Here is a 118,238-nt window from a genome sequence, read left to right on the forward strand (position 1 = left end):
AAATGTCTTGTGCCCTTCTTCCCCCCTCCCCCACCCTGAAAAATAAAAAACAACCCTGCATGTCACTGCCCGGCGCTGAGTTTTGAGGCTGGTTTGCAGAATGACAGCCGTCCGGTGCAACTGATTCTGTGTTTTGGGCGCTGTCATGTGACTGGGGAACCCCATGTGACCTCCATAGTTTGGCTTAATGTTTTACTATTGGGCATCGTTCAAAGGGGGTTCCCAATATAGACGTTAGGGCTTTGTCTATCGGCCAGTTCATTGGAAGGACTTGTGAGCGCCCCAGTGCCGGGAGGTTGGGCGTCCTTCACCAGAGTAGCGGGGGTTCCCGGCCCTGGGGGACCCTACCGGTCCTAACCAGTGCTCGGTCCGAAGGTTACCTGCGGCCTCTGCTAATGACTGCGACCGTCTGGCAGAGCCCTCTAGCGCGAGAGCTCTTTTACCGGGTGCACGTTGTCCCACCTGGACGACCACCCCTCCTCCCCGGCCATCAGCTGATCACATGGGTTTGGATGCTTTGTTCCCTGGTAATCTGCTGTGTGTGGCAACGCGTTTTTGATTCTGTGCACTGAAATTTTGCAAAGGTTGCACCAAGACCAGAAGATCCAAAGCTCCTAGTTGGGTGGGGTGTAGGGGTGCCCCCAGTTCAGAAGCTCGTCTGCTCAGATCCCGGGGGTGGGGAGATGCAACCTCTCTGCGTTTTTAGCTTCAGTTATTTTTTCCATTGCCTAATGCCGCGGTCATCTTTGGATTGTGCAGGGTTTTTAATCCATGGGCCCTAATGTTGTTGTGTAGCGCCTTCCCGGCAACAGAAGTTGGTTTGCGGGTTTTGCGCGGACGCCCAGCTTGTAAGGTTCAGGCTGCAGAAAAGACGCCTTGCCGCGTTCCTATTAAGCTAAGCAGCAACGTTACTACAATACCACAGGCGCCTCTGAGCACCCGGAGGGGCAGCAGTAGTGCTGCAGGTTAGCGCTACAGGCAGGCGACGTCTGCACGAAGCGCAGGTCTTGCACGTGACGTTCAGGCTTTCTCAGAGTCTGTATGATGTTAGGAGCCCCTGTCACGGTTGCTGGGTGTGGAAGCCATTGTTCACCTCTCGGCAGCGTCTGGGGCACAGGCCGACACTTCTGACCGCGCCCAAATATAATTTTTTCTTTTAAGGTAATAATTAAGCCGCCTGCATTACACCCTCAGCCGATGAGTCCTACTACATGTGGGACCTGCTCCCAAGTTATAATTGGCTTGGCATGGCAGCCTCCTTCTGCAGCACTTTACAGGCTTCAGCAGCTGTTGTCGGAGCCAGTTCAGCAGGAGCCGCATCGGGCGGCTATTCTCAGGCCCAGAACGTGCTGTCAATCATGGGCGGCTGCTTAACCAGAAGGCCTTGCAGCGCGCTGGTGACCTTATTCTGTCCAGATACCTCTGTAACTGTAGTAAGGTTGTGTTTAGCTGAAAGCAGCTTGTAATTCTACACCTAAACATGTGCACACCCTGTGAGGTCGGGTAGGGGGAGGGGGTGGAACGCCATATAAAGTTATCATTAATATTTGCACCCCGGCCAGTGCAGGAACATGGCTTTATTGCAAAGGTTAAGACTGCATATGGCATAGTTTCATGTCTCCATGCCAAGAAATACCCTGAAATATTCTTATAATGGTCCCTTTAGGTGCAGAGGGAATCTGTCAGCAGACTTGTACCTATGAAACAGGACAAACTGTTACATGTGCGCTCTGCAACTGTGTTGCTCCCTGCCCGCGTTGCTAAGGCTACTTTCACACTCGCGTTTGGTGCGGATCAGTCATGGATCTGCACAGACGGATCCGTTCAGGTAATACAATCGACTGCATCCGTTCAGAACGGATCCGTTTGTATTATCTGTAACATAGCCATGACGGATCCATCTTGAACACCATTGAAATTCAATAGAGGACTGATCCGTTTTCTATTGTCAGAAAACTGATCCGTCCCCATTGACTTGCATTGTGTGCCAGGACGGATCCGTTTGGCTCAGTTCCGTCAGACGGACACCAAAACGCTGCAAGCAGCCTCCAGAGCGGAACGGAGGAAAACTGATGCATTGTGAGAGGATCCTTATCCATTCAGAATGCTTTAAAGGGTTATTCCCATCTTAGACGGCTAGAATATGCCCCCATTGTCTGGGACCCGCACCTATATCGAGAGTTCCCGGGGTCCGTCCACCACCAAGCGCTAATCCCCGCCTCTCCCATAGAAGTGAATGGGAGCGTGCCGCGGTGCAGTGCGCTTTCCTTCACTTTCGGGGCTCCTTTCTCGATATAGGTGTGGGACCCGCACCTATAAGACAATGGGGGCATATCCTAGCGATATGCCCCCATTGTCTGAGATGAGAAAAACCCTTTAAGGGCAAAACTGATCCGTTTTGGACCGCTTGTGAGAGCCCTGAACGGATCTCCCAAACAGAAACCCAAAACGCCAGGGTGAAAGTAGCCTAAGATATATATATTTTTATGCAAATGAGGCTCTAGGAGCAACGGGGGCGTTACCATTACACCTAGAGGCTCTGCTTTCTCTGCACTTTGACAGGGTCAGGCAGGTGTGATCATGATTTCACTGCCTGGTCCTGTCAAAGAGGGCGCGGCAGTTGCAGAGATGGCAGAGCCTCTTGGTGTAATGGTAACGCCCCCGTTGCTCCTAGAGGCTCATTTGCATGTATTAAAACATAATTTTTCTCAGCAATGCTGGCACATATGGACATGGGACCAACACAGATGCCTTCAGCTACCAAGCACACATGTAACAGGTCAGCCAGTGTCATGGGTACAGAACTGCTGACAGATGCCCTTTAAAGGGTTCGTCCCTGCTGTATAGGTGATGAGTATCTGATCAGTGGTCGGGAGCGGGGACCCTCGTTCTCCTAGGCTGAGTGAATGGATGGACGACTGGTGGGAGCTGTACGCAGATGCTCTTCAGCCACCCCATAGCGCTGTGGAGTGGCAGTTGCTCTATTCGTTTGGGGAAGTTTGAGGGCCTCCCGTTCTTGTGATTATTTGGGCTTTCCGGTGTATACTGGCCCCATGGAGTTCCAAAGGACATTCTTTTGCGCTATTGTGTGAATGGAGCCCTATGGATGTGTCTGGTGTACACACTTGGGAGCCTTATCTGTTGTATGAACTAAACGCAGGGCTTGATGTGAACAGAACTTAGTCGGGAATTGGCGCACTAGTGTGTGGCTTCCTTTGCCCCCATGACTCACTTTTCATTGCCCTTAGTCTTTTTTTGTGTGGCCTGGCTGTCAGCCCCTGTGCCAGTGACAACTTGTTCACGTTTAGTCTTTGTATGTGACAGGGATCAGAAGAGTTGGCAGGAGGCCCGACCAGCAACAGCAGCAGCCGCCACCACCACCACCGCAGCAACAGCAGCAGCCGCCTTCACAGGCCCCACAGGGTGAAGGGAAACCTACCGACAGAAGACCCGTCGAGAGGCGGCCACCTCGTGAACGCCGCTTTGACAAACCAGCTGAAGAAAAGGGTGAAGCAGGGGAATTCTCTGTGGACAGGTAAATGCATTTTGCACGGTAAACTACATTTTCTTGTTACAGGAGCTTTACTATGGAGGTAAATGTGCTCTGCTCATTGTCCATCCATCGGGATGCGTATTTGTATTTTTACACTTGATAGACTCTGCCGATGCTAGCTCTACATCTTATCTGGTGGGTATAGACTACTTGGTTATGTACAACTTGGGGCCTATTGATTTCGAGCATAAAAACTTGTGTAAACAGCCTGTTCTCCATTGTGAACTGCAGGCCCCTTGGCGAAAGGCCACCTCGTGGTCGCGGCGGCCCAGGCAGAGGTGGACGAGCACGTGGACGTGGTATTGGCAGGGGCGATGGCTTTGACTCCCGTGGCAAACGTGAATTTGACAGGCACAGTGGCAGCGACCGAGCGTAAGTTGCCTTTTGCTTTTCCTTTTGTTGATTATTGTGTTTCCCCACTTAACTTTCGTCACCACTGACGATATAACTCATTTTGGTTAGTCCTTCACATTTCAGTGGCCCGAAGCATGAGGACAAGAGGGGCGGCAGCGGATCCCACAACTGGGGAACTGTAAAGGATGAACTGAGGTTGGTTGGTTCATGAAAACGTGTTTGCTAAGAATGAGGTGAAGGGATGGTGGTCTAAGTGTTAATGTGGTTTATATATGTAGTAGTCAGTGCTGAAGGTATGTTAAAGGGGTTCTCCAGGATTTTAATATTGATTGCCTATTCTCAGGATAGGTCATCAATATGAGGTCGGCGGGGGTCAGTCACAGCGCCCACCAGAGCTCTAGTGAGCACCGCAGTCTCCTCGCAGCTTACTCAGCACAGCGTCATCCATTGTATAGCGGCTGTGCTATTAAAGAGGACTGAGATGCGCCTAAGCTATGTGACTGATCAACATGACTTCACATGACCGAGGAAGAGGCGTAAGCACTCATAGAGCTGATCGGTGGGGGTGCTGGGAGTCAGACCCCCTCCAATCTCATATTAATGACCTATGCTGAGGATAGGCCATCAGTTTCAAAATCCCAGAAACCCTTTTAGGGCTCTTTCACACTTGCGTTGTCCGGATCCGTCGTGCACTCCATTTGCCGGAATTACACGCCGGATCCGTAAAAACGCAAGTGAACTGAAAGCATTTGAAGACGGAACAGTCTTCAAAATGCGTTCAGTGTTACTATGGCAGCCAGGACGCTATTAAAGTCCTGGTTGCCATAGTAGGAGCGGGGAGCAGTATACTTACAGTCCGTGCGGCTCCCAGGGCGCTCCAGAATGATGTCAGGGCGCCCCATGCGCATGGATGACGTGATCCATGCGATCACGTCACCCATGCGCGCAGGGTGCCCTGACGTCACTCTGGAGCGCCCGGGGAGCCGCACGGACGGTAAGTACACTGCTCCCCACTACACTTTACCATGGCTGCCATGGTAACCATTCAGAAAAAGCTAAACGTCGGATCCGGCAATGCGCCGAAACGACGTTTAGCTTAAGGCCAGATCCGGATTAATGCCTTTCAATGGGCATTAATTCCGGATCCGGCCTTGCGGCAAGTGTTCAGGATTTTTGGCCGCAGCAAAAAGCGCAGCATGCTGCAGTATTTTCTCTGGCCAAAAAACGTTCCGGTCCGGAACTGAAGACATCCTGATGCATCCTGAACAGATTTCTCTCCATTCAGAATGCATTAGGATAAAACTGATCAGGGTTCTTCCGGCATAGAGCCCCGACGACGGAACTCTATGCCGGAAGACAAGAACGCAAGTGTGAAAGAGCCCTTAAGCACCTTCTGTTTGTGCCGCTGACACATTTATTATGTGTGGATGTAGCAGCATTAAATGCGACATTCAACACATTGAGTGTCCAGTTACATTTTGTTATCTGCAGGTCTGTACGGTCTTCATCCTGAGCTCTGTGCAGTGTAACATTGATAAGGGCTCAGTGAGCACTGTACCTTCCTTGATAAGCCCCCCCCTCTCCCCTCCCCCATTGAAGCTTGTGGTTTGCTAGCTGTAGACAACATGTTAAGACTGCAGTAGGTTGCATGTCGCTTGGTTTGTCTCCTGCGTCCATTGGGTCAGGCAGTTTATGCTGCAGGTTTCACCCTTTGCGGTGGGTTAAATCCACAGCAAATTCTGTACAGGTTGCATATAGATTTTGCAGTGAATCTGTGTCTGCAATCCTTGGATGAATGCTTGTTGTATACAAGACACATTTTTGGTTTGCACTAAGAACATACCAGCTTAAAGGAGTTGTCCTCCTTTGTGGCTGTGCCCCTCCCCCACAGACGTTTGACAGACCTCCAGAGGAAGCGTACTTATCTGCTCCTTGCCACTAGGTTCTGACTCTTTTGGTCCACATGTTACTGGGTCATGTACTGGGGGGGGGGGGGGGGGCTGCCAAAGCTGGACAACTCCTTTTGAGGGGCATTTCCAGTCTAAGCAAATGATGGAACATCCTAGCAATATGCTGTTTCTTGCACATTAATGGAGTATGATAGCAAAGACTCCCGTGACTGCTACAAAGAAGAGTTTCTTTTTTTTAAGGAGTATTCCAGTTACATTGTTATCCGCCATCTCCCTGACCCACCACCGCCAATCAATACCCCCTGCAGCCCCCTGAAATGACTGGAGCGGCTGGTCGGGCACCCGTGTGGCTGCTCCATTCATTTCTGTAGGATAGCTCAGCTATCTCCCTAACTCCAGTAGAAATTAATGGAGTGGCCACGCGTATGTGTGACTGGCCACTCCGTTCATGTAAGGGGCCCTGCTTGTGGTACGGGGCCCCCTCGTTCCTGTGATCAGTGGGGTGGTAGGACCCCCCCCCCCCCCCATTAATCTAATAGTTACCTCTTATCCTGTGGATAGGGGATAACTTAAAGGGGTTCTGCACTTTCATGATTTGGATAGATCATCAGCTTCTGATCGGCGGGGATCAGACACCCGGGACCCCCGCTGATCAGCTGTTTGAGAAGGCAGCGCCGCGGCCTTCTCACTGTTTACCGCCGGCCCACTGACGTCACGACTAGTATCAACTAGCGTGGGCGGGGCTAAGCTCTGTTCACTTGAATGGAGCTTAGCCCCACCCACACTAGTTGATACTAGTCGTGACGTCAGTGGGCCGGCGGTAAACAGTGTGAAGGCCTCGGCGCTGCTGGAGCGCCGCTGCCTTCTCAAACAGCTGATCGGCGGGGGTCCTGGGTGTCTGATCCCTGCCGATCAGAAGCTGATCTATCCAGAGGATAGATCATCAGTTAAATGAAAGTGCAGAACCCCTTTAATCTAACCGGAATACCCCTTTAACTGCACAGCACCAGGAGGACAGTGACACTTCGCACTGTTAAAGAGCCCCCAGCCCCTCTTCTGTTAACGTGATTCACCTGGGTCCCTTTATTTTTTGAATACTTAGTTATTAGGGATTGGTGACCCAGGTTAGGGTGGTCAGTCTGTACGACTGATTCGTCAGCTAGGATTTCCCTATAAACAACCCGGCAGTGGATTCTTAGTACATTGTGGCATTTCATACCTATGATTAGGAAAACAAGAGTTAAAAGGGCTGTGCTTAAATCTGTCCTGTTTAAAGTGTAAGTTACCTGGACGTCTATATTAGAGACTTGCGTAAACAGCGCCCTAATATATAGGTGTATCTGACCTTAAATGCTTATGATGAAACCAGTCTTAGGGCTCATGCACACTAACGTATTTTCTTTCCGTGTCCATTCCGTTTTTTTTTGTTTTTTTTTTTGCGGACCGTATGTGGAAACATTCACTTCAATGGGTCAGCAAAAAAAACAGAAGTTATTCCGTATGCATTTCGTTTCTGTATGTCCATTCCACAAAAAAATAGAACCTGTCCTATTATTGTCCGCATTACGGACAAGGATAGGACTGTTCTATCGGGGGCCAGCTGTTCCGTTCCACAAAATACGGAATGGACACGGACGTCATCTGTATTTTTTTTGCGGATACGTTTGTTGCAGACGGCAAAATATATACGGTCCCATGGAAGAGGCCTTACTGTTGTAGGCATGGTGGCATATAATTTACAGTTTCACCTCAAAGGGGAATGGGTCCAGTAACAGGATAATTCTCTGCCGTCTTGGGAACACTCAGAATTTATGTAATGACTGAACCGCAGATCAGAAAAAGCAGTGTTTTCCTCGTATCGTTTTCAGCGAACTGGACCAGTCAACCGCAACCGAAGAGACTCACGAAACCGAAGAACAACCCGCCGCCGACTCTGAAAACAAGTGAGTGTTAATGCAAATTTCTTGGTATGTGAAGCATAAATTCTTACCTTACTAGTCTGACCAAGGTGTATTTTCACCTTGGGCTAGTTTCACACTTCTGGCAGGCTATCCCGGTAGAGAACAACCTGCCGGAGTTCTCTGGAGCTGGCATTGCCGCCTCTCCATCGCAACGCATTGACTATAATTGGGTCCGGCAGACATCGGGATGCTACCTGCCATTCTCTGCCAGACCCAGTGGCTCGAACAACTGGCGCAAGTGTGAAAAAAGCCTTGTCAAGTGATGAGATCACTGGGGTATGCCTTCACTTTATAATAAATGGTGATCTGACCTTTGGGACCCTGGATCCAGAGAATGAAAGGGCTGTAGTGCTGATATCATTCTTCTTATTTCCTTGCACAGTTGCACTCACTTGAATGGGTCCTTTCTGCATTTCCCTGCACACTAGGGGTACCGGGAGGTGTAAGAATATTTTCATAAAGAGATGTATTTTTTTCATAATTGATGATGTTTTTTTTTTTTTATAGGCTGGGATGATTTAGCATAATCTTTTAGGAAAACTATATGTAAGGTTCATCTATTTCCTTTTTGTCTATATTTTTACTTTTTTTTTTTTTTTTGTGTGTGTGTTTTTCATATATTAAGAAGTTATCATTCATATTTAGGTGACCTAATTCAGCTTTTTATGAAGTTCTATAGCTGCACATGACACAATTCTTTAGCTGTATAGTATAGGCACATGGGGGTTGCCCGGTTTCAGTTGTCAGAGGACACTTAATGTGTATCTATAGTCAGAAAAGATCCAGTGTTATGAACCTTTCAGGGAGAATGAGGCTGAAGAGGTGAAGGAAGAGGGGCCCAAGGAAATGACCCTGGATGAATGGAAGGCCATGCAAGACAAAGAGCGTGCAAAAGTGGAGTTCAACATTCGGAAACCAAACGAAGGCGCTGACGGCCAATGGAAGAAAGGCTTCGTCCTCCACAAGTCTAAGAGCGAAGAGGTAATTGCACTGTTGCCACATGATGTTTGTTAATGCAATAAGGGGGTCTCTTATATGCTTTGGAGGTACAGTGTGGAAGACCACTGGTTGTTTAGAGGATAGGGAGCCTATTGCCACTGTGCTATATAGATGTGTGCATGTTCCCAAAACTCAGGTTTTAACAAACATTAGATGTTTTCTTTGGAGTCTGTAAGCTGGATTGTAGAGCCCAATGAAATTCCCTTGAAGTCGGGGCTTCCAGCAGATCTGCCCAAAAAGAGACGGCACATGCATGCTAGGGAGCCCATTGCTCGTGCATTTGCTCACAGACCCCACCGACCAATGCACAGCTGGTACAACCAGAGTAACTAAGTGAGGATGACTTTTGATACTAGTTGAGTTTGCTAATGAACTAAAGTTGAAGCCGATGCTGTTTCCAATGGTCTATATTTCTCTGGCTCTTGTTGGGAATCTGGTGTTTTATTCAGCAGTGGTCATTTTATCATTATAGCTAATGAGTCTCTGGATATTTGACCTTGAAAGTCATGAGCAGCATAAATAGTAATTCTGATAACGTACTATATCTGTTAGCCAGACACCATTCCTGTCCATGGGCCGGTTGATATTGCAGCTCATCCTGATTTCTTAGAAAGGGCTGGTGGCACTGCCTCTGGAGAGATCTAAATCCTGACTACACCTTTAAAGGGAACCTGTCACTAGAACGAGCATATTGAGCTCTTCACATTGTCACGCTGTCAGAAACTTGATTTCTTGAATTACCTAAAAAGTGTTTGTGTTAAAAATCAACTTTGAAAAAGTACCTTACGTCATGAACATGGTGCTAGTGGAGTCACTGGGGCGTGCAGCTGCCTGAGCCGAGTAGCATAAGTCATGCCAGCAATCCCGCCCGCCTCTGTTACGGTCCGCTCCTTCTATTCTGCACATCAACACCTGGCTGTGCTAAATCTCACGCAGAGGCGCTCCTTTGCGCGGCCAGATGCTAGTGTGCAGGATAGAAGGGGCAGGCTGTCACAGCAAGGTGGGTGCGATTGCAGCGACATGCCCCACTGACTCCACTAGAACCTTGTAGATTTTTAAAAACACTTTTTAGGTAATGAAATGAAATAAAGTTTCTGAATCTTGGAAAAGGACATGACATGGAAAAGGATCTAGGAATTTTAATAAACGGCAAACTAAGCTGCAAAAACCAGTGTCAGGCAGCTGTTGCCAAGGCCAATAAGATAATGGGTTGCATCAAAAGGGGCATAGATGCCCGTGATGAGAACATATTCCTACTACTTTACAAATCATTAGTCAGACCACACATGGAGGACTGTGTACAGTTCTGGGCTCCAGTGAACAAGGCAGACATAGCAGAGCTGGAGAGGGTCCAGAGGAGGGCAACTAAAGTAATAACTGGAATGGGGCAACTACAGTACCCTGAAAGATTATCAAAATTAGGGTTATTGACGTTAGAAAAAAGACGACTGAGGGGAGATCTAATTACTATGTATAAATATTTCAGGGGTCAGTACAGAGATCACTCCCATCATCTATTTATCCCCAGGACTGTGACTATGACGAGGGGACATCCTCTGCCTCTGGAGGAAAGAAGGTTTGTACACAAACATAGAAAATGATTCTTTACGGTAAGAGCAGTGAGACTATGGAGCTCTCTGCCTGAGGAGGTGGTGATTGTGAGTACAATAAAGGGATTTAAGAGGGGCCTGGATGTATTTCTAGAGTGTAATAATATTACAGGCTATGGCTACTAGAGAGGGGTCGTTGATCCAGGGAGTTATTCTGATTGGAGTCGGGAAGGAATTTTTTATTCCCCTAAAGTGAGGAAAATTGGCTTCTACCTCACAGGGTTTTTTTGCCTTCCTCTGGATCAACTTGCAGGATAACAGGCCGAACTGGATGGACAAATGTCTTTTTTCGGCCTTATGTACTATGTTACTACTATGTTACTAATCTTGTTCTGATGTGGCGATGTAAATGGCTCAATATTCCCGTTCTGGTGACTGGTTCACTTTAAAAGCAGTTTGCCCATCTCAGACGTGGATTGCATATCTCAAGGATATGCCGTCAGTGTTGTATAGCTGTGGATCCTCCTTCTGGGACCCTCTATCTCCAGAACAGGACTCCCAAAGTGAAGGCGAGCACAGCACACATGCACGGTGCGAAAATAGTTGAGCGAGCACACTAGCCTCTCTTTGGAAGTCCAATTGCAGTGAGTCGAGCGCATCGCGCATGCATAGCCACCCGTCCATTCGCCAATAATAGGACTGCCGGAAATAGCAGAGCCAGCGCTAGACTATTTTCAGAACTCCCATAGTGGCGAATGGAGGGTGGGTGCGCTCTCCTTCACTCCAGGGGGCCTGTTCTGGAGATAGAATATGCCATCTATGTCTGAGATGGAAACAACCCTTTAAGGTTTATATGTATGCAGCTGTCAGTCTTGTAGGTCGCACATGTTGAGCCGTTAATTCTGTCGCCTTCCGGTCTCAGATGAGCATGTGCAGACGGCCGCCTGAGAGGTTGTGTTCCGCCAGTCTGTCTGTGGGACGTCAGGTGCAACATAGGGCGCACCTGTTGCAAACCGTGTCAGACTATACTTGGTTAGAAGTACTATTATTTTTTTTATTATTATTGTAGGACTTGCAAATGAGTGCTTTTTGTTTTCCCATTTAGACAATTATCTATTTGGTTGTCCTATTTTGTACTTGAACACACGTATAAATACTCAGTTGGGACGGGTTTGGGTAATCCCTCTACAGAAGTAATTTCGGATGGATCTGAAGGCTTGACGGTTTTTCTTTAAGGGAAATAATAACTGAAATCATTGCAGTTTTGCGTCCAACTGCTGACTGCATAGACTGTTTTATGTATTGGTGAGAAACTACTTACAGGAAGCAAACTGGTTGACTAATGTGACCAAAAAAAAAGCTGTCCATCTGTACACGGTCCAGAATTAAAGTGGAATTCCTTTTCTTTTTACCCATCACTTGCCTGGCTCAGTGTGCCATGGAAAATGCTGTATATCGCATATAGGGTGAGCAGCTCGTGTACAATATACGAGGCTGCATTCAGGGAGGTTTGTGTGGTTTGGTGATTGGTCATGGATGTTTTTGAGGAAATGTTCCAGGAAAGAGCAGAAGTAAACACAAGGATTGTAAAAGTGAACCAATAACTGAGGACTGGTTGCCGGTGGCATTGGCTGGCGCGCTCTTGTTTGTGGGAATGGCTGCCTGTTATGCAATGTGTCTCTTGTAGATTATAATTGTTTTGCTTATGTAACATATGCACAGAAACTATCCCGCAGGGCTTACATCTCCAGCCAGTCAGTATACGGATTTTATGCAATGTGTCTGGCAACACTGGGATTGCAGTCCTTAAAGGGATTCATTCTGACCCTTAAAACTGCTGACAGCACTAGGGGATGGGAGTGCAGTTAATGCCTACCTGTTTGATGTTAATACGACTAGCTGCATAAGCCATAACTGAAGTTCTAACATTGCTGCATGCCGTCTGGGTTGTCCATTGTCCACGTCCTCTCGGCACTGAACGCTCCCTATGCTCTCCCGTCTGCTCTAGTAGGAGACCACTAAATGCATCATACCAAGGGTCTTGGCATTATTCATTGCAATCATAGCTTAAACTGATGCTAGATTATCAGAATATGTGGTGCATTTACAGACGCTCTTGTCTAACTTTATATCACCTATTGGTTGCCTTGATTTGCAAAACCCATTTCCCACTAAGCCACGCTTCCAGAAGGTGTCTAGAATACTTAAAGATAACTTTATTTTATTTTTTTGTGTGCAAATTAAGCCAACATTATGGTGCATTTATCTTTAGTAAACCCTTTCCTCCTCTTTCGTTTTTGCAGGTTCATGCAGAATCTGAAGGTTTGGATCATCACTTCCGCAGGCCTGCAAATGACATCACTTCCCAACTTGAGATCAACTTTGGAGACCTTGGACGCCCTGGCCGTGGGCGTGGTGGTGGAAGAGGGACCCGCGGACGCGGTACAAGGCCCAGTCGTGGGATTAGAACTGACAAGGTAATGGTCTATGATTCTATTTACTACAAAAAAAAAATTAAAGGGTTTCTATCACTTCATATGACATAATTAGCTGGCAGACACTAGCGATCTGCTAGTGTCTGCTCTGGCCAACCATCCTACTATAATCACTTGTGGGGCAGCGGTTTTGCTAAAAAACTAACTTTTATAAATATGCTAATGAGCCTCTAGGTGCTATGTGGGCGGCGGCTGTGTATGAAGGTAGACGGAGCCTCTAGGTGCTAATGACGCCCACATAGCACCTAGAGGCTCATTAGCATATTTAAAAAAGTTAGTTTTTTAGCTAAACCGCTGCCCCACAAGTGATTATAGTAGGATGGTTGGCCAGAGCAGACACTAGCAGATCGCTAGTGTCTGCCAGCTAATTATGTCATATGAAGTGATAGAAACCCTTTAAGCTGGAGTGCCTGGTACTCTTGGGAATTGTCAGTAGTTGTTTAAAAGTTGAGGAACTGCCCCAACTGCATAATACTTGCCTGCATTCACTATTGGCTCTAAAGCCCAATAGAACATGTTGGTTAATGTAGATGTTATGTAGGAGGGTCCCCAATTTAGGACCCCTTTCTATGAGCCAGCATTAAGAGCTGAAGCTGAGAACGAGTGTCTCACTGGTAAACTCTATCTGGTATTAAAAGGGACCTGTCATGTAGAACATGGTGTCTGAGCTGCAGGCAGCATGTAAAGGTCCATTCACACGTCCGCAAATTGCGGATCCACAAAACACGGCCACCGGCTATGTGCTTTCCTCATTTTGCAGACCACACTTGGCCGGCACTATAATAGAAATGCAGCCACGGACAAGAATAGGACATGCTCTGTCTTTTTTTGCTGGGCCGCAGAACAGAACTACGAATGTGGTCAGCACACGGTGTGCTTTCCGCATCTTTTGCGGCCCCATTGAAATGAAAGGGTCTGTACCCGTTCTGCAAATTTGCGGTCCCATTCATTCGGACGTGTGAATGGACCCTTACAGAGCAGGAGGAGCTGAGCAGATTGATTATATAGTGGCGGTCCTATCAGTGACTGACAGCTATGTCTGTATGTGCAGTTATAGAGGGAAGGCTGTCAATCACTTACAGGGCCGCCTCCTGGACTTCAAAACCCAAAAGGAGCTGAAATTTAAATGAATGAAATACAAGTTATACTGAATCTTTACCCATAAAACTATATATCAATCTGCTCCGCTCCTCCTGCTGCGCCAGATCCAGCTGATCGCCCTGGATCTGACACCTACAGCAAATGGCTGATTTTGAAATGGGAGGCAGATGCAAAGCTTTCCCACTGCAACCATTCACGTAACACCATGTCCTCTATAATGGGAGACACTTACGTCGAGCAGCTCTGTTTTGGCTTATAGAGAGTGTAATGAGCAGATTTTATCTCGCTGTAATGTGTATGCCTGTGACCCAGTCACATATAACGTCATTTCTCTCTGTTTCAGTCGAGCGTCTCAGCCCCTGATGTAGATGACCCTGAGGCTTTCCCAGCTCTGTCGTAAACTGGATGACTAAAGTCCCATCCTGGTGCCCCTGCGGGCCCCTCCCTTCTACGAGGCTTGCATGCTTAAGGATCCTAAACAACTACAAAATTAAAAAAGACTGTCGATCATACCATTCACACCTATGGACTGAATTTTATCTGTTTTAAAAGAAAAAAAAAAGAAAAAACAAAAAGGACTTCTCTCGCTACTCAGAAGCAACCATACGGTAGTTGAGTTTTGTATTTAGATACGTACTGGTAGCAGGGACGTTTTACATAATTTTTTCCAGAGATTATGCATTCTTCATGGATACTTTTTGTATGGCTGCTTGAAAATATGCGTTTCCAAACTTGAAATATAGGTGTTAAAAGTGTGTACCAGTTAAAGCTTTCACTTCATCTGTGTTTTTATTCTCTGCAAAAAAAAAATATATATTTTCCCTTTTTTGATTTTTTTTTTTTTTTTTAAACGTAGTTTTATGCTAACACTAGGATTTTTTTTTTTAGGCTTTAGATTTAGCATATGAGCCACGTGCCCTGCATAATTTTGAGAAAAGAAAAGTAGACTTTTTATTTTTTTTATCTTTTTTTTTTTTTTTTGGATACCGAATTTCAATTTGGAAAGGTATGCAATAGTGGTAGTATATTTTTAGACTTGAACAAAGAAAAAAATTAGCACCCAATCGTCTGTGTGCTTACAAGCAGTCTGCTGGAATTTTAGCTTCTTTTTTTTTTTTTTTTCTCAGTCCCATAATTTTATTAAGTTTTTTTATTATTATTTTTTTTTGTCCAAGCGCACAATAGCTTTAAATCATAAATGTGAAATGTGCAGCTGAATTTCCTGTGGGAAGAAGGGGTGGGTGGACAGACTATAGCATATAATTTTTATTTTTTCCTTTTTTGTTTTTAAGTAGTACACATGAAGAAACTCTACTTCCGTTTTCCAAGTCTAATGTGTAATCCAGTGATGAATATCCAGTAATGTTTTTGCTGCAACCCTTGTATAAGGAAAAAGCGCTTTATAAATGGAACTGACGAGGTCTCTGTGTCCTCCGAAGCCCATCTTGTGCTAGGAGGGGTGAAGGGAAATGATTCCCCTTCTCATTTTTACCCCAAATCTTTCTATATTTTCAGCTTCTCGGTTTCACTGGTTGACAAATGAATGTTCCTCTCGTCAGGGAATGTTAAACAAATTCCGCTCCCTTTTTATTTTATTTTTTTAAATATTATTTAAATTGCTCATATTGAGGGGGGGAGAAAAAAAGACCACTTCAAAAACAAAAAAAGGACATGAAAGAAAAACACAAAAAAAATACACAAAAAGAATAAAAAAGATAAAAACGTTGTCTACAGTGTTTGTTAGGATAAGATACTCCTCTTATTTAATATTCTTTTTACACTTTTTAGCAGGCTATGAAATTTGTAGATTCTTATCTGCATAGTTAAAAAAATAATAATACAGATATTATCGCCCTATTTTTATAAACACTGTACGGCCGACAAAGTATCCAGAACAGTCTAGCACCTCGAGAATGTGCGATCGTCGATGTTCCTGTGCCCCTTTGCGGTTTTGTACTTTGCCGGATGTCCTTCCAGCACTGGCGGGGTCAGTGTTTTTTTTTTTTTAATTCAACTGGCTTGGCTGTTATGAGATTATTTTCTAGAAGATGTAATTTACTAAGAGGCTTCAAAACCAGAGGTATTATAAATGGCAGTGCATTAACTTACACTGGAGACAAGCCTGCACAGAGCTCACGCCATTCCTTGCCGGGAAATGCCAAGCGGACTGGGACATTTTTACTCGTCTGTGGTTCCCCTTGGGTGGATAGTTGCATGCCCTCTGAGACATGGGTGTTAATCTTGGGGTGCTCATTAGGTCTCCCTAGTGCGTGTGCTGCACCTTATAGAGCAGCGCTTCCACATCGTAGCTGCTTAGAAAAAACATTTAAGGCAAGACAATTTTTTTTTTTGCAATATGGAATAACCCCTCTAAAGGAGTTTTTTCCGGTAAAAATTAATTTTATATTTTTTTTTAGCAAGTGCCCGCAGCATGTCCCTAAAACTGTAGATTCATACTTGCCTGCTCCACGCCGCTCCAGTCCTCCATGCTGCCCCCCGTTCCCGGAGCTGGCTGAGGATTACATGCACCGATCCAGCGGCGACCTGCTGCATGTGGCCACATCACTGCTGAAGCAATTCATTGGTTGGAGTGGTTCATGTGGCCATGCCTACAGCACGGAGACTAGAAGATGGAAAAAGAGGGGGCAGCGTGAAGGACCGGAGAGACATGAAGCAAGTGTGAATAATTTTTACCGGAGGACCCCTTTAAGGAATTGTGTACATTGGCATCAGTCATCTGTAGATGCGAATGAGATACTAGATGTAGGACAGCATAGGAATATGTGCACAAATTTTTCTGTCTATGTCCATCTGCATTTAAACAATGTCTAATCATTGATGCACATTTTGGTGCAGTTCAGTACCGGCATCGCCCAAATAGTCACGTTGCTGCAGATTTAATGTGTGCAACTTACACCACTTGTGTGCACCTTTAACTAATGCCTGAACCCTAGTACAAGTCACATACAGGGCCCCGGCAGTTGTCACGGGGAGAGCCATTGCACCCTGCCCACTGAGATCATGTATTAATAATGCACAGATACCAGCAGCCCTCTACTGCGAGATCCGATGATGTGATTTTTAGGGGGCCCAGCTTCTCGCCTCCATGTGGCCTACCAAAGCATAGGGATTTAGCCTGTCTAAAAGCAGACCTCCTACAACCATGCTTTAGCTGTACATTTCTGAAAAGCACTGCATTTCTGATCCAGAGGTTCGAAGCTGGCCTCAGTGGCAGCAAAGAATAAGTAACGTATAATATGTTGTAAAGTTTGCAGCTCTTTTCTAATGTGAACTTCTTCTGCCTGTCTGCCAAATAGTTTACCCTGTGGAAGCACTGATTACTCTTGTGGTTTCTGTGGCCGCAGCAAATTTGCTTTATTTTTTTTTTATTTTTTGGGGATTTCTTTAAGTTCTTAAGCTGCAATGCAATCAGGTTGCCCCAGGTCAGTGGATAAAATAAGCCCGTGCTCTGCAAAAAAATAAATAAAAAAAATATATATGTAAAAAAAAAATCCCGTAGCGAAAAAAAAGTCCATCTGACTTAGTTGATGATGTTTCATAGTTGTAAATTTGCCTCCAGTCCATTTTATGTGCGAACTGAAACTGTGAACCAACCTGTCTTTGGATGCTTATTGAATTAAAGGTTAATTTTCATGCTCTTGCCGGTCTGACGGGAAGTGCCGCAGCAGCAGCGTGATTATTCCTGCACAATGAGGGCCGCGCAAGGCTTTGTGCCTTCAGCTCTTCCAGATTTTGCTTTCTTCGTCCCCCCCATGACAGAACTTGCGTAGCTCGTCCAGGACTTGCGTGCGCAGGCATGAAAGTTGACTGCGGCTTTTGTAATAAGGCAAAATTTACAAAAATGGAACAGAGAAAACCAGTCCAGGTAAGAGGTCTGTAGAAACGGGCAACATTTATTTTGTATATCTGTCAATGCTAAAATAAAATTGCTGTGTATTTATGGCCATACTCAGTGTTGAGCTCATTATCGCTGAGATTGAGAATTCCCTTTAATAAATGCAAGTCTGAAGCCTAAAGCTGAAATATAAAGTAGCAGTGACTGAATTTGTTCGCTACCGTTCGGACGGGGTGGTTTATCATATCGTGTCCTGTGAGAATCCTTCAGTGTGAATGGTTGGTAACGATTGACATGCCTTTAAAGGGAAAGTGTCACCTATGTTTTTATGCATTTAAACCAGATACTGATACCTATTTCTCTTTTTTTTTTTTTTTTTTTTTTTTTTTATTCTGTAGATTTTTTTTTCTATTGGTCGTTATTAAACATTTTGAGCCGCTTTCTCTGTACAGCCTTGAGATTCTCTAGTAACAGGATCTGTTTTTACAGTTCAACTGACTGCTCCTGATCTGACCTTATAATCACTCATTATAGCTCAGTTCTTATTCCGTGTTTCTCCGAAAATAAGACAGGGTTTCTCCGAAAAAAGGGTTAGGGCTCATTTTGGCTCCGTGAACATATTTTATATAGACGCATGCCAATTACAGAACAGTCCCTGGAAAGTTTTTATATTAAATATGACTATAACCCCCCTCATCCATAGGAATGCACCCATATACTGCAGTACATGGGTGCATTCCTATGGATGAGGGGGGTTATAGTCATATTTGCCACACATTTTTCATTCTGGTACCGTATATTGCCCCTGAGCTGTCCTTACCCAAGGGACCTAGGCAGCAATCTACGGTACCAGGGAGAGCAAATACGGCACGGGAGAGATGTAGGGAGCTCCTCCAGGCAGCAGAGAGAAGGAGATCCTCCTGCTGCCTCCTTTATGTAAGTAAGGGCTCTTTCACACTTGCGTTGTTCTTTTCCGGCATAGAGTTCCGTCGTCTGTGCTCTATGCCGGAAAAATCCTGATCAGGATTATCCCAATGCATTCTGAATGGAGAGAAATCCGTTCAGGATGCATCAGGGTGTCTTCAGTTCAGGACTGGAACGTTTTTTGGCCGGAGACAATACCGCATCATGCTGCGCTTTTTCTCCGGCCAAAAATTCTGAACACTTGCCGCAAGGCCGGATCCGGAATTAATGCCCATTGAAAGGCATTCATCCGGATCCGGCCTTAAGCTAAACGTCGTTTTGGCGCATTACCAGATCCGACGTTTAGCGTCCTGGCAGCTATGGTAACCATTCAGAAAAAGCTAAAGTCCTGTTTGCCATGGTAAAGTGTAGTTGGGAGCGGGGAAGCAGTATACTTACCGTCCGTGACGTCAGGGCGCCCCGCGCGCATGGATCACGTCATCCATGCGCATGGGGCGCTCTGATGTCATTTTGGAGCGCCCCGGGAGCTGCACGGACGGTAAGTATACTGCTCCCCACTTCTACTATGGCAGCCAGGACTTTAATAGCGTCCTGGCTGCCATAGTAACACTGAACGCATTTTGAAGACGGATCCGTCTTCAAATGCTTTCAGTTTACTTGCGGTGTTACGGATCTGGCGGGCACTTCCGGCAAATGGAGTACACGACAGATCCGGACAACGCAAGTGTGAAAGAGCCCTAAGAATGTGCGGGCTGGCGGCAGTACAGGGCATACAGAGAAGCCGCCAGCCCGCCCAAGGTGAAAGTGAAGGGAGACGCGGGCTGCCGGATTAATTTGGCATTTAGTAAAGCCGCCAGCCATGAGATGTATGTGCGGGCTTCACTGAAGGCTTATTCACGGAACCCTGCGCTGCCTACAGTTTCATGACGGCTCACGAGCCATTAGTGAGCGCTCTTGACTGCTGCAGCCCGCACATTTACCCCACCTTCCCTTAATATAAAATACAGCTGTATCTAGGGCTCATTTTTGGAGTAGGGCTTATATTTTAAGCCTACTCCCTAAACCATGCAAAATAGTGCTAGGGCTTATTATTGGGGAAACGGATATTACTGATAATGTGGATTTAAGCATTTTTGAGCTATTAAGTTAGAGATAAGAGTTTATTAGATGAGGGGCACAAAGTGAAAGTAATAGTCTCGCAGCTTGGCAAAAATTAACCCTATATGATGGCTGCTGAATATTTTTAACCCTTTCCCAACCACCCAATGTAAATTTACGTTGGCTGCTTCCTAACCTTCTCTTACTCGTTCACCAGCTCCAGTAGTAAGTTTGTGAATTTAGCACTTGTGCTGCGAGAGAGACTGCAGAGCTATATAGAAAGTTTGTCTCCTGCTGCTGTGCACCCCTCCCCATAGACTGTATGTGATACTGCTGCTGAGCTGATCCAGACAGACTTTTTCAAAGTGGAAAGCAATTAGCAAGGGGCGTAAGGTAAACAACTGATAACACGAGAATTAGATGTTTCTCACTAATAAAACATTCATATTTTTGCTTGCACTATTGATTTAAGAAAAGTTATTGAGCATTCAGAGACAGTGGACCATAGACCGCAACAGACTGGATAAGCCCGTTGACTTCGGTGGGATAGAACTGTGGGCATGCTCTGTGACCTGTGTAGAGGTCATTGTGCAGGGAGGGGGAGCAGTGAACAGCGCCACCCGTGTGATAAGATGCTTGGCACACGTTGTATGAAGGAATATAAAATAATACTATATCGCAATATTCAAGAAATAATTAAGTCCCCTGTTAAAAGCAGAGAACGACTGACCGCAGGCTCCGCTGGTAATGGCTTCCCAGCACTTGTGTCCTATGACAGTTGAGGAAAGCGATCCTGCTTTTATAACTCCCCGTAAGGCCTGCATATGGTAGTTTAATGACCCTACATTTTTTTGATGACTCCTGGGGCTGTTGGATCAAAAAATGATAATACTATAATTATTTTAAAAAAAAACCTTAATGACAGCAATTTTATTTTTATTTTTTTTGCATTTTATTTTTTTTACTACCTGCCTTCTTGGAGCCATAGCTTTTTTATTTTTCTGTTCACATAGGTGTATGCGGGCTTGTTTTTTGCAGACAAGAATAGGACATGGTTTATCTCTTTTATTACAGGAATGTGGAATGGACATATGGATGCAGACTGGTTGCAAAATCTAATGGGTCCGCATAAAATGCTGATCAGATGCAGACCAAAAATGCAGTTTGTGAATGGGGCCTAAGACCGTTATGAGATACAAATGTACCGGCATAGGATGGGAGTCGATCACTGATCTGACATTGGGGATTTAGCCTGGACTGATCAGTACCCGGTTATGACTTCCTATGGGCACATATATTTTTAGTGTTTACCATTTATTACGTCTGCAGTTCACATGACTCCTGTTTGTTTACAAACCACTCGTGGATCTGGGATCTCTGCCAGGACGGCTGTTCTCGGCACATGATACAATATTTGCGGCAATAACATGTCCTGTACCTGGCAATGTCAGATCAGTGGCACAATAACATGTACGTAACAGCCTGTGAGGAGAAAATCACATTGATTCATGAGACAATGAGTTTAAAATAAGCAAATCCCAGTATTGTGTACCCATTGCCTGCAGACAAGAAGCCTTAGGCCGAGTTCACACGAACGTGTGTGACCCGTGCCTGTGCTGCGGCCCGCAAATAGCGGGCCGCAATGCACGATCGCCGGCCGTAGGTCAGCCGCATCGGATCGCGGACCCATTCACTTTAATGGGTCCGCGATCCGGCCGTTCCGCTAAAAGATAGGACTTGTTCTATCTTTTTGCGGAACGGGACGTAACCCCAGGAGGCACTCCGTAGTGCTTCCGAGGGGTCCCGTTCCGCGATTCCGGATTTGCGGATCCATTAAAGTGAATGGGTCCGCATCCGTGATGCAGAATTCACACGGAACTGTGGCCGTGTATTGCGGCCCGCGATTTGCGGTCCGCAATACGGCCACGGATCACACACGTTCGTGTGAACTTAGCCTTAGGCTAGGTCTACACAATTTTTATAATGGTAGTCGATGGTGTCTCGCTGCAACGCGACAGTCGCAAAAAATCCATTCAAGATGGCATGTCGCATGTTGCAGTGCGACACCATGGACTACAATTATAAAAATTGTCGCGCGACATTGGTGCAACAAAATGTCGCGTGACAAATGTTGCAGTGTAGTTGTGCCCAAGCGACAAATGTTGTCGTGTAGACCTAGCCTTAGGCCACCTTCACACGTTGCAGATTATGTGTGGAAAAACCGCAGTGTATTACAGTACCAGCAAAGTGTATCCGATAACACAAATTTCATGTACACTTTGCAGTTTTTTTTTCTGTGTGGACATTGACCTGCTGAGCAGATTTCACCCCTTTTTCCAATGAAGGGTGAGATCTGTGGCAAAAAAACGCTGTTAGAAATTGCAGACATGGTGCAGAAACGCACAAAAATTTGTGCGGATCTTATGTGTGTTCCTCTGAGCAAGAGCTACACCTGAACAGGTGATTGGTGGGGTGTCGGACCTCTGCCGATCACCTAGCGATGGTCTGTCCTGAAGATAGCCTATCACTTCGTAAAGCCTGAACAATCCCTTTTAACCCATTAAAGTGTGCCTAAATCTGTTCTATATGTATGGAAATGATTTTTGTAATGTAAGTGTCTATTGCACTTTTAGGATCCGTACTCCTTGTGTACAGGAGTACAGATTGCCCTCTGAGCGCTGCGCAGGCCGGAGCATCGCTGCACTTCTAAAGCCTGGCATACCTGGGTCCGGAAGTGTTTTTAGACCAAACCGCTAAGGCTTACTGTTCTGATCTGTCAAAAAGCAAAAAAACAAAACGGGATCTTGTAAAAAAAAATTATAATAATGGTTCCTGTTGCATCATTTGGCATCCGTTTTGAGCCATTCTGGTCTGAGGTTCGTTTTTTTTAGACAGGAAAAAAGTTCTGCTTGCAGGACTTTATTTATTTTTTCCATATTATTAAAAAAAAAAAAAATCTCAGATGGAAATGGCTCAAGGCTCAAACGGATGCCAAATGATGCAACAGGATCTTTTTTTTTTTAGTTTTTTTATGTTTTTTTTTCCTGAGTGATCAGAAGAATGGAAAGCTAGACAGTGATGTTGTGAACTCAGCCTACAATGTACGTTAGTCTGTGACCAGAAACCTCTGACTGTGTTTGACCAGTTAGCTCCATGGTAAAATCCATAGCTTTTAAGGCTTTGGCAAAGCAGCAATGTAATATGGGCGCTCATGGACTGCAGGCTAGTAGCGGAGCGAGCGCAGGGCAGAAGTTCCTGCATCACATCGCTGCTCTGCTAAAGCCTCAAATACTATGGCCTCTTTCAGACGGGTGTTGCGGGAAAATGTGCGGGTGCGTTACGGGAACACCCGCGATTTTTCTGCGCGAGTGCAAAATATTGTAATGCGTTTTGCACTCGCGTGACAAATCGCGCATGTTTGGTACCCAAACCCGAACTTCTTCACAGAAGTTCGGGCTTGGGATCGGTGTTCTGTAGATTGTGTTATTTCCCCTTATAACATAGTTATCAGGGAAAATAATAATAGCATTCTGAATAGCGCTGGAGGGGTTAAAAAAAATAAATTTAACTCACCTTAGTCCACTTGATCCGCCCGGCATCTCCTTCTGTCTCCTTTGCTGAACAGGACCTGTGGTGAGCATTCATTACAGGTAAAGGACCTGTGGTGACGTCACTCCGGTCATCACATGATCTTTTACCATGGTGATGGATCATGTGATGACCGGAGTGACGTCACCACAGGTCCTTTACCTGTAATGAATGCTCACCACAGGTCCTGTTCAGCAAAGGAGACAGAAGGAGATGCCGGCATCGCGATCAAGTGGACGAAGGTGAGTTAAATTTTTTATTAAATTTTTTTAACCCCTCCAGCGCTATTTTACTATGCATTCTGTATTCAGAATGATATTATTTTCCCTTATAACCATGTTATAAGGGAAAATAATAATGATCGGGTCTCCATCCCGATCGTCTCCTAGCAACCGTGCGTGAAAATCGCACCGCATCCGCACTTGCTTGCGGATGCTTGTGATTTTCACGCAACCCAATTCACTTCTATGGGGCCTGCGTTGCATGAAAAACGCAGAATATAGAGCATGCTGCGATTTTCACGCAACGCACAAGTGATGCGTGGAAATCACCGCTCGTGTGAACAGCCCCATAGAAATGAATGGGTCCGGATTCAGTGCGGGTGCGATGCGTTCACCTCCCGCATCGCATCCGCGCGGAATACTCGCCCGTGTGAAAGGGGCCTATGAATTTCCATTTCATCCACCATGACTGCTATGGATGAGATTGACCCCTTGACCTCTGTAGGGGCAGGAAATACACAGAGAGAGAGTTTAAGAAGCCCCCACCCACTCTCACCCTCTTTTTTTTTTTTTTTTTCCCCCCTCTCCTGTCCCTATGGGGGGCACTGCACAGAGAGGACTCCTTAGGAAGTTGAATTGAGTTATATATATTTTTTTTTTCTCCTATTCTTTCTCTATGCCACATGTTTTACATGGGTAAAAGATTGGCTTACCACTCTCCTCCTCAGCCCTCCCGCAGCTTATGCCAAAGGAGGGCTGGGGAGGTTAGCGTGAATCTCGTCCCTACATCGGGGGGCCTGATTTTCACCCACTGCTGTATGGTCTTCCTTCCCGGCGGTTGTGGAAGCAGACCAGCCGGAGCGGGATGACGCACGCTGCATGGGGCGTTGGCCAGAATACCGCTGTGATCCCGACTAGATCTGGAAGGGGTCGGAGCTTGGCAAGGGGAGCGCGTCATCTGGGGAAACTGAAGACGTCAGACGCTGCACTTCAAGCTAAACAGCGCGGCAGCTCCCAGACAGTGTCTGACCTGTCTTCAGCAATGATGTCAGCTCCTGAAGCTCCCGGGACCCATATGGACTGCGCAGACCTACCTTCGGCAACTCCATCCGTGAGTCTCCATGTGGGAAACCTGCATTTTTCCTCTAATGTTTATTTACTTGAGTTAGTACATGGCTGATTCTGGGTTGCTCTTCTTTTACCAGGGTGTTAAGGAAATTAAAATTAAACCAAAATATAACGATTGTGTCAATTGTTCGAAAAAATTACCTGAGGGATATAAGAAGAAACTTTGCAAAACTTGCATTAATGACCTTTTTGAAAGAAGAGTAACCGTCTATCATGATGGAAGTTAGATCCATGATTCAGGATGAAATCAGATCCTCATTGGCCTCTCTTATTCCCCCTTCAAAACTCACCTCCTACTAAAAAGCCAAGCTTATCCGTTCCATCCTCCTCAGATGCTATGGAGGAAGGGTCATCCGTTTTCAAACACTATTTTGAAGATGACCAGTTGTCTGAGGGGGAGATAGTAGAGGATGATGGGAAAAAAAGTAATTTTTTCCTCTGAAGAAATGGATAAACTTCTTAAGGCTGTCAGAGAGACCATGGGTATTGAAAAACGCCCAAAAGACGAGATCTGTACAGGATGAAATGTTTGGGGGATTACGCACAAAAAAAGCTATAGTTTTCCCCATTAATAAAAATATAAAAGAAAAGATTATTGATGAATGGGCGGATCCTGAAAGGAGACTAGGGGTCTCTAAAGAATTTAGGAAGAGGCTTCTCTTTGACCCTGCTAAATCTAAAATATTTGATACTCCTAAAATAGATGTTCAAGTGGCAAAAGTTGTAAAAAAGACTTCCCTGCCATTTGAGGACGTATCCCAGTTACGTGACCCAATGGACCAGAAAGCGGATTCCCTTCTAAGGAAGTGTTGGGAGGAGTCTATGTTCGGGGGGAAAACTAATATCGCAGCTACCTCAGTGGCTAGAGCCATGTATTTCTGGCTTAATGAGCTGGATAATCATATAAAAAATAAAACCCCTAGAGAAGAAATCCTTCAGTCCATTCCGCTCTTAAAATTCGCCACAGCATTTTTAGCAGATGCATCTGCGGAATCGGTTAGATTTGCAGCTAAGGACGCCGCTTTCCCAAATTCTGCCAGGCGCGCACTTTGGATGAAATCCTGGGGAGGAGGTGAAAAAATCTCCAAATCAAAACTATGCTCCATAGCATTCTCAGGGGAATATGTCTGGGCCGGTACTCGATAAGGCTGTGGACAAAAAGAAGGGTTTCCCGGAAGAACAAAAAAAGGACCTTTTTTTGCCCCTTCAGTCAGCAATCTAGACCATATAGGGGTAAAGGAAAGACTGGTCGCTGGAGTTACCAGAAGGGGGGCAAAGGAAGAGGGTTCCTCCTCAACCCCCCAAAACAAATAAAGTGAAAAGCAATGACGCCAGAGTACGGGGGAGGTTAAAAGATTTCTTAACCCAGTGGGAAGCCATAACATCAAACATTGGGCTCTAGGAATGATAAAAAATGCATACAAGATAGAGTTTACCTCTACCCCACCAAAAAAGTTCCAGATAACGTCACATGATCCCAATACCCTTTCAAAAATCTGGCAGGCTATACTAGAATTAAAAACATCAGGAGTAATAAAGCAGGTCCCTATGTCAGAGGAAAAACAGGGGGTTCTACTCAAGACTCTAAGTACAAAAACCGGATGGCTCCTCCAGAACCATCATAAACCTAAAAGACCGAAACAAATCTATAAGGTACAAAAAAATTCAAATTGGAATCCATCTCCAGCATCGTTGCGCTAATAAAAAGGACGCATAGTAGCACGTTCCTATTCATCAAAATTAACAAAAATTTCTTCAGTTTGCATTACAAAGCCCAGATCACATAATACATCATTTTCAGTTCTGCTCCCTCCCCTTTGGCATTTCATCCGCACCAATGGTCTTCACGAAACTGGTAGTGGAGATGTTACCCTCCCTCAGGAAAGAAGGACTAGTAATTTTTCCATAACTAAACTATTTCCTTCTACTGGGAAATTCAGAAGCAGAAACGGCCACAAAAACTCAATCCTTCCTACAGAAAATTTCCAACCTGGGTTGGCTGATAAATATAAAAAAATCTTCCCTAATTCCGTCATCCAACAGAGGATTCCTCGGGGTAATGCTAGACTCGGTAGCCCAGAAGTCATCACTACCTCGGGAAAAAATAAGACATCGTAGGGAAAAGAGAAAAATTCCAAACTCAGGACAGCACCTCGATCAGGAACGCCATGAGCATCTTGGGTCTCATGACCTCCTGCATAACAGCGGTTGCCTGGAGCCAAACCCACACCAGGACCATACAATCCTGGATATTAAACAATTGGAACAAAAATCAGTCATCCTTAGATATGATAATAAAAATCCCACTGCAAATAAAACTAGATTTAAATTGATGGAAGAACCAGGAATACAAATTGTAACAGATGCAAGTGCAACAGGATGGGGAGCAACGGTGGCCTCCTCAAGCTGGCAAGGGAAGTGGCCAGAAGAAATAAAGAATGAGTCATCAAATTGCAAAGAAGTAAGGGCGGTCTGGGAAACTCTAAAATTAAATCAGAGTTTATTAAACAAACAGCACCTAAAAATATTCTCTGACAATACAACAGCAGTCCCTTACCTGAAGCATCAAGGAGGCACAAGGTCCCAAAAATGAAGATCCCTAGCGTAAAAAATATTCTCTTGGACAGAAAAAATGTTCTGTCTATTACAGCCATTCATCTGAAGGGATCAGAAAATACAGAGGCAGATTTTCTAAGCAGACAGACTCTAGACTCAAGGGAATGGTCCTTAAATCCAGACATATTTCAGAAATTAATAACCAGGTGGGGCCAACCACAAATAGACCTATTCGCCTCAAAAAGAAATACAAACCGGATTCCAAAAAAGTTGGGACACTAAACAAATTGTGAATAAAAACTGAATGCAATGATGTGGAGATGGCAAATGTCAATATTTTATTTGTAATAGAACGTAGATGACAGATCAAACGTTTAATCCGAGTAAATGTATCATTTTAAAGGAAAAATACGTTGATTCCAATTTTCACGGTGTCAACAAATCCCCAAAAAGTTGGGACAAGTAGCAATAAGAGGCTGGAAAAAGTAAATTTGAGCATAACGAAGAGCTGGAAGACCAATTAACACTAATTAGGTCAATTGGCAACATGATTGGGTATAAAAAGAGCTTCTCAGAGTGGCAGTGTCTCTCAGAAGCCAAGATGGGTAGAGGATCACCAATTCCCACAATGTTGCGCAGAAAGATAGTGGAGCAATATCAGAAAGGTGTTACCCAGCGAAACATTGCAAAGACTTTGCATTTATCATCATCAACTGTGCATAACATCATCCGAAGATTTAGAGAATCTGGAACAATCTCTGTGCGTAAGGGTCAAGGCCGTAAAACCATACTGGATGCCCGTGATCTCCGGGCCCTTAAACGACACTGCACCACAAACAGGAATGCTACTGTAAAGGAAATCACAGAATGGGCTCAGGAATACTTCCAGAAACCATTGTCAGTGAACACAATCCACCGTGCCATCCGCCGTTGCCAGCTGAAACTCTACAGTGCAAAGAAGAAGCCATTTCTAAGGCTACTTTCACACTTGCGTTGTTCTTTTCCGGCATAGAGTTCCGTCACAGGGGCTCTATACCGGAAAAGAACTGATCAGGTATGTCCCCATGCATTCTGAATGGAGAGTAATCCGTTCAGTTTGCATCAGGACGTCTTCAGTTCAGTCGTTTTGACTGATCATGCAAAAGAGAAAACCGTAGCATGCTGCGGTTTTATCTCCGGCTAAAAAAACTGAAGACTTGCCTGAATGCCGGATCAGGCATTTTTTCCCATAGGAATGTATTAGTACCGGATCCGGCATTCAGAATACCGGAATGCCGGATCCGTCCTTCCGGTATGCGCATGCGCAGACTTGAAAAAAAGGTTGAAAAAAAAATGCCGGATCCGTTTTTGCCGGATGACACCGGAAAGACGGATCCGGCATTTCAATGCATTTTTTCGACTGATCAGGCATTTTTAAGACTGATCAGGATCCTGATCAGTCTTACTAATGCCATCAGTTAGCATACATTTCGCCTGATCCGGCAGGCAGTTCCGGCGAAAGTAGCCTAAGGCCTCTTTCACACTTGCGTTGTCCGGATCCGGCGTGTACTCCACTTGCCGGAATTACACTCCGGATCCGGAAAAACGCAAGTGTACTGAAAGCATTTGAAGACGGAACCGTCTTCCAAATGCTTTCAGTGTTACTATGGCACCCAGGACGCTATTAAAGTCCTGGTTGCCATAGTAGGAGCGGGGAGCGGTATACTTACAGTCCGTGCGGCTCCCGGGGCGCTCCAGAATGACGTCAGAGCGCCCCATGCGCATGGATGACGTGATCCATGCGATCACGTGATCCATGCGCTTGGGGCGCCCTGACGTCACTCTGGAGCGCCCGGGGAGCCGCACGGACGGTAAGTACACTGCTCCCCCGCTCCCCACTACACTTACCATGGCTGCCAGGACTTTAGCGTCCCGGCAGCCATGGTAACCACTCTGAAAAAGCTAAATGTCGGCTCCGGCAATGCGCCGAAACGACGTTTAGCTTAAGGCCGGATCCGGATCAATGCCTTCCAATGGGCATTAATTCCGGATCCGGCCTTGCGGCAAGTGTTCCGGATTTTTGGCCGGAGCAAAAAGCGCAGCATGCTGCGGTATTTTCTCCGGCCAACAAACGTTCCGTACCGGAACTGAAGACATCCTGATGCATCCTGAACGGATTACTCTCCATTCAGAATGCATTAGGATAATCCTGATCAGGATTCTTCCGGCATAGAGCCCCGACGACGGAACTCTATGCCGGAAGACAATAACGCAGGTGTGAAAGAGCCCTAAGCAAGATCCACAAGCTCAGGCGTTTTCACTTGGCCAGGGATCATTTAAAATGGAGTGGGCAAAATGGAAGACTGTTCTGTGGTCAGACGAGTCACGATTCGAAGTTCTTTTTGGAAATCTGGGACGCCATGTCATCCGGACCAAAGAGGACAAGGACAACCCAAGTTGTTATCAACGCTCAGTTCAGAAGCCTGCATCTCTGATGGTATGGGGTTGCATGAGTGCGTGTGGCATGGGCAGCTCGCATGTCTGGAAAGGCACCATCAATGCAGAAAAATATATTCAGGTTCTAGAACAACATCTGCTCCCATCCAGACGTCATCTCTTTCAGGGAAGACCCTGCATTATTCAACAAGATAATGCCAGACCACATTCTGCATCAATCACAACATCATGGCTGCGTAGGAGAAGGATCCGGGTACTGAAATGGCCAGTCTGCAGTCTAGATCTTTCACCTATAGAGAACATTTGGCGCATCATAAAGAGGAAGGTGCAACAAAGAAGGCCCAAGACGATTGAACAGTTAGAGGCCTGTATTAGACAAGAATGGGAGAGCATTCCTATCTCTAAACTTGAGAAACTGGTCTCCTCGGTCCCCAGACGTCTGTTGTAAGAAGAAGGGGAGATGCCACACAGTGGTGAAAATGGCCTTGTCCCAACTTTTTGGGGATTTGTTGACACCATGAAATTCTGATTCAACATATTTTTCCCTTAAAATGGTACATTTTCTCAGTTTAAACTTTTGTTCCGTGATTTATGTTCTATTCTGAATAAAATATTAGAAGTTGGCACCTCCACATCATTGCATTCAGTTTTTATTCACGATTTGTATAATGTCCCAACTTTTTTGGAATCCGGTTTGTACAAAGGTCAACCGGTTTTGCTCCCTGAACCCCAGGGAAAATCCATGGGCAGTAGATGCCGTCTCAGTAAAATGGTACTGGAATTTTGCATACGCGTTCCCTCCATGGGCATTAATCCCCAGGGTTCTACAGAAAATCTTCACAGACCCAGTGACAGTAATACTAATTACTCCCTATTGGCCCAAGAGAACTTGGTTCTCCATCCTGAAAAACTTATCTCTGGAAGATCCATGGCAGATACCTTTTTAGAAAGAGATTCTCTCACAGGGGCCAATCCTACATCAGAACCCAGGTCTCTTCAAACTATCGGCCTGGATCCTGAAAGCGAAATCCTAAGAAGAAATAAGGGTCTTTCAGATAAAGTTATCAATAACTTAAATGCCAGCAGGAAAAAAATTACGGCCGCCATTTATCTAAAAATATGGAAAAAGTACTGCTCATGGCTGGGAAAAGTCTCTCCCAATATATCATCTCATTCCATACAAAAGATCTTGGAATTTTTACAAAGAGGCCTAGACTTAGGCCTAGTACTTTGAAGGTGCAAATATCAGCCCTGGGGGCTTTCTACGATACTAACCTAGCGAGCCATAGATGGATTAGAAGATTTATTAAAGCCGCTTCTAGACTTAGACCTTCCCTAAAACATAACATTCCGCTATGGGACTTAAGTCTAGTCCTTAGGGTCCATTCACACGTCCGTATTCGTTCCGCAATTTGCGGACCCATTCACTTTCAATGGGGCTGGAACGGATGCAAATCCGCATTTTCGGTATCCGCATCAGTTTTTTCGGGATCCGCAATTCCGTTCCTGAAAAAAAATAGAACATGTCCTATTCTGGTCCGCAATTGCGGACCAGAAAATACATTTTCTATTATAGTGATGTACGGTCCGCAAATTGCGGATCGCACATTGCAGGTGTCCATGTTTTGCGGATCCGCAATTTGCAGATCCGCAAAACACTTACGGACGTGTGAATGGACCCTTAATGGGTTGACAAATTCTCAAATTTCCTTAAAACATCTCTCTTTTAAGACGGCCTTTTTAATAGCAATTACATCCGCTAGACGCATAGGAGAAATCCAGGCCTTGTCATGTAAAGAACCAAATCTATATCAGTTTTTCCTGATAGAATTGTATTGAGATTAGATCCGGGTTTCCTCCCGAAGGTAGTTTCAAATTTCCATAGGGACCAGGAAATCATTTTACCTTCCTTCTGCAGGGAACCAAAGGATCCCATGGAAGATAAATGGCATCTAGACAATTATTCAGTACCTTTAAAGCTACAGAACCTTTTTAGGAAGGATAATAATCTGTTAATTCAATTCGCGGGGGAAAAAAAATTAAGGAAAAAAGCTTTCCAAGGCATCCATAGGGCTTTGGATAAAAACAACTATTGCTTACTGTTATTCCCTATTGGTTCAGACATATCCTACAGGAATTAGGGCCCATTCCACTAGGGCTATGGCCTCCTCTTGGGCAGAAAAAGCTGGGGTATCTCATATATTCCCTCCCATAAAGTTTAGTATATATTATGAGGATAAAAATAAATATATATATATATATATATATATATATATATTATATATCAGTACAGACCAAAAGTTTGGACACACCTTCTCATGTGTGTCCAAACAAGTGTGAAACAACTGAAAATATGTCATATTCTAGGTTCTTCAAAGTAGCCACCCTTTGCTTTTGATTACTGCTTTGCACACTCTTGGCATTCTCTTGATGAGCTTCAAGAGGTAGTCCCCTGAAATGGTCTTCCAACAGTCTTGAAGGAGTTCCCAGAGATGCTTAGCACTTGTTGGCCCTTTTGCCTTCACTCTGAGGTCCAGCTCACCCCAAACCATCTCGATTAGGTTCAGGTCCGGTGACTGTGGAGGCCAGGTCATCTAGCGCAGCACCCCATCACTCTCCTTCATGGTCAAATAGCCTTTACTTTAAAAGTTTTCCCAATTTTTCGGCTGACTGACTGACCTTCATTTCTTAAAGTAATGATGGCCACTCGTTTTTCTTTACTTAGCTGCTTTTTTCTTGCCATAATACAAATTCTAACAGTCTATTCAGTAGGACTATCAGCTGTGTATCCACCTGACTTCTCCTCAACGCCACTGATGGTCCCAACCCCATTTATAAGGCAAGAAATCCCACTTATTAAACCTGACAGGGCACACCTGTGAAGTGAAAACCATTTCAGGGGACTACCTCTTGAAGCTTATCAAGAGAATGCCAAGAGTGTGCAAAGCAGTAATCAAAGCAAAAGGTGGCTACTTTGAAGAACCTAGAATATGACATATGTTCAGTTGTTTCACACTTGTTTGTTATGTATATAATTCCACATGTGTTAATTCATAGTTTTGATGCCTTTAGTGTGAATCTACAATTTTCATAGTCATGAAAATAAAGAAAACTCTTTGAATGAGAAGGTGTGTCCAAACTTTTGGTCTGTACTGTATAGATATAGATAGATATAGGGGTCAATCTCATCCGTAGCTGTCATGGTGGATTCAAGGAAACAGAATTACCGGTAAGTCTAATTACGTTTTTTTTTTTTTTTTTTTACCAGGAAGCCGGTCACACATATTAGCTGTTGGGTCTAAAGCACTTCCAGACCCATGTATGCAGGCTCAGACTGGCCCACCGGGAGGGCGGGGGATTTGTCGTTAAGACCCCAGTCTCCTGTGCCCGGAGATAAGACAGAGGAGTAATTATTTCTCTTGTTTCTCAGGCGAGATAATTATTGTAGCCACTAGGTGGCAGTATCGCACAGTGATGCAGCCTCCTACTGGTGTAAATTGTACAGGAGACCCTGCAGTATCTTCTAAACTTCCCGGGCTGCTGGCAGTGAAGGAGGAGAGAACATGTTTGGCCATCCTTCTGCCTCCCTGCTGTCAGAAAACTGTGGTTGCTGGAGAGATGGACTCCTCTGCGGTGCTGGGCTGATTTCTCAGGTGTGTGACAGTAGTGAGCTGTAGGAGACTGTAAGGGGGAAATAGGGGATTTGTTTATAGCAGACTCAGATCTGTGTATGTGTGCTGCTCTCTGCAGAGTTCAGAGTGGCATTGGGGGGACTCTGCCCTAGGTCCCCCCCAATGCCTCTGCTTTAGGTGCACCCCCATTAGTGCCACAGCTCCAGATGCCCCCACTCTAAATGCACCGCTAATATTGCCTCTTCTCCAGTTACCCCTGCTCCAGGATCCCCACTATTACCCTGCCTCAGGCGACCCTAATGCCTCTGCCTCAGTTATGACCCTCCGTTTGTGCCCTTTGCTCACATTGCTCCTCTAGCGCCTTTGCTTGGGCTTTGTTAAAGGTTATGACCTGCAAAGGGGGTTGGACTTATGCCCAAAAAATTCTGCACAGTGCGTCACATTCTCCAGTATTGACACGTACGGTTTACATGGCGGAAGTGATGATATTCTGTATTTACAGGCATCACTGCTGCCATGTAAAGAGATACTGGTGGAGTGGTGGAAGATTTAAAGGGGTTGTCTAGGTTTTCAAGTTATCCTCTCCACACCATAGGGCATAACTATATGATTAGTGGGGTCCAATTCTGAGACCTTCCCCCCCCCCCCCACTGATCCCAGGAACGGGCCCTGTTCCCCCTTTTTGATGGTCTGGCAGGCCACACATACGCCCTGCTTCTCCAATTATTCTCTTTGGGACCACTGGAAATAGCCAGCGCTGTACTCCGCCATCTCTGGCGACCCCATAGAGAATGGATAGAGAGGCAGGGCATATGCTCCACCTGCCACTTAATCGAGAAGGGGGATCCAGCGTTCAGACCCCCACGGATCACTTAGTTATCCCCGATCCTGTGGACAGAGAAGAACTAGAAAAGTGGACACTGGCCCTTTAACAGGCAAGCATTTGTATTTTAGTTTGACACATATTTTGGGCCAGATTTTTTATTTTATTTTTATTTTTTTTACAGCCAAAGAAAACCTTTTTTAAGGATAGGGAATGTGAAAAGGTCCAACAGCTATGACAGGTCAGGTGATAAGTGTCTGATTGATGGGGGTCTGACTGCCGGGACCCCCATGATCAAGGGAGCGTGGTCTTAAGACCCTTGTGTACATAGATTGGCGGTAATGGAATGGAATGTCTCAGGACCCCTTTTTCCATGATCAGTGGGTGTTCCAGCAGTCAGACCCCAGCAATCTGATATTTATCACCGATCCTGTAGATAGGAGATAGGTCATTATGGTCGGAGAACCCTTTTATTATAATGTAGATTATGTGCAATCTGAGGAGGTTACGATTTGGTAAATTTCATGCCAGACATTTATGCTTAAAGGGGTTAAAGGGTTTGTCTCACTTCAGTAAATGGCATTTATTATGCAGTTAATACAAGGCACTTACTAATGTATTGTGATTGTCCATATTGCCTCCTTTCCATCACATTATACACAGCACGTATCCGTGGTTATTACCACCGTGTAATCCAGCAGCGGTGGCCGTGTTTACACACTATAGGGAAAGGCTGGAAGTGCTCATAGGCCAACACCTTTACCTATAGTGTGCGAGCACGGCCACCGCTGCTGGATTACATGGTGGTAATAACCACGGATACATGCTGTGTATAATGTGATGGAAAGGAGGCAATATGGACAATCACAATACATTAGTAAGTGCCTTGTATTAACTTTCTCTACATAATAAATGCCGATTGCTGAAGGGAGAGGACCCCTTTAAGTGTGCTACACTTAATAGGGTTAGGCAGAAATGTCTTTGTGTGTTTATTGTGTGTTTCCTATGTGTGATTGGTGTGTGCTATATATGCTCTATGTACCAGTGGTGTATGTGCAGTATGTGACATATGCATCAGTGGCATGTGAGCCACGTATAAGTGTCTTGTGTGCCACATGTGTCCAATGAGTGATTGGTGTGCGCTGCATGTGTCTTCTTTCTGACTGACTTAAGGGGGTATTCCCATCTTAGACAAAGGGGGCATATCGCTAGGATCCACAAAACATGGATACCGGGTGTGTGCATTCCACATTATGCAGAACAGAACAGCCTCTAATCGAACAGTCTTATCCTTGTCTGTAATGTGGACAATAATAGGACATGTTCTATCATTTAGCAGAACGGCCATGCGGACATACAGACAAGGAATGCACACAGTAATTTTTTTTATTTTTTTTTGCGGCTCGATTGAAATGAAATGAATGATACGGACATGGAAAAAAATAAGTTTGTATGCAGGAGCCCTAAGGTGGGCCCCCAGAATCAGTTACACTGGTGGGCCCTAAGTACCCCAGTCCCAGCCAGGCTTTAGAAGAGCAGCAATGTTGCAGCCTGTAGAGCGCTCAGAGGGAAATCCGTACTCCCATACACAGCAGTGTAAGGCCTCTTTCACACGGGCGTTGCGTGAAAAGGTGCGGGTGCGTTGCGGGAACATGCACGATTTTTCCGCATGAGTGCAAAACATTGTAATGCGTTTTGCACTCGCGTGAGAAAAATCGTGCATGTTTGGTACCCAAACCCGAACTTCTTCACAGAAGTTATAAGGGAAAATAATAGCATTCTTAATACAGAATGCATAGTAAAATAGGGCTGGAGGGGTTAAATTTTTTTTAAAAATAATTAAACTCATCTTAGTCCACTTGCTTGCGCAGCCGGCTTCTCTTCTGTCTCATTCTTTGCTGATTGCAGGAAAAGGACCTGTGGTGACGTCACTCCGGTCATCACATGATCTTTTACCATGGTGATGGACATGTGATGGCCGGAGTGACGTCACCACAGGTCCTTTTCCTGCAATCAGCAAAGAAGGATTCAGAAGAGATGCCGGGCTGCGCGAGCAAGTGGATTAAGGTGAGTTTTAATTTATTTATTTTTTTAACCCCTCCAGCGCTATTGTACTATGCATTCTGTATTCAGAATGCTATTATTTTCCCTTATAACCATGTTATAAGGGAAAATAATAATGATCGGGTCCCCATCCCAATCGTCTCCTAGCAACCGTGCGTGAAAATGGCACCGCATCCGCACTTGCTTGCGGATGCTTGCGATTTTCACGCAACCCCATTCACTTCTATGGGGCTTGCATTACGTGGAAAACACACAAAGAGGAGCATGCTGCGATTTTCACGCAACGCACAAGTGATGCGTGAAAATCACCGCTCATGTGAACGGCCCCATAGAAATGAATGGGTTATGATTCAGTGCGGGTGCAATGCGTTCAACTCACGCATCGCATCCGCGCGGAATACTCGCCCGTGTGAAAGGGGCCTAAGAGTACGGATTCCAAAGCACAATAGGCACCTAAAATTAAGGCGTCTGGTTCGCTAGGAAAAGTAAAAAATAAATAAAAATAAAATAAAAATTTGTACATTACAGAAATAATTTCCATCCCATTAGAACTGGTTTTAGTGGTGTGTGTGTGTGTGTGTGTGTGTGTGTGTGTGTGTGTGTGAAGATTTAGGTATACTTTAAACATTTCTTGAGGGGAGGGGTATCTCTGCAGTTAATCGGCCACTTCTTGCTCTTTACATAAATTCAAGGGTAATGTAACCAATTTGTCAGTAGGTGGCAGCACATGAAAAAGTTTCCATGCAGTGTGTGCTACGACGAGACGTGCTCCCATCCCTCAGAATTGTTGTGAAGTAATACACATCTATTGACTGAGATGGTGGAAGATGAGGGCAGGGGCACCGCTTGTGCATGTTGTAATTGCCCGTGCTGCCATCATTGCAGAAAACCTACATAGAACAGGGAAATGGATTCCCACATGACACGAGCCAAGGGGTCTTTAGTTTACTGGCAGAAGCTAAAATCTTGTAGGATTTATTTTGTTTTGCAACTTTTTACATGGTTTCAGTGCATCGAAATAAAAATGAGGTTGTTTTGTATCCTGCAACCATGTAAAAACCTAGATCTGCATCAGAGCTGTATACACAAAACGGTTTGGTTTGGTCTTTGTGGGGTTTTTTAAAGATTATTTGCAGTTGCTTAAAAACATTATTTGTAAAAGTTACCCTTTAAATATTAAAGGAGGCATTGCTAGAAATGAGGGTGGGCACAATGTATCAAATTCAGTTCTCACTGTATGGAAAGTTGGACAGTGTTCAGACTAATTGTGTTGCGGCACCTTTCTCCTGACGGCAGAAATAATTGGTGATGGAACAGGTCCATTTCTTCTTTTTTGGGGTCTTCTGTGATGGTCAACATGTTAGTTGGCAGATAGTCCACTTTAGTTTCATTGTGGGCTAGGAAGGATGAAGGTTCAATATGGCTGACCGTGGAGTTTGATATTTTAACATCCTGGTGGAGCAAGGGGTCTGATGGTTTTATTTCATGATGGGCCAAGTAGTCTGATGAGTTACAGTGGGCGACCAGTAAGTTCAGTAGCTTAATGTCTTGGTGGACCAAGCAGTCTGATGACCTCATTTCATGGTGGGCCAAGTCGTCTGATTGTTTAATATGGTGAGACAAGTAGTCAGATGGTTCGATTTTGTGGTGCATCAAGTAGTCGGACGGTTTGATTTCGTGGTGCACCAGGTAGTCGGACTGTTTGATTTTGTGGTGCACCAGGTAGTCGGACGGTTTGATTTCATGGTGCAACAGGTAGTCGAACGGTTTGATTTCATGGTGCAACAGGTAGTCCGATGGTGTTTGATCAGTTTCTAGGGATGTGTATGTCCCACCTTGTGCAGTACCTTCTGAATTCTCCTTAGGGGTTATGTTCTCATCATGCGTGATCCTAATGGATGCAATGTCTATTTTATAACTAAATACAGATGCTGGACCCTCCTCCGCCTCCTCCTGACTGGTCATCTCTTCTATTTCCACCGTCTCTGTTTCATCATCGTAGTTGGAGACACTTGATGCAACTCTCGTGAAAACTTCCCTTTTTTCCTTCAAACACAACATGAAATTTATGTAACCAGTGTTTATACATAGGATTGAGTTACATGACCGCCCTTCTGTATTATAGGAGCCTAGCTTAGTGGCGTGTCTGGCAGTAGAACTGTGAATGCTGCTCAGAATGACGATACAGTGAAAAGGCAAACCTGTCTTTCAAAGTTGTAGGTAAATAACACACCACAGTCAGTGGGTGATCGGCACGGCTCACACACCTGGTGCCTGCACAGTGGCCTGTCTGTCACAGAGCATGCCCACTATACCCTCCCATAGAAGTTTTATGACTACACATTCTATAAACGTGGTAAGAAGCAGTGTATCGCCATACCTTTTTTGATATGTACTCCTTGGCCCACTCACAATTGGCTGGGTCAGGAACAGGCTTGCTCCACCCCCGAGGAAGGATTTTTGATAAGATTTGCACTCTAGGAGGAAATATATGTACATGGTCATAAAAAACAAACAAAAAAACACACGTCTGCTACTATCAGGCTATAAATGTATCCAACCTTGGTGTTTAGTATTGCACCAGACCACCCAGGTTATGTTCATGCACAAAGGTTTGGACTCACATGAAGAAATGTCTGCAACAAATTTGCCTCATGAATATATTGTGCTTCCTATCATATACACATTTCTGACTAAGATGTTTGGATGTGAGATCTGTGTGTCTAGGCTGATGCTCTCCTTGCTAGCTAATCGCTGTGCTAGTTTTTTCTGGTATAGCCTATGAGCGATCGCTACTCATTTAGGCCTCTTTCACACGACCGTTTTTTTTTTCCGTTTTGCGGGCCGTATACGGAACCATTCATTTCAATGGTTCCGCAAAAAAAACGGAATGTACTCCGTATGCATTCCATTTCCGTTTTTCCGTTCCGGTGAATAATAGAACATGTCCTATATTTGGCCGCAAATCACGTTCCGTGGCTCCATTAAAGTCTATGGGTCCGCAAAAAAACGGAATGCATACGGAAATGCATCCGTATGTCTTCCGTATCCGTTCCGTTTTTTGCGGAACCATCTATTGAAAATGTTATGCCCAGCCCATTTTTTTATATGAAATTACTGTATACTGTATTTGCCATACGGAAAAACGGAACGGAAACACAACGGAAACAAAAAACGGAACAACGGATCCGTTTAAAACGGACCGCAAAACACTGAAAAAGCCATACTGTCGTGTGAAAGAGGCCTTATACTGACAGACACTAATGGTGAGGAATATGTGACTTCTCCCACCCCACAGTCTGCTTGCTGTGAGTTTTCCTTCTCTTTGTAGACTACTGTTTTGATTCACCCTGTCTACCCTTGCACTTTTGGCCTCATGCACACGACCGTTGTGTGTATTGCGGTCCGCAAATTACGGATGGTGTCCGTATGCGTTTCGCAATTTGTTAAACGGCACGGACAGCCATTGATATAACTGCCTATTCTTGACTGCAAAATGGACAAGAATAGGAGAGGTTATATTTTTTTTTTTTTTGCGGACCACGCAACTGATGTGTGCATGAGGCCTTTCTCTCAGTTCACAGCCTGTGTGAACCGGCCTCTCCACACTCTGATCTGCCCTGTACAACCTCCTTCACCTTCCTACTGCTACCTCTAGCACTAAAGAGAGAGCAGAGAGCGCTGACACAGCTGGAAGCAGCGTGCTATTGTGTCTATTCGTGTGAAGGCGTTTCACAGACTCCACATAGAATAGATCATCAATATCCAATCAGTAGTGGCCGTGCCAGGTTACTGCAGATCAGCACCCAATTCTGTTGGCCCCAGAGTTTGCATATGATGCTGCTTAGGGTCCGTACGCACAGCCAACTTTCCAGCCCCTCGTTCTTGTTATCATCTAGCAATCTCGGAGATCAGATCTTCACTGGTTACACTTTATCGAGGTGTCAGTTCTTTAGAAAAAAAATAATAATAATGGAACCTTATTCTCACCTCAGTTTTGCAAATGAAATGCTGAGTAGGAAACCTACGAAGATGAGGATGGCTACAAACACGGAGACTGCCGTAATGTCTTCTGAAACTAGAAAATGAGATGGGCAGAGAACGTCACAGGAAGCCAAACTTCTGGATCTTGCATTTATGAAAGTGAAAGTGTTTTTGAAGTGTAAAGAGAAGACGTCAGTCATCTGCAAGACCGCGAAGTAACGTGCAGGATGTCGCTGAGCCCTGCTTGTCAGAGTTTCCATAGGAGGCCTTATGGACCTTTTGGTTAAGGATCAGTTTAGAAGTGAAACTATCACGGCGCTGTTCTTTAACAAACTGCACAGGTCATTATAAAGTCACATCCATTGTATGATAGCCATGTATAGTCCTCCCATGAAAGAATCCATGTAATTACAGGGAGCAGCAGTCTCCGACAACTAACTGGACCCCGGAATCAAAATCAGTGCAGAAAAGTAAATATAAATTGATATAAGTGAAAACCTCACCATCCGGCTGAACATACGCAGATATGAGAGGACTTGGGGGACCCTCTCCAGCGTCATTCGAGCATGTCATCTCCAAGGAGTACTGGATGTTTTTCTCAATGTTATCAATCTCATACTGGTACCAAGCTGATTGGTTGACGGATACTGAAAGAAGAAACAAGCAATGTCCATAGGCATGAAGGTTAAAGGGCATTTATCATGTACAGTGCAGATATGAGGTGGCCAGGATGGGAGCTGCTGAGCATGCGTGTCTATGTGCACTCCCACGCGGTCCCGGATTTTTTCCCCATAGTGTGCAAACGCGTCCACCACTGCTGGATTGGAGGGTAATCCTAACCTTTTGGAAACCAGTAGCAGTGTATAATATGATGGAAAAATGAATCAAACCAGCACAGGAGGCAATGCTGCATGTTTGGTAGTCGTGCCTGGTGTTGCCACCCACTCCCTTCACTTGAATGGGCCTGAACTGCAGTACCAGACACAACGACTACCAAATGGGCAGCGTTATGTGTGGTACACAATAAAATGGGCACAGTGCTTGCTTGGCTGCAATTGCACCTTTCAGAGCTGACTGGTGGGGTGCCAAACCCCCACTAATATAAATATATGGCCTATGGTGAGGATGGAGCAAAACTATTATTAGTCTCAGAAAATCTCTTTAATAACCTCACCTCCTTTGTTTGTGTTTGTATGTGCATCCTGCAAGATTAATCTTTTTTTTCTTTTTCCTCTTCTTTATTGTAAGGCATCTAGCTGAGGCAGGAGCCCTCCCCTACTCTATTCCCATATACACAGCCCAGCTCTCCGCCAACCTTCAAATTTGGTTTTATGCCCATGTACACAGCCCAGCTCTCCGCTAACCTTTGAATTTGGTTTTATTCCCATGTACACAGCCCAGCTTTCCACCAACCTTCAAATTCAGTTTTATTCCCATATACACAGTCCAGCTCTCCGCTAACCTTTGAATTTGGTTTTATTCCCATGTACACAGCCCAGCTCTCCGCTAACCTTTGAATTTGGTTTTATTCCCATGTACACAGCCCAGCTCTCCGCTAACCTTCGAATTTGGTTTTATTCCCATGTACACAGCCCAGCTCTCCGCCAACCTTTGAATTCGGGTTTGTTCCCATATACACAGCCCAGCTCTCCGCCAACCTTTGAATTTGGTTTTATTCCCATATACACAGCCCAGCTTTCCGCTAACCTTTGAATTTGGATCTACAATCAGCATAAACATCATTCACACTTAGCAGAACACCACCATAAGAAAAAGAAAAATAAATAAATTTGACATTGCTATCCTCTCTTCCTTCCTGCGGAAGTTATATTTTCTGGTATACTCACTCTTAATAACACGAGTCGTCTGTGAGATAGCCTTCAGATATATGCTGTAGTGAGTGATACATCCCATCCAGGCCTCAGCTGGGATTTCTTCCCATGTCACCAGTATAGTGTTCTCCTTGTGAGCTCCATATTTAAATTTAGGAGCCGTCAGGGGAGCTGTGGACTCAAGAGAAGCCAGGAGAACAAAGTTCATTGTGTCGATCACCAACATTGTGGATATTTAAGATTCAGAACTTCCTTTGCCAATGTCTCCTAAGCCAGGAATCGGCAACCTTTGGCACTCCTCCATCTTTTCTGAAACTACAACTCCCATAATGCCCAATTCACTTCTATGGGCGTTAGAAGAACAGCCAAGCATGTTGCACGCTGGGAGTTGTAAACCTGCCATTTGGCTATCCTGCCCAACTTGCCCCTAACATTTCAAGTAATTAAAAGATCAACCTTATTTTCAATAATATTAAAAAACACGTTTCCTATAATAAGTGCAACTAGGATTAGCAGGTGTGCACTGCCTGCACAATCCCTATTCAGCGACATATAATAATTGCTGGCTCACAAATCAGTTCACTTCACTGACGGGGTAAGTATATAGATAGCATCAACGTGGCACCTAAAAACCTAACCACTGCCCCCCAACGTGTTTCACCAGCTACACCGGCTTCATCAGGGGTAACAGGCACCTCATTATCCCGCTAACATTGTATATTATATGGGCTTTTTCGCACCGCAACAGAAGGTGTTACTGCCTACAGCTATTTCAGCATTGCCATGGTCACACATATTAATACCTGTCTGCTTTGTGGAGCCCTGTGTGACCCCCGGCAGTCCTGCTCGCCCTCCCCACAGTAGGTAGACGTAGAACTGATAACATACATTCGGCTTCAGGTGACCTGCATAGAAAAGAAATTGCAATAAGTGATATGTCCAATGCAATCCTGGGAAGAAAATAATAAAATGTATACAAAAGGCATACAATGTATTTAAAAAGTTTAGAACGATTAGATTTAAAAAATCTATATATTATCAATAGAGGGTTTTGTATGAAATATCGACCTGATACAGTCACCGATCTGTTGTTTTTGGGGACCCTGATCCAGTTTGCATAATTCTGATCCATTCCTGTAGGATCCTCCCAAACTACTATCTGATCTCCGGATGAGTCGACTCCAGGGGGCAGTTCCCAGCGGAGGGTGATGTTATCTGGGCCGCCGCTTATGGCGATGACGTTTTTTGGAGCTGCTAAACCTTAGGGATCCAACATAAAAAGTACAATAAAAAAAATGAATGTGCACAACAGAAGAGCGCGTCTGATTACGGGACAGCCCCAGTCCATATGTCGGGATGGGGATCTGCTCAGGGCCACGCTCTATGGGGGGGAATGTTTTTTTTTTTAAAAGGAGTTTTATATGAAATGCGCTGGAGTAAGATGCATCACATTTTTTAAGAGGTGCTGACCTTTTCATTGGTGCATGTTCTGGCAGTCCATGCACTAGTGGCTGCCACAAGGGGGAGCTCACTGTATACAGCTATTAAAGGGGTTGTCCGAAATTTTGATATTAATGGCTTATTCTCAGTAAAGGGCACCAATATCTGATCAGTGTGGGTCTAAGGCAGGTATCCTCAAACTGCGGCCCTCCAGCTGTTGTAAAACTACAACTCCCACAATGCCCTGCTGTAGGCTACTTATAGGCTGTTCGGGCATGCTGGGAGTTGTAGTTTTGCAACAGCTGGAGGGCCGCAGTTTGAGGATGCCTGGTCTAAGGTGAGCGCTGTAAACGCCTCACACTTTACCAAGCACAGCGCCGTACATTGCACAGTGGCTGGGCTTGGTATTGCACCCCAGACCCATTGTCTTCAATGGGACGGAGCTGCACCACTGCCTCTTCAGATGGCAGATCGGCAGGGGTGCTGGTAGTTGGACCCCCACCAATCATTTATTGATGACCTACCCTAACTTACCTGACAGGCTGCGGGTGGTGACTGTGATGTACGCAGGAGGGGAGCTTCCCATTGAGTTGTGAGCCGACACGCTTATCACGCAGCCCTCCGTGTCCACGTTTCTGCTCAGCCACGTGTTTCTGGTGTTTTGTCTGTCTACACCACGACGCTCATTGTCTTGAAATATCACCTGGTAAAACTGTATCTGACCCCTGAACTCCGATAAATTCATATACTGCCAGAAAAAGGAAATGGATTCAATAGGCATAGAAATATTCAATCATATTTATCAATTAGCAATATTATCTCTCCCCCCCCTCCTAATAAAAAATAGGGTTCAATGGAGAGGAAAAAACAGGAACAACCAAGAAGCAAAAGAGAGAATTTCTGGGTTCTACGTTGTACATTTTTACCTTCCAAAAAATGGTGACCGTCTTATTGGTCCTGTGTACGTTGTACCAAACATAGATCATTCCTCGTGGGGCTGTAAAAGGAGAGGGAGAACAAAATCAGATACAGAAAGATGCAATGAGATAGATAATAGATGGATTCATGGTTAGATTAGATTAGATTAGATAGACCAACCATTGCTGCTTTCATTTTCCAAATACAGTCCTGATCAAAAGTTTAAGACCACTTGAAAAATTGCACAAAATCCTATGTAGCATGGCTGGATCTTAACGAGGTTCCAAGTAGAGCTTCAACATGCAACAAGAAGAAACGGGAGTGAGACAAAACATTTTTTGAGAATTCAATTTAATGAAAACAACAAATAAACTGAAACAGGCTGTTTTTCAGCTGATCAAAAGTTTAGGACCACACCTCCAAAAAAAAAACTAAACCCCCCCAAAACAGAAATCCAACTTCCAAACATGAGCTCAGTAATGAGTAGCTCCGCCGTTATTGTTTCGGCATGCTTGATGCAAGCGTTTCCATGAGGTGAGTGGGAACATTTCTCCAAGTGGTGAAGACGGCCGCACGAAGGCCATCTACTGTCTGGAACTGTTGTCCATTTTTGTAAACTTCTCTTGCCATCCATCCCCAAAGGTTCTCAATTGGATTTAGATCAGGGGAACACGCAGGATGGGCCAAAAGAGTGATGTTATTCTCCTGGAAGAAGTCCCTTGTCCTGCGGGCATTATGTACTGTCGCGTTGTCCTGTTACCACACAGACGAGGGCCCTCAGTCATGAGGAATGCTCTCTGCAACATCTGGACATAGCCAGCGGCCGTTTGACGCCCCTGCACTTCCTGAAGCTCCATTGTTCCACTGAAGGAAAAAGCCCCCCAGACCATTATGGCGCCCCCTCCACTGTGGCGCGTAGAAAACATCTCAGGTGGGATCTGCTTGTCATGCCAGTAACGTTGGAAACCATCAGGACCATCAAGGTTACATTTTTTCTCATCAGAGAATAAAACTTTCTTCCACCTTTGAATGTCCCATGTTTGGTGCTCTCTTGCAAAGTCCAAACGAGCAGTTCTGTGGCGTTCAAGGAGACGAGGTCTTTGAAGACGTTTTTTGTTTTTGAAGCCCTTCAGTCTCAGATGCCGTCTGATGGTTATGGGGCTGCAGTCAGCACCAGTAAGGGCCTTAATTTGGGTTAAGGATCGTCCAGTGTCTTGACGGACAGCCAATTGGATCCTCCGGCTCAGTGCTGGTGAAATTTTTTTGGGTCTTCCACTTTTTTGTTCCATAACCCTCAGGATCATTTAAGAAATTCCAAATGACTGTCTTCCTGCGTCCCACCTCAGCAGCGATGGCGCGCTGTGAGAGACCCTGCTTATGCAGCTCAACAACCCGACCACGTTCAAAAAGGGAGAGTTTTTTTGCCTTTGCCATCACAACGTGTGACTACCTGACAGAAGATGACAATGAATCCACATCTTTGCACAGATTTGGCCTTTTAAAGGCATGTGGTCCTAAAATGTGGATCAGCTGAAAAACAGCCTGTTTCAGTTTATTCGTTGTTTTCATTAAATTGAATGCTCAAAAAATGTTTTGTCTCCCTCCCATTTCTTCTTGTTGCATGTTGAAGCTCTACTTGGAACCTCGTTAAGATCCAGCCATGATACATAGGAATTTTTGCCATTTTTCAAGTGGTCTTAAACTTTTGATCAGGACTGTATATAATTGATTGCCATGGGACTACATTTTGCCTGTTGCAGCATTTTTAGGCTGAGGCTGCGTGGAGACATGAGCCGTGTAATACTAAGGGTCCATTCACACGTCCACAATTTTGTTCCGCATTTTGCGGAACGGAATTGCGGACCCATTAATTTCTATGAGGCAGCACGATGTGCTGCCCGGATACGGAATTGCGGACCCGCACTTCCGGGTCCGCAATTCAATTCCCGAAAAAAATAGAACATGTCCTATTCTTGTCCGCAATTGCGGACAAGAATAGGCATATTCTAAATGCCGGCAATGTGCGGTCCGCAAAATGCGGAACGCACATTGACGCTGTCCGTGTTTTGCGGATCCGTGGATCCGCAAAACACGTTACGGACGTCTGAATGGAGCCTAAGTCGCAGAAAAGTTGTGCAACAAAAAAACATATGGGCCATAGACACAATGGTCTGGAGGGGACCTCATTGAATTCTATAGGAGAGTTCTCTAGGCACGAGAATAGTTTTATCTATACACAGAGGTGATACCTTTACAGGCAGGATTAGAATGACAGATAAGCAGATAACTGCAGTAAATCGATCTGTACAGACCAAGAAGTGACACCTATTATTAGGCTTAGAGGCCAGTGCAAAAACATCAGGATTTTTATGTTTTTTGTTTAAATATAGATAGTGATATGGAAAAGTTAAAAATAACATCATCAAAAATTCTTTCAAAATACTCTTATGTTAAACATAAAACCAAGACTTAAACAATAGGTCATCTTCTGATGACACATTTCCTTTAAAATCCCCCCAGGGTTCTCTCTCTGTCCAACAAACAGCACCTTGCATCTCAGCTTCCTGGAATTCAGGAGCTCAAAATGAATTTCCAGTTTTTAGGTGGGGTAGTGCTTTAAGCATATGATTCGGGCATATTAATTCACGCTATCATTTAGAGCAGTGGACTCCAACTTGGGGCTGTTCAGTTGTGAGACTACAACTCCCAGCATGCCGTGAGTTCTGTTTTTACAGGACAGCCTGAGGGTAAAGGTCACTGTGTTAGAGTCTTGATTCAATTCAATAGATATATTCACCATCCTCGGGGGTCTCGTGGGTGACCACCTTGCTCCAGTTGCTCCATTTTCCTTTGTCGATCACGTATTTACAAGCCGCCTGCAACTCGTATTCTGACTGCGGATGTAAACGGTTCAGGATCAGGGACCTGTTACTCAGGATTTCCGCCTGTAAACAGGAAGAGGACAGCATTGGTCATACGTATATGGAGTGTACTGCCATTCTGTATTCATACATTTCTATGGGATGTGAGGCTACTAGATCTTTTACAGTAATGTTGCATCCACCCTTCTTCCTGGAGCTGCCACTAGGGGGACTGGGGAGCATTTTTATTTATATTGCTCCCTGTGACTTCAGTGTTTGTTGTGAGCTCCCTCTAGTGGTGGTTGCAGGTAGCCAGATCTTTATAATTGAGTTATATGGCTGCGGCAGTCTTGGGATGCTCAGGGGGCAGTCCGCTGGCATTGTTTAGTACTTTAGCATGTCCTGTATTCTCAAGTCGGTAGGCAAGGCTTATGAGTCACCACCGACACAACACATGAACCCAAGCTTGGGTTCTGCTTTAAAGAACTATGGCCCCTAAATGTCGTCTCATTGTTATGGAATGGCCCATGATGCATTGCAGCAAGGTACCAATTTCATACTTGTCCTAGATGTAATTGTTCTTCCATGCAGGTTAAGAGACCTCTGTTCTCCGTCCATCTGGGGGAGGACAAGTGACTACAGCACTGAGCCCATTTCATGCTTAGGGCAGCGGTTGTCGTCGGCCATAAACACAGCGATGCAGTTTCAGAGCGGGCGCCGTTCACACTGCATATCCGCTGACGCCTCATATTACAGGATGTGCATGATGAATTTCATTTTCAGGTGGAATGGCTCTAAAACCTGAGTCATTTCTCACAATCTGCTCTGGTTTTTCCCTTCTCTGTTGTCTACAACTGACGTTAGCAGAAAATTATGGTTTGGAACCACACGGCTGGGGTCGGAGTGCCACAGATGGCCTGCCACCGGAGACTTGTGACTAGAGAGGAGCGAATATCCGCTTATGAAATTCGTTCACACTTCGTTTGGTGGCAAAAGGTGAATTGCGTTATAGATGCCGTTACCACGGACCATAACGCAATTCTATGACTGAATGCCTTTAGAGGTATTCCGTTATTCATTCCGTCATAATAGAAGTCTATGGGCTGCAAAACGGATCCGTCCCGTTTCCGTTATGCAGGGGAGGACTCATTCCCAATCATGGGGTCATACGAGATCCCGCATACAGCGCTGTTTGCCCTTTGTTTTTGCCAGAATCTGCAACGGAGGCGTCTGCTGGAACCTCTGCAGTAGATGTGCACGTACCCTAAGGGGTGCGATGGGTCACTCACAAGGGGGCCCAATTCAGATTCTTGCCATGGGGCCCAGTGATTTCTATGTACGCCCCTGACTGTGTACACTATATGACTGTACGCTATATTGCTGTACACTGTAGGACTGCACACTGACTGTACACTATATGACATGTACCGTATCACTGTATAATATATTACATGTACACTATATGACTGTACACTATATTACATGTACACTATATGACATGTACCGTATGACTGTATACTATATTGCTGTACACTGTAGGACTGTACACTATATTACATGTACACTATATTGGGGGGAGGGGGACTCAAACCATCAAATACAGTCAGGTCCATAAATATTGGGCCATCGACACAATGCTAACATTTTTGGCTCTATACACCACCACAATGGATTTGAAATGAAAAGAACAAGATGTGCTTTACCTGCAGACTGTCCGCTTTAATTTGAGGGTATTTACATATAAATCAGGTGAACGGTGCAGGAATTACAGCAGTTTGCATATGTGCCTCCCACTTGTTAAGGGACCAAAAGTAATGGGACAATTGGCTCCTCAGCTGTTCCATGGCCAGGTGTGTGTTATTCCCTCATTATCCCAATTACAATGAGCAGATAAAAGGTCCAGAGGTCATTTCCAGTCTGCTATTTGTATTTGGAATCTTTTGCTGTCAACTCTCAAGATGAGATCCAAAGAGCTGTCACCATCAGTGAAGCAAGCCATCATTAGGCTGAAAAAACACAACAAACCCATCAGAGAGATAGCAAAAACATTAGGCCTGGCCAAAACAACTGTTTGGAACATTCTTAAAAAGAAGGAACGCAGCGGTGAGCTCAGCAACACCAAAAACCCGGAAGACCACGGAAAACAGCTGGGGTGGATGACCGAAGAATTCTTTCCCTGGTGAAGAAAACACCTTTAACAACAGTTGGCCAGATCAAGAACACTCTCCAGGAGGTAGGTGTATGTGTGTCAAAGTCCACAATCAAGAGAAGACTTCACCAGAGTGAATACAGAGGGTTCACCACAAGATGTAAACCATTGGTGAGCCTCAACAACAGGAAGGCCAGATTAGAGTTTGCCAAACGACATCTAAAAAAGCCTTCACAGTTCTGGAACAACATCCTATGGACAGATGAGACCAAGATCAACTTGTTCCAGAGTGATAGGAAGAGAAGAGTATGGAGAAGGAAAGGAACTGCTCATGATCCTAAGCATACCACCTCATCAGTGAAGCATGGTGGTGGTAGTGTCATGGCGTGGGCATGTATGGCTGCCAATGGAGCTGGTTCACTTGTATTTATTGATGATGTGACTGCTGACAAAAGCAGCAGGATGAATTCTGAAGTGTTTCGGGCAAAATTATCTGCTCATATTCAGCCAAATGCTTCAGAACTTATTGGACGGCGCTTCACAGTGCAGATGGACAATGACCCAAAGCATACTGCAAAAGCAACCAAAGAGTTTTATAAGGGAAAGAAGTGGAATGTTATGCAATGGCCAAGTCAATCACCGGACCTGAATCCGATTGAGCATGCATTTCACTTGCTGAAGACAAAACTGAAGGGAAATGCCCCAAGAACAAGCAGGAACTGAAGACAGTTGCAGTAGAGGCCTGGCAGAGCATCACCAGGGATGAAACCCAGCGTCTGGTGATGTCTATGTGTTCCAGACTTCAGGCTGTAATTGACTGCAAAGGATTTGCAACCAAGTATTAAAAAGTGAAAGTTTGATTTATGATTATTATTCTGTCCCATTACTTTTGGTCCCTTAACAAGTGGGAGGCACATATACAAAATGTTGTAATTCCTGCACCGTTCACCTGATTTGGATGTAATACCCTCACATTAAAGCTGACAATCTGCAGGTAAAGCACATCTTGTCCGTTTCATTTCAAATCCATTGTGGTGATGTATAGAGCCAAACATGTTAGAATTGTGTCCATGTCCCAATATTTATGGACCTGACTGTAAATCCATGCAGTGAACGTTACCTGCTCCCAGCTGCTCTCATTGGTGACGCGATACCGTAGCCGACAGTGTTGTACGTCTTGATTGTCGTGGACGGTGACAGTACAGTTGTGAGATGTATCACAGGTCACGGTTATATCCCGTGGTGGATACGGCTTTACTGTGACACAGAAGTTTAAAGGGTTAATGACATAAAGGTAAGAGGGCACCAAACATTAGCAGATTATGGGGTGCAGGGGTAACGGTCGCTCTCCAGGGCCTGGTGTTTGAGAAGACGATAGGCACATGGCAGGTGGGGTCCCTTTTACAGACTCTGTATTGGGGCTCAGGAGATTTAAAGGGGTTATGCCTTGATTGATGTAATAATTGAAAATCATTCATCATATAATACAATCTCTAACAAAGCTAGAACCAGCCCTGTACCGCACATGGATCCAGAGATCTCCCCATTCATTGCTGTGTGCCCTTCCTGCAGTTCTCTTCTTGTCACAGCTCAGGGGCGTGTTCTTTCTGCTGCAACTATTTCCCTATCACAGCTCGGGGGTGCCTTTGCTCAGCAGGTGTGTCGTTTCTGCTGCAGTTATTTCCCTGTCAAAGCTCGGGGTGCAGTTGAAGGATGGAACCGAGCATGTGCGACCACCTCAGTAGGTGGATGCACATTACTATAGAGATTAAACACCAGGGGGCGCCATTACAATGAAGTAAAGTGAACTTCTCACAACTGGAGCAGTTTTGTAACAGAAAGTAAATTACAAAACTAAATTATATTAAAATAACATTTAATGGTGGCTAAACCCCTTTAAATTTCCCCTCTGGTAGATGTGACATTAAGTAGTGATCACAGGGGGTGGGTTTTTTCTGGTCAGACATCCCCCAGGAGAACACTGCCGTCACCTTCTCCCTAGCCTGAAATCTTCCTTGCCGTCCTGTCTTTTGTCTTTAAAAGCTGGGCAGAAACTCATTGTGATGGCTGCCATACTGATTAACACCCAGCTTTCCCATAGACAGATAGAAATAACAAAAAAAGCAGCTTTTTAGCAATTTTTAGCTTAATTTTCAGATCCCACATGGCTTGTCACCCAGCGTTCCATGATTCCTAAATATCAAATGTGTGTTCTGTTGTAGGAAATAGGGGGCGAGGATATATACTGTATGATAAATCCATGTAGTAATTGTGATGGCGGCCGTAGCGGTTGCCACCCAGCTTTTCCAAAAACAAATGCAACTTAGGGCTCAGGCACACTGGCCGAGTCCGTGCTGCGGTCCGCAATGCACGGGCACCTGACCGTAGGGCAGCCGCATGCGGATCGCGGACCCATTCACTTGAATGGGGTCCGCGATCCGCATCCTATGGTCCGCACTGCAAAAAAGTAGTGCATGGACTACTTTTTTGCGGTACGGAGGCACGTACAGTAAACCCACGGAAGCACTCCGTAGTGCTTCCAATCCGTGCCTCCGTTCCGCATCTCCCGGTTTGAGGACCCATTGAAGTGAATCGGTCCACGATCTGTGATGCGTGATGCGCGATGCGCACGGCCGGTGCCCGTGTATTGTGGACCCGCCGTATGCGGGCCGCAATACGGCCACGGCCAGGCAACAGCCGTGTGCATGAGCCCTAAGAAGGAGCTCAACAGACTTGCAACAACATCCAGAATATAATGATGACTTGAGAATGATTTGGAGCTTCTTCTACAAAGGAAATACCCTCTGTAAAGAGGTACCAGGACCCCTTGGATAACATGTGCCCATCTTCCTCAGCCATAGACCTGTGATGGTGGTAAAAGATCAGGCAGCGGTCACTAAGAAAGCAGGAAATATCGCTCAGGTCTTTCACGCCTTGACTTTTCCTGTCTCTGACCACAAAAAACGCAGATGTAGATATCTCGTAATATTACAGAATGTGCACTTCAACAGGTAAAGGGCAAAAATTATTCCTTTTAAAAAGAAGCAGATGAGAGCAGCTGCAAAGAGGGTCTCTCTCCTTGGAGGACCCGGAGCGTCCGTGTATGACACAGAAAGCTCATTGTGCATCATGTAATACTGCGCTTCTCCTGTGGTGGTGCTGCAGGAAACACTTTCTGGCCGAGTACAGCCGATCCCTGTGATCACCTATCAGGTGCCCTTTATAATGCTGGTGTCTTCTTATGGGCCCCCTAAATCTTAAAGACCAAGTGCGACTGCTCAATCTGTAGCAATACTTTGACTTAACATCTTATGTGCTCACTTACATCAATGTAAGGGCCCATGCACACGACCCTATGTATTTTGCGGTCCGCAAAACACGGACCCGCAAAAAAAGGATGATGTCTGTGTTGCATCCATTTTTTTTTGCAGATCCATTGTAACAATGCTTGTCCTTGTCCGCAAAACGTACAAGAATAGGACATGTTCTATTCTTTTGTTTTGCGGAACGGACATGCGGACATGGAATGCACACAGAGTCATTTCTGTTTTTTTTCAAACCCCATTGAAGTGAACGGTTACGCATACGGACCTGTAAAAAACTAAACGGAAACGGAAAAAAAATACATTCATGTGCATGAGCCCTAAATGAGTATATAAGATGTTAAGACTGGATTCAAATGAACTGGGAGAATCTGAGATCTCCCCATTCATTGCTTCAATTGCTCTGCTAGATTCTCTTCAGGGGGTGTGTCTTTCTGGTGCAACACAGGGAGTGTGTCCTTCCTGCTGCAGCTCTCTTCCTATCACAGCTCAGGAGGTGTGTCTTTCTGTATCAGCTCTCTTCCTATCACAGCTCAGGATGTGTGTCTTTCTGCATCAGCTCTCTTCCTATCACAGCTCAGGAGGTGTGTCTTTCTGTATCAGCTCTCTCCCTTTCACAGCTCTGGGGTGCTGGGGGGGGCTTGTCCTATTTTGCCGCAGCTCTTTCCTTATCACAACTCAGTGGATGTGTCCTTCCTGCTGCAGATCTCTCCCTTTCACAGCTGAGGGGTTGTGCTCTTTCTGTTGCTGCTATTTCCCTATCACAGCTCAGGAAGGAATGCTCTTTCTGCTGCAGCTCTCTCCCTATCACAGCTCAGGGGTTGTGTCCTTTCTGCTGCAGTTCTTTCCTTACCACAACTCAGTGGGTGTGTCTTTTCTGCGCCAGCTCTCTCCCTATCACAGCTCAGTGGATGTGTCCTTCCTGCTGCAGATCTCTCCCTTTCACAGCTGAGGGGTTGTGCTCTTTCTGTTGCTGCTGTTTCCCTATCACAGCTCAGGAGGCATGCTCTTTCTGCTGCAGCTCTCTCCCTATCACAGCTCAGGGGTTGTGTCCTTTCTGCTGCAGTTCTTTCCTTACCACAACTCAGTGGGTGTGTCTTTTCTGCGCCAGCTCTCTCCCTGTAGCTGTTGCAGTTTCAAACAGTAGTTCATTTCTCCTCTGATGGTGCTGCAGGGAACACCCCCCAATAGTTATACCCTGACTGAACTTACTGTATGTTACCATAATTGGTGTGTACTCCCTGGAGTTAGGCCACTCACCTACATCAATGTAAGTGAACACGTAAGGCATTGAGACATTTTCTCCAAGCTCATTTGCTGCCCGCACCAGGACTGTGTATTCCCCACCGACAGCGACAGAGACCGGCAGCGAGAGAGACTGATTTGCTTGTGAGCTGCATTTGCTGGAAACCGTCACATTATGTGTTTTCTGCAACAGCCTAGAAAATGCAACTGTCCAAGTTTAGTAAATCTTCTTAAAGAATATACATATAACACATCTAGCACAGCTCTGCCCTGCAAACAGCATCTCAGATCTTAGCTTCCCGGAGCTCTTTGTGTTCATTAAAGTTTTAATATATCTTTATAACCGTCAGAGTTCCCAGTGCCCAGCACAGATAATAAATGATAACATATTGAGATGGAGCTGATGATCTTATCGAACAGGTTTAATATATTGAACTCCATTAAAAGACAGTATGCATAAAGCTTATAAGCTCCCTCTAGTGGTGACTGCAGGCACTGAGAATTGCATCTTATAAACCCTACAGCTATGCAGAGCATTTGGAGCTCTGTATGAGGAAACCCGAACTCTGATTTCTATACGGATATTTGAAGAAACTAATCAGTGCAGAATGCTGGATACATTATATTTTTTTTTTTGTAAGGACAAATACTCAACTGCAAAGTGCAGATTGTTTCAATGAAGGTTTCTCTTCTGGATTCCCATGTGCAGGAAATTTTCCCTAATTCTCCCTCCTGTTCACACGTGACAGATTTTGGCTTATCTGGAGGAACTGAAAGACAAGGAACCTGTTAGACAGGATGAAGACTGGACTAATATCTTCCAGTGAGCGCAGAAAACATGAAAGCCATTGAAACCCACAAGATGATTTGCTTTGGGGCAACTGATTTGATTGCGCATGACCATTGTACGGTTTTATACAAACCCGAGGTCCCATTTAGGGGGGGGGTTCTACTGCACCTCCACATGCCTCTGGTATCATACAGAGATATAAAGAGTTTTGTTCTGTCCTATTCCGTACAAATTGAATAGAAAATAAATTGTTGCATGCTCCACCAGATGCTGCATGGAGCAACATATGGCGGCGCACAGAGCATACCGCTCTGCAGCCTCCTTCTCCATACTGTGGGTGAGATCTAAGACCCTTAGTGTGATATTAAGCGTTAACACCATTGAAGGTCTGGTCCAGAAAACTCATGTCTATATCCCATTTTGGCCATTCTAAGTTAAAGGGGTTGTCCGTAAAAACTTATCAGGACTCCACCGCTGTTCATGAGAATGGGGTCCTGGAGTCCTTGGACTGAATGGAGAGATGGTCGTGCCGCTACATTAATTTTCTCGGGGACTACCAGCGATAGTCAAGGTGATACGTTTTAATGGGGGAGACGAGCCCTTTAAATGAGAGGGGTGTCTGAATTGGGAGCTTCTTCTATCCTCCAGAGCAGGGGGTGGCTTCAATGACTATCTCATCTTCTGGAGGACCCAGAATGTCCACGCATTACACGGACAGTCCACCGATATCACTAAGAACTGTGGTGGCGCTGCAGGATTCCTCTACAGATTATATCTGATCGCTGAAGATCCCAGGAGTGGAACAAACGCTGCTCAGTTTATTTTTGGGGGACCCTCGTAACAAAAAAAGAGATTGTAAAAACCCAATTTTTTCCGAGGATTGGTCGTCTATTATTCCACGTCTTGCAGAATTCAATGACGGATACTTACACCCAGCAAATACTGAGATCACGCAGAGCAGTTTACATTTCCAGCACAGGTAAACTGTCTCGCCAGGAGGAGGGAGATCCCGTACAGCGACAGAATCAGCCTTTAGTGCCCCGGGCAATGACGAATCCGATTTTTGCCTGAAAATGTTCATATCTTCTTTAGATCCCCGGTTGCAGGATTTGAAGTTACCGGTTAAAGTGCATGTGAGGTTAATAGGGTGACCGTGGTGTATCACCGTGCCGGGGTTGACCTTCATTATAGCAGCTGAGCAGGTTTCTGTGGATAAAGGACATTGGACATTTATTTATTTGTTATTTATTTGTGTATACAGCTGCTATGCAGAACCACGTGTTTCCATGGCTCCAGACTACACACAAGCCCCGTGTAGTCTGATCCTGCCGTCATGTGTCTCTTCCATCCACTGTCTGTAAGTTCTCAAAAAGAGGAGCACGTAGCTGCAGGATCAGACTACACGAGGATTGTTTGTAGTCTGGAACCATGGAGCCACATAGTTGTGCATGCATAGGAGCTGAAAATACAAAATGGAAGGCTTTTATTTTTATTTATTTTTTTGCATAGGGTCTTCATATCTTTATAAAGACATTTGAGTAATTGAAAGGCAAAGGTAAGATGGGCATATTCTGAACATCAAATACAAGTCTACCCTCATATTTTAGTTCTCTGCTTTAGTTTTAAAGCTTAAAGGGGTCGTCCTTAGATAAATTAATCATATCTTTCTTTCTAAGTGATATTCTGGAAATCAGCATTCTCTGTAACAATCTCAACATTCGGAAATTAAAATAATCACCTGATTCTACATGGATAAAGGACTGTTATATGGACACAAATAAGAATTTACCTTTAAAATATACCGGGTAATTCATGTGTAATATAAAAATGAGACAATAAGTAATAAAAAAATATACAGTAATTAATAATTATATAAATGATGTAATACAGTTACATACCCATAATTTCACCCAGGCACCCCCCCCCCCCCCCTGACATGAGCTTCGGAGCAGTTCATGCTCCAATGCTCTCCCTTGCCCCGCGCAGGATTGCGCAGGGCAAGGGCTCTTTTATTTACTATAACACACTGTCGGCTAGGGCAGCGCTAAAGCCCGCCGCCCATCAGTGCTGGTGATGTCACCGGACTCCCTGCTAGACGGAAGCCTCTGCCTGGCAGCCCGGAAGGAGAACCCGGTTCATCACTGGAACTCCACAAAATGCCTGAATCGCTCAGGGCAAAGGAGAGCATCGGAGCATGAACTGCTCCGATGCTCTTGTCAGGGGGATGCCTGGGTGAAATTCTGGGTATGTCCGGGTTCAGCTCTGAACCTGGACAATTCCTTTAATAAAATTGGCCATCATGGCCTCTGGAGCACACACAATAGGCTGACACTTCCTGTTTTCTGCATCTCGCTCGTCAGCTTTGCTGTATAGACTGGGGTACGGTAGGCAGAGTCATCTCGTTGTTATTATTATTAGAGGGTGGGCAAGTTAATTACAGCTCCGTTGTACTGTTGGAGGTCCAGATAATGCAGGATAGTAATGCTATACATTATGCCAACATAGAAGGCTCTGTATACAGCTCTCCTGCATTCCCTCTTTTCTATGTTACATTTCTACCGTTACCATACAAGTTACATGGTAAAAAATAGTTGTTGTTTTTTACATATAAACCCACCTGCACTTGATCTCATCAGAGTCAACACAATGGTGATATTAACCGTCAGCCACAGAATCCAAAATCTTCTCTCCATAAGCTGAAAAGAGGGGCTGACAACTGAAGAAGAAATATAATGTGTATTTTTGAAAAAAATAAAATTCATAACGTGCTGCTGAGAATATGACATATATACACTTATAGCCTTATTACAACCTTCGACAGTTAAAGGGGTTGTCTTATTTGGGAAAACCATTATCACATACCCTATTAGAGAATTCCGAATTAAGAGAGGGGTTGTTATCCCATGAAGATCATGAACCGTCAGCCACAAAATAGGTGACAAATACACGATAGCTGAGGGCCCCCCCACAAAAAACACAAGGGGGGGGGGGGGGGTCATCAGCGGGACCCTCAGCAATTACCTATGGATAGGATAGATAGGTTTTTTTGGTTACCTCTGTGTAGAAGAGCCAAGCACATTTGTGAGACCAATGTAATGCTTTGTGTCTCCTGTGGGGGCGCTGCTGGGGAGTTGCACATTTGCTGCCAGGTTAATTGACAGATTTCAGCTGATCATTAGAGGTCCCAGTAGCCGGATGGTCTTTAAAAAGCTGCATCATTGGAACCTACTAATAAAAAAAGGTGGAAAACCAGTTTAAAATTCACCTAAAAAAAAACCTGAATGTAATTTAGAATTACAGTGATTTCCGCTTCCCAGAGAACGGTGCATTGTGGGAAGTCAGATAACAGTCTCTCAGAGCTCAGTTCTTAGCTCACATGTCTGACAACAGGGTCGAGATTACCTGTCGTCTGTTTCCAAGGGCAACCTGCTAAATTCCTGTATAGGAATAAGGAGATAACACAAAATAATTCAAAATCTATACAAAAATAGGAAAACAAAATAATTGCATATTGAAATAGTTGGAATTACAGTTCTGGAATTTACATTGTAAATTGTCCAATCTTCCTTTATAATGCAGCTCCTGGTGGTCACTGAGAGAATTGCATTTTTTTGTTCTTTGCTATTAGAGTATATGCATGAATTTATTTATTTATTTATTTGTTGCAGTTTCAGTAGTAGTTTATTTTCCCATTGGAATCAATAACTCCTTATTAGAGTACTTTCACACTAGCGTTTTTCTTTTCCGGCACTGAGTTCCGTCCTGGGGGCTCTATACCGGAAAATAACTGATCAGGCATATCCCCATGCATTCTGAATGGAGAGCAATCCGTTCAGGCAAAAGAGAAAACCGTAGCATGCTACGGTTTTATCTCCGGCGAAAAAAAACTCAAGACTTGCCGGAATGCTGGATCCAGCATTTTTCCCCATAGGAATGTATTAGTGCCGGATCCCTCCTTCCGGTAAAAATGTGAAAAAAGATACAAGACGGATCCATCTGTCCGCATGACAAGCGGAGAGTCGGATCCGTTCTTGCAATGCATTTGTGGGACGGATCCGCATCCGGACGCGTCTCACAAATGCTTTCAGTCACATCCAGATCGGCGGATCCGGCGGGCAGTTCAGACGACGGAACTGCCCGCCGGATCACACTGCCGCAAGTGTGAAAGTAGCCTTACGACCTCTTGATATACGTTTTCTCTGTGTTTGCAGTGCGTGAGGGGTTGATTAGGACATTTTAGATGTTGGAGTTTCGCTGTAATGTTTATTCAAAGTACTTTTTTATGTTATTTTATGCTTCTTTGAGGTTCTACACATCACGTGCATTAGCTGTAAAATTCCCCATGTGTGGCTATGTGGTTATCACATGAAACGCATGTCTATGTCTTCGCTGCTGATTCACCAGAATAGCTTGCATGTTATGGATGCCACTGAGCTCCTGTCTTCCTGTTAGTCATGTGATTTGACAGAACACTTTTTTTTTTTTTTTTTAAATGTATCATTATTTTTCAACAGTGACATACAGCTTATAAAATATTTACACATAACCAATTAACCAAAACAACAATAGAAAGAAACCCACCCATTTTTTCTAAGAGAGAGAAAAAGAAAAAGAAAAAAAAAACATTTATTGAACAGTATTGAGTTTAAAAAACAGATCCCTTTTTCCCCGATTAATATATGTTATTTTTTCCATCCTCATAATATAATCAACTACATTCTCCCACTCTATCACTGAGGGGGCTCTTTTTTATTAATTTATATATATATATATATATATATATATATATATATATTGAAAAAGTAATTTAGTAAGTATTTGTTTAACCTTTCTTGAAATCCACAAATGTAACATACCTCCTAGTATACACACCAAAGGATCACCCTCTATTTTAATTCCAACACGTTAATTAATAATTACCGCTATTCCAGACCAATATCGAAACAACTTGGGGCATCTCCATAACAAATGGAAAATACCTGTTTGCTCCCCCCGACATCTGAGACACTCATCCTTAGGTTTTTTACCCACTTTGTTTAATACTAAGGGAGATCGATATAACCTATGTATAAGGAAACATTGTGACACCCCATGTGTAGCCTTCATTGAGATCAAGGATCTATTTTTCAAAACCTCCTTCCATTGCTCTTCTGAAATCCCTTAAATATCTTTTTTCCCATTTCTCTTTTGTGACAGAACACTTTGAAAAAAACCAATGAAAGAAATGTTCATAAAGATGAGACAGTGGGTCACAAGGTCATGAGGTTCTCAGTACTGGAGATATGTAACATGAAGTAGTCATCATAGTGGCGGGGAATCATCTCAACACTATAGTCAGCCTGGTGCCAGTCATAAATGGTTGGTAATAGACTGAAATCTGCTGTACTTGCAGTTCGTTGTTTTTTTTGTGTTTTTTATGATATATCTTGATAGGGATTAGAGTTTTGTTTTTCTGATACATAGCTCCAAACTTCATGTTTTCCTTAGTGCAAAATTATAAAATTCTGGCTGCCTGCAGTCACCAACAGGGGGAGCTCTCTACATATGGATTTCTAAAACTCTTATTGCATTGTCTAATAAATCATTATACAGTGAGCTCCCTCTAGTGGTGACCGTAGGCAGCCAGAACTTTAGGATTTAAAAGAAGTCTGTCGGGAAGTGCTACCATTTCCCCCTAGAGAACATATATATTTCTGCAAACATACCTGTTTTCCCACCGATGAAGGTTCAGTTGCTGAAAAACTTAAGTATGACGCAATATGCATATGGATCTGCAAGTGCCAGGTGGGCAGTTGTGAACATGGCCAGTACTCAGGCACTCCTCACCAAACCCTGCACTGCTCCTCTCCCTGGCTCATGATTGAACTCTCCCTCTCTGTCTTACACAATGCAGCCCTGCATGAAATGTTGCTCACGCACGGTGAAAAACATGGACCGCACATGCACAATACATTCTTTTCTGCAGGCGTCCACATCATTGGCTGTGCTGCCCCTGCGCCAACTCTGTGTGCTTCACACCAAGAAGGGGAAAACTGGAGGGAAAGCAAGACATTCTTCTGCACATTAGAGTGTCCACAACAGTAAACTTTCATACTCCCATCTGTTGTCCATCACTTTCCGCTGCTCATCCGCCGCTTCCAGGTGTACTGCACATGGTGTTGGCGCAAATGCAGTGCAGCCTAGGATGGCGATCTCTGCAGAAGGGAACGGGCTGCACATGCGCCGTCCAGGGGTTTCACCCTGCATGTGGAAGGTTTCAATGCAGGGTTGTTTGATGTAGGAATGCAATGGAGCTTTCAGTCATGAGCCAGAGGAAGGAGTAGGGAAGGGTTTGGTAAGGAGTGCTTCAAGTTTTGCCATGCTAGGGGCAGGGTTTACCGAGGAGCGCCTCAGCACTTCCAATGCTCGGTATAGACTTTAGTAAGGAGCGCCTCAGCACTTGTCATACTCTGGGCAGGGTTAATTGAAGAGTGCCCCAGCACTTGCCATGCTCAGGACCACTCACTGGGCACTTGCTGAGCCTTTTGCTTATTGCATCAAAGGGACAGTCTGCCTCCAAAGGGTATAAAGTCTACAGTATACAGGGAATGGGGCTCTTTATAGCAACAATTAAGTTGTGATCATTCAGTATTATGAAATTAATCAGCACAGAAGTTCTCATTTTTTTCTGGAACATTAAATTTGTAAATTGTATACTTTTGGCTCCTCTTAATGGTTCACTCAGTGTGGATCCAGTATATACTCCCAGCACGCTGTCTGTGTTTGATACATTATATCTTCTGTCCGTTCTGTTCAGTCATCCACATGAAACTGAAACTCATTAATTCTACAAATCTCTAAAACAAACCGTCCACAGTAAACAACAAAGGATAAAGACATCAAATCTAAAATCCAGCACATTTGTAATTGATCATCTTTACTATTCCACCAATCTATCTCATATCTACTCTATCTATCTATCTATCTATCTATCTATCTATCTATCTATCTATCTATCTATCTATCTATCTATCTATCTCATATCTACCCTATCTATCTATCTATCTATCTATCTATCTATCTATCTATCTATCTATCTATCTATCTATCTATCTATTATCTATCTATCTCATATCTGTCTATCTATATATTTATCTATCTATCTATTATCTATCTATTATGTATCTCATATATATCTATCTATTATCTATCTATTATCTATCTATCTATCTATCTATCTATCTATCTATTATCTATCTATCTATCTATCTATCTATCTATCTATTATCTATCTATCTATCTATCTATCTATCTATCTATCTATCTATCTAGAGATAGAAAATCAGCCAGCAGCACTCCAATTTTGCAAGGAAATTTTGTTTTATCAATTGGTGTTAAATTACTAGTTGATCAATGCCCCTATATAAAGCACGCTTGTAATACTTGTGCATTAGGCTTGATAAAGACAGCAACAAGCTGTCGAAACGTCGCTTGACTTTGGGTTAATAAACTACACGATTTTCCTTGCAAAATTGGAGTGCTGCTGGCTGATTTTCTATCTCTAGTTCATTGGACCTAGGTGCTGGTCCTCACTGGCCGGACGTGCACCCTTCGCTTCTACAGTGTGCTGCTCCCTCGTTTTCCAAGTTCTATCTATCTATCTATCTATCTATCTATCTATTATCTATTATCTATCTATCTATCTATCTATCCTCTAATATTTTATGTAAAGTCCCTCGAGTCCTTACTGGTATACTGAGATCAGCAGAGCTCGTCACATAACTCTCATATATTTTAGCCTTGGATATTTCTATAGAAACATCTGGATGTAATATCTATTGTATGAAGCAATGGGAACAGGACCCCAGCTGTTACCTGCACAGGTGCAATGTCCCAACCCCCGCTTTTCAGGTCCTCTTGGTCCTCACTGGAGACATTCAGAAGCTGCAGTCCTGGGCAGGAGCGGAGCTGAGCATCAGAGTCACCTCACAACCTACAAACCACAAGAACTGAACACAAGTCTCCACCTTCCTCATAAGAAGAGCTGAGAACCCTGTGACCGCGTGCTTGCCTCCAGGCCTGGGTTACAATGCGGATGGTCCCTGGTCACAGCGACTCTACACCTGCAAAATGACTAAATATTTCAAAAGCAAAGAATCGCTTAAAATACAATTCCCCAACGTCAAGTTATTGGAGTTTATTCTGTTAGCTAAAGGGGGTGATGGGAAAATACAGCGGATGCATCAGACATTTGTATAAGATCACATCAATCACATGCAGATATCTTAAAGATTTCATGGCAGATTGCAGCAGATTTCCCCTTAGGCATTGCAAAACAAAAAAATTGACATGCTGTGGATTTAAAATCTGCACCGTTGTCCATTTCCACGACTGCAGATTTTTCCGCCCGCATTTCTTTCTCCGGACCCCCAGCCGTCACATATTGATGACCTGTCCTCAGGATAGGCCTTCAGTAGTAAAAGAGAGGACAATCCCTTTAAGGCCTCCTGCACACGACCGTTTTTTTTCCCCGTTTACTGGCCGTTTTTTGCGTTCCGTATACGGCACCATTCATTTCAATGGTTCCGCAAAAAAAAAAACGGAATGTACTCCGTATGCATTCCGTTTCTGTATTTCTGTTCCGTTTAAAGATAGAACATGTCCTATTATTGCCCACAAATCACGTTCCGTGGCTCTATTCAAGTCAATGGGTCCACAAAAAAAAACAACGCAACACACACGGAATGTCTTCTGTATCCGTTCCATTTTTGCAGAACCATCTATTGAAAATGTTATGCCCAGCCCAATTTTTTCTATGTAATTACTGTATATGCCATACGGAAAAATGTAGCGGAAACGGAAACACAACGGAAACAAAAACGGAACAACGGATCCGTGAAAAACGGACCGCAAAACACTGAAAAAAAAGCCATACGGTCGTGTGCAGGCCTAAGGGTTTGGCTGTTTTTGGAGGCGTTGCAGCAGAGCACATGGCAGGTTGCTGTGTCGCTTCTTTGCTGTTATTTTGAATCCATGAGCAAAAAGAGGAAATGTTTCAAGGTGAGGAACAAACACAAGTGTTCGAGACATTGGTGAGACGTGTAAAAAGGTACTGAAACATGGGGGGATGGGCAGTGAAGAAAAAAACAGCAAAGGGAAGCCAAAATCAAAAATATGACAGCAACAAATAAAAGAGGATTTAAACTTTTGTAATTTGTTCAATGCATTTTTTTTAAAAAACTTTGGAAAAAAATTGTTCAACCGTTTTGCGTATACAGCTCCCCTGTTGTGTTAAACGTCACATAATTTGATCAGAACATTTCCCCTTCTGATGACTTTCAGGTGTTTCAATTCCTCACATTTTCAGGACCTGGGTTTCCTGTCAGTAGACGGGAACACACAGCTGAAGGTTTGCTACAATTGTATCAAGTCTAATCAAGCTTTTGTGAGCTTAGGGCTCTTTCACACTTGCGTTGTTCTTTTCTTCCGGACGAGAGTTCCGTCGTCGGGGCTCTATGCCGGAAGAATCCTGATCAGTTTTATCCTAATGCATTCTGAATGGAGAGAAATCCGTTCAGGATGCATCAGGATGTCTTCAGTTCCGTACCGGAACGTTTTTTGGCCGGAGAAAATACTGCAGCATGCTGCGCTTTTTGCTCCGGCCAAAAATCCTGAACACTTGCCGCAAGGCCGGATCCGGAATTAATGCCCATTGAAAGGCATTGATCCGGATCCGGCCTTAAGCTAAACGTCGTTTCGGCGCATTGCCGGATCCGACGTTTAGCTTTTTCTGAATGGTTACCATGGCTGCCGGGACGCTAAAGTCCCGGCAGCCATGGTAAAGTGTAGTGGGGAGCGGGGGAGCAGCATACTTACCGTCCGTGCGGCTCCCCGGGCGCTCCAGAGTGACGTCAGGGCGCCCCAAGCGCATGGATCACGTGATCGCATGGCTCACGTCATCCATGCGCATGGGGCGCTCTGACGTCATTCTGGAGCGCCCCGGGAGCCGCACGGACTGTAAGTATACCGCTCCCCCGCTTCCCACTACTACTATGGCAGCCAGGACTTTAATAGCGTCCTGGCTGCCATAGTAACACTGAAAGCATTTTGAAGACGGATCCGTCTTCAAATGCTTTCAGTTCACTTGCGTTTTTCCGGATCCGGCGGGCACCTCCGGCAAATGGAGTACACGACGGATCCGGACAACGCAAGTGTGAAAGAGGCCTAAATAGCCTGTAGTTTAGGCCTCATGCACACGGCCGTTCTGTGCATTGGGGACAGCAATTTGAAGTACAGAGAGGACGGACAGGACAGACTGTGGTAATGGAGACTGCATACAAGAGCTGCTGCTCATCAGCCTCCTCTCTGTACTTCATGTCTCCTTATGGACTCCATTCCTACAGAGATTCAGCTGAAGATTTATTCATAATCCCTGACAAGTAGAGCAGAGGATGAGGCAGATCTTTAGCTAAGTGCTCTGAAGTAACTTGTCCTCCTGTGTAATTAGGACAGGTTTTGTTTGTACTAATAGGACAGTGGCCATTTTATTTCTCCTAATGATCGCTCCCCAGATAAAACGAGCCATTATAACTAATGAAAGGTATTTGGGAATATATTTATAATAAAGTCATATTTAAGTATCTTCATTTTCTTAATTCCTAGAGCTTCCCATTAACAACAGACTAGCCCTTTAAAGTCTATGTACACCTTTGGGGGCATTTTTTTATTATTGTATTTTAGTTATTTTGAGCTAAAAATCATTTCTTCAGTTGGTCTTTATAAACAATATGGAATCCCTTTTTTCTGTACAGAGCTGAGATGCTCTACTTGTTGCCTGTGGATTCTTTGCCTTTTCCGTCATCTGAGGAGCAGACGGACTCCTTATCTCTGCTCTCTGACATTATAAACACTCATTAAAGCTCAGTTGTTATCTTACTAAGGCCTCTTTCACACTTGCGTTGTTGGGATCCGGCATGCACTTCCGTTGCCGGAGGTGCCTGCCGGATCCGGAAAAACGCAAGTGTACTGAAAGCATTTGAAGACGGAACCGTCTTCCAAATGCTTTCAGTGTTACTATGGCACCCAGGACGCTATTAAAGTCCTGGTTGCCATAGTAGGAGCGGGGAGCGGGGAAGCGGTATACTTACAGTCCGTGCGGCTCCCGGTGCGCTCCAGAATGACGTCAGAGCGCCCCATGCGCATGGATGACGTGATCCATGCGCTTGGGGCGCCCTGACGTCACTCTGGAGCGCCCGGGGAGCCGCACGGACGGTAGGTATACTGCTCCCCCGCTCCCCGCTACACTTTACCATGGCTGTCAGGACTTTAGCGTCCCGGCAGCCATGGTAACCACTCTGAAAAAGCTAAATGTCGGCTCCGGCAATGCGCCGAAACGACGTTTAGCTTAAGGCCGGATCCGGATCAATGCCTTCCAATGGACATTAATCCCGGACCTGGCCTTGCGGCAAGTGTTCCGGATTTTTGGCCGGAGCAAAAAGCACAGCATGCTGCGGTATTTTCTCCGGCCAACAAACGTTCCGTACCGGAACTGAAGACATCCTGATGCATCCTGAACGGATTACTCTCCTTTCAGAATGCATTAGGATAATCCTGATCAGGATTCTTCCGGCATAGAGCCCCGACGACGGAACTTTATGCCGGAAGACAATAACGCAAGTGTGAAAGAGCCCTTATAAGAATGTGGCTAAGGGTACTTTCACACTTGCGTTTTTCTTTTCCGGCATAGAGTTCCGTCACAGGGGCTCTATACCGGAAAATAACTGATCAGTTTTATCCCCATGCATTCTGAATGGAGAGTAATCCGTTCAGGATGCATCAGGATGTCTTCAGTTCAGTCGTTTTGACTGATCAGGCAAAAGAGAAAACCGCAGCATGCTACGGTTTTATCTCCGGCGGAAAAACTGAAGACTTGCCTGAATGCCGGCATTTTTTCCCATAGGAATGTATTCGTGCCGGATCCGTCCTTCCGGTCTGCGCATGCGCAGACTGAAAAAAAGGTGAAAAAAATAAATGCCGGATCCGTTTTTTGCCGGATGACACCGGAAAGACGGATCCGGCATTCCAATGCATTTTTTCGACTGATCAGGCATTTTTAAGACTGATCAGGATCCTGATCAGTCTTACTAATGCCATCAGTTGGCATACGTTTTGCCTGATCCGGCAGGCAGTTCCGGCGACGGAACTGCTTGCCGGATCTCTCTGCCGCAAGTGTGAAAGTACCCTTAAATAAGTGTTTATGACCTCTCAGTTGTTTAGAGATAAGGTTTATTAGATAAAGGTACCAGTCACACAGTTAGAAACATAGTTAACCCTTTGTGACTGAACAGCTCAATATTTTTTAATAAAGGACAATTGAAAATATGATTTTTAGCCAAAAATAAGTTAAATGCAATCAAAAAAACTATTTACTCCAAGGGTGTACATAGCCTTTAAGGTTATGTTCCCACAAGGCGAACTCTTGTGGACTTTGTGTGTATTCCTCAAAGATTTAGTAAAATCAAGTTAGGTAATTCTAAGGTGGAGCATCTGCTCATGTAGTCAAAGCCTTAACTATTTTTATTTATTTTTGCTTCAGATAGTCCCTTTTTCGAGTCGATCCCAGCGATCAGTTGCAATCTGGTTGTTACTGTTCAATTCCCATTGAAACCAATTCACCTCAATGGCTTAATGCGGTTTATAAACCCGGCAACCCCTGTAAGTACGAGAACGTATTTCAGTCCATGTCGAGTTCCACTCGTTGGCGCCCTGGGAACATTTCTAGAAATTGCTTGCACAGTTATTATAACTGATGGCGGTTTAGTCAGTTTCTTGCAGTTTAGCTTTGCACGGATCCGGCGCTACACTGAATGCCACTACTACTGCGCTGCCCGAGGCTGGATAGCTTCAGCATTTGCATCTCGTAGTATGGTGAACCACTTCCTTCCTGAGCTGCCCAAGATAAGTCACTAAATAAAGACATTTCTATAAGACCCATTATTGTGCTCCCATCTCAACGACGACCACAAAACATTCGTTTTCACTTGCGTATTTACATGATGCTCACAGCGAGGGCAGTCTTCTGGCTTCCTGCAAACTCATGAGATACTCATTAATAAATTAGAAGGGTAGTATGGATCACCTATAATGCCCGGCGGCGTGTTCTTACTTGGTTGACCAACTGAAACTGTTGTGAAGATGTCATCTGGTGGTAGATTATCACTGCAGGGCCAGACTTATATAGGCCAGTGGGCGATAGGGACTTTTTTCATCTGTCCAGGATGGCAGACGCTATGGATGCTGATATACCAACAAAAACGCAATGCACAGTATTTCATTTAAAGAGTATCTTCAGTAGGATCAACCCATGCATACTGCCTGATAGGGCTGATCCTGCTGATTAAAATGACACCTGTCTTGTGAAAATCGGTTGTGGCGTTCCCAAGAAAAAGAGAATTATATTGTTTAAGGAAATGAGAGGTGGGGCTAGGACCTTGCTGCTCCTCAGCTTTCCAGTGCTAGTCCCGCCCCCTCGGAGCACTGAAGCACTCATTTGTATAAAGAATAAAAGTCTTTTTTTCTTGGGAATGCCAGAACTGATTTTCAGAAGACAGGTGCCATTCTAATCAGCAGGATTAAACCTTTAATAAAGGTACATTCTGCTGACACATAGTCTTTAACCCTTTAACTGCCGGAAATGTGAGTTAGCCCATCAGTTTTATACTAAATGTTCCTTTAAAAGGGACTGCATGGGTGCTTTTTTTTTCTGCAAAAACAGCGCCAACCCTGTAAATAGATTGTTTGTGGTGTTGCTGCTCTGGGCCATTACACTTCAGTGGAGCTGAGCTGCAATACCAGACATAACCCACAGACAGGTGTGGCGCTGTTTTTCAAAGAAAGCAGCCACGTTTTTCTAATTGTAGACAACCTCTTTAAAGGGTCACTAACTTTTAAAAAAAAACCTATTGATTACAAAGGTTTAGATCGTGGGAGGGGGGTCTGAGAGCTGAGAATCCAACTGATGCCCAGAATGAGGGACAGATTCTAGACGGATCCATAGACTTTTATGGAGTCCGTTTTGTGCAGCGAGGAGAGAGCGCGATATGTGAGTACTTCTCTCCCCTCGTTCTCGAGATCGTGGGGGTCTCAGTGCTCAGACCCCCCCCACCGATCTAAACTTTTGATATGTCTCTAAGACATGTCCAATGTTTTTTGAAAAGTTACTGACACTTTAAGCCTGAAGAAGGGCACATTTCATTAGGTCAAATGAATGTCCCTCCATTGAGGATCATGTTCACATCATTTCACCTTGAGAAAACGCTTGAGGACCATAACAATGAAACAGAACATCGGGAACCACATATTACCCGGATTTGCCCTTGTGCTAAATTTTTTAAGAAATATTTCAAATAAAAAATATCCAACATTTCATTCTCCGGAACCTTTAATAATGCAAGGGACAATGTTCTGGTACCTACAAAGTAGGGCCCTGAGGTTTCTTGGTATACAATTCCCAATATATTCAGCAGCCATTTAGGATCTTCAGTCAGATGGACCAAACCAACTAATCCATTCCAAGGTAAGAAGAAGAATTTGCCTTCGACATGACATGGCTATAATCCCCCAGTGAAAACTTGAGGAAAGTAGGACTTTGTGTCATCAAATTCCTCCAGAACACTTGGAGTATCCATCACTGGGTCACCAGGAACATCCGGAATTATTAACCCCTCTATGAACGTCTGATTGTCCCATAGGCTTTGAGATGTTGGGTCGGTGGTTGGCCATAGAGGTTCAGCCGTGACCATCAGATCTTTGAAGTTCAGTAGGAAGGTGATGTTGGTTGGGATCAGTGGGCTTCCTGATCCCAGCGTGCTCCTCTGTACATCCAGCATGTGAGTCGGACCGCAGTAGGAATCTCGATGGTGGGAAGTGATATTTGCAGTCTGTGGCCTGTACCCCTGGGCATGTTCAGAGACCTCCACGTCGGTGTTTGGGATCAGAGGAGACTCTTCCAATTCCATCGTAGAGTTGGTTTCTCGGGGAGGAGCTGCTGACGTGATTGGGCTACTTATCACTTCGCTCGGCATTTCTTCAATCTCCGCAATTTCCGGATCAGTAGGCAACAGATTGAGTCGAGGCTCCGGACTCTCTTTGTTTGCCTAAAAAAAAGTTTAAAGGAGTATTCGCATCTCAGACATTGGTGGCATATCGCTAGATGTCAGATAGGTGCGGGCCCCCCATCTCTGGGACCCGCTCTTGTCTTCAGAACCGGACCCTCAAAATGAAGGAGAGAGCACTGTGCAAGCGTAGCTATCCCTTCACCGCTATGGGAGTTCCCAAAAATAGCTGAGCACTGGTTCAGCAGACCCATCGCGGTGAATGGCGAGGTGGCCGTGCATGTGCGGTGCGGTCTCCGGTCACTGCTATGGGAGTGAAGCCAGTGCTCCCATGGCAGTGAATGGGCAACCCCTTTAAGGACCATTAGGCACACCATGTGACGTCATATGGTGCCTCCACGAGGCATGTAGATGTGCAGGATGGGTCTATAACAAGCTATGGGCGCCATGTTATACATCTGTACAACTATAGGTCCACGTTGTAACTCCACGTGCCTCACAGAAGGGCTGTGGTGCCACGCGGCGTGCCTCATGTCCATCCGTGAGGCACATGGAGGTGCAGTTGGGGCCTATAGCAAGCTCTGGGTGCCATATTATTACCATAGATCCCTAATATAGTCATGTGCATAAGGACTCATGCACATAAACTTATTTTTTGCGGCCCATATGCGGAACCATTCACTTCAATGGGGCTGGAAAAAAAAAACGAAATTACTCTGTGTGCATTCCATGTTCGTATGTCCGCATGGTCGGGCCGCATAAAAATAGAACATGCCCTATTCGGGCTCATGCACCTGAACGTATTTTCTTTCTGTGTCCGTTCCTTTTTTTTTTTTGCAGACCATATGCGGAACCATTCATTTCAATGGGTCCGCAAAAAAAAACGGAAGTTACTCAAATTTAACATGTCCTATTATTGTCCACATTACAGACAAGGATAGGACTGTTCTATTAGGGGCCAGCTGTTCAGTTCCGCAAAAAATGAATGCACTCGGACGTCATCTGTATTGCTTGCGGATCCGTTTTTTTGCGGACCACAAAATACATACGGTCGTGTGCTTGAGCCCTTATAGTCTGTATTACGGACAAGGATAGGACTGTTGCAAAATGCGGAATGCACGCGGCCGGTATCCATGTTTCGCGGATTCGCAATTTGCGGACCGCAAAACGTCCAAAGGTCTTAAGACTGACAGCAGGGTTCTAGTTAAAGGCAGAGTACTCACCTGCAGAGACTTCACAGCTGAACTCCTCCCCACGTGGGGATATTCTTCATGTAGGCATTTGGGTAACAATAGGATCAACCCCTTTTTCACCCTAAAATAGAGATAAATTATTAATTTTTTTGGGAAAGGGACCCTTCGTCTCTCCTGATTTCCCTATTTCAGTAACTACTTGCATTCCCCATGAAATAAGAATTCTGGAGCCTCTTTTCTTATTAGACTGTGTTAGGTATACACCCAGTTGTGAATGCAGTCATATATTTCTAGGAGGAATAACAGAGGAAACACAAAGAATTCTAGGAAAAGATGCTCCAGACTTGTAATATTATGAGGAATACAAGTCAGGAGAGGTGAAAGCTGCTATAAAATAGCAAATACTGACTATAAAAGAGACAATATTATAACATTTTCTAAAAAAAATCAATAAAAATTAAGTTATAAAGATTAAAGATTTTGTGATTGAGTCTGGAGTTCTACTTTCATTTCGAGTTGCAACAGGATTACAAATTATATGTAAGTGAAGTAGTCAGAACTTTTATTAGAACTTAGTGGGCTGTTATTCTGTCCCCCATACTTTACACTGTAATTCTGCTTATTCTGCCTGGCAGAGGGACATCAGGCAGGTGGGGCTGTTTTCCATTAAAGGGGTATTCCTATGTCATCAAATAAATGTTATTCTTTGTATAATTCATGTATAAGTCATACAATTTTCTCATATACTCTCTGTATCCATTCCTTACTGCTTGCTGTCCTTCAAAAAAATAAAATAAAATAGCGTTCATAATTTTCTCTCAGGGGATACAAATCTGTCCTAGTCATGTGATTTCTCATTGCAAGACGAGCCATGAAGCTGACTGGGACAGATTTCTACCCCCTGGAAGTAAATTATAAAGCTTCCTATTGAAGAACAGCAAGCAGAGATCTTGAAAACAGTGAGGAAATGAAACATAAAATACGTTAGAAAACTGGATGACTTTTGATTATGCAAACAATCACAATTATTTCCGGAAAATGGATTTCTCTATATGCACTGATGTCCATTTGTTTTACACACAGAAGCCAGGCAGAAGAAGCATAGCTGCAGTTTAAAGCATGGGGCAGCCAGGAAAAACAACCAAAGCTAGTGTAAAACATGGGGGGACAGCCACGCTGAAAAAGTGGAGATGCAATGTAAAACATGGGGAGGGGGACAGCCAGGCAAAACAAGTGGAGCTGCAGTGTAAAGCATGGGGGAAGGGACAGCCAGGCATAACAAGCGCAACTGCAGCATAAAGCAGAAGGGGACAACCAGGCATAAGAAGCAGAGCTGCAGTGTAAAGCATGGGGGAGGGCGGCCAGGCAGAACTGCAATGTAAAGCATGGGGTGAGCAGTCAGGTAGAACAAGCAGCTAGGCAAAAAAAAATGGAGCTGCAGTGTAAAGCATGGGGGAAGGGACAGCCAGGCAGAACAAGCGGAGCTGCAGTGTAATGCATGGGGGGTACTATCAGGCATAACAAGCGGAGCTGCAGTGTAAAGCATGGGAGGGTCAGCCAGGCAGAACAAGCAGAGCTGCAGTGTAAAGCATGGTGGGACGCAATCAGGTGGAACAAGCAGAGCTGCAGTGTAAAGCATGGGGGCATCCAGGCAGAACAAGCAGAGCTGCAATGGGGTGACAGCCAGGCAGAACAAGCAGAGTAGCAGTCTAAAGCATGGTGGGACAGCCTGGACGAACGAGCCCAGTTGCGGCGTAAAGCATGGAAGGGAGCACAAAATAGCCACAGCAGATAATACAGAAACTACATTGAAAAATTGTATACATTTTTGTTATACGAAGAGTAACATCATTATTTGCTGAAACCTGTGTTGGATTTTTAGCGATTTGCGTGTTGCACGTAGACATGACGCATCATTTAACCCCCGCCTTATCACTGCAGAGTCAGGGGTTAACTGAGACTGAACTAGTGAACTACGCAGCAACTTTCCCTGTGAGAACGCCACAAAATGTTTAAAAAAAAATGTGGTTCTAAAATCTTGACTTCTTTTCTTGCACACGGCGGTCACTATTGTTGTGTTAACCCCTTCTCCCACAGACTGTACTTTTTACTGACGTCAATGTAAAACCTTCATCACGTAGGAATGTAATGGCACATGTAGTCAGGGAAGAGGCACACTGCTCCCTCTGCTGGTGAAACACTGGTGATGCACGCCTGTTTTATTATCATGAGCAAAACTGGCTTGAATTTTACCAAAGCAGAAAGATACATGAAAAAAAGTGAAAAGAAAAAATATTAGCATGTGAAATGTTTGTGCATTCTGTCTCTAAAACCCCATTGAATATAAATGACAGTTTGCAAACATTTCTGGTAGGCACCGAGCCCTCTATGGGTTCTTGCTCAAAGAGAACCTGGCAGCATGACATACCGGAGGAGCGGAGCAGACTGATGTATAGTTTTGTGGTAAAAGATTCAGTAAAACTTGCAATTTATTAATTTACTTAAATATTTTTTGTTTTCTTAGCAGTCCTGTGGGTGGTCCTTATCTGTCAATCACTAATTAGGCCCCACCCACTGGACTCTTGAGTATCCAAAGAGCAGGGATTTGAAGGGAACCTGTCACCATGACAATGCTATCCAATCTAGTGGTATTATGTTATAGAGCAGGAGGAGCTGAGCAGATTGATATATAGTTTTGTGGGAAAAGATTCAGTAAAACTTCTAATGTATTGATTGAAGTTGGACCTCCATGGGTAGGACCTCCTCTTGGACTCAGGGATTTAAAGGGAACCTGTCATCATAAAAATGCAATGTAAGCTACAGGCATCATGTTATCGAGCAGGAGGAGCTGAGCAGATTGATATATAGTTTTATGGGAAGAGATTCAGTATAACTTGTATTTTATCCATTTATATCTCTGCTCATCCTGGGCTTTAAAGTCCAGGAGGCGGTCCTATCAGTGATTGACAGCTATCTGTGTATACACAGTCATAGAGGGAAGGCTGTCAATCACTGATAGGACCGCCTCCTGGACTTTAAAGCCCAGAATGAGCAGAGATATAAATGGATAAAATACAAGTTATACTGAATCTTTTCCCATAAAACTATATATCAATCTGCTCAGCTCCTCCTGCTCTATAACCTGCTGCCGACAGATCAGTCACCATTTTAAATATAGAAAGTTCCCTTTAAGGGTTTTTCTGGCTCTTCTTTGCAGAATGCTTCTAGTTCTGCACATCTTATACATCAAACCTACATATTGCATCTCAGACAGATGACCTGATGCAGATTAATAGCTTTACTGGACATACGTACAGAAAAACATCATACGGCAATCTGCATGTGCCTTGTGGACTGATGATGTCACCAGCGTGGAGCCAACAGGTTACATACCTTTTCCGTATTCTTGATAAAATCAAAATGATTGCAGACAAGACAATGACTCCAAAAGCTGTTCCCACCAGGAGGCCCAGGTAGCTGTGAAAATCATTATCTAAAAACATAAAGTATGCATTAAAGGGGTATTCCCATCTCAGACATTGGGGGCGTTTCGCTAGGATATGCCCCCCCCCCCCCCATGTCTGATAGGTGCGGGTCCCACCTCTAGAAGCCTGTAAAATTCTGGAGGGTGCACAGCGCATGCGCGGACACCCTCCATTCATTCCTATGGGAGCACCGGAAATACCGCTCAGCTATTTTTGGAAGTCCCATTGAAATGAATGGGAGGCGCACCGAGCAAGCGCAGCCACCGCTCTATGGGACTGACGGTAATAGCTGAGTCAGCGCTCGGCTATTTTTGGCATGAAATGAATGGAGGGCGGACACTCATGTGCAGTGCACCCTCCAGGACTGCGGGCTCCCAGAGGCGGGACCTGCACCTATCAGACATTGGGGGATAAGCCCCCGATAACCAAGGTGGGACAATCCATTTAAGCTTCTACTTCTATTGTCATAAGTCAAACATAATAGCGAGGAACATAATATAATGTAAAGGTGCATCATCATCATCACCATCATCATCACAATAATCATCATCACCTTCATCATCATCATCACCTTCCTCATCATCATCATCATCATCATCACCTTCATCATCATCACAATAATCATCACCTTCATCATCATCACAATAATCATCACCCTTATCATCATTACAATAATCATCATCACCTTCATCATCATCATCACAATAATCATCATCACCTTCATCATCACCATTATCATCACCTTCAACATCATCATCATCATCATCACTTTCATCATCATCCCAATAATCATCATCACCTTCATCATCATCACAATAATCATCATCATCATCACCATTATCATCATCACCTTCATCACCATTATCATCACCATCATCATCATCACCATCATCATCACCATTATCATCACCTTCATCATCATCACAATAATCATCACCCTTATCATCATTACAATAATCATCATCACCTTCATCATCATCATCACAATAATCATCATCACCTTCATCATCACCATTATCATCACCTTCAACATCATCATCATCACTTTCATCATCATCACAATAATCATCATCACCTTCATCATCATCACAATAATCATCATCATCACTATTATCATCATCACCTTCATCACCATTATCATCACCATCATCATCACCATCATCATCACTTTCATCATCATCACCTTCATCACCATTATCATCACCTTCATCATCATCACAATAATCATCACCACCTTCATCATCATCATCATCATCATACAGTTCAAAGAAGCAGTTAACCAGTTCAGGTAATAAACCTGCCTAAATATAATAGAAGAATGGAAATTCTGACAGCGCTCTCATTTATGGGGCGTTCCTCTGACACTATTATCATACCCAGGAGCCCCCTTTAAAACAAAAAACAGTGTTTTAGGACTCCAGGGGGATGAAGCAGCGCCTCTGAGATATTTTTACTTTATTCTTCTAAAAGGGATGACTCAGGGTTAGAAATACATGGCTGCTTTCTTCCTAAAACAGCACCACACCTCTCCACAGGTTGTGTCTGGTATTGCAGCTCAATCGTATTCACTTCGAAGGAGTCGAGCTGCAAGTCCAGACACAACCCATGGACAGGTGATGTGCAGTTTCTAATATTGGACGACCCATGTAATAAATCCTACAATAAATATCGTTCCTTTTTTGCCCTTTACAATAATGAGGCTGGGAGATATTTCCATCAGCTCAGCTTGCAGTACCACCTTCCACCACTGAGAACAGCTAATGATTTCCATAGATGCCAATACAACAGCGTCCCCAGCTGTATCCTATCTGTGGATAAAGTGAACGCCGATCCTTAAAAATACAGAAACAAATACCGTAAATTTACTTATTAGGATAATGCCGCTTTTGGAAAACAAACCAAATTATGCAAATCACATGTGACAGATTTGATGCAGAATTTTTTCTTGCAATTGAAAACTACAAGTAGTTCCATTGATCTAAATGAGGTTGTTTTGAGGGGCAAGCACATAGATATCTGCCCCGTACAGATGAATGGGACATTTGTAAAAATTTTTGCAACAAATCCGCCGCGTGTGACTACAACCCACGTGTTCGTTCGTACCTTCATGAAAGTTAGTGCAGTGATCAGCTGGCCCTTCTCCGGCCCTTGTGGATGCGGAAATGCACACAGAATACTGCTCATCTGGATTAAATTTATTAAAACGTAAATGTCTTGTTGATCCAGGGACTTCTGTAAAGAGAAGGGAAATAAAAAAAAAACTGTGTCTCCATGGTAACAGACTACAAACCCTGTGTCGTCGGATCCCGCAAGACATGGGATACTCCGCTCCCTCTGTCTGTAGGTTAGTAGAAGGAGAGGGCAGAGGCGTAACCTATGGCTGCAGTATATGTGGAGTAACCTATGGCTGCAGTATATGTGGAGTAGAGTAACCTATGGCCGCGGTATATGTGGAGTAGAGTAACCTATGGCTGTAGTATATGTGGAGTAGAATAACCTATGGCCGCAGTATATGTGGAGTAGAGTAACCTATGGCTGCAGTATATGTGGAGTAGAGTAACCTATGGCTGCACTATATGTGGAGTAAAGTAACCTATGGCCGCGGTATATGTGGAGTAGAGTAACCTATGGCTGCAGTATATGTGGAGTAGAGTAACCTATGGCCGCAGTATATGTGGAGTAGAGTAACATATGGCCGCACTATATGTGGAGTAGAGTAACCTATGGCTGCAGTATATGTGGAGTAGAGTAACCTATAGCCGCAGTATATGTGGAGTAGAGTAACCTATGGCCGCGGTATATGTGGAGTAGAGTAACCTATGGCCGCAGTATATGTGGAGTAGAGTAACCTATGGCCGCAGTATATGTTGAGTAGAGTAACCTATGGCTGCACTATATGTGGAGTAGAGTAACCTATGGCCACAGTATATGTGGAGTAGAGTAACCTATGGCTGCAGTATATGTGGAGTAGAGTAACCTATGGCTGCAGTATATGTGGAGTAGAGTAACCTATGGCCGCAGCATATGTGGAGTAGAGTAACCTATGGCTGCACTATATGTGGAGTAGAGTAACCTATGGCTGCACTATATGTGGAGTAGAGTAACCTATGGCTGCACTATATGTGGAGTAGAGTAACCTATGGCTGCACTATATGTGGAGTAGAGTAACCTATGGCCGCAGTATATGTGGAGTAGAGTAACCTATGGCTGCACTATATGAAGAATAGAGTAACCTATGGCCGCGGTATATGTGGAGTAGAGTAACCTATGGCTGCACTATATGAAGAATAGAGTAACCTATGGCCGCGGTATATGTGGAGTAGAGTAACCTATGGCTGCAGTATATGTGGAGTAGAGTAGCCTGTGGCTGCACTATATGTGGAATAGAGTAACCTATGGCCGCGGTATATGTGGAGTAGAGTAACCTATGGCCGCAGTATATGTTGAGTAGAGTAACCTATGGCCGCAGTATATGTGGAGTAGAGTAACCTATGGCTGCAGTATATGTGGAGTAGAGTAACCTATGGCTGCACTTTATGTGGAGTAGAGTAACCTATGGCTGCACTATATGTGGAGTAGAGTAACCTATGGCTGCACTATATGTGGAGTAGAGTAACCTATGGCTGCAGTATATGTGGAGTAGAGTAACCTATGGCTGCAGTATATGTGGAGTAGAGTAACCTATGGCTGCAGTATATGTGGAGTAGATTAACTTATGGCCGCAGTATATGTGGAGTAGAGTAACCTATGGCCGCAGTATATGTGGAGTAGAGTAACATATGGCCGCACTATATGTGGAGTAGAGTAACCTATGGCTGCACTATATGTGGAGTAGAGTAACCTATGGCCGCAGTATATGTGGAGTAGAGTAACCTATGGCCGCAGTATATGTGGAGTAGAGTAACCTATGGCTGCAGTATATGTGGAGTAGAGTAACCTATGGCTGCACTATATGTGAAGTAGAGTAACCTATGGCTGCAGTATATGTGGAGTAGAGTAACCTATGGCCGCAGTATATGTGGAGTAGAGTAACCTATGGCCGCAGTATATGTGGAGTAGAGTAACCTATGGCTGCAGTATATGTGGAGTAGAGTAACCTATGGCTGCACTATATGTGAAGTAGAGTAACCTATGGCTGCAGTATATGTGGAGTAGAGTAACCTATGGCCGCAGTATATGTGGAGTAGAGTAACCTATGGCCGCAGTATATGTGGAGTAGAGTAACCTATGGCTGCAGTATATGTGGAGTAGAGTAACCTATGGCTGCAGTATATGTGGAGTAGAGTAACCTATGGCTGCAGTATATGTGGAGTAGAGTAACCTATGGCTGCAGTATATGTGAAGTAGAGTAACCTATGGTTGCAGTATATGTGGAGTAGAGTAACCTATGGCCGCAGTATATGTGGAGTAGAGTAACCTATGGCTGCACTATATGTGGAGTAGAGTAACCTATGGCTGCACTATATGTGGAGTAGAGTAACCTATGGCTGCACTATATGTGAAGTAGAGTAACCTATGGTTGCAGTATATGTGGAGTAGAGTAACCTATGGCCGCAGTATATGTGGAGTAGAGTAACCTATGGCTGCACTATATGTGGAGTAGAGTAACCTATGGCTGCACTATATGTGAAGTAGAGTAACCTATGGTTGCAGTATATGTGGAGTAGAGTAACCTATGGCCGCAGTATATGTGGAGTAGAGTAACCTATGGCTGCAGTATCTGTGGAGTAGAGTAACCTATGGCTGCACTATATGTGGAGTAGAGTAACCTATGGCTGCACTATATGTGGAGTAGAGTAACCTATGGCTGCACTATATGTGAAGTAGAGTAACCTATGGCTGCAGTATATGTGGAGTAGAGTAACCTATGGCTGCACTATATGTGAAGTAGAGTAACCTATGGCTGCAGTATCTGTGGAGTAGAGTAACCTATGGCTGCACTATATGTGGAGTAGAGTAACCTATGGCTGCACTATATGTGGAGTAGAGTAACCTATGGCTGCACTATATGTGAAGTAGAGTAACCTATGGCTGCAGTATATGTGGAGTAGAGTAACCTATGGCTGCACTATATGTGAAGTAGAGTAACCTATGGTTGCAGTATATGTGGAGTAGAGTAACCTATGGCTGCACTATATGTGGAGTAGAGTAACCTATGGCTGCACTATATGTGGAGTAGAGTAACCTATGGCCGCAGTATATGTGGAGTAGAGTAGCGCGTGGCTGCAGTCTATGTGGAGTAGAGTAGCGCGTGGCTGCAGGATCAAACTACACGGGGTCTGTATACAATATAATAAATGAGCCCAATTATCATCAAAGTAACAGAATATAACAAAATTAGCGCAAAATAAATGGAACCCTATGCGACCATTACGACATGCCGTGACTATAGTCATGCATTCAATATTTCAAAGCTTGCAGACATCGCCATCTAGTGCCCATACTGCAGAATACACGTCGCTCACTTACCATATGAGAAATGGGATTCGTTTCGGTATTGCCTTATGTACACCGTATATCCAGTGATGAACCCTCGTCTGTCACAGAGAGGAATCTCAGACCATTCAATATCTCTTGCGTTCATAGAGGGTTTCACTATCTTTATAGAACTGGGACCTGTTTTTGGTTCTGTAGGGGATTAGGGTGAAATATTGTCAATTTTCATATCTCGCAGAAAGTTAAAGGGGTGATCCCATGATTAATGTAAAAAAAAAAAATGAAAATCATACATCATATAGCACAAGACAAGCTCTTTCTAACGAAGCTAGAACCGGCCCTGTACCTCACATGGATCCAGGGATCCACGGACAGCCTTTAATATAACTGCCTATTCTTATCCGCAAAGCGCGGCCACAAGAATAGGACGGGTTATATATTTTTTGCGGACCACGGAATGGAGCAATGGATGCGGACAGCACACGGAGTGTCCAGCTAATATGCAGTATCCAAATACCGTAATATTTAATACCACCATACCCTGCTAAATAATACTGGGTAGTTGTGGTTGGGGTCTGGGGTCCCATAGTATATGGGGATCCTGGGCCACTGTCCTGTTTGCCACCCCATAAAACCAGCCCTGATATCCAAGGACAAAATGAAATGTGACTTTTTAGGCTATATGCACACGACCATATGTGTTTTGCGGTCCGCAAATTGCGGATCCGCAAAAAAAAACAGGTGCCATCTGTATACCATCCCTTTTTTTTTGTGTGGATCCATTGTAACAATGCCTAAAACGGACAAGAATAGGACATGCTCTATACACGGTGTGCTGTCCGCATTTTTTGCAGACCCATTGAGATGAATGGCTCCGCATCCTATCCGCAAAGAAAACGGAATGGACACGAAAACAAGCAACAATTGTGTGCATGTAGCCTTATGTGTATATGGCAGCACAGTATATGGGAGGATAATATAGTGAGAAATATACGGAGGCAGAGTATAACAATATATCATAGTGAGGAGTATATGGCAGCACAGTATACTAAAGGACAATATATCATCATAGTGAGGAGTATATGGCAGCACAGTATACTAAAGGACAATATATCATCATAGTGAGGAGTATATGGCAGCACAGTATACTAAAGGACAATATATCATCATAGTGAGGAGTATATGGCAGCACAGTATACTAAAGGACAATATATCATCATAGTGAGGAGTATATGGCAGCACAGTATACTAAAGGACAACATATCATCATAGTGAGGAGTATATGGCAGCACAGTATACTAAAGGACAATATATCATCATAGTGAAGAGTATATGGCAGCACAGTATACTAAAGGACAATATATCATCATAGTGAGGAGTATATGGCAGCACAGTATACTAAAGGACAACATATCATCATAGTGAGGAGTATATGGCAGCACAGTATACTAAAGGACAACATATCATCACAGTATACTATAGGACAACATATCATCATAGTGAAGAGTATATGGCAGCACAGTATACTATAGGACAACATATCATCATAGTGAGGAGTATATGGCGTTTCAGTATATCAGTGGACAATATTAAATTATAATGGACTCACCGAATTCTTGAGTGTACCCATAGACTACATGGGGTTTGCTGACTGTAGTGCTGTATACCGCGTACACAGAAATAGTGACACGGCATCCTGGAGCGACATTATCTAAAATACAAAGTGCATAGTAATCAATGGAAGCAGAAGGTCAATGTTCTGGATGTGCAATGTGTGGATGGAGCACAAGCTGGGGGAATGGCATTGTTTAGTTTGGGGTAAAAGAGATGAATTTTGGGGTAAAGTACATATATGGTGAAGGGAGCCCCCCGGAGCAAAATGTAAATGGGGCATCTGACCGTGCTGCATGCTTACATATTACAGCCATACAGTACTCACATAATACTGCCATATAGTGCTTACATATTACAGGCATACAGTACTCACATAATACTGCCATATAGTGCTTACATATTACAGGCATACAGTGAACACATAAGAGTGTCATACAGAGCTCACATAATACTGCCCTATAGTGCCTACATATTAGAGCCAGTTTAACCATGCTGGGGGCAGAGTGGTGCAGATCCCTAGATGGTGGATGCCCAGAAAATGACTCCATTTGCCCATGTCACATCGGCCCTGTTCACACCTGCTGACCCCACACTCACCTTTTATAGTGAAATTCGATTGCTCCTTCCCAATTTTCTGCCATGATATATTTCTGTGTTTTCCGTCACAAGATTCAGGCGTCCACTGCAGGACGAGCCACCTGATGGGCTCCGAGGAGCTGCGGGGCGGCTGCCATTGTACTGACATTGATGTGGGAGGTAAAGATGTCACCGTCACTTGTCGAGGTCCTAGGAGACATCAGCAAACACCGAGCAATGAGTCTGCACTACAGTGAGCGCCCCCTAGTGGTGGCTGCTGGTAGACAGAATTCTATCATGCAACGCTATGTCAATGCAGAGGATTTGGAGCTCTGTATCAGAAGAAATGAAGCCAAATCCCTTCTATAGACCCCGGCCTTCTTATAAAGACAACATTCTTACCAGAAGCGTCTTCCTCCTGGATCGGAAGGTCTATTGCTGGAGAGAACCCATAGGGATTATAAGCAGCGATGGATACCACCCGGACACCCTGTGGTATCAGAGCTGCACACTGCACCCCGGATGGGGGGCACCGCTTCAGGATGGTCCGTACCCCTTGATTATAATAATACACTTCATAACCGGAGACATTTATCCGTGGTGAATCATCGGGATCGGACTGCAACACAGAAACCGCACATTAATACAGTCAAGTGCCCGTGGAAAGTCTTCAGACCCTTTGAGTTTTTCACATTTTGTTATACTGCTCCTTGTGCTAAAATAAACAAAAATCATGAGAAAGTGAGAACAGAATTTTAGAAATTTTTGCAAATTTATTAAGAAGGACAAACTAAGGCTTCTTTCGCACTAGCGTGTTGGAATCCGTTAGGGTTCAGCAAAAACGCTTCCGTTACTGATAATACAATAACGTTATGAACGGATCCGGTTGTATTATCTGTAACATAGCCATGACTTGCATTGTGGGTCATGACGGATCCGTCTTGCTCCGCATCCCAGGACGGAAAGCAAACTGCAGCACGCTGCTCTCCGGTATGAGAACGGAACAGAATGCATTTTGGAGCGCTCTGTTCTGTTCAGTTACGTTTTGTCCCCATTGACAATGAATGGGGACAAAAAGGAAGCGTTTTTTTCCAGTATTGAGACCCCATGAGGGATCTCAATACCGGAAAATATTAACGCTAGTGTGAAAGCAGCCTAAAATTCTGCCTGGACATAAGCATTCAGACCCTTTGCTGTGACAACGTGACATTTTGCTCTGGGGCCTCTCACTTCTTCTGATCATTTCTGAGATGTTTCTACACCTTGATTGGCGTCACCTGCAGTAAATTCTGCTGATTGGACCTGATTTGGAAAGACACAGCCCTGTCTATATAATGTCTCACAGCTGACAATGTGTATCAGAGCAAAACCAAGTCTTGAGGAGGATAGAACTGCCTGTAGAGCTCAGAGACAGGATTGTTTGGAGGCGCAGATCTGGAGAAGGGGGCAAAAAAATGTCTTCTGCACTGAAAGTCTCCAAGAGCGCAGTGTCCTCCATGATTCTTAAATGGAAGTTTGGAACAGCCAGCTTCCTAGAGCTGCCACCCCTCCAAACTAAGTAACTGGAGGAGAAAGGCCTTGGTGAGAGAGGTGACCAAGAACACAATGGTCACTCTCCTGAGCTCCAAAGAACCTGTGTGCAGATGGGAGACACTTCCAGAGGGTCAAACATCACTGCAGCCTCCACCAATCTGGGCTTTGTGGCAGAGAGTCCAGAAAGAAGCCTCTCCTCAGTAAACGACACATAAAAACACCTAAAGGAGTCTCAGACTGTGAGAAACAAGATTCTCTGGTCTGATGAAACCAAGACTGAACTTTTTGGCCTCATGTCTGGCGGAAACCGGGCAATACCATCCCTACAGTGAAGCATGGTGGTGGCAGCATCATACTGGGGAGACTGGTCAGGGTGGAGCAAAGTACAGAGATATTTTTAATGAGAACCTGATCCAGAGCTCTGGACCTCAGACTGGGCCGGAGGTTCACCTTCCGACAAGACAATGACCCCGAGCACACGGCCAAGACAACACAGGAGCGGCTGAGGGACAACCCTGTGAATCATGAACACCAAACCTATAATCAACCCATATACACCATAGAATAGAACACCTATAGAAGTATATGTGGTCCAATAATAAATAACAAGCTGATCACACATCCATCAGGATTATAGTATCACATTTTTATTACACATAAATTACAGACATGATTGGCATATACAAATAAATAAAAAAAGATTAAAATCACCAACACAGTGGTGGTGACCACACCGCAGGATAAACGCAATAAAGTGCAGGTGCAAAAAGTATTTTTAAGGAGGTTTTATAAAGTGCAGATTCAAGAGTACATACATATTATACAGACAGCCTAATGGTATGGCTGCAAATAGTACAGATCAAATAATGTAAAAAATAAGCGATGCAGTATAATACAAAGTATATAGGCAGATATCTATATAGTACCAACCAAATAATTGTGTCCAGCCTCAGGTCAGACCACCACCACGCCCCGACGACAGCTTTCTCAAGGGGACAACTCTGTGAATGTCCTTGAGGGGCCCAGCCAGAGCCCTGAACCCAATGGAGAGATCTGAAGATGGCTGTCCTCATCTCTTATAGAATACCACCATGTAGTTCTTCATAATGCTATACATACAGAGAAATCCAATGCAACGCCCAAACCACCATGTTATAGCTAACCAAAATAATTCCATTCTAATAAGTAATACCGCCATACAGTGACCAAATAATACCGTACTGTGTCCAGGCAGCTTTTCTACATCAGTTCTAAAAACGGTTTTCCTAAAGGTCCGTTCTTTTGAAAGTCATGACACTTTCCTCTGATGTCGATGACCAGTTTTTTTACCCATTTTCTAAGATTTGCTCAGGACCCCATTTCTTTATTTTCAAGTGACCCCGTGGCCCCTGGATTAAGCCTATTTATCAAGATGTATTTCTTATATTTACCGCAGTGAGGATGACGACCTCCTGGGCTCCGTCAGGGAGCTGCCGACCAAGAAGCCTCCACACGTTAGGAAACTCCTCAGGAGCTGGGGGGAAAATAAAGAAAAATGTTTCAAAATGTTGCACAATTTTCATGTTTAACTACAAATGTACCAAGTGTAATGTGGAATATTCCTCAGTAATAGATTTTTATCACCAGCCACATGCAGCAATATCAAAAATGTATGTGGCTGTCACCCTTCCTTCTTGTTGGTCTAGCAAATCTCAAACGGCACACGACCCACCGCCAAATCATACCACAAAATAGTCACACGACAGCAAAGCAGAGACAAATCAGGCACTTTTTTTTGCACGATTTGACGTCTCATGATGTCACCACCAAGTTGTGGTGAGGCCCCAGCCTAATGGCAGCCATAGATGTAAAAATCCCCCCCCCCCCCCACAAAAAGGAGCGTTTCAACAGCAGAAAAACATTGGAATGCCCCTTTTATTGGAAATTGCATGACTTTATAAACTTTATATTATAAAGATTTTAATGCACAGTGCCACAGATGGGATCTGACAACCACCTGTTTATGGAGAAAAGATTCTTGCACAATGGTTGTCATCAGGAAAAAACAAGCATATTTTTCCCGTCCAATCCTATTACATAGTTAATAATAATATATCTTTATGGTGGTCAGAGTTGTTTCTTCTTTTACAGAGAAAATCCCATTCAAATAATAAAATGCGTTGTCTCAGCATCCACCACTAGGGGGAGCTCAGGAGATTACTGCTTCTCACAGTAAGCTGCATGGCTCTGCCTAGTGCAGGCTGCAGGCAGAAATATCATCTATAGGTGACAATTCAAAGCTGTTATCTCGGTAGTACAGTCACCACACACTCACAGGGGACCCGAGAGATGAGCTACAAGGTCTGGCACCCAATTTAGGGCGGAGAAACATATATTTCACAACTCTTTGCGTTGGCAGTGGTCTTACAATTTACATGCCCTAGAGCAGAGATGCTCAACCTGCGGCCCTCCAGCTGTTGCAAAACTACAATTCCCAGCATGTCTGGACAGCCTAAAGCTATTAGGGCATGCTGGCAGTTGTAGTTCTGCAACAGCTGGAGGGCCACAGGTTGGGCGTGCCTGTCTAAGCTCAAGAGCGAGTCATCTAGGAAGCCCCCTAGTGGCAGAACGGTAGACCACAGGAGCAGCACATACCTGAAGGTGGCATCTGATAAGGGGAGCTCCATCTACTCCAGTAACTCTTTCCAAATTCCTCTCTGCATCGAACACGTAAGGAATCTGCATGACGGATTTTCTTCAGTGAGACAATGTTATTTGTGTTCACCTCCTCGCCGGCCTGTGCCATCGATGCAAGAACTCCCATTAGAACATAGTGCTCTCCAGAAATCATCAGTATTACATGGCACCCATTCAAATAAAGTCTGCCCCAGTGGGCGCCAATCGTACCTCCAACAGGTGAAGTGAGGGATCCCCCCCCCCCCCCCGCGCACCACCACGACATCTACGGACCAAGAGCTTATAACCAGTGTCCGATATCCTCTTAAGTTATTTGCACTGACTATGATGAATGCAAGATGCTGATGAGTTAACCCTTTCAATTTCTCATTTTTGCATTTTAATTTTTCACTCCCTGCCTTCCCGGAGCCATAATTTTTTTATTATTCCGTTTACATTTAGCTGTATGAGGGCTTGTTTTTTTTTTCTTTTGTGTGGGACAAGTTGTAATTTTTAATGGCACCATTTAATGTTGCATACAATGTAGTGGGAAGCTAGAAATTCCAAATGGGGTGGAATTGGAAAAAAATGCAATTCCGTCATAGTTTCCTATTTACGGCGTTCCCTATGCAGTAAAACTGACTAGTGCCGTTCATTCTTTCCGTCAGTACAGTTACAGTGATACCACAATATACATATAGGGGGAGATTTATCAAACTGGTGTAAAGTACAACTGGCTTAGTCGCCCATAGCAACCAATCAGATTCCTCCTTTCATTTTCCAAAGGAGCTGTCCAAAATGAAAGGTGGAATCTGATTGGCTGCTGTGGGTGACTAAGCCAGTTCCACTTTACACCAGTTTGATAAATCTCCCCCAAAGTTTTTATTGATACCATTTTGGAGTCTATATGACTTTTTGATCACTTTATTTTCAATTTTTGGTAAGTGAAGAATAAATAGTGAATCAGCCTTTTTGATTGTATGGGATAAATATTTTTTTATTTTAATAGTACAAGTACGCCTACGATATATATTATTTTTGTTTATTTTTATTTTAATTACGGGGAAGGGGGGTGATTTGAATTTTTATTTTATTTTTATCTTTCAAAACTTGTTTTTAACTTTTTGGGATCACCTTAGAGGACTATAATAAGTAATTATTACATTGCTCCTACGATACATCGCACTAAATTGGTAATCCAATTAATTGCAGATTTGCGCTGTCCCCTGCAGGGCTCCATAAGAACTGCAGCTCTAAAAGTCCGGTCTTTAAAATTGATGCCCGCTCATGAGTGCAGCTGACGCCATAGCTGCTGGATTATTTCTGCTGTTTATAGACTACATTCACACCACCCTATGAATGAGTCCGCATCCGTTTCCGCAATTTTGCAGAACGGGTGCGGACCCATTCATTTCTATAGGGCCGCAAAAGATGCGGATAGCACACCGTGTGCTGTCCTCATCCGTAGTTCCGTGCCACAGAAAAAAATAGAACATGTCCTATTCTTGTCCACAATTGCGGACAAGAATAGGCATTATCTATGATATCGGCGACATGTGCGGTCCGCAAATTGCGGAGCACACATGGGCCGGTATCCGTGTTTTGAGGATCACCACGTTCGTGTGAATGTAGCCTTAAATAGCCGAAACCCAGCCTAAAGTCTGTGATTGGAGATAATGGTGATCGCAGACATTCAACCCTTCAGATGCCATGGTTAACTGCAACCACGGCATCTGAGAGTGGAAAACCTGGGGCGTTAAAGACAACCTATTAGGACCGTTAAGTTGCACAACAGATCCCAGCTCGCCTTCCTTCACATGGGAATAAATACTCTCAGAGAAGAAAGGCCTGGAGAAAACTGGCCAAAGTCTTAATGCAAATAAGGTCCACCAAGTCACCAATTAAAATTCTGTCTTTATTATCCAAAATTAAAAGTTCCATCTTGAGTCATGATATTATTTTAACACATCACATGTATTTTTTAATCTGAAGCGTGCAAACTGTTAAGAATATATCTAGAGTATAGCTGGATTTTTTAACTATGGACAATAAAGACAGAAATTTAATTGGATCCTTATTCAAATGCTGGACTTTATTCATGTCAATGCTCTTCTGCCTGATTTCACCACTAGGAGGCGATCTGTGTACAGCTGTATATGCCTAGCATTGATATGAACAGGAGATTGCACAGATCTGCCCTCTAGTGGTGACAATAAGCAGGAGCATTGCACATTGTTCACCTGCCTTGTTAAGTTTATTACCAGTTGTTCCACAGATTTTATTCCCCCAGAAAAATTATGTAAATTAAATCCTCTGTGAATAATGCACTAGTTCATAATCTAACCTTGCACGTTTTACATTACAACGGTGACAGTAATAGAACAGAGCCTTATCTAGATTTAGGGTCCTGGAGCTTCCACTGAGAAGTCTATGAGGCAAGTTATTTCCAAGCCACTGACCGACACCATAGAAGATGTTTCTGTTTGCTCGATGGCGCCCTCTAGTTTGCTCCTCTAAGATGCTGATTCCTATGCAGTCAGGGTCATTGCATTGTGGTGCCCTTCCCATGTATGTGGATGAGGGAGCTCAGGAGGTTGAGGCCGTGTCCACACTGTGCATTTTCCTGATATTAAACATCATCTGACAGGGGGTGACGTGGACTGTTACTGAGCGGGTGGCTTGTGGCCTCCCATGGGTTTTATGGACTGTAAATGGTAATTCATAAACCACATTCACATTATCTGAAGTCTGCACCTATGGTTTGTCCACCACTGGTGATGTATCTACCATAGAGACTGTTATGGGGCTCATGGTCTTCTCTGCTGGTCATAACAGCTACCAGTCAGCACCACCAGGGGGAGCGCATTGCAATCAGATTCATACGGCCCCTAATAAGATTAATACCGAAGGTATAAACTGATATACAGGGAGCTCCCCCTAGTGGTGGCTGTGGGTAGATAGAATTATGTATTTTATGAAGCAGATCTCCCCGATGCTGGCTGTGTTTTTTATGTCTTAAAGTGACTTTTCTCTTCTGTCTCATATTTTCCTTGCATTCGATTGAACAAATCTACCTAACAATTAAATTTCACCAGAGACTCATGTTAGAGGCCTCAGATGATCTCTAAATTCCACCTCTGATAACTCAATTGTAATTCCCTTTAATATGTTTAAAATGTGCTAAAGTAGCTTCAAGTTGATATGGAACATTCCTTTAAGTGCACATATGAGCAGAGAATCCTGCCTACCAGCGTCCAACTCGGCTGCTTCAGGGTCTTATACTCCACTTCACAGGAACGCCGGTTTTCCGATGCTTGGTTCCTCCAAATTATGTGAATTACGAGGCTTGTATCCGAAATATTAATCTTCTTGATCACTGGTGTGAGGGGAACCACTGGTGTAGAAAAGACCATGACGCACATTAATTACATCAAAGAAACAACCCTGGTGTCAGGCTCCGCCCCTTCCTGACACTTGATACTATGTAGCAGTTTCAGGCTGCTTGTCCCAATCCGTATCCTGCTGTGGAGGACGTGGATATTCAGAACTGGTATGAATTTAAAGGGATTATACAGGATTAGGAAAACATGGCTGCTGGGGATGAAACCACAGTTACCTATATGATCCAGCTGGAACTGCACAGCGTCCGATTCACTTTGATTTAGTTGGTTTACAGCAAAGATCTGAATCTGATGCGTCACATCCTGAGTCATATCCACCGGGAAACTCGCAACCGCCTCATGTGTGCTCACAGCGGCGTCTTCTCCTGTCTGTAGACTACAGAACATACAGGGTTAAATGTGTCCATAGTCCAGTATAATCTATCTATACAAAAGCAAATGGCAGCACAGGATAAAACAAGAAAAATGAAAAAGAGGTGCAAGCCCAAGGGGATTAGACTATTGCCTAATATATAAAAAAGCAAAAAAAGGCAGCACAAAAATATAAATAAAAAAGTTATTTTATTCACCCATGTGGTCAGAAGGATTCAGCTCAGCAATAGAGCCTTTCTCAAGGCTCTATCTATCTATCTATCTATCTATCTATCTATCTATCTATCTCTGAGCTACTTTCCCGATACATCCCCACACGCACTCTCCGATCCTCACAAGACCCCCTTCTCTTCTCTCCCGTGCATCCCCCATTCTCTGGAACTCTCTATCACAACATATCAGACTCTCACCTACATTGGAATCCTTCAAAAGAAACCTGAAACCCACCTCTTCAGACAAGCCTACAACCAGTGACCCTGCTGCCTCTATACCGCCATGACATACGTCACCCGCACCTACTGTGTCCTTCTCCCATACCATGTAGATTGTAAGCCTCGCGGGCAGGGCCCTCTCTCCTTCTGTACCAGTCTGTAACTCGTCTTGTTTATGATTAATGCAATTGTCTGTATTATATATGTGCACCGCTTATCATATGTACAGCGCTATGGAATGAATGAATAATAATAATAATAATAATAATAATAACCTATCTACTATCCATCCCATATCTATCTATCTATTTCACATGTGGATGTTTTCAATAAATTTAAATTTTTCACAATCAGCTGCCCGTGCATTATGTAAGCGCTGAGATTGTCATACACATCCTTCTATCTACACTACAGCAGTAAGTGAATGGAGGTATTGTGCCCCTGCAGTGAATGGGTAACATATCAGGCCACGTGGCATGTGCCACATTACAGGCTCCTGACACCAGGCCACGGGCACAGCAACTACTAGAGGTCATTTCCTATAGGCTGAGCTCATGTGGTTCCCGCTTCTTATAAATTCATTATCACGGTATCTTAATAGATGACTGGAATTGCTGTAAGTTTCTCTGCTCTGACGGAGGATGATAACTTTTAGCTGTTGTTGCTGAATTCTTCATTTTAGCTTTTCCAGAGATCTAATCACAACAAATGAAACTCGAGGACCCAGATCAATGTAGAAGATAATAACAGTAATACAATCACTCAGCCTGGCCCCCTTCTACCCACTGACTGAGCAGATGTGATATGTCAGGGCACCGGGGACAGTAGATTAGTGATATTCTAGTCATGGTCTGTGCCATCGGTATCTTATGCTCAGTGACTGACGGTGACAGAGAAACAAAACTATTCCTAACCCTATCCAAACCAATTTAAAAGACCATGGAAGAGGCATGAAGAATTACATTCTGTTAGAGAGTCGATAAGCAGAGGGCCCTGCTGCCTGGACCCCAGAGATCAGCTGTAATCTTTTGGGGGACACTGAATGAAAGTACTGCCTCCCTGTCTCTTTATATAAATTATATAGGTACAGATAGTACTGCCTCCCTATCTCTCTATATAAATGCTGTAAGTACAGATAGTACTGCCTCCCTGTCTCTCTATATACATGATGTAGGCACAGATAGTACTGCCTCCCTGTCTCTCTATATAAATACTGTAAGTACAGATAGTACTGCCTCCCTATCTATCTATATACATGATGTAGGTATAGATAGTACTGCCTCCCTGTCTCTCTATATAAATGCTGTAGGTATAGATAGTACTGCCTCCCTGTCTCTCTATATAAATTATGTAGGTACAGATAGTACTGCCTCCTTGTCCCTCCATGTAAATTATATAGGCACTTATAGTACTGCCTCCCTGTCTCTGTATATACATGATGTAGGTACAGATAGTACTGCCTCCCTGTCTCTGTATATAAATGATGTAGGTACAGATAGTACTGCCTCCCTGTCTCTCTATATAAATGCTGTACGTACAGATAGTACTGCCTCCTTGTCTCCCCATGTAAATTATGTATGTACAGATAGTACTGCCTCCCTGTCTCCCCATGTAAATGATGTATGTACAGATAGTACTGCCTCCCTGTCTCTTTATATAAATGATATAGGTACAGATAGTACTGCCTCCCTGTCTCTTTATATAAATGATGTAGGCACAGATAGTACTGCCTCCCTGTCTCTCTATATAAATGATATAGGTACAGATAGTACTGCCTCCCTGTCTCTCTATATAAATGATATAGGTACAGATAGTACTGCCTCCCTGTCTCTCTATATAAATGATATAGGTACAGATAGTACTGCCTCCCTGTCTCTCTATATAAATGATATAGGTACAGATAGTACTGCCTCCCTGTATCTCTATATAAATGATATAGGTACAGATAGTACTGCCTCCCTGTCTCTCTATATAAATGATATAGGTACAGATAGTACTGCCTCCCTGTATCTCTATATAAATGATATAGGTACAGATAGTACTGCCTCCCTGTCTCTCTATATAAATGATATAGGTACAGATAGTACTGCCTCCCTGTATCTCTATATAAATGATATAGGTACAGATAGTACTGCCTCCCTGTATCTCTATATAAATGATATAGGCACAGATAGTACTGCCTCCCTGTCTCTCTATATAAATGATATAGGTACAGATAGTACTGCCTCCCTGTCTCTCTATATAAATGATATAGGTACAGATAGTACTGCCTCCCTGTCTCTCTATATATATGATATAGGTACAGATAGTACTGCCTCCCTGTATCTCTATATAAATGATATAGGTACAGATAGTACTGCCTCCCTGTCTCTCTATATAAATGATATAGGTACAGATAGTACTGCCTCCCTGTCTCTCTATATAAATGATATAGGTACAGATAGTGCTGTTGTTCTTTTTCCCTGCTCTATTTAACTTGATATCAAGCAGCCGCCTACAAACTGTAAAAATCTAATACAAAATCTGTTATCACATCTATTACAGAAACTTACTTCTTTCTGTGCACTTTATAGTGAGTGGTTAAACCTGTAACTTGTCCTGTTTCCCACTCACATTTCACCTCTGTTGAAAACTCTTCTAATTGACATTTAACATTTGTCGGTCTGTCAGGAGGATCTAGTTTGGAAAAATAAAATATAAATGATCTGTTTAAAAAATAAATATACTATTAGAGTGACACTGCAGACCTAAGGGGCGTCCACTTCACCCCAAATTCTCATCTATGTGATCTATGGGTGTCTGGTGGTAGGCCAATTTGCAGCCTAGGCTTCTTCCACACTGGCGTTTTGGCTTTCCGTTTCTTAGATCCGTCCAGGGCTCTCACAATCGGTCCAAAACAGATCAGTTTTGCCCTAATGCATTCTGAATGGAAAAGGATCCGCTCAGAATGCATCAGTTCACCTCCGATCCGTCACCATTCCGCTCTGGAGGCGGCCTGCAGCGTTTTGGTGTCCGATTGACGAAACTGAGCCAAACGGATCCGTCCTGGCACACAATGTAAGTCAATTGGGACGGATCCGTTTTCTCGGACACAATAGAAAACGGATCCATCTCCCATTGACTTTCAATGGAGTTCATGACGGATCCGTCTTGGCTATGTTACAGATAATACAAACGGATCCGTTCATGACGGATGCATGCGGTTGTATTATTGTAACGGATCAGTTTTTGCAGATCCATGACGGATACGCCCAAAACGCGTGAAAGTAGCCTTACCTGTATGGTCAGGTTGTGGGCAATGTTTGTCATCACACACCCAGTAACCTGTATAAGGAATGACTGATATTTCCACGTGCACAGTAAGTTATTCCTTATACAGGTTTTATAATTACAACTGCTGTTCAGGCGCAACTTGTGTATCCACCAATAAGAAGGGACCACATAGGTGGGAATTCGGGGGTGGGGTTGGATCCTCCCCCGCAGTGAGTCTCTTTAAAGGGTACTTCATAATATGTTTTATTTTTCTTGCTTTTTTTATATCCATGTTTTCAACTTTATACTGCAACATAAATAAAATTATATGGATGGAAAACCAATTGTACATATTGATCATATTTTTGAGGAAAATACAATTTGAGATGCAAAAATCCCAATATTTTCTCCCTAATTTCATCTCTTTTGTTTCTGTCCTGTCTTATTCTTTCTTCTCTACGCGTCCCTCTTCTTGCCCACAGTCCTCACCCTGGCTGTAAGACAACAGTCCTCAGCAGGAGCCTCCCCTACTGTTCCATTTTAATAGGAGACCAGGAATGTTACGGTCCGCTCATTGTAAGACCCAGCAGTGTTCTCCCACAGTGTTTCCTCGCTTACGAGACCCCATAATGAACAGTATTACACAGAAAACTTACATCCCACCTCTAACTGGGTCATGTTTATGACGTGCAGGAGTCCATGACATTCCATGTAACAAACAACATGATAACCGGTTCTGATGCGAACAATTTCAATCATGGAAGTAGTCTGGTTCTGAAAATCCGGAATCCTGTTTTTTTCATTAATTTCAAATAAAAATCTCATGTTCCCAGTGCAGGTTTGCAGTTTATTGACACAGATTATTGTAAGGTCGGTTCCTACCGCCACGAGCGCGGCCGGTCTGAATATCAGTTCTCCCTTAGTTGATACCAAACCTGCAGGACGAAGTGAACAGACAGTAAGTAAAGACCATCGAGGGGGTAGCGTGGCCGAGTGGTCCAAGGCGCTGGACGGATATTTTAGCTTTCAGCCTAATGCAGACGTCCGTGGAACACGGTCCGTGAGATACCGGACTGGCATCGCAGGAGCGCACGGCATCATTGGTTGCTATGACGCCGTGCGCTCCTGCAATGCCAGTCCGGTATCTCACGGACCGCGTTCCACGGACGTCTGCATGAGGCTTTACAATGAGTGAATAATCACCTTCCGATGATTTCATAATCAATAGGTGAAAAACCCAAATCGCGTTCCATTTAGAAAGCTTGATTTCCATGTCTGCGTGTCACGTCACGAAACGCACTGATGACATCTACAACACCAACAAAGAAAAGAATATAAAAGTATTCAAAAGTCGAGACATTATTTCCCTTGAATATTTTCTACATAACCATCACTTACGGGAAAACCCTAAACACATGTGGATTCTACATCTGAAAATCAACCACTGGGGATTGTCAAATCTGCAGCATTTCAATATCGTTGCACATTTTTTCCAATGTTTCTTTGCAGATTTCACAGCTTCAATGTATTTCACCTATACTGACCATTATAGAACACTAAGGCCCCTTTCACACGGGCGAGATTTCCGCGCGGATGCGATGCGTGAGGTGAACGCATTGCACCCGCACTGAATCCTGACCCATTCATGTCTATGGGGCTGTGCACACGAGCGGTGATTTTCACGCATCACTTGTGCGTTGCGTGAAAATCGCAGCATGCTCCTCTTTGTGCGTTTTTCACGTAACGCAAGCCCCATAGAAATGAATGGGGTTGGGTGAAAATCGCAAGCAAGTGCGGATGCGGTGCGATTTTCATGCACGGTTGCTAGGAGACGATCGGGATGGGGACCCGATCTTTATTATTTTCCCTTATAACATGGTTATAAGGGAAAATAATAGCATTCTGAATACAGAACGCATAGTACAATAGCGCTGGAGGGGTTAAAAAAAATATATATTTTTTTAACTAACCTTAATCCACTTGATCGCGCAGCCGGCATCTCTTCTGTCTTCTTCTTTGCTGTGTGCAGGAAAAGGACCTGTGGTGACGTCACTCCGGTCATCACATGATCCATCACCATGGTAAAAGATCATGTGACGGACCATGTGATGACCGGAGTGAGGTCACCACAGGTCCTTTTCCTGCACACAGCAAAGAAGAAGACAGAAGAGATGCCGGCTGCGCGATCAAGTGGATTAAGGTTAGTTAAAAAAATATATATATTTTTTAACCCCTCCAGCGCTATTGTACTATGCATTCTGTATTCAGAATGCTATTATTTTCCCTTATAACCATGTTATAAGGGGAAATAATACAATCTACAGAATACCGATCCCAAGCGGTTTGGGTACCAAACATGCTGATTTTTCTCACGCGCGTGCAAAACGCATTACAATCTATTGCACTCGCGCGGAAAAATCACGCATGTTCCCGCAACGCCCGTGTGAAAGAGGCCTAACACTATTGTCAGCAATATAGTCGCCATATTGAAATGCTACTTACTGTTTAGCTGTCCGTCGCTTATTTTCTTTAAAAAACACTTTTATTCAATATGCAAATTAGGTCTGGAGGTGCCCAGAGGCGGCGTTCAAGCGGAACATAGAGCGGGCCAGAGGGGTCAAAGGGGAGGGGTGTTAGTGTTCTATAATGGTCAGTATAGGTGAAAGACTCCCTTTAAATCCACATTTAATCCGCATCACAAGACATGCAGAATTTACAGCAAATTTGTAGCAGAAAAAATCCAGCAGGCATGGCCTCACAAAAATCTGGTGCTAAAGGGTAGTCATTTTGTAAATATATGACCTTCACCTTGTACTATTCCTGAGAGCTGCACTCACTATTCTGCTGGTGCAGTCACTGTGTACATACATTACTTATCCTGTACTGATCCTGAGTTACATCCTGTATTATACTCCAGAGCTGCACTCACTATTCTGCTGGTGCAGTCACTGTGTACATACATTACTTATCCTATACTGATCCTGAGTTACATCCTGTATTATACTCCAGAGCTGCACTCACTATTCTGCTGATACCCTCGTTTGCATTTATAGGTGCGGATCCGTCAGTGCAGATACCAGACGGATCCGTACCTAGCGCAGGTGTGAAAGTAGCCTTACCGTGTACTGATCCTGAGTTACATCCTGTATTATGCTCCCGAGCTGCACTCACTATTCTGCTGGTGCAGTCACTGTGTACATACATTACTTATCCTGTACTGATCCTGAGTTACATCCTGTATTATACTCCAGAGCTGCACTCACTATTCTGCTGGTGCAGTCACTGTGTACATACATTACATTACTTATCCTGTACTGATCCTGAGTTACATCCTGTATTATACTCCAGAGCTGCACTCACTATTCTGCTGGCAAAGTCACTGTGTACATACATTATTTATCCTGTACTGATCCTGAGTTACATCCTGTATTATACTCCAGAGCTGCACTCACTATTCTGCCAAATACTATTGAAAGTAGTCAAGAATTTTGTTCAAGAATATGTTGCAGCATACAGAACACATTTACATTCGTTGCCTCCAAACTGTTACAATTATCCTACCAATGTCATGTGCCCTTTAAAGTTAATCTCCCCCTTTGAACACCATTTTTTCCCCCAATCTAAACAGGCCCACAATTCTGTGCGGATTCATTTCTTACTATATCTGTACGGTGATTGGAACAGTTTTTCTGATATAGATAAATATAGTTACATGATCACATTTTGGCTGAACTCATATTTCTAAGCAGAACAGACCTTCCTGCTATTATCAATGTTAACCATCTATACAGGGAGATGGAGCAGGAAGCAGCAGCCACAGATAGACCCCCCCCCCCCCCCCCCCCCGTCATCCTCCCCCTCGCCTGAATTCACACACAGGGTCACAATTAAACCTCAGATACCAAAATCACAGTGAATACATCCAACAGCCAATTCTTGGCAAATTTCTAACAATTCTAGCAATAAGTATACAATTAGAAGTGAGCCCGACCAGTCGCTGCCCGTCCCCTTCCTAAACTAGGGCCCCCTGCCCACATCACTGGACTAACCCAGCTTGCCGTCCAATGGTAGGACATCGTAAGCAGATCCAGCCACCCTTTGGGGGTAGAAGAACCTGTTGCTCATATCCCCCCATTATTTAATCCACCCTGCCATCGAGCACATGGTCGCCTAGCCATGGCCACCCAAACCTTGGGCATAGTTATTTCATTTTCTGCTTGTGCTGCCATCTAGTGGAGAGAAAGGCTACACTGCAGACTAGTAAAAAAAAAAAAAAAGCTGTAAAATATTCCCTCTGCAATAGGGTATGTCGCCTTGCAAATATTTATAATTTTATTATCTAAAATAAAAAATTGCAGTCATGCTTATAAATCACCTACCATTTTGTGTATTCAGCTCCTGCCCAGACCTATGTGTCTCCAAGGTTACAGACTACAAACAGCCCTATGTAGTCGGATACTGAAGTCATTCTCCCACATCTGCCCCTCCCTTCTTTCTAAGGCCTCCTTCACACGACCGGTTTTTTTTCTTCCGTTTACGGTCTGTTTTTTGTGTTCCGTATACGGAACCATTCATTTCAATGGTTCCGCAAAAAAAACGGAATGTACTCCGTATGCATTCCGTTTCCGTTTTTCCGTTCCGTTGAAAGATAGAACATGTCCTATTATTGCCCGCAAATCACGTTGCGTGGCTCCATTCAAGTCAATGGGTCCGCAAAAAAAAGGGAACAATGCATCCGTCTGTCTTCCGTATCCGTTCCGTTTTTTGCCGAACCATCTATTGAAAATGTTATGCCCAGCCCAATTTTTTCTATGTAATTACTGTATGCTGTATATGCCATACGGAAAAACGGAACGGAAAAGGAAACACAACGGAAACAAAAAACGGAACAATGGATCAGTTTAAAACGGACCGCAAAACACTGAAAAAGCCATACGGTCGTGTGCAGGAGGCCTAATGTTAGGATGACAAAGGTCTACATATCCTTCAACTGCAGCATTTTGTCAGACGCCTTCTTGTTTTTCATGATCTACCTTGGCTTACAGATAAAAGGCGATTGCTAAATTGTTGATGTGGTTTTACTGCAAGTTTCCAAGATACTGCAATCTAAACCGTCTCCACCTATAAAAAAAAACTCCTGTGAGATAAAAGAATGTGATTTTTTTTATATAAATTATTGCAGAATTGCCTAAATAGCAATTCCCTAGCATATACTTTGTATCACAATTGGGGGCGGGGGGGGGGGGGGACATGTAGAGCAAGATCTCAGATTCTGAAATAGTGCCTTATGGAGCTTCATGGAGTAAATCTGATCAGATCCGTCCTATATCTGTCTCTTGGGAGAGAACATTGGAGATATAATGTATCCTGATGGTCACCCAGATGGGAAGGCAATGAACCTGTCCATAGATGAAGGGGCCTGAATCTCCATTGATTGCAACCCCTTTCCATAGACCCTATTAGGATATGCAGAAGTCCCTGGTCAGTACCCTATAGAACCTGTTACATTGTACATCCAGCGTGATCTGGGGGCAGCAGGAGGAGCTGAGCAGATTGATATATAGTTTTAAGGGAAAAGATTATATAGAATGTGAAATGTATTTATCTAAGTCCCTTCTTTATTGAGGAGTCCAGTGGGTGGTCCGATATACAGGGAAGGGTGTCAGACACTGATTGGACCACCCACTGGACTCCTTAACATACAAACATCAGCGAATGGGTTCTTTATCAATCTGCTCAGCTCTTCCTGCTCTATAACATACTCAGATCAGACACCATGTTCAATGTGACAAATTCCCTTTAAATATGCATTAGAGAGAAGGCACCCACTAGCCCAATATCCTATATATTGTGTATTCCTCTTGCTTTATCCAATATACAGCACAGACCAAAAGTTTGGAGACACCTTCTCATTCAAAGAGTTTTCTTTATTTTCATGACTACGAAAATTGTAGATTCACACTGAAGGCATCAAAACTATGAATTAACACATGTGGAATTATATACATAACAAACAAGTGTGAAACAACTGAAAATATGTCATATTCTAGGTTCTTCAAAGTAGCCACCTTTTGCTTTGATTACTGCTTTGCACACTCTTCGCATTCTCTTGATGAGCTTCAAGAGGTAGTCCCCTGAAATGGTTTTCACTTCACAGGTGTGCCCTGTCAGGTTTAATAAGTGGGATTTCTTGCCTTATAAATGGGGTTGGGACCATCAGTTGCGTTGAGGAGAAGTCAGGTGGATACACAGCTGATAGTCCTACTGAATAGACTGTTAGAATTTGTATTATGGCAAGAAAATAGCAGCTAAGTAAAGAAAAACGAGTGGCCATCATTACTTTAAGAAATGAAGGTCAGTCAGTCAGCCGAAAAATTGGGAAATCTTTGAAAGTAAGGGCTATTTGACCATGAAGGAGAGTGATAGGGTGCTGCGCCAGATGACCTGGCCTCCACAGTCACCGGACCTGAACCCAATCGAGATGGTTTGGGGTGAGCTGGACCGCAGAGTGAAGGCAAAAGGGCCAACAAGTGCTAAGCATCTCTGGGAACTCCTTCAAGACTGTTGGAAGACCATTTCAGGGGACTACCTCTTGAAGCTCATCAAGAGAATGCCAAGAGTGTGCAAAGCAGTAATCAAAGCAAAAGGTGGCTACTTTGAAGAACCTAGAATATGACATATTTTCAGTTGTTTCACACTTGTTTGTTATGTATATAATTCCACATGTGTTAATTCATAGTTTTGATGCCTTCATAGTCATGAAAATAAAGAAAACTCTTTAAATGAGAAAGTGTGTCCAAACTTTTGGTCTGTACTGTACATCCTATGCATTATCTGCTTGTAAAGTGATTCATCGCCTCCTGGACAAACGCTTGCCCGACACTTCCATAAACTGCTCTTCCTTTTCTCCACCTTGTCCCGTGTTTCACTACCTGCGCTGCGTCACATGTAAGATCTGCTTCTAAAATGACTCTTCGCTGAGTGGATATGAGGACAAACACTTGCCCGGCAATTCCCTGAATTGAAGAATGAATAGATTCTCATTTACATTTTCTGTGATTTCGATGCAGAGACGAATGAATGGGGTTTTCCATGATATGAATGGGGTTTTCCATGATTTAAATGGGTGCGATCGTGAGAGCCTTTTAGGCTGCAATTTTTTAGGCCGTTTTTGAGCCTAAGCAAGAAGCGGATCCAACAAGACATGAAACAGATCAGATCTACCAAAAACTGCATGTATGAATCCGGCCCTATTTGCATCTTTATTTTTTATTTTTTTTGCATCAATTTTATGACATCAAATTTTTTCAGTTTTGCTGAAATTGTGAATATCTCTGAAATAAAATAAAAAGGCTTAAAAATTCCTAAAAAAAAACCTCATGTAAAATTACCGTAAGGCTACTTTGACACATACAGTATGTTTTTTTCTGGCTTTTTCTTTAGAAAGTCCCATATCAGTGAATGGAGAGGACGTTGCAGATTTGTGGTGTGCTTTCCGTTCACTTCGGGACCCCTTTGTTGAGATAGGAGCGGATCCCAGAGATAGGACCCACGCCAGTCAGACATTTATGACATCTCCTATCAATATGGCCCAGATGGGCATACGCCTTTAGCTATGGGACATATCAGAAGATGTGGGCCTCCATATTCTCTATGCATTGGATCCTTGTCCTATACATACAATGTGATATATGACCATCAAAAACCAGAAGTACCCGTCAGACCTACCTTACCCTGCGGGAGCGAGTGCAGATGTGCCAGATCTTGCAGTACTGAAGTGACAGCCCCTTTATCTGCTCATCTCTGCGCCCGCCTACCCATGTCTTTAATCGTGAATCTAGGACATAGATGCAAATGCAGCGGTAACCTCAATACTGAGAATGTGACCTTAGCAGATGGTCGGGTGCTCCAGATAACGCTACCGGTCCTGGAAGAGGAACTGAGCTGAGCTCATAAGCCTTGCACGCCTGGTCTCCGTGAATGAAGACATTATGGCACAGCTGCCTCTTGTAGATGGAGAGTCCGAAATGACCAGAAAAATTATTGCGAATGCAAGATGCCAAACCAGATCAATGCCACCCAAGTGCCCAGTGTAGGCATGGCATTATGGCAGAGGTATAACTTGAAGATCCTGGGTCCCCACCTGTTAAGTGTCTTCTATAATACTGGGGTAGATGGGGCAGAGGGGGGTTTTGGACCCGGTAACAACTTCTACCTCTTCACCTCCTATAGCAGGGATCGGCAACCTTCGGCACTCCAGCTGCTGTGAAACTACTACTCCCAGCATGCACACATGCTCAGCTGTTCTCGCCACTACAACAGAAGTGAATGGAGCATTCTGGGAGTTGTAGTTTCAGAACATCTGGAGTGCCGGAGGTTGCTGATCCCTGCCCTATAGCTGTGTCCCTGCTTTATGGGGAGAAGGGAACTCTTATTTCTAAAAGGACTCATTACTGATATGACATGAGGACCCTTAAAGGGTTTGTCCAGGACCCCCTCAGTTGTTGGTAAGATTACCTAGCATGATTCACCTAACACGAGATTCATACTCACTCGGTTCCTGCCGATCCAGTTCCGAATTCATTTGACGTTCTTCTTGTCCCAGGCTTGTTGACTTCTGGCTGGGCTGCGGGTGGGGTCACATGCTGGGCTGCAGCCAAGGACTGGCCTCAGTGGTAACGCGCCGCTTGCGGACATGTCACTGCTGCGCTGAGGTCAGTCATTGGCTGCAGTGGCACACATGACCAAGTCCTCAGCCCAGCTGGAAGTCAACAAGCCTGGGACATGAAGCTCAACAAAGGCAGCCAGGGTTCGGACTGGATTTGCAGGGACTGGGTGAGTATGAGGTCGGCCAACCTAGGGGGGTAACTCAACACAGAGCGGATCCTGGACAACTGTTTTAAAGGGATTGTCCGGCCTAGGAGTTGACAACCCCAATGCTGCCACCTGCTGGTGAACCAGGTATATTACATGTTATAAATAGTTGCAAACATTATTATAGATGCACATTATGGAGAGGACCTGAAACATAATGCAGAGATGACTTTATGTTAGACCATTAAGGACAGTAGCAAGGTGTAGGAGTGGCAACACCACTCGGGGGTGTTACGGAAAACTGCAGAGCTCCAGAGATGTGTCAAGCCCTAGATAAGTCTAGCGACGCCCACTGCAACACTTGAAAACCGACTTAATGGCGACATCGATCATGTGATTAGACACAAGTGATTGTTTTTACACGGCATTAAAACGTGCAACAGCGCCCATAGTTCTGCCCAGGTACACCTTGCTAGTTATGTCTGACATGAAAGCATTCTGGGACTTGCAGTTCCCCTAGTCATAACTGGAGATAAACTGCAAAATTGGAACATTCAGCAAATCAGTTCCATTCAGTTATTAATTGGTAAAGAGCAGATCAGTAAGCGGAGCTCCCTCTGGTGGACACTAAGAGGAAGTGCGGCTGGTGTCCATAGGAACCAGAAAGACGCGCACAGATCGTGATACTTTGTTGCAAAGCTCAAGAGCTGGAGACAAGAGCTGCACCCGGGCATCAATGCCAAGCAGAGGACTCCGGGCACACGGGGTAATGATGGCAGGAGGGAGCATCTCAGTGGTGTAATGTGTGCAGAGGTCAGCTTAGAAAACTTTCAGGTTGTGAAAAGCCACCTGTAGCACTCCAGCTTTTGCAGAACTATATCCCAAGGCATGCTGGGAGTTGTAGTTCTACAACAGCTGGAGATCCACAGGTTGCAAATCCATAGCAGGAATTGATGTATTTCTGGTATTGATCCCAGTGCAGTTTTTTTTGTAGCAAGAAACAGCTTGTTGTCATGGCAACCATTGTCTACAGTAAACCTTTTATGGGACCTGATACATTGACTGCTGTCTGGTGCCCAGTGATCGGACGCCCTGTAGCAGTGCACGCTGGGAAATTTCTCTGAATTATCAGAGTCCTCTAAAAAATTCTATTCACCTTTTTTATTTTGTGTCTGACAACCAATATGGCGGCCAGTAGGGCGGCTCGTCACCCAGCTTTCCTAGAGCACCGAGTGACAATTCTGCCCAGTTATTACGTCGTACACTCTTATCTTGTCTTCACTCAGAATAATGGCGTCAAGGAGGAAAATACGTGTGCGGTGAGAAATCTTTTTGAGGCGTTTCACCAGATTTTTATGCTCTGTAGGTTAATGGCTCAGAGGATTCTGCTCGGATTTGATGCTCTGGATAAATATTCACAGGATATTCTGGCCAAACATGCAAAGGTGAGTCTTCAACAAATTGCGTCTCTCGGGGGCGGACCGGGAACTCAAAGTGGCCCTGGACAAAAATAAAAAGTGGCCCCATGTTGTAGGCGAGTCCAAACTGACAGAGGGTAAGACAACACAAGCAGGTGAGGCCAGGAATACAATATACTGCCCTAGCAAAACCAGATACCAAAAGGCATCACAAAATAATGCCCCAGTAGTACCAAATACCCCCCTAGAAGCTGCCCCTCTGTGGTGGACAATGCCCGCTGTTACATTCTGTCCTCCTATTTCAGTGGGAGGAGAGCTCAGGTGGCCCCCTGGGCATCGGCCCAGCGGGAAGTCTCCCCGTAGGGTCTATGGCCAGTCCGTCCCTGGCGACATAAAGACCTTTCTGTCATTTACAGAAGGAACTTTTCCAGCACTCTGCTCTACTAGCTCTTCTCTGGGATAGGACCAGACGGGCTAGCCTTTACCCCACACATCAGCCTTGTGGTTGCCAGTTGACCAGTTGTCCCTTCTTGGACCACTTTTGGTAGGTACTAACCTCTACATACCAGGAGCACTCCACAAGAGTCCGACCGTTTTGTAGACGATATGACCCAGTTGTCACGCAGATCCTTACACTTCCCCATTTTTCCTGCTTCCACCCCTTCTTCAACAACTGGCTTTTCACTTACTGCCGAATATCCCCCCCGACAGACATAAATGTCACAACATAACCCATTCACGTCTCCTGTCATTCTTCATTACGATCAGGATCTGACCCCAGTTACTGATAATAATGCCCGCGCGGTTTGACTATTTCTTTCCTGCAAGAGTCGTCATAGAAATGTAGGGCACATTCTGCAGAAATTGGGCGGGTTGGTGACCCCTTTTCTGTGTGCAGAGCTGTTAACCACAAGTCACATTCGCAGACACAATGACTGATTTGTGAACCTGACTCTGTGTTTTTATGATGTTGTAGGACTATATTACACAATGTGGGGGGGCATGCTGTAAATATATAGGACATCACAGTGTATAAGATGGCCAGGGGTGCACCACCAATGAGGCGAGTTGAGGTGATTGCCTGAGGCAGCACCAGGTATGGGCAAGATGGGGGCAGCGGAAGGGGGATATTCTATTTCTGCAGTATAGTATTGGGAAGCACAGTGGGCACAGTATGTGGCGCTGTATTACCCTGTATATTTTGTAGCTCTGTATGTAATGTTTTCCAAGTATGTCTTTAACAGTAGGGCTGGAGGGAAGGGGTTAGGCTAAGAAATTTCAGTTTTCGCCTCAGGCAGCAGAAGGGCTAGGTGCACCCCTGGAGATTGCCCCATGTCAGGGTGAGTTGAGGGTATATTTAAATGTTGCAGTCGTACAGCGTATTACGAAGCAAAATCACAGCAAAATTCTCCAAAAAGCAGGATGTGAACATAGCCTTAAACAGCCTGTACTGGACAGCCCACTTCAGGGTACATTTTAATAAGCCGGGCCCCTTTGAAGCTTGTTTAGGGGGATAATTCTATTTAACAAGGTAAAAATAAACTGTGTGAGTTAGGGTGGTCTCCAAACTGTGGCCCTCCAAGACTACAACTCCCAGTATGTCCTGTCAGCCTACTAATTTAAAGGGATTGTATGAGACTAAAGAGACTTGGCTGCTGTCTTCTGAAATAGCGCCACTCTTGTCCAGGGGCTGTGTCTGGTATTGCAGCTCAGACACAATAATGCGGTGTGGGGATTCGCTCAGGTAGGCAGGTTAGCGGACGCAGTATAGAGGCAAAGGACCAGGTTGTAAATCACTCTTCAGTGTTTATTCACACACATAACATAACACAACAGTCACTTTTCAGGCTTGGTGCTTGTTCACACACAGAAAAACAAACTAAAGTTCACCTGGTATCCTGGGTGTCAGTTCACACCCGGCTGAATGCTCAGCCTCAGAAAGTCCACTTGCAGGCTTTAAGGCGGCCTGCTTGCCTGACACACGGCCTTCAGACCTCAGCACAGAGATCTCTTTATTATAAGCCTGCCAAGACCTGGCCTGGAACATGGGGAGTGGTCACCCACCCAGCACTTTGACTACTCCCAGTAAGAGCCGCCCCGAATCAGCTATACAGCTATATTAAATAGCTAGGTGTCAAACAGCAACTGCTACTGACACATGAAAACTGGCTCTTACTCCGACGGACCGTTGCGATAATATTTTATGGGGAATCGTCCTTTACGCCGCTGTAGATCATATTTTGCTTTTTTTCGCCTAGAGGCGCAGCCTGAGCTACCTTCAGAGGATACCGTCTCTGAGAATCTCCCTGCCGTTGGATTTCGAGACAGAGATTGTGGAAAATGATGAGAGAACCAACAGCGAGACGCCACCATCACCGAGGTCTTCAAGGTGGGACATCAGCCGCCATTAGCCATCAATATCAAAGACTCAGACAACCCCTTAGCCTGTGTCTACTACTAGTAATGGACTCTGTTAGGCTGGGTTCATACACCTGGCTGCAGCCACAAATTTGTCGGTAAAACTGGACCTATCATCATTGTTTCCTGTGTGTTGAGCCTGAGTCATGAAATGAAGACCAGTGGCGGCTCGGTACAGGAGTGGCGGTGGATTGGGGAAAGTATTTTTTTCCTATTCTGAGCACTTTACTAAAAATGTTAACCTGCTAGTCAACCTCTCCAGCCTCCACTAGAGGGTGCTGTCTGCATATACATACATCTGTGTGTAAAGGGGCTCCCCCTAGTGGCAGCAGCATGCAAAAATTAGTTTAGCATTTAAAGGGGGTTGTCTGAATGATACAAAAAATCCCCTAAATGTGATAAAATAGTAAAAGAACATATATTGACCATTTACTGCGCTGCCATTTCCAGCGTTGCAGCTTCAGGGGTAGTTATAAGTTGGACAATGCCTATCTCTAAGCGTGCCCCTGCCCTCCAATACCACAGGATGATTGATTCCGCCATAGTATAAGGAGGCACTCAGAGAACTTTTGTATGTTATTCTTCTGTGTCTTGAGCCATGTATTTTTCTCCAGATATCCAAACAACACTGAGTTGGGAAAGACAGTACGTCTGCTGCGACCCTTCACTGCGCCTGGACACGGCATTTATCAAGATGACGAGAGGGAAGGTGCGTTCTTCATGCTGCGCTCTGCAGAGTATCACTGTGCACTGAGGAATAATAGAGGGATTGCTTACTTTCCATAGAGGATAAGACACAGGACCCCACCACAATCAGCTTTCCCCCACGAACCTGGTAGCTGAACAAGGGTTGGTCAAATGGAGCCATCCCTTTAAATAGTAACTACAACACTTTGCGCTAGTTCGTTTCTTATCATCTCTTTTGCGATCAGAACTTTGTTTTTCAGATACAGAGCTCCAAATCTCGTCCATGCCCAAATTATCTCAATATCAACCTAACAAACAACAAAAGAATGCCCTATGTATTCAAAAAATATATTTTATTTAATTATAATAAACATATCATGATTTATAAAATATTCAAGATAGCAAGAAAAAGGTATGAAGAGTCAGCAGGAAACCGGATGCCACAATCCACTGGCCGGTGCCGCTGCTACCCGCCAGAAGATGGAAAACATGTCAAGTAGGCCAGTAATATGCACCGGGGTGATTTACAGCATAATAGCCCATATAATAGGACTATTCTGAATGGTAATTCATATGATCATCACCCTGGTGCATAGCCTTAGGCTGATGCCAGCACAGGGAAAGAACACTATACCGGCACTGCGCATGCGCGAGCTCGAGATTACGGCAATCTATAGTTGATGAAAGGAGGAGATTCGGAGGACATAGGCGGTGCTGGGCTCCTTCACAGGCGGGCACGGCTGGGCACCAGGAAGGTTAGTGCAGCCCCTTGGACACATACAAGACTCATTTACATATCTATAAAATCCTTTTTTAAAGAAATTAAAAGCACACAGCCCTATAGGACAGATATATTGCGGACATGCTAGCGCCGATCTAGCCGTGCATGTCCGCAGCTCTATAGCCCAAAACTTGGTGACAGACTCCCTTTAAATCCCCCTGCTTCCTTCAATATTGTTCCATGGAGCTGCCACTAGGGAGCGCTCACTGCAAATGGATTTATACAGCATCCACTGACCCTTCAGTTCCCCCTGGTGGCAGTTGCTGGTATTTACAACTGTATTTTGACCATGTAAAGAGGTAACAGTTTATAGCCGGGCCCCCTCTCCCCAGGGGCCCCATAACAGTGATGTGGTCTGCTTCTATGGTAGGTATTCTGAAACCCACCAGCTATAAGCTCCAATGCCCCCAAACAGGATAAAGGCTCCTCCGATGCTGGCAGAATCTGCGGACATCGTAATGTCTATGGCCAGCGTTAGATATATAATGCCCCTCATGTTGGGGGTAGACTTGGATCAGACATGCTGGATTTTCCCTCCCAAATCTTATTGTTTTGCTTAAAGGGTTTGTCCCATGAAAAATATTCTAGTTTTCAAACCAGAACCTGGATCTGAATACGTTTGTAATTGCATGTAATTAAAAATTTAGCATAGCCACTGAGTTATTCAATAAAATGCACCTTTATAGCGCCACCTACTGTTTTTTTTTTTTCTTATTTCTTTGTCCGGCCCACTGAGATGGCCGCACATGCTCAGTTTCATCCTTCAACTGCCCCCTGAGCTGTGATAGGGAGAGCTGAGACACGCCCCCTGAGCTGTGATGGGGAGAGCTGAGACACGCCTCCTGAGCTGTGATAGGGAGAGCTGAGACACGCCCCCTGAGCTGCAGCAGACAAGACACGCCCTCTGAGCTGGCAGCTTGATATAAATCTAGCAGAGCAATGAATGAGGAGATCTCTGGATCCATGTGAGGTACAGGGCTGGTTCTAAGTTTCTTAGAAAGAGATTGTCGTGGACTATAGGATGAATGATTTTCATTTTTTACATTAGTCATGGGAGAACCCCTTTAAGATAAGCGGTGCCACAGATACTTGGCAGCTGCTGTATTCAAGGAAGTCTCAGAAGATGATGTTTAGTCACTGTATGTCTATAGACAGCTTTAGCCCTGCGATATTGCAGATTATCTGGACTATCGCCGGACTATCAGAATTTCTGGACTAATGGATTGTGTAGATAATGATGGAAAATCCCTGTAATTATGCACCAGTAATACGATGTGCTGTTTCCCAATCATAGGGAGAGAAGTGAAGAAAGGTGCAAGGCCGAGATGCGTCTCCGCAGACCGCAGGAGATCTTGGAGAAGCGAGGTCCGTCACCTATAATCACCGATTCTTCATCATCAATATTGTCTGTTACTTTTTGATCGGTTTGTTGCCGATATTTATAATGTGGTTTCCCCATTAGGTGGAATCTATCATGGACCTGGGCACTCTCTGTCACATGGAGCGTACCGGTCCTGTCCTGTCCAGCTTAGGGGCGCCATTAGTGGGATCTCCTAGGGAAGAAATGCAAGATTCCGGGACCACAGGTTGGTTATTATCACGGCAGGAATACAGAATAAGCCGGCACTATCGAAACGTATGCTGGTAAGGACTAATGCATGTTCATAGGTATAGCGGAGAAAAGGGGCGATTACCCTGCGGCCTCCACCATATGGTCGCTACGGCTTTATCCTCACGTCAAGCAACCTTCTCTAAGCTTTCTCCCTGATAGATGAAGTCATATTTATATGACGGTAATGGCTGTCGTGTTACTAGGGGTATTACTATGTAGACATTATATGGCTCTTTTATGTGGCACTGAGTGGTAGCATTATATGGGTACTGTATAGCACTATTAAGGTGGGCACTGAATGGAAGTATTGTATTACATGGACCCTGTATAGCACTAGTATGTGGGCACTGAATTGTGGTATAGTATTACATGGGCCCTGTATAGCACTAATATGAGGGCACTGAATGGAGGCTTTGTATTACATGGGCACTGTATAGCACTAGTATGTGGGCACTGAATGGCGGTATGGTATTACATGGGCACTGTATAGCACTAATATGAGGGCACTGAATGGAGGTATGGTATTACATGGGCACTGTATAGCACTAGTATGTGGGCACTGAATAACAGTATTATATGGGCACTGTATAACCATTATTTGAGCACTGAATGGAGGTATGGTATTACATGGGCACTGTATAGCACTATTATCTGAGCACTGAATGGAGGTATGGTATTACATGGGCACTGTATAGCACTATTATCTGAGCACTGAATGAAGGTATGGTATTACATGGGCACTGTATAGCACTATTATCTGGGCACTGAATGGAGGTATGGTATTACATGGGCACTGTATAGCACTATTATCTGAGCACTGAATGGAGGTATGGTATTACATGGGCACTATTATTCATTTTTTAACAGCGCATAACATTATCTTTTGCGGACCGCAGATCGCCCTGTATACAAACAATGAATCTATATGATCATAGCAGAGATTGTTCATCCCTATACTGAGGGGATGATTGCTACTTGTAAATGCAGCTTTAATAAGCAAGCAATGATATTGCCACGAGTATTGGGCCATGTAAATGAGCCCTAACCCAGGGGCTTTCACCAACTTGGATCTGACCCGGCTTATCCATTGATATCAACATTTTAAATATTAAGTATGGAACATTCTTCATATCTCAACCATGAATTTTTTGCATTGTAGGGGAAAAATCAGGGCCGGAAAGGACGTCATTGTCACCAGATATAATTGGATGCAGCAGAGCAGAAAACTTCACAGACCACAGTCATCCCTCCAGGTAAAAACTGCAATTGTGTTAATTATTATTATTCATATTAATATTGGTTAAACGTTTAGAATATCCCAAAAATAGCATAACACATTCCAGGAACCACCAGAAGGGGGCAGACTGCTCACTAAGAAAATGTAAAAAAAATTCCACATGGTCCTATCCTTTCCCATTTTACTTCACAATCACATTTTGGTTAGAAAACATCTTGCTGTCAGTAAATAGGAACATTCTTATTTACATCCCGATCATGTCCAGGTTTGTTACAGTGTATCAGAGCTCCTTCTCTTGTGATAAATTCACCTGTGCATGTAAGACAAGGTCAGGACCGGTCTTCAGCTTTTGGATGTCAAGAATGCTCCCATTCACTGACAGCAAGCAGAGATCTTGAAAATGGCGAGGTGTTGATATACAAAATATTCATTATCCTATGGTTACGTTCTATATATTTTACCGTGAAACCAGAAAACTCTTTTAGGGTGTATCCAGACAGGACGTAAAGTGAACGTCAGAAACCGTAATGAAATCCATGGTGAAACGCCGCACTATAAATGGTCAGAAAATCTGCAGCGTATCTGCCCCATGTGAACATACCCTTAAAGGGGATGTCCAGCCGGAGTTAGTCCCGGAAACTGTGGGGAAAAAACATTAACTTTTTCAAGCTTTTTTATGGCTCTATTCTGGTGTCTAGACTCCCATCCCGGCAGATTGTAAGTGATGATGTCCCGGCTGTGGTCACATGGACCTCTGCAGCCATTCACCGGCCTCAGTGCTGACATGCCCCTGAGCTGCAGGTGACCGATGACCCTCTTCTCTGCTACACTTTTATACATTTTTTTCTCTGCAAACAGGGAAAATACCCAGAAAGCAGCTGCAGTCTCCTTGTGCATAGAGGATGAAATGAAGAAATCTGACATTAAAATTATAACTGTGAGACAGAAGACAATTAGTGGACACGTTCAGGTAAGACTGTCACATCTCTTACCAATACCGACTCCTCGTCTGTAACCTGGGGCTCTCCTGAACTACAACTCTCACCATTCCCTGACAGCCTACAGAATCTGGAGGTATTATGTGGCTCTGTCAGGTCTCTTATGTAATGGCAGCATAGTATAGCGGGGGAGAGGCTGAGCCCGGGAATATATTGTTTTCTATGGTTAATAGTGCAAATGGTGCCAGGACTCTTAGAGAAATCTTGTGAGTCCTGCTACCCTCATCCACAGACAAAGACTGACTGCTCTCCCTGTATATTCCCTGTATATTATACACATATAAGATAAGCTGTCAGTCACAGACTCACAGGCTTTATCTATGAATAGACAGGGGAAGGAGGACTCACAGGCTTTCTCTAAGTGGACAGGGGACACAGGACTCACAGGCTTTTTCTACGAGTAGATGAGGAAAGCAAGAGTCACAGTCCTTTTTTGACTGGGCATGAGAAGCAGGACTCACAGGCTTCATCTATGACTGGACAGGGGATGCAGGACTTACATAATTTCTCTATTAGTGGACGTGGGAAGCAGGACTCACAGGCTTCATCTATGACTGGACAGGGGAAGCAGGACTCACAGGCTTCATCTATTACTGGACAGGGGAAGCAGGACTTACATAATTTCTCTATTAGTGGACGGGGGAAGCAGGACTCACAGGCTTCATCTATGACTGGACAGGGGAAGCAGGACTCACAGGCTTCATCTATGACTGGACGGGGAAGCAGGACTCACAGGCTTCATCTATGACTGGACAGGGGATGCAGGACTCACAGGCTTTCTCTATAAGTGGATGGGGAAGCAGGACTCACAGGCTTCATCCATGACTGGACAGGGGAAGCAGGACTCACAGGCTTCATCTATGACTGGACGAGGAAGCAGGACTCACAGGCTTCATCTATGACTGGACGGGGAAGCAGGAGTCAGGCTTCATCTATGACTGGACAGGGGAAGCAGGACTCACAGGCTTCATCTATGACTGGACAGGGGAAGCAGGACTCACAGGCGTCATCCATGAGTGGACGGGGAAGCAGATCTCACAGGCTTCATCTATGACTGGACGGGGGAAGCAGGACTCACAGGCTTCATCTATGACTGGACGGGGGAAGCAGGACTCACATAATTTCTCTATGAGTGGATGGGGAAGCAGGACTCACAGGCTTCATCTATGACTGGACAGGGGAAGCAGGACTCACAGTGGACGGGGAAGCAGATCTCACAGGCTTCATCTATAAATCCTGGCAGCAACTTTACCTGAAACTTTGGAATCAATCCTATAAAATTATACATATCCCAGAGCTCAGCCTCCCCCTTGTATCTATGCTGCCCTCATATAGGAGAGTGACAAATCCACATTCATATGTGACTAAAAACGGCATAATATTAAAATGAGTGTTCTTCTTTGCAGACTGTAAGTGAAACTCACCCAATCTTTTACAACACTCCCATTAACAACTTGTCCGACTTCCAGAGGAACCTGATGACAAGGCCCTGCTATTTCTCAAGTTCCCAAAGACCAATGAGCCAACGCTTCTCTCCAATGGGTCGTCTCCTGCAAAACAAAATGGATTATGTCACAGACTGTGGACAACTTGGGTTGCAAAATGGCATACTACAGAAGAGCAAAGCCAACAAACCGCCATCATCTGATAACATCAAGGTCATACTACATTACCTATCAACTGACGGAACAAAGCAAAGGGTGGAAATGGGCAAGGATGGGGATACTGCCAAAAATAAACAGGTTAATAGTCCTGGAAATAGAAAGAATTTCATACAGGAGGCTAAATCAATACATGTACCTCCTACTAATGAGGAACGTGGTGTTGGACCAATCATAAATGGAATGAACCCTGTGATTGCAGTGGAGCATGGTCCATCTCTCCATGGAAGGTCACGCCATGTGTCAAGGTCATTTTGTCCAAGCAGTGCAAGAACCTCCAGTTCATCGGTTCCAAGATCCGACAGCGTAAGGGAAATGCAGAACTGGAGCTACATTTCCATTTCAAAACCATTATCACCCCCCGAGGGTGCACCAGAGCTTCTACAGAAGACGACATTAAGTACTACAGCCTCTCCTGACCTAGTGAAGGACTTGTCGATGGCTACATTCCGGGTGAAGCCGGTGATGTTTACCGCAAAGTCCGTGGTATTAGAGAGTAGAAAGCGGAGACCTGTATCTTCTCCAGTTGGAGTCAATCCTATAGAAGCGCGTTTGGGAGGTGAATTGTCCATAGAAGGTTCTCATGAAGTAAGCAAAATGGACAGTGGTGGGACTGTAGAGTCATCTAGTGAAATCGGTCAGAATCCTCCAGTAACTGAGCCGGTGGGAGTGAGCAGTTGCAAGAATGAATCCAATGAGGAGCAAGTCCAGAAATCCTTATCCATCTCAGTACATCTCAGTGCAAGCCCAGTTATCAGTATCCCGACAGGAACTATAGAAAGTGCAGAATAAATCACATTGTATCATGGAGGAGAGGAAACTGTATCACACCCAATCAGATTACAGCGGAGTTCGCACCCCTGACCTTCCGATATCTATTCATTGAGATGTGCATAGTTGAACCTGCTCATTGGTTCATGCTTGTAAAATTCCTTTAGTCCGGCTTTGATCTAATAGGTGCTGGATTATCAGAAAAACATACCCCTACCCCAATGTCATCCTCTGTAGCCTATATGCTAATAATATAGGACCAATTTAATCAGAAAAAAATCTCATTCTATTCCAACAGACCATCTGATTCTTGACAAGTGACTGCATTAGGCTGAAATATCTGGTCTTGCATGGTCTCCCAAGGAGCTTAAAGGGACACTGTCACCTGGATTTTACTCACCACGATTTACATTAAAATATACTGGTATTACTGCCCTGTGTCTTTTATTTTGGCTATAAAAATTGGTTTTATTAAAGTACCTCAATAAGGAGCCCAAGGGGACGTCCCTCCGGCAGTTGGAGCCCAGCCGCGCCCATTACTTCGGAGCCCAGCACTGCCCCACTGCTAATTTATTCACTCCTTTTGGCTGACGTAATGTTTGTGCAGCGCCCGTAATCCTGCGCATGCGCCCGCGTGGTGTCCTGGCATCGGCCTCACAGAAGTCATTGCGCATGCGCCAGCTTCGTCGCTCCTGCTCCTCCGGCAAGTCGAGCCGTTCCGCTCTTCCTTTTCCGGGTCGAGCAAAGCTGGCGCAGGCGCAATGACTTCTGTGAGGCCAATGCCAGGACGCCGCGCGGGCGCTGACACGCGTATCCAGGGCGCATGCGCGGGATTACGGGCGCTGCGCAAACATTACGTCGGCGAAGAGGAGTGAATAAATTAGCAGTGGGGCGGTGCTGGTCTCCGAAGTAATGGGCGCGGCTGGGCTCCAACTGCCGGAGGCACGTCCCCTTGGGCTCCTTATTGAGGTACTTTGTATATTAATAGAACCGATTTTATAGACAAAATAAAAGACACAGGGCAGTAATACTAGTATATTTTATGTAAATCCTGGAGACTGATGTGGTGATGTTATTAGCTCAGTAAGTATAATCCAGGTGACAGTGTCCCTTTAATGTCTGGTACCTTTCTACAAAATTGTGTTGGCAGCCTCCACTAGGGGGCCCTTAGTGTATATGTATTGATATTGACTATTGACTTCAATCTGTGGCATTAGCTCCCTCTAGTGGTGGCTCCAGGCAGCCAGAATTTTCTACTCTAATTGTATGACTGTTTGAAGTAAAGCACTTTACTGGCTCTGTTTACAGAGGGCACCCCGCTCTTATTGTGCCCCCCAAAATGCCCCTCATACTGGTTATACTTACTCCGCTCCCCAGCACCCGTTGTCGCTTCTGATGCCCGCACAGTTGCCTCTGCGTCACCCGCGATGCTAGGGAGGCTCGTTCTCATGGCGGCCTGCTATTGGCTGAAACAACCCCCACCCCCGTTGCCAGATGTTTTGATCCAGGCGACAAGGAGATGCAGCGCCGTCCGTGCGGGCTTCAGAAGTGATGCGGGTGCCGGGGAGCGGGGTATGTATAACCAGTACGAGGGGCCTGGGGATTTTTGGGCGCTTTAATGGAGTCATTGTGATGGAGCATATAAAGGGGTTATGCCAAGTTTTTAAGTTATCCCTTTTACACAGGATAGGGAATAACTAGCTGATTGCTGGGGGTCCAACCACTGGGACCCCCATGAGAACGGGTGTCCTGTTCCCCTGTTTTGATGGAGCGGCAGGTCATGCATGCACACTGCAGCTCCATTCATTCTCTATGGGAACGCCAGTGATAGCCAAGTACAAATAGGCCATCAATAGCTGATCATCGGAGGTCTGACACCCCGCACCCGCACTAATCAGCTGCTCTGCGGTATCTCCAGCACCAGAATTACACAGCTCTGTCCATTGTGTAGTTTTGGTGCCAACTTCCAGAACTTGGGCTGCCCAAAAACAGCTGACCAGAAGGGGTGTAGGGTGTCAAACCCCCAACGAAAAGAATAAGCCATCAATAGTAAAATTCTGTACAGCCCCTTTAAGGCACTTTGGCTGCCATCACAGGAGTGTAGTATGAACTTGTAGGTGTATTATGTGGATAGTTATAGCGATTGCTGTCATGTTTTATTACTATGATTGCTGTGCACTTCCTTATTTTTCACATTTATTGCAGTGCAACGACGTTCATATAATGAGCCTAGTTTTTTACCTATCTGTACAGTCATAAATTACAGGATGTTTGCTGACCCATTCATTTCAATGGGTCTGTGTACATGAGCGTATTTTTTTCACGCATCAGTTCTGCGTTGCGTGAAAAACGCAGCCTTTAATATAATCTGCGTTTTTCACGCAGCCCTGGCCCCAAAGAAGTGAATGGGGCTTCAGTGAAAAACGCATCGCATCCGGAAGCAAGTGCGTTTTTCACTGATGGTTGCTAAGAGATGTTGTTTGCAAACCTTTCGTTTTTTATCACGCGGGGGAAAAACGCGTCAAAGCGCATTGCACTCGCGCAGAAAAAACTGAGCAACCGAACGCAATCGCAGACAAAACTGACTGAACTTGCTTGCAAAACGGTGCGAGTTTAACTGAACGCACCCTGAACGCATCCGGACCTAATCCGTCACGCTCGTGTGAAAGGGGCCTTGCTATATTAAAGGGTGTGTAAACCAGATTAGCAGGATCTGACTACACATCATTTGTTTGCAGTCTGTAACCATGGAGACACATAGCTCTGCATAGGAGAGGATTTTGCACTGTAAAATTTGGTAATTTAATTTTTGCATTTTAGACATATTGGAGCAGTAAACAGATGCAGACTTTGGTGACCAGTGTATGGCTTTTTTTTATTATCAGAAAATGAAATGCAGCTGAATGGCTACATGCAATGCTGGTGCTGATTTATGGTTCATAAATTGCTCGGATTTCCTGCTTTGAGAGAGGCAGTGGGAGCTGGTACATTCAGTGCTAGGACACAGATATGTTCCTATGGCTGCTGCAGAAAAACACTTTGAGTACTGGTGAAAATAAACCTAAAATTAGACAGGTTACTTGCATAATACATACAAGGGGGGGGGGGGGGGGGCTGGTCAATTTTTTGTGTTTACAACCTCTTTTATCAAGTGGATAATCTGGTAATGTTGTTAATCCCTGCCAAACGTGCTATGAACCCCTGACCACCTGCTGGTGTCTGTCCATCCATTATCTTAATTAGGGCTAGAGCTTCTAACCTCGTTCATCAGAGAGCAGATGGGTCACTGGGGTTTAGCTGTGCCGCCGTCATATACTGGGGCGTAATACAAATCCGGAATCCCAGTAGAGGGAACTGCATCAGTAGCCATTTCTTAAAATCCAGTTATATATGAGCAGAATCCCCTCCTGATCTAAAACCTGCCCTCTCTGCACTGCATGGAAGTTCCCCCATCAGTCCTGAAAAATCTGTCAGCAGAATGCAGGCTGCTACTTGTGGCAGCCTGTATACCGCTTATGGACACAGACTGGGAGAATACTGGGAAATGTATAGATGAGATTACTCCTGCTAAGAGAGGTTCTGATATTAGGATGTCATAGTCTAGAATGGATAGCCTCCCCCCCCCCCCCCCCCTCCCACACAGAACTTTGTAACAGGAAATCCTTATCTGATAATAGAAGAGGGCTATGTTGAGCACAGGAAGGGGTTAATTATATTTAAAGGGCCCTGCAACATTATCTAAAGCTATACTCAACTTTCACTTCTGGCTAAGATATATGTTTCTGAGCTTTGTCTGATCTTATGCCATGACCGTGCACACAAAGTCCCTCCGCCATGACCGCGGCCGTTGACGTACAAGGAAGTGGCATCTTGTCAACTTGTATAAGTCCTTAGCAGATTTTCTGGTACGAGAAATAAGAATAATGAAGCTTATTCATAACGAGTGTAAAGGAGACAGCGCCGGCATTGTTCCTAGCAATCAGGTACTAGTGGAATAATGCCCATCCCCC

At 44.4% G+C, this 118,238-nt stretch overlaps 4 protein-coding genes across 7 annotated transcripts in view; 2 read left to right on the top strand and 2 right to left on the bottom strand.

Annotated features, from left to right (window-relative positions):
- The window catches only part of SERBP1 (SERPINE1 mRNA binding protein 1), a 15,711-nt gene extending 1,008 nt beyond the window's left edge, over positions 1–14,703 (top strand). Inside the window, exons 2-8 of one of the 2 annotated variants that reach the window (XM_040407792.1) lie at positions 3,325–3,535; positions 3,785–3,925; positions 4,016–4,102; positions 7,686–7,760; positions 8,582–8,759; positions 12,631–12,804; positions 14,267–14,703. In XM_040407792.1, coding sequence (XP_040263726.1) covers positions 3,325–3,535; positions 3,785–3,925; positions 4,016–4,102; positions 7,686–7,760; positions 8,582–8,759; positions 12,631–12,804; positions 14,267–14,323 — 923 coding nt within the window. In that variant the 3' untranslated portion in view covers positions 14,324–14,703. The remainder of the gene's footprint in view (positions 1–3,324; positions 3,536–3,784; positions 3,926–4,015; positions 4,103–7,685; positions 7,761–8,581; positions 8,760–12,630; positions 12,805–14,266) is intronic. The other variant, XM_040407793.1, reaches the window with a different exon arrangement.
- A 22,416-nt stretch (positions 14,704–37,119) lies between these two features.
- Positions 37,120–62,766, bottom strand: LOC120978787 (interleukin-12 receptor subunit beta-2-like). Of its 3 annotated transcripts, none has more exons than XM_040407134.1 (17): positions 62,646–62,766; positions 57,846–58,019; positions 57,409–57,507; positions 55,722–55,997; positions 54,657–54,771; positions 54,017–54,195; positions 50,554–50,690; positions 47,221–47,368; positions 44,432–44,502; positions 44,040–44,253; positions 43,134–43,325; positions 42,869–42,970; positions 42,081–42,236; positions 40,737–40,880; positions 40,240–40,327; positions 38,630–38,726; positions 37,120–38,295 (listed from the first exon to the last, which is right to left on the bottom strand). In XM_040407134.1, the coding sequence occupies exons 2-17, from the start codon at positions 57,928–57,930 to the stop codon at positions 37,480–37,482; spliced, it is 2,919 nt and encodes a 972-aa protein (XP_040263068.1). In that variant the 5' UTR covers positions 57,931–58,019; positions 62,646–62,766; the 3' UTR covers positions 37,120–37,479. The 3 variants fall into 3 exon arrangements, with proteins under 3 accessions (XP_040263068.1, XP_040263070.1, XP_040263071.1); XM_040407136.1 differs by having other exon boundaries at positions 57,846–58,016; positions 62,646–62,754; XM_040407137.1 differs by having other exon boundaries at positions 38,180–38,295; positions 38,662–38,726.
- A 6,440-nt stretch (positions 62,767–69,206) lies between these two features.
- On the bottom strand, positions 69,207–98,942 carry LOC120978899 (interleukin-31 receptor subunit alpha-like). The gene is made up of 16 exons (XM_040407316.1): positions 98,865–98,942; positions 95,035–95,140; positions 94,488–94,766; positions 93,132–93,255; positions 89,992–90,152; positions 89,624–89,769; positions 86,355–86,496; positions 85,151–85,233; positions 82,590–82,806; positions 82,209–82,397; positions 81,607–81,708; positions 80,031–80,189; positions 76,665–76,793; positions 74,470–74,569; positions 71,107–71,197; positions 69,207–69,925 (listed from the first exon to the last, which is right to left on the bottom strand). The coding sequence occupies exons 2-16, from the start codon at positions 95,102–95,104 to the stop codon at positions 69,380–69,382; spliced, it is 2,538 nt and encodes an 845-aa protein (XP_040263250.1). The 5' UTR covers positions 95,105–95,140; positions 98,865–98,942; the 3' UTR covers positions 69,207–69,379.
- A 4,418-nt stretch (positions 98,943–103,360) lies between these two features.
- Positions 103,361–114,249, top strand: LOC120979866. Its single transcript, XM_040408825.1, has 9 exons — positions 103,361–103,411; positions 104,012–104,090; positions 106,322–106,452; positions 107,096–107,190; positions 109,244–109,314; positions 109,412–109,535; positions 110,721–110,814; positions 111,657–111,768; positions 113,203–114,249. The coding sequence occupies exons 2-9, from the start codon at positions 104,016–104,018 to the stop codon at positions 114,247–114,249; spliced, it is 1,749 nt and encodes a 582-aa protein (XP_040264759.1). The 5' UTR covers positions 103,361–103,411; positions 104,012–104,015.
- The last annotated feature ends 3,989 nt before the right edge of the window (positions 114,250–118,238 follow it).

The sequence above is a fragment of the Bufo bufo genome, chromosome 9 (genome assembly GCF_905171765.1).
Source record: "Bufo bufo chromosome 9, aBufBuf1.1, whole genome shotgun sequence".
NCBI classification, from domain to species: domain Eukaryota; kingdom Metazoa; phylum Chordata; class Amphibia; order Anura; family Bufonidae; genus Bufo; species Bufo bufo.

Coding starts and splice junctions, on each gene's coding strand:
- LOC120978787 (XM_040407134.1), bottom strand. CDS start 57,930: ATGTGCAACTCCCCAGCAGCGCCCCCACAGGAGACACAAAGCATTACA. Junction 54,196..54,656: donor GAAACAATCTGCACTTTGCA/GTTGAGTATTTG, acceptor TGCATTTTCTAG/GCTGTTGCAGAAAACACATA. Junction 38,296..38,629: donor AGGAGTACATATCAAAAAAG/GTATGGCGATAC, acceptor TTGTGTTTGAAG/GAAAAAAGGGAAGTTTTCAC.
- LOC120978899 (XM_040407316.1), bottom strand. CDS start 95,104: ATGGAAATCAAGCTTTCTAAATGGAACGCGATTTGGGTTTTTCACCTA. Junction 93,256..94,487: donor GACCCAGTTAGAGGTGGGAT/GTAAGTTTTCTG, acceptor TTTCCAAACTAG/ATCCTCCTGACAGACCGACA. Junction 71,198..74,469: donor TTATCAAGAATACGGAAAAG/GTATGTAACCTG, acceptor TCTCTATTTTAG/GGTGAAAAAGGGGTTGATCC.
- LOC120979866 (XM_040408825.1), top strand. CDS start 104,016: ATGGCTCAGAGGATTCTGCTCGGATTTGATGCTCTGGATAAATATTCA. Junction 107,191..109,243: donor TCAAGATGACGAGAGGGAAG/GTGCGTTCTTCA, acceptor TCCCAATCATAG/GGAGAGAAGTGAAGAAAGGT. Junction 109,536..110,720: donor GCAAGATTCCGGGACCACAG/GTTGGTTATTAT, acceptor TTTGCATTGTAG/GGGAAAAATCAGGGCCGGAA.